At 41.9% G+C, this 126,778-nt stretch overlaps 1 long non-coding RNA gene across 1 annotated transcript; it reads left to right on the top strand.

The window, feature by feature from the left end:
- The first annotated feature begins 10,769 nt into the window (after positions 1-10,769).
- LOC143322134 (uncharacterized) lies at positions 10,770-117,947 on the top strand. Its single transcript, XR_013077275.1, has 4 exons — positions 10,770-10,841; positions 69,099-69,301; positions 106,957-107,012; positions 117,574-117,947. It is a non-coding gene; the product is annotated as an uncharacterized LOC143322134 (long non-coding RNA).
- The last annotated feature ends 8,831 nt before the right edge of the window (positions 117,948-126,778 follow it).

Here is a 126,778-nt window from a genome sequence, read left to right on the forward strand (position 1 = left end):
TGCGTGTGTGTGAGTGGTTGCAGGTGAAGGGAGTGTGGAAACTGGACTCCTCCTCTGAGCCAGCCGCTGCCCAATCGCCTGCAAGCTGTTATTTCCTGCTGGTCACAAGAGTTGTCTCAGCCTGGCAGTCAAGGTCTGGCATCTTGCGTGACCAGTCCTTCGCGCACTTACAGAGGCACTCTGTGGTCTGTGGCAGTTTTGTCTGAGCTTGTGCTCTTGATATTTTTGTTGTCACCAGACTCGAATTGAGCTAGGTTAGATGGGGACTGATTTTGCACACACTAGCTTTCTAATTGTTAGCCTCAATAGGATTAGGGATGCTATTTCATTTTGTATTTTGATTCTCATTTCCACCTTTTACTATAGGCCTCAATTAGGAGGGTTTTATTTCTATTTCTTTTGGTGTGATAGGCAAACTCTCATTTTTGAGGAGTTCTCTTTTAGTTATAATTAGTTAAGCTTTCATTTTTGGAGAGTTCTCTTTTGGTTTTGATTATTTCATTTGTTTGAAAAGCACCCACTCGCTCTTTTCGTTGTCTTGGCCTTTTGCCTTTTGTGTACTTACTTAAAACACTTTGATTTAAATAAATAACTACTTTTCAACCATTTCCACCTGGTTGTTTTTTTTTTTTTGTTACTTCCTTTCCCCTAGGGAGCTGGGTCGTAACACCCCCAATAAAGCAAAACTGCACATTTCAGAGTGGCCTTTTATTGTGGCCAGCCTAAGGCACACCTGTGCAATATTCATGCTGTCTAATCAGCATCTTGATATGCCACACCTGTGAGGTGGGATGGATTATCTCAGCAAAGGAGAAGTGCTCACTGATTTAGACATATTTGTGAACAATATTTGAGAGAAATGGTCTTGATGTGTATATAGAAAATGTTTTAGATCTTTGAGTTCAGCTCATGAAAAATGGGAGCAAAAACTGTTACGAGGGAACAAGAAGAGCCAGGGCCCAGTTGCCGAGTCATTTGAATACCGTTTATTGGTTGAACATAAAATCACCTTCGCAGGGAAAACCTCATTCAAAGTAAAACAAAAAATCAAAAATCACCGCTGAGGGGAAAGTAGTAAAATAAAGAAAAACACAAAATCACCATGAGGGAGATAACTAACTCAAGAAGGGAATAAACTCAAAGTGTCCAGGAAAAAACTCACTAGAGAAAAACACAGTTAAACAATGGGAATGCTGAACACGCAGAGAAAGGCAGGCGATCATTCAGGAGCGAGACTGGTGTGACAAGAGCATAGAGAATAGTCTGGCACAGAAGTCAAATGGGAGATGGCTTAAGAAGCCGGGCTGATTAGCAGATGCGGAGCAGGTGTGTCTTGTGAGGCTCGCTCCTGAGGAGATCGGCCCCGCCTCTCTCTCACGCTCTGCCTGCTGACAGAGAGGGAGGAAAGAAAACAGTCAGACCGGGATGAGGGAAAACACAAAAGCAGAATCATGACAAAAAACAAAAGTGTTGTGTTTATATTTTTGTTCAGTGTATATTTAGCAAATGACGTTTCTTGTGTCTTATTACATTTCCCATTCCAGCTGCTCCCTAATTACTAGGTCATCCTTGGGGCGTGTCCTCTTTTTATTTAATAATCTCCTTTAGACAGATTACACCAGTATCTTCTTTCCTTGGTCTTGTTTTCCAGTTTGTTTGTTTTTTTTTTTTAAATAGCATTTTGTGTAAGTGCATTTACAGTGAGAATAGAGTTCATAACACAGGGTCCCTGTGAGGCTACATGGACATCTAAAATAGAACACATGATTATCCTTAACTCAACACACAACATATGGTTATCATAAAACACTGCCACATGACACTAATTTGCTTCCTTAATTTAGCACACAGCACAGCACATCACATATCTTTGTTCGAAAAATTATACTACAGCACATCAGGTGAGCACCAGAGGAGGCGGAGCTGACTGGGTGTAGGTGAACACCCAGCTAGAAAGACAGGGGAGAACGCACAGGCAACAATACACACTGGGGAAAAGGAAAAAAGAACACACTGGGAGAAAACAGGTCTGAAGTATCGTAACACCACAACCACCTAGACCTACAACCCAGAGCTCTATGAGACAATTTAACCCATCCTGGTCATCCTTCCTCCGCGGCAGACCAGGAGCGGTGGGCTGCCATCCAACCGGCGCCCGGGGACCCAGTTTTTCACCATTGGTCAGGTGGTGATCTTCTTGCATGTTTTTAGTGGGGGTATATTTTATGGAGGATACCCCCAGGTGAACACAGGGAGAACATGCAAACTCCACACAGAAAGGCCTTTTTCCTCAAGCAGCAGGCACCGAAGGCATGGTGGAGGACACACCCCCGGTGCCCACAGCGAGAATCGAACCTGGGCCTTCTTGCTGTGAGGCGACAGTGTTGCCACCGTGCCACCGTGCCACCAACAAGGTGGAATTCAACCTTTCATATGCTAAAACGGATTCTGGAGTCCAAGGACACAGTCATCTCTTCCCTGGCTGTTATCAATGCACCTGTTGAGCCTCTGACCCAAGAGGAATGGGAGGTACTGCAGGAGGCATGCACTGTTCTAGAGCCATTTGAGCAAGTCACAATGGAGATCAGTGCAGACAGGTACAGTTTGCAAATGTTATCACATTATTATTGCTGTTGTTATTATTATTATTCAATTATTGTTATCATTTTTATTAGTTGTTGTTGTTGTTGTTGCATTATTGGTATGAAAAGCAGATTAGACATGAATGGAAATAATAATATATACTGCTAAAAAGCACAATTTTAACAGTTACTGTTTACTCTTTTTCAGCTATGTTAGAACCTCCAAAATGCTGATCCTGTGCAAGGGTCTGCAGAGAGTGACAGCTGAGCACCAGACCAGAGTAACCACAGGAAAAGTGACAGAGTTAGTGGCTGCTGTCTGTGCATCCATGGACAGAAAGGAGGGGCTATCTTGTACTTTGTGATAGCCCGTATGCCTTGCCGCATGTTCCCGGTGTTGGAGGCATCATGGAAAAAATCCTGGATTTTTTTTGGGTGTGGGGACGCCTTGCTAGTCTGATGGCATGGTTCAAGTTGGCTCTCACTGTTCTCAGTGCCTCCGCATCACCTGACTTGAAGGCTGAGTTCCGTGCCTTTAGCATTTTTCGTACATCCACAGTCATCCAGGGTTTTTGATTGGCCCGGGTGATGATGTTCTTCACGGTGCTGACATCATCCATGCATTTGTTGATGTAGGCTGACACAGACATGGCCATCAATATTGGAGTGATCATTGTAGGAGGCAGCTTCCTTGAACATATCCCAGTCAGTTCACTCAGAACAGTCCTGAAGTGCCTCCATAGCCCCCTCAGACCACATCCTCACCTGCCTCGCTGAAGGTTTTTCTCTGATCAGCAGGGGCTTGTATGCACGAATTAGCATAACGGACAAATGGTCTGAAGAGCCAAGGTGGGGGCAGGGGGCTGTTCTGAATGCATCTTTGATGTCATTGTAGGCCTTGTCTAGTGTGTTCACTCCCCTGGTTGCACAATCCACATGCTGGTGGAAATGTGGGAGAACTGTCTTCATGTTGGCTTGGTTAAAATCCCCAGCAGCAATGAAGAAGCCCTCAGTGAGAGTGGATTGCAACTCACAGATAGTCCGGTGGAGAACACACATAGCCTCCTTTGTGTTAGCGCTGGGGCGGGACGTACACAGCAGTGATGTAAACTACAGTAAATTCCCTGGGCAGATAGAAAGGTCTGCAGAGTAGTGTCAAAAGCTCAATGTCCGGTGAGCAATAGCTTAAGATGTACTTAGCATTATTACACCAGTTAGTGTTGATGTATACACACAAACCACCCCCCCGGGATTTACCGCTGAGTGCGCAGCTCAGCACAGAATGTAACTAGTCTCTCGATGCTGATAGCATTGTCCAGAATTGATGAGTTAAACCATGTCTCTGTCAGAATAATTGCGCAGCAGTTCCTCATCTCCCATTTTGAAGTTAGTTCCAGCTGCAGGTGATCTATTTTGTTCTCCATGGAGTAAATGTTGGAGAGCAGGATAGATGGAAGCGGCGATTTATAGGGATTGGCTTTTAGCTTAGCTGTTAGCCCACCTCAGCAGCCACGCTTTTGCCTCCGGTCACACCGCCTCCGTTTGGATCTCTGTCAGCCTGTGCTGCTGGGCGAGTCTGCTGCACCGTAGGCCACTGGGTCTTGCTGGCGAAGCACTGAAATGTTTCGGTTGCAGTGTGGAGGGTCATTTGGTGCAGTCTTGCCCTTAGGTCACGCATCCGGGGGCCGATTGGGCCACAGAGCGACCCACAGTTCCAGCCACCAGTCGGCCCTCATGCCACTCAGCCTCAGTTGACGCGGCGCAGCCTGGGTCAGACTCGCTTGGTGAGAAGAAGTCTGCTAAGAAAACAAAGGAGACAGGACAGACATGCAGGATAGGGAGCAGAATGTGGACCAGGTTCAAACTGAGACTGGAAACACAGTGGAAAATAAAAGAAATGTCCAGACCAATGAGAAACCAGAGAAAAAGAAAGGCAACAGAAAGAAAGGAAGCTGCAGTCAGATTGTTGACAGTGTGATCAATGAGGTGCTGATGGAGGAAAGCATGTCTGATGAAATAAATCCTTCTAATAATCCTGGTAAAAGAAAGAACAGCAGTGACAAAGAACAGAGTGGAGCTAAGACCAAGAAAGCGATGGAGGAGCTGTCGGATAATGAGGACGAAGGTGAGTGGACACCCTCACAGGAGGACGAGACAATATTTTATCCTCTGGAGAAAATTAAAAGATTCCTGATTGAAACTAAAGGCCAAGGAACAGTTAAACCTGAAATGTGTTTCCCTGATTTAAGATGTTTTGTCAGGTCTGTGACTCAGCGAAGGAAGGAAAATGATGCCTTCAGTGAACAAGAGATTTACCAGCTGAAGAAAATCGTGACCAGAGTCAGAGCTCAGCCTATAGAAGAAGATGACTAAATCAAAAACGTCTGTCCACATACTGCTGGTATGTGTGGTATGTGTGTTGTTTGTAGTGACAGCTATTTCCTTCCTTATGTGGGATTTAAATTTAGGTTCTTTGAACATCAATGGAGCCAGAAGTGATGTGAAAAGAGCTTCTCTGTTCAAACTAATTGAAATAAAGAAGTTTGATGTGGTTTTTGTGCATGAAGGAGTGGCCTGGACAAGTCTTTCTCAGCCATAAATGGTCCAACAGTGGTGGAGTCAGGCTGCTCTTCCCAAAGGGCTTCACTCCCTGTTCTGTAGAGGTGGAGGAGATCATGTGCGGTCATATTTTAAAAGTCAGAGCACAATATGAAAATGTCAAAATGGTCTTTATTGTTGTTTATGCTCCAGTTTTGAGCATTGACAGAATGAGGTTTTTAAATGTTTTATTTGATGTCCTTCATAATTGCACTGATGAGTTCTTGTTTCTGGGAAGGTGTTTTAACTGCACAGAAAATGCCAAACTAGACAGGAATGACCTAGAGCCTTATGCTGCTTCATCTGCCAGACTCAAGCATCTGATTGAAACCTGCAAGCTAAAAGATGTTTGGAGAGGTTTTAACAGGGCTGACCAGCAGTACACCTGGAGTCACTCCAGAGACAACTTGCTATCATTGGCCAGACTTGATCGATTTTATTGTTTTAAACATCATTTTAATATTTTTAAATCATGTTAAATCATTGTCTTGTTCAGTGCTCCTTTTACATTGAGAACATGAAGCTATGCAGCGCATGTCGGCATTTTAATTCTGGGCTTTTACATGATAAATCTTTTAGAGAGGCTTTTGAATATTTATGGGTTTTACACAGAGAAAACAAATCCTCCTTTTCCTCAGTGCAGCAGTGGTGGGATGTCGGAAAGAGTCAGATAAAACAGTTTTGTCAGCAGTATACTCGTAATGTCACCAAGCACATTACCAGATCTCTTCATGATCTGGAGACTGAAGTAGTAGAACTACAGAGTCTAGTGCATTCTACTGGAAATCCAGGGCATATTGAAGCCCTTGAATCCAAAAGGGCTGCCTTAGCCAACCTGTTGGGCCTTACAGCACAGGGCACTCTGGTCCATTCACAGTTCACGAGTGCCACTGAAATGGATGCCCCCTCTTGTTTTTTCTTTGGTCTGGAGCGGAAGAACGGTCAGAGAAAAGTCATCCACTCTTTATGCTCTGTTAAGGGATCCCCAATCACAAAAACCCTGGAGTTACGCAGATATGCCACCTGCTTCTACAAAGAACTTTTTAAATAGGAATTTGTAAAGGAAGTGGAGCTGGCGGGAGGATAAACTGCTCTCATGGGCCTGGGAAATGACAAAGCACCTGGCAGTGACAGACTACCAGCAGAATTCTATAAGGTCGCTTTCACACCAGAGCTGTTTGGTCCGCTTTAAACGGACCAGAGTTCGTTTCCTCGGATAGTCCACTTCATTTGGGCAGGTGTGAGAGCTCATCTGAACTCTGGCGCGGACCAAACAAGCGAACTTTGGTCCACCTGAAAACGTGAGTCTTGGTTCGCTTGCAAGTGAGCCCTGGTTCGGCTCATATGCAGTGTGAAAGCTCACTGGACCAAACACAGGACCAAATGTACGTAGTGAAACTATACACAGTGCATCTAGGGTAGAGGAAGTACAGCGCGCACTCCAAACCAAAACAAACATGGCGAGAGGATAGACATGGACAGATGAAGAGCTCAAAGCTCTCCTTGAAATATGGTCAGATGACCACATAAACCTACTTCTGACATCCACTCACAAAAACAATGACATTTTTTAACAGTTTAGTGAGAAAATGGGGGGAATGGGTTTTAAACGAACGAACTTCACATGATGCTCCATGTTTGCTGTTGCTTTTGCGGGCCGGGAGAGAGGGATTTCCCCTCCTACTTTGTCCAATCGACGAGCGCCCCTTTCAACCATGTGATGCTGCTCAGAAAGTTCGTTGCGCTTTAGAAATCACAGTGTGAAAGCAGAACTGAAACAAGTGATAAATGCAACAGTGTTGCGACTTTCAGCTCCCCAATCGAACCGAGTCTGCTTGGTCAGGTGTGAAAACGACCTAAGTCTTTCTGGTCAGTGGTTGGTGAGGATCTGTTGGAGGATTTTCGGAACAGTTTGAGTAAAGGACAGCTGCCGTTGAGCTGCAGGAGGGCAATTATTCCCTTGCTGCCCAAAAAGGGTGATCTACAAGACCTGAGGAACTGGAGACCGTTCTCTCTGCTGTGTGGAGATTATAAAATCCTCTCCAAGGTTCTAGCCTCCAGACTCAGAGAAGTGATGAGTAGGGTCATCCATGTTGACCAAACGTACTGTGTCCCCGGCAGGTTAATAAGTGATAATATCACTCTCATTTGGCATGTTTTGGACATCTCTGGCTCATTGGGTATCGATGCCAGTCTTATTTCCATATACCAGGAAAAGCTTTTGACCGGGTTGAATACCACTATCTGTGGCAGACACTGAGTGCTTTTGGGTTCGGCTCAGGTTTTATAGCCAAGATCCTTATGATAACAGGGCATGCTTATGAGTAAAACAGGACAGCACTGTTACAGTATACATTCATACACTAAAGGCTGCAACAGCTCACTGCTACACTTGATCAACAGCAGGTAACTGTAATGATGTACTCGCCTATATAAAAAAAGAGAAGTGAGATCAACTTTATCTTACATGTATAGCTATGCCACTCATACATAAATTCCAGGGAAAGAAACTCTGCACAGCATGGTTGGCTTGGAGTGTAAATAGTGCTGTGATGTAGCAGTCTCAACCATACACTCATTTTGCTCTGGGCTATGCTAACATATTCCAGTTTAGAAATTATTTCCAAATGCATTATTTTCCCAAATTCTCCAAGCTTAGACCCGGCGGAGCATCTGTGTATGTATCACTTGACCGACTTGGTCACTCATTTGCATATGGAGACAATGCAGATTGCTAATTAGGAGCTAGCATTTAGCATTAGCTTGTGCTATATGGCAAAACACTACTTGGTTGGTTTATGTAAACCTGCAAAATGAACACAGCTTAATATTTGTGAATGCTGGCATCTCCCTCGAACATGCATTAAATCATTTGCAAGATCAGAAATGTGGTGTGATGTACCAAAAGCTACTGTCGCAGCTAGCTAACCTTTGATGGCTGAAGTCATAGTCTTGAAGCTAGCGGTTAACCTTACATCGTTCTCAATGGCAAAACACATGCTACAACACACAAGAGTTCGTGCTAATCTACAAAAGAAACATACAGCGAATTATTTGTATACTTACATGTCCCTTATCTGCAGGTATTCCGCACAAAGTTGGAAGTGACCCCTCCTTTAGAGAAAGTCTCCCAGCTAATGGTGGCTGGTGGGTGGGAATATGCAAATGGGGTTGTTTAGAGAAAGTCTCTCAGCTAATGGTGGCTGAAGGGTTGGAATATGCAAATGGTTGTTACATAACAGTAGGCGCTGAATTCGATCGGCTCAGTGGAAGCTGCAGGCAGAGTGCTTTCAGAAATCTGTAGAAAAAATCTAGAAAAAAGCACGGACGGTCTTACTTCACACTTTGTATGTGTGTGGCAGCACTAGAGACCCAAAATAACACCCCAAATCCCAGGAAAAGTGAGTTTTTCATATTATGGGACCTTTAAGTTGTTGTTTACCAGGATGGTGAAAGCCAGAATAATGGTTGATTTTAATTACTACAAAGAAATGAAAGATGTTGATCAGTTCAGCATGAAATGGACTCATGGTGATGTTTTGTGTTCAGTAAAAGAAAACCAACTTATCTTCTCTGAGGAGATGATGTGATTTATTTCTTCTTTTTTGAGTACTTGTTTTTTGGAGGATGGTTGTATTTTTTTTTTTTTCTTTTTTTGCAAATGTTTTGTTGGAGAAAACTGGTGGAATAAAGTCACTTATACCCCCTCTGGTTCTTCTTTGGGCTGGAGATGAAAAATGTCCAGAGAAAAATTGTTCACTCTCTGCGATCCAACAGTGTTTCTGTAATCACAGGGTTCTCTGCAATCAGGAAGTTTGCAGCCAGTTTTTATAGAGAACTGTTCAGGGGTGAACTGAGAACTGAAAACCCAGACACATGCAGCAGCTTCTTCTTTGATCTTCCTCAGGTGGATGCTGAGGCCAATGTAACACTGGAGGCCCCTCAGTGAAGTGTATACTGCTCTGATGAGCTTACAGAGTGGCAGAGCTCCTGGTCTAGAAGGTCTTCCTTTTGACTTTTACAAATCTTTCTGGTCTGTGTTGGGTGATGACCTATTGGAGGCTTTCTCAAACAGCTTGGAGAGTGGACAGCTGCCTCTGAGCTGCAGGGGGGCAGTCATCACCTTACTGCCCAAGAAAGGAGACCTACAGGAGATTGAGAACTGGAGACCAGTTTCTCTGCTCTGCACAGACAACAAGATACTGTCTGAGGGCCTAGCCCCCGGACTCAGAGAGATGATGGCTTCTGTCATCCACACTGGCCAGACTAACTGTGTGCCTGGCAGGCTCATAGGTGACAATGTCACTTTAATTCAGGATGTTTTGGTCTCTTGCTTATTGGCTGTAGACACTGGTCTGATTTCAATAGACCAGGAAAGGACTTTTGATCAGTTTGAACAACTCTGGCATACTCCTGCTTTTGGGCTCAGCCCAGGTTTCATAACCAAGATCCAGGTTCTGTACAATGACATTGTGAGTGTTCTGAAAATCAATGGAGGTCTGAGAGGTCTGAGTGCCCCTTTTAGTGTTCAGAGGAGTCAGACAGGGTGGCTGTCTGTCCGGCATGCTCTACTTATTAGTCATCGAGCCTCTGCTTCAGAAACTGAGACGTGATCTGAGTGGTGTTCGTTTCTGTACCGTAATGTCTCTTTTAAACTGCCAGTGTATGCAGACGCTGTCATTGTCCTGGTCAACACACAGAAAGATATCCATCTATTGGTGATCAATTTGGTCAGTTCCATATCTTCTGCTTAAGTAAACTGTGGGAAAAGGGAGGCGGTCTTGGTGGGAGACAGAAGCAGAAATAACAGTAATGATTATCATTAATACGTGGCTCATGTTTTGGGAACACCCTAATATACAAAAATTGGTGGCATATTGCATTATCACTGTATTGTTAATTTAGGCTAATAAGGGGGGGGGGGGGGGGGGGAATAAAGGTGCATGTCTAAAACTGTGGCTCTGGAACTGTGTATAGAAGGTCTATGACAATGAGAAAACTGCAAAAGACCAAGCATCCTCCCTAACAGGTTTTGAATGGGCGCTGCTCTAGTTTTTTAATACATGATAAATTGACAGGAGCAAGTAAGTTATAATAGCCACTAATTCTTTAACCTTATTTGATTTAACAGTTCTTGAATACATTTACATTACTGCGAGGGAAGTTATCTACGCAGGGAAAGTTAACAATAACGTGTTAATTGATGTATTCCCTCAACTATCTCATGCATGAAGCATATAACACTTCTTTCTTTTGGTGCAGTCTATGGGATGCCTTGACAAAAGAGAAAGTCTTGTCTTATTTGTCTTATGGAAACGTGAGAGTTGAATGTGCTGCTGCACTATGTTAATAGTCATTAATTGTCACTCGAAGTAGGCTACTGAACGCGCCTTATCGTGTCGTCTTGTTTTAACGTGCAACAGTTCGCTTCCTTCGCTGTTTTCTCTCTACTGGAAGGCAGCGAGTCCAGGAAACAACGTTTGAGACTCGGCCCGATGACCGAGGGTTTGGGGCGTCGACTAAATTTCGCTCAGACCAATCGGAGATTACGGTGAAACTTTGTAAACAACTCTCACACGCTGTTGGAAAGCTCATCTGCTGTGTTTGCTACGACAAGACGCGACGGTGTTGCAGCCAAGTGAGCCAAAAGAGCCCAAACCGGTAAGACACAGCTGTGTTTTGTCGCAGTTTTTAATCGGTGTGTTGTGTGCTGTGCGTGTGTGTGCGTGTGCGTGTGTGCGCGCCGAGCGTTTTTTTAAAGGTGTCCTGACTCGTAGTAGCAGAGGTGCTCGTGCAAAAGAGTTAATGAAGGAAAAATGGAGGGTGTATTTGTTTTTATTAAACGAAAAAAACGACGTAACGTTACATAATATAACATAACGTTACCGAATGACGTCGCTACTACGGCGTAAAACGTTAGATTCCTGTCGTGATTTGCCAGTTGTGTCGTCCCTGTCAGGCTCGTGTGGCTGTGGCATCGTGTCGGGTTCACGGTTTGTCTGAAGATGACATTTTGACTCTTTTAAGGGTGTTGTGATGTTCCCATCTCAGTGGCAACCAGTGACTCTCACTGTTGTCCATACACCTCTTGCCATGAAGTAGAATATGTGCTCCAGCCAGCGAGAACTGGGCTGAAACTGAACAAGCCTTTACTTGATTTTTTGAGTCGTTTCAAAGAGCAGGCTGATGACGGAGTTCTTTGAACGCCACTTAATTTGCTCACTGACTGACAGACCTGTGAGGAGGCCTGTGGATGTGTCAGTGCTGAGAAGTGTCAGTATCAGGAGTTGCTTGGCCTGCTTTCACTGAGACAAGACAATGTGACAGTCCATCAACTTAGCAGGTAGACGCTGAGGACAAAGCGTTCATGTTAAATTCTTCAATTATGCTTCCAAATCTCCTCATAGCAGAATGTGTAAAACTGTTGTGTTAATGGAGGGTCATTTTTCATTTTCAGATTAACAAGTACATTTCCTGGAATTCTGTCTCTCTCTCTCTCTGTCTGTCTCACTCTGTCTTTGTCTCTCTCTGTCTGTCTCACTAACTCACTCACAGACCATATGTGTGTGCGTAGCCTGTTCTTGTGTGTGAGCTCCAGTGGTGCTGGAAGTGTTCTGCTCTATTACACTGCTGTATTTTGTTGCTTGCTGTTCTGCTGTAAGTCTGAACAGCCTGCTATAGGCTAGCAAAGTCTCCACTGTGAACGGATGTGGGTACAACTTTCGTTGTGGAACGTCAACATGCACGCTGCGTTCCCTCAGCACGCCCACTTCAGCCGAAGGAGGGTCTGAGGAAGGGGGGGGGGCAAAGCTTCCTGTCAGAGAGGCTGAAGAGCTGAATCGGCTGAAGTTTTGGCACAGACTCATGGCTGGTGGTGGTGGTGGGGGGGGGGGGGGGGGGGCGTCTTCCACTGTACATGTAACTTCTCTGAAAATGTCATGCATTTTTTTTTAAGTACATTTGTGTTTTGGACAGTTTGCAAAGTTTATTTCATCCTGATTGCACCATGGTCGTAGTGGGTTTCTGTTTTGAAGAAATGTACCTCTGCTCCTGCAGTCGTCACTGTGAGGCAAACAGCTTTCAGTAAAAGCTTAACAGGCACTATATACTCATCTCCAAAAATCCTTGGACCGTAAAACACTGAGTGGTATTTTTGGCTCTCACTGGCAGCTTTTGGCTTCTTGCTAGTGTTTTTATGTAAAATGACACCAGGGCAAAGAAGTTAAAAGCTAAACTGTGAGTTTTAACTGTGATGATATTGAACATATATTGGATAAATCACCCCGGAGAAAATTTTGCGGTTGGGAAGAATCACTAGATCTTCTCACTTTATTTACTGTGGTCTGACAAAGCTCAATAGGCAGATGATTAGATGATTTCACATTTCTGTCCTTCACCGACCTGTCACACACCTGGCTGGATGAGCACACTCAAATGGACTGTCATCTGTCTTTGCCTATGATTTTCATGGCTGAAAAAACCTGGAAATTCTGCGAAATGACTCCAGAACAATCCAGTAGAATAAGTTTTTGAACGAATGTGAGGTGGGTGGGTGGGTGGGGGAGGGTCGTGTCACAGTTTGGGATTTTAAAGTGTTGTTATTTAAGCATGTTTTCCAGAGAATAATTATTTTATATCTCATCATGTGCGTACCATGCACATTGATTTAGTGTGAACTGTGCATGGCTGTTGGAGTTCAGCTAAAATTCTCAAACTAGCCTGTGTCAGTAATCTGAAGTAGTGATGACGCCTAGCAGTGAGTATTGTTTGTTTTCATGTTGAGCCGCTCTCATCGAAACCTATGCAGCTGTCTGACACTGCACATGAAACACACTGACGTCATCACTTCCTGTCACATTATCTAAACACAAACAAGGCATTTGTCAGTAGTGACAAACATACCACAGTGTTCTGGTGGTTTCATTGTTTTAAATGCACCGTGCAGTTGTGCCGAGAGGATGCCGCAGTGAGGAGAACGAGGATAAACTTCATTGGCTTAGGGCTGCTCATGTTACAGGAGTACAGAATCACACCAAATACATGTGAAGGAAAAAGTGGCCGAGCTACATTGAGACAAAGACTTTACATAGAGAGGAAAAAAGCAGAACCACGCTTATTCATACAGTCATCAGTGTGAGAAGAGTTGCAGTTGTGCTGAGTTTGTGTGAGTCACCAGGTAGCCACATCCTAAGTACATTGTGTAAGTGAAAACCTGTGCACAGTGTCAGTGATAGGCATCAGTTGTTGCTTAAAAGTTATGATATTTCCATGACTGTGGTCCTGCATTGAGTGAAGAGACTCAACCTTGTGGGTAGAAATAACGACTCTTGTCATGGTGTCACATGCCTTTATGCACTTTGACAGTTTTCAGGCTTCAGTACCTTGTAGGAGTTCTCTATTCATCGCTGGAGGACTTTATCAACCCCCAAATCATTCTTCAAAAACTGAAATCAGTGTAAATCTGTAGTTTTTTCTTGTTACCGCTCAGCCTCACTAAGCATAGGATGTGGGGTTGTGCATAGAGCCTGCCTATGAGATACAAAGAATACCGACTATGGTGAACAAACAGTCTATAAGCTTAGTGATCGGGTAGAAAATGAAACAGTGCTTTAATGGATGACTGGCATGTTTTGCAGTGCAGCAGCAGGAGGAGGAGCAGGCAGACTGCTGTCAGATTGTGTGTACAGATGTGTCTTCTATAGAATTGGACCAGATTTAACTCTGAGAGTTATCAGCTGAAGAACATCCTGGCTTGGCGATGCTGATTATGCAAGGTTACAGTATATCGTTACATGGGATACACATGAAAGTGCCCGTGTCAAACGAACTGTCTGCATGTTATATTACAGCCCTTCATATATTTCTTTTCTGTTGCTGCTGTTCAAAAACAATTCCCAGCATATAACATGCATGATTTGTGCATGATTTTATACGTAACTCAGCTTCTGCAAGAATATGTGCCTGTTTAACTCCACCAATGCCAAGTCAAAGAAATGACAGCTGGACTTCTTCATAAATCTATGATGTCTTTACTGTAGCACTGCTTTTCACAACTTTGCATTATTAAAAGCAGCACAATGTGTGCCTTTGCCTGCTCGCTGAGGCTTGTCGTGAGGTGTTTTTTGAAGTGATCAGTGAAGTAGAAACATAATTTTTTTTTTTTTGCAGTGGTTGTCACGGAAAAGCCTTTTTTGGTTGTCAGCTCAGTAAGTCAGACATTACAGCTGTTTTGCAGTGTTTCCTGCTCTCTGATAGGTCTATCAGCTGCTGACATTGTAATGTTGTGGCATTGAAAATTTTCCTGTGTACCGATGTGAAGATGTTTCAGCACATTTCCCAAAGGTACACTCAGAGTTTTTCTGTTATGAAATCTGCCGGATGGGCTTCTTTTGAAGTGGTAGACAGCCCCACTTTTTTAAATTTTTTAAATTTAAACTTATCTTGATCTCTACATCCGTTAGATATAGTACATGTCGATACACACAAGTACAATCATCTGTACACACAAAGACTTTTTTTAAAGGTATCTATTTAGAAAACTAAATTAAATAAAAATAAGTCTTAAAAACTTATTTGGAGGGAGTTTCCAAAATTTTCTTGTTTCACACACTTAAAAAAAAGTGTTGTTAGAATAAAATAAGAGTTTCCTTGGTGAAATGTTTCATTTGTTTTAGATAAAAAAATTTATATTCAGACTAGATCAGTTTCTCAGACTTTTTGCTTTGGACAGAACATCAGAATTTTACAAAACATCAAAAGGCACTTTGGTGCTTCTGCTTTGTGTTTTCCAGGACTGTTATTGTATCAGATTCTGGGTCCCAATGGTTACTTGTAATTTCACTATAGGATGCTGTATAAGATGTTTCCCATTGAGCTCGTTGGTTTTTTACTTTTGTTGAAAAGAGTTTAATTAATGTGGCAATGACATCTATCCAGGGTGTCATCTATAGATAGTAAAACTGTGACCTCTAGTGGTCAGGAAAGGTTGTACAACATAAGTCATGCCATTACCATCTAATATCCTCCTCAGAACCAAGGAAAAAAAATATCTTTCAATTTATTATTTTTTTTTTGTGTGTGATTTCCTGCCTCTTTGGAGCTAAAACAATTCATCAACAGAATTTTGTAAATATTATTATTTTATTTTTTTTTTAGATTTTACAGCATGTCCACTGTAGTGGACTAACAGAACAATTTTACCATAACACCATGAAATCATAACAGGCTGACAAGAAAACAAGAATGTCAATCTATTTTTTAAATGAAACTGAACATTTGGCCTGTATCTTTTATTGAACTACTGAATAAAATTGACATTATTAAACATTCATAACATTGCAATGATAATAATAATAATAATAATTTTTCCTAACAAAATTCTTAACTGAACTCTGACTCCAATTTATGATTCCTGACATGTTCATAAACAAGAAAATATTTGATTACCACAGTTAAAAAAAACAATATCTGAACAATATTTGACTTATCTTTTCTCTTTTCCTGGCATTTGTGTTTTTCTGCAGTCTCCATTTTGTCTCAGCATGAAAATAAAGTTCACCCTCATCCCACCCAAACACATGAGATATCATTGGAAAGGCCAGGATGTGCTCTACTGAGCACACCAGGACTTAGTAGGATAGCTCAAATGAGTCAAAAGATATAGACCAAAACCAAATGTCCACTACAGAGGACACAAATGAATAGGCTGGGTCTCAGGAGGGTATGATTGAACATTCATTGTATCATTAGATGATTTAAACCAAGCACTAGTCCCTCTTAGGAACATATAGTGTTGACACATCTGTCTGGGTGTCAACACAACAGTGTTGTATCATCTTGATGCACATGCATACAGACTGACTGACTGACTGACTGACTGACTGACATACTGACTGAGTTAGAATTTCACATGTAATGTTTTTTTTAAGGTTTCCACTGCATTTTAGTTGCCTGATTCTAAAGTGACCCTATCATTTTTTACATAATAGCTGTCATATGATTATAACATTAAGCATAATTATAAATCAGAAATTAGAGTTTAATATCATATTAATAAGCCTTATCATATACAGAGGTAGAATGCTCTGCAAGTGAGGAGGGAAAAACACATGGCTAAACAGTGTTTTAGGAAAGTTAAAATAATGTGACATACAATGAATTATCATAGGCACTTACATCTACACCATCTCTGCCAGAAAACATTGGTGTTGCCCTGTCAAAGCGATACTACACGTAGCTGTTGTTCTCCAACATCACCACTAGAGAGCAGTAAAGTCATGTTGATGAAATCATACTTTAAAGAGCTGTCAGCAAGAAACATTACTTCAGTGTGGCGTGGTTATACAGTATTGATGATGGCATCTGACGTCTGTCTGGCATTTTGAGATCATCTGCATCAGCCAGTGCGTTTAACGCATCAGTGTTAAAGAAAGGTTCATTCAAAACAAAGAGAGAGAAGAGCTGCTGGCTGCTCATGTGTGCACCAACATTGTTTGTTTATTTTTTATTTGTTTATGAAGTTAACAAATGTCCACGCTCTCTCAGAAACAAGGACATGCTGTAATCTGCTAATAAATGCTGTTGTTAAGTGCTCTTAAACTTCATTTTTCATTCCTCATTTTTTAAAGTCTAGTTTTTGGATTTATTTGATGCATTTTTAAAAATGTAAAGTACGTGCACTGCAGATGGAGTGCGGATCTTTAAGATGTATATATGTAAGATATAAATACCTGTTTCTGTTGGTTACTATTAGTGTTAAAAATAAACTTGATTGTTCCACTGAACACCTGTTTGGGGTCAATTAGAGGGGATGTTTCATTGGAATATTTATAACACTGGCTTTTAGTGAAAAGCAGATCCTAGAAAAATCAGACATTTGAAATATGGCACAGGCAGCTTGCAACGAGCATGCTAAAGCTGGTAATTAGCATACCGAGGCTAGCTAGCTTAGCCATTGATTTGGCTGGTCATTGTTTTCTTCTGTAGTTTATCCTGTAAAATATTGGTAAAGTAACAGTATTTGTACTTGAGTAGGACATTCTCCTAGTTTTCCGCTGCTGTTTTGTCTGAGCCCCACCAGCTGTGCCGGTGGTTGACCAGCTTAGTGGACTTCCTGTGTTCATGGTGACATCTATTGGCAGCAAAACGAAGCTGCAGCTTACATGTAGTCCAGTGCAGGTTGAATGGCCTCTGCACATGAGTCTATCACACATCTTTCTTGGTGAACCCTGCTGTGCCAGATCTTTCTCAGACATGATCAGATGGATGATACATTCATATTCTCAGAGAAGGAAAAGGCAACCACTTAAGGTGAATGAATAATTGGCTTGTCATTTCTCAATGGGTTCTCATTTCCTTTTGCTGGCCTCTCAGTTACCAGTGATGGCTTATCATTAGCCAGATCAGCTGCCAGCTTTGGCAAAGATGTAGCCTCTGCTGACTTCTCAGTCTTAATTTTATACATTACCCTGTACCATATTTAAGTGTAACAGCCAGCTAGCACAGCCTTGACTGCATTATCAGCATTAACAGTATGTTTCTCTTTGAAGTCAAGCTCCATGGCCTTCTGTAGGCCCCCGTGACCTCAAAGTCTGACCTCAACTTGGAAGTTTATACTAGAAGCAAAACCAATCTAGACTGTGGTTCACAGAGAGGATGGATGTGGATTAGACCGGAATGCAGTATGTGTGGGGATGTATGTTTGTACATACATGCACACACCAGCGCCTGTGTGTTCTTAAGAGAAACAGAGGGACGACAGAGGGAGAGAGGGAGAAACGAACAATGATTTAAAAAAAAAAAAGAAGGTAAAAGAGGCCAATTAGAGACAGAGAGCCATTTTCTGCAATGCTCATATACTCTAGGAAGGAAGTAGTATTCTGAAACTCCAAACATTTCTCTGAGTGAAACCCCATAGTGAAAAGAACTGAGCCATATTGTTGCCTGGTGTTATTCCTTCATTTTGTGCTCTGAATATCCTTGTGTAATGTGGTGGATGGCTCAGGATGCCTGGGAGTCACTTGAAGGTGAGTGGCGGTGTGTGTGTGTGTGTTAACATTTTTGTGGTGTATTTTAATTGAAAGTAAACTTCCCTTGATGAAGAATTTCCAGTGAAAGGTGACTTTTGTGTAGTTTTGCCAACATGCAGGATGAACACTGGACTGAACTGAATTATCACATAATGTGCTGGTGTGTGGCAGATAAAGAACATGAAAGGAAACCGTAGAGCTTCTGTTTAATGAGCATGAAAAGTTATGAATGAATAGAACTGCATGGGGAGTGTTGCTCCTGTGCTTGTATGCATCCCTGTATCCTCAATTAGCTTCCAACTTCAGATCTACGGCTCAGCGGTGCAGACACTCGCAAACAAACTTACATACAGTACACACCCACGTTCCCTCTGAAGTACTCACACATAAACATATACTCTCTCAGTACACTGCACATGCACAGAGGTTCCAGTGTGTGGGATTACAGGAGAAGAAACAATCTGAGTTCCCCACCTAACTGTGTTTATCCAGGCCGGTGGAAGAGGCCTCTCAGTGGGCCACCTCAGTCCACCTCAGAGCCCTCGCTGGCTCCAGCCTCTGTTGATCTAGACATTGTGGACTGTTTTCAACCCCAAGGCGACGCTGTAAGTTGTGTTTCGTTGGCCTGCCTTATATTTTTTCCTCAAAACTGTGCGTTTTGGACCTGTAGGTGAGCCCACGTGGCTTTGTCCATCAAGCTGTCAGGCTCTTCTGTGTAAAGAATGCAATAAAAGGTGAGCAGTATTATGCAGTTTTGGGGTGTTTCAGAAAGTCTGATCTAGATTAAAAGCCTGGCCGATTCTGAATTTTGTAGACTGACAATAATATCAGCATTTGAGAGTGAAACATTGCATATGGAAAGGTTATTGATCAGTGTATCTTAGAATTGTATGTCCTCTTTTTAGTTACACTACTCATTGCATTGCGCATTGTATTCATTGCCTGTGAAGACATGCAGGATTTTGCCATCTGACTGTACGTTCACATGCAACAAGCACAACATTAGCTGGTCTATTTAATATTAGACATAGTATATATTGTGCTGTTCTAAATTTGAATTAGTGCAACCCAAAATGTGTTTACTCTTAAAGTCATGATTCTTGATATTTCAATTACAGTCGATTTGGCTACAGCTGTGGTCACTGGTGGTAATGCTTGGAATGTCTAATAATACCCAGAGCACATGTCTGATCACTGGCAGAGCTGTTTTCTTTTTCCTACTTGTTTGGCGATGATGGATATTTTGTCTTCCCAATACATCACCATAGCTATAATCGTACCAACTTAAATGTGCTTCATGTTCAGAATGCCTGGGACCGGCTGTTTTACTCTTCCAGATTGCATCATGACGTAACATTTGCACACATACACACACTGCATTAGGACTGTCAAAACTGGTCAAAAATGATGTTCAGTTATTCCAACAACATAGCACAAAGGCTCGAACCATTCAGATATCTATTTTTATGTCTATAAGAGGGCAAACCAATACCACAAGAGACATGCTACTTGACTATTAATTCACCATAAACATAAAAGATATACATACCGACTTATTAAAACATTCAGCAAATAAAAGAATGTCCTATACCGTGTTGAATTATTAGCTCATATCATCAACTTTTTTGTTCGCAGTTCGGTCCACAAACTCTCGGTACCAAAGCGTTCCGGAATGACTGTCGTTTTGTTTTTTGCTCTTCCTGGTTTCTCGGTTTGATCAATTTGAGCAACCCTAATTAACGAAAAAACATGGCCATATTGAGTGTGTGTTACAGTGCTTCCTTTGCAGAAAATCACTTCCGGCCCTCCATCTGCAGTTCGCAACACAACAAAAAAAGAGTGATGTCATGTGCGAACAACCTATTCACTGAATGGGAGAGGAGGAGCGAGAGAGGACAGACATCAGAGAAGCAGCAAAAATGGCATGTAGAGACAGAATATTTTTCATACGTGTATACGTTCATACGTGCATGTGGATGGCAGTTGAATCGCTTGGCAATGGCGGACTTTGCAACTGACGATGGTGACTGTAGAGAGGCAGCCATCGAAGGTAAATACATCAGAAGTGTTTTCCTAAACTGTTAGTTTGTTTACTATTTATATGATGGTCTAATCGAGTTTCTTGCCCTTGTACGCCCATTTTTAGTGATGTTGCCACTTTCCGAGATTTCATCAGTTCCATTGGTGTTATCGCAGGGTTACAAAAAAACAACTCAAGTTGTAAGTAGATTGTACATCTAACAAAAGTTCCAAGACACTACAGCCCATTTCCTACATTGTGTCAGTGGACAGTCCCAGTCCTCTTGTCACCAGAGTCCCTGTTCTCTGGCTCCTTACTTTGGAAAAAAACTCCTTGTGAAGACTGTTTTATGGTGGAATTGTTCCTCACAAGGCTTTTCTCTTCATTTTACATAACAAAATACACAGGTCCTGAGCACTATGGTAGCTGATCCACTGGCCGTTCTGCCCATCCACTCCCAAATGACCCAGCACTTTGACCTGGCTGAACAACAGTAAATGCTTTCATTCAGCCGCCAGCTTCTCCTCATGGCCATTAGATACTATCAGGCTGCCTCTCTCAATCTGAACCTCCTGTAAACAAGTGAGCCAGCTGTCATATGCTGTGAGAGGAGACATCAGCTCCTACCTTTCCATCCATACTCAAGTCTATATACATCTAGTCCCTCCTGTCTCATCCCTCACCCTGTCATGCAACCCAGAGCTTGGCTCTGTACTACATAATAGTGTCAAAACTATGCCCCACCAACATATATGCACCATATTGGTTTGTACTTTTAAAGGTCAGCAAGGCTTTATGTTACTCTAGTGCACATCCTTGTGTGTTTAATTGTGTCTGTCTGTATGTATGCAAGGTCTGAGAGAATAAGAAGCAAGAGCATGTGTGAGACACAAATGGGACAGAGGGCCCATCGGAGGGGTACCCCGATGCCCCAGAATTCTCCAGAGCAGCACCCAGCATGGAGGAACAACTATGGCCTTTGTTGGTCACCCTGTGGATCTCACACACAGTTAATATAGACTTTTCCCACTGACTCTGCCAAGAGTCTGAAGTCATTTAATGAAGTGGCGGCTGAGTTTAGAAGGAGCCAGTGTGCTCACTGCTGACAGAATGGAAAATGTCTGTGTTATGCAGCGAACAGCAAGTGACAAGGGGAGTGTGTTCTGATACTCACCTCTCTGGGCACACACAAATGCATTAGGAACACAACACACATACACACACATACATATAAAGGCACATATGATGAAGCTTCATGAGAGACACTGCGGTTTTACCAATACGCATGCATTTCTTTTGGATGGTTGTGGCTCATTCAGTCAAGGATATGGCATTTATTCAGGTTTGTAATCAGCTATGATTAGGTCTATCAATACCAGTGTTCCCTTCTGAACTTAAAACAATTTCATGTAATTTCAAGTGTTTTTTTGTCTCTGTTTTGTCTCTGTGAATAATCAAGTGTGACTCTGGTAAGTAAAATTTCTCAAGGCCTAAAGTGCAGTACTCGTGGCATTCATGTACTTCAAATGAGAAAGCCTGATTTTTTCACATAAATTCTTTGTGATTACCACTTAGTTTGGTTCATTTATCAGAGCAAAACCTCACCTTTCATAGTCCATTTTCACGGCTGTCTATTTATCCTCTTCTCCTTTGAATGGACAGTATCTCTGTATGTATTTGGTCGCACTTCTATTCAAGTCACCATCTTTTCATCTATCTATGGGCAGTTTGCAGTCTGTTTTGGTGTCCTATTGTGCAGCTGTCAGTTATTTTCAAAACACTCGAGTGTCATTTGCTTCAGATTCCATCCCTTTCAATTCTCGCTTCTTTTCTATGGCTCTGCTAGCGTACATCTCATTGAGTGTGCATCAGCGAGCAGATTCATTCTTCTCTTCTTTTAAAAGCACAGTTCTTTTTTCATAGCAGCCATAAGCCTCCTTTTTAAATCCACGGACAATGTGTTTTTGTCCATCCTCCTCCGTCCTTTTCAGTGGAGAGTGCAGGGATTCTCTGTCTGTCTCTCTTTCTCTCTCTCTCTGAGGGCATCTGGAGGGACCCCTGAGCACAGTTTTCCTCTTCAAACTCAATTGTGTGTCTGTAATGAACCGTGATGAAAGATAACAGAATGAAATGTAATAATTCATGCAGGCCTCGGTGAGGAGCACGTGGCTAGCGGTTGGCCTGGGCTGTGATAGCCTCCTGCGCGCCTCCCAGAACAATACGCCGGCCCTGCCAGCAACACTCACCCTGCTCTGCTCCAGCAATCTTGTTGCTCTGTCCTCTCACTGTCCCCTCGGTGCTATTCAAAGTAACTTAACGCTGGAAGGCTGTCTGTGATCATTGGCATGCCAGAGCATCTCTTTGGGAAACAAGGCCAACTGTCTCCTTGGACCCACTGTCTTCTTGGAATTCCTTCATTCTTTACCCCTCGCCTCTTGTTTTATATGTTTGGGCTATCTTGTCAGGCTTTTGACCCATAGTGGAGTTTCTCAAATGAAGGTGAACAAGAAATCCCTCTTCTCAACTTCTGCAACAAATGCTTATCCAGAGAATGTTGAAACAACACACTGAACTTTTTACCAACAATGCCCTGTTTGATAATGAGGCAACACTTGGGCTGGTTACTGAACTTCGATACTTTTTTGGCACTGACCGAATTGCTTCAGTACTAGCAAGTATCAAAAAGAAGCCTTGTCATTCGGTACCAAATTTTGATTCCTAAATCTCATCAGTGTCATTGAGTCAATAAGCATACAGCATGCTCATAGAGCTTAAAGGTCTAACAATGCTGGCTAATGTTACACGTCATAGAGATACACAGGAAAAACACTAAACTCTGCTCTGGTGTGCCCAGGTAGCTTGTCCTCCCTCTCTCATTTTATCACTGTATTCTTCAGGAAAGGGAAAAGTCCAAAAATGATAATAGTAACGAAAAAAAAACAAAAAACAGATGGATAACCTAGAGCCAAGGCAGAGTGTTTCTGATGTCAAATACAGTGTTGTTTGCAGGCTGAAAAGAAAAGAAATGTCCTGAAGGTGACAGACTGGATGATTGTCAGACCTGGGCTAGCTCCTCGTCAGCCCAGAGGAAGTAGGATCAGGCAGACTACCCACTACAATGGCGTATTTCTGCCTGCTACTGTTTGTTATTAATGCTCTGTTTAGAAGTTATTTATATTTTTTAAGTAGTCCTGTACTGTAGAGCTGTTTCTTCATTTTAGTCCACCTATCCAGGTTGAGTAAAGCGTGCATGGTTTTAAAAAAGGAATCCTTCAGGAATCAGCATCAACGTCAAGGTATCTGTGCCGATGTCGGTCGATGAATTTTTGAACGATACACAGCTCCAAACACTACACACTTGGAGCTGTGAAGCCTTCTATTTTCAGACAGTCATCTGCTTAACCAGAATATTTGCTCAATATCTTGTTCAGGGGCACATTGGTTGTCTGTAGCTTTTGTCATTCACTTTCCCTAACCACATTTTTCCAGTGATTTTAACTCGCATTGCCCCTTTGGTCACTACTTCTCTAACGTCTGCCCTAGTTTCATGGATATGTGGCCCTGATTAATGCACTTCTACTATTTCAGCAATACTGTTTGTTTGCACCATCAAGGAATTTAAACCTGAGAAATGTTAAGAATTTACTCCATGTCAGAGGTTTGAGACAGCCTGTGACCTCCCCAATCTGCCCCCTTGCTCAGTAGCTTTCCCAAGGGAGACAAAGAATGGAAACCAGTCAGATCCAGACTATCCAGCGTACTGTATTACAGAAGGAGAGCATGTACCTGATTTTAAGTGTGCTTTGAAGGCTGCTTGTCTGCTTTTAGGTTGTGCTGTTTTATGACAAATTATGTGGTGTGGTGTTGGTGGTGGAAGATTGCAGTGGAGACTAGGAGGTTGAGGAGAACGAACAGAGACTCGATTGATGCTCCAGACCGCTAGCTTGGGGTTTTGACGCAGAGTATTTGTGTGTGTTTGTGTACATTCCAGTGTATAAGCTCCTGTGTGCATGTTGGTCGTCCTGCATATTCCTGTGCTAGTTTTCAAGGAGAAAAAGACAATAGTGTGACGGAAAATGTCGCCTATTCGTAAATTTTCAACGTGCAAAGTCAACACACTTTCCAACTCTTGACTCATTTGTGTCAAGCATGTTGCCCTGCACATGGCCAAAAGAAGTATCCTAATTCTGACCATGTGCTGAAACATTTTGCCATGGTAACACACATGTGCATCAGATCCAGGCACAACTCCTAGTTAGTGTCCACCTGGAAGTCAAATGTGGGTTTGGTACTCACCATGGAATATCTTTTGTCTTACCTAAGCTTAATTTATACGGTTGTGTTCTTGTGTTTTGCCTTTGATGGCATTAAAGCTACACTGTGGCTGACATGCACCTTCCATTAAAACAACATCACACGGCTTTCAGTGGTTATGGAGACACTATGTGGGGACTCTAAGAACTGGCTGCCCATGTTTTCTCCTACAGGTCTCTGGTGCAGGTGGAGATAGTTGATGGTCATGACAATGTTATGGAAGTTGAAGAGAGACACTGTAGTGTTCTTCTTTTGAATAACACACATCTTGCAAAGTCATATTAGTTGAAGCAGAACATAGTTTGATAGTTTGATACATCCACCTAGTGTTGCAGTGGTAACACCAACCAGTAAAATCTAGGGATGCCCCAATCCACCTTTTTTTTTTTTTTTTTTTTTACCAATACTGATTGCATATCGTTTATGAGCCTCCAAGCTTTTTTTTTTAAATTCTTTTTCTTGCTTTGTTATAGATGCTGGTAGAGCAGTAGAGGTCAGTTTGACTGCTTTGTAGTATATTGGTATCTCCACCAGGTGGCAGCGTAACCTAGGCTAAAAATGCAGTATGACTATCCAGTGTGAAGTAAAGAAACATTATAAGTCAACTCTAAGTGACCACATGATCAAATGTTACAGACTCTATGAGTAGTTTCATTATGTTGATAATATTACACGGCAGTCAGCCAAACATCTAGCTAAGTAGTATTAGGCGATACTACAGATGTAATTAGCGTGGCATTAAGCAATGTCGGCGAATGGACACAAGTAGTTTGTATTTTGAATGATTTCATTTACTTACTTGTGCCGAGCAAATGGAGCCACATTTAAAACATCCATTCTGAGGAAATGTAGCAGTGCAGGCAGAGGTCAACCTCATCTAATAGGCTATGAAAAGGTAGCCAAGCAAGCTTTCATTTCCTACAGGCATTGCGGATGCAGCACAAGCTGGCCGCGTTTAACAGGCTGACTTTGTAATGTTTCTTTGTGAATATTTTGCTGCCATTTACGTTTACTCATTAATGTCAGCTAGCAATAACTGGAGAAAAAATAATCCAGTTCTCTGTTCTGCTTAAAAGCTACCTGCAGCTACCAGCAACTTTTAAGGTGCAATGTTTTCTTTTGTGTTACTCAAAACATGAGTTGACAGTGTGAATGGTCTATCCATTGTGAACTTTGAATCCAAACCTACGCTTTAGGTCCATGGGACTGTCATTAACCTCTTGCGTTGAGGACGAACCCAGCTGTATGTAGACACAGAAGGGATTAATTTTAAGACGGCTATAGATGTCAAGAATCTGAGAAGAGAACCTGAGGCCTGGGTTTATTAAACTGAGAATATCCCAGTCTAATCTTCAACCGGGGGATGGGAAAACTCTTCTTGTTGGAAAATATTCCAGTCAACTGTCCCCATTGTCCAATTTGATGCCTATTTGTAGTTTCCAGTCTCCGGTTGTTCATGTGTATAATGGCCGAAGATCTTACATCTGAGTATCCCTGACTGGGATTGGTGGTGTCAGAAAGTACAGGTTAAAGGGGAGAAATGGAAATTCACTGTGAGTTTGAATTTAAGCACTATTCAAGCACTATAATATAGAGCATTGCATATTACAGCATGAGAACGAGCATTGTTCATTGTCTTCTGTATGTAACAGAGATCGAGCTGCCAACTTGGCCTTTGTGGCTGTTGCAGTTGTTTATTCAGATACTCTGATAACATGCAGCAAGGTTTCACTGCAAGGCTATAGCTGCCATACAAGGCTTAGTAACAGGGTCAATGTGAAGGGCATAGATCATTTTCACTGTGAGTGCCTGAGAGTGTGCATGTGTGTGTGTGGTCTGTAGGAGGCTCAGGTTTACATGGAACTCCATCTTAGCTTGAAAGTTGTGTTGTCTAATGCAACACAAGCTTCAACACAACACAGCCTCTAGAAGGATGGACAGAGAATGAAGATGAAAACAGAACAAAAGAGAGTCTTACTGTAAGCGTGCTTCGAGTGTGCCAGTTCACCAGTTTGGTGGTCTTCTTGAAGGTTGTTAATTAGTGCAGAATGTAGACTACAGTTCTACTGCCAACACTGATGAAAAGAGGAAAGGGTGAGAGAGAGGGAAAACTGTATAGCTGCCAAGAAAGAGGAATTTGTGATAGGTCGAGAGTGGTTCCAAATGCTGTAGCAAAGCATGGAGACTCTCAGAGTTCCTGCCTCCTGACCCACGTTTTTGCTGCGGGCCCCTTAGCTGCAGAGTCCAACACTCCAGTACAGTGAGTAACTGTACACAAGACAGGTAGATGCAGTGAGAAAATGCAGTGTGTAAACCAGGGATGGGTCATCATTTTCAATTTTTTTCAAAAGTCGTTAAATTATTTACAACAACAAAAAACAGTTTCCCACATCCAACCCACGACTCTGGTTATTTAATTGGCTTCAAATGAGGCTTAACGTTCACCCAGTTTCTCTTGACAGTCCCTCAATATTAAATACACCAACACTGATTCAGCATGTGGGTCTACAATAGTTGCTATTAGCCACATTAGCTACAGAACATGCTAACACCTAATTCAACAGGCTAACCACCAAAATAAACAGTAAAGCAATATGAAAATGGCAAAACTTAATGCTTAATGTTATCTTCCACATGGGCCAAAATCTTCTATCACATATCATGTAGTTCTGCATCACAGTGACAGTATGTATCACCATACAGTAATTGGTCTGTAAATTCAATTGAGAAATGGTTTAAAGCACCATACTTCATCACATTAACTTATCTGAGACATTAGACAACACTTGAGTGTAAGTGTGAGTCCTCCTCCTCGTGTTTTTCCTGACTGCGCTCTGGAGAGAGCACCTGATTGGTCAACACTCAGGAACATGTAGTGGGAGATGTCACACTAGACGTGTCAAAACAAAAATTCTGACATTCTGGGGGGGTGTCGTGGGACATCCCAGACACTACACTGCACGACAGGTCATTTAACATGTCACACAACACAAGTATAGACGCCAGATTGTCGTTCATGATCAGCCTAGACGCTGGTAATTGTCGACCACGACAAAATCATCTCAAAATCAGTCTGACCACATCCATTTTGGTTTCACACAATAGAGGAATTGACCCTCCCTCGCTTCCAGGCTGTATGTGAGAAAATGAATGTTTACTCTTGTTATTTCATGGTTCCTTTTGTGTTGTTTAAGAGGAACGACATGTGGGAGGATGGGCTCCAAAGACATTGCTCAAAACTCTGTCAGGTGCTGCTTAGCACATATTCTATATGCTATGTCAATGGATATGTGTTGAATTAGGTACCTGATCAATGTGGTTTCATTCACAGTATTCACACATGACCATATGTAAAACTTTCACGCAAGCTTGCCAAAATGAGAGAGAAACCAACATCCCAGTCAGTCCAGTCTAGACCACCCTGCCTGAATGTCGCCTTATGCAGCAGTAACTCATTGTTAGACAGAACAGAATAAAGTGGGCTTGTGACTTACATAATAATTGCAAGAAGTCGCAAAGGTGTTTTTTGGGTGAAAAGCTGCACATCTAAAGACTGGCTGAGATGTGTTTACAGTAATAGTAACAAAAAGGTCATTATCCAAATGTACCAGTGTGTCACAACAATTATTCACACCCTACCTGCACCTTGTTCAGCTGAGCACAGACCCTGGGAGTGGAGAGGTTGGATGGAAAACACCATTATGTCATCCCAGTTGCACCCTCCCTGACTGGCCACACTGTGGTGCTTTGTGTGCAGCAGACAGAGGATCTGGAGGGATGAACATGATTGATGCTTTACTGAACATCATATAGAGACACTGTATATCATACAGAGATGTAGAGCTGCAACTATTTTTTAGCACTAATTTATCTCCTGATTGTTTTTTATTAATTGATTAATAATTTAACCTATAAATAACAAAAGAAATGATGGAAAAGTGCTGAGCGCAGTTTACCAAGCATAATGTGATGCTATCACATTGCTTTTTTTTCCAACTGACAGTCCTAACACCGAAGGTACTGAATTTACAATAATATAAAACACAAAAAAATGCCAAATCCTCACATTTGCAAGGCTGGAACTTGCAACTGTTTTGCATTTTTTCTTTATTAATGGTTTAAGTAACTATTTGCTTTAGTAAATCTGTCAGCAATGCGTTTATTGTCAATCAACTCATGGATTAATTGACTGTTTTGACACAACAGAGGCATTTAAACTCCAGTGATTACATGTAACTTGTGTTTATAGAACAAAACCTTGTAATAATTTTCTGTCTCCCTCTCACTCAGTCTCTCTCCCTCTGGTCGGCCTCCTAACATCTGCTCCCAGCCAGCCACCTGTCTGCTGTCAAATGCAATATTAATGTATGCCATACACTTGTTAATTATTTCCCCTGAATGTAGTCATGTCAAGCCGAATATGCATAACAGGAGTGTAAAGAACCATTTTATTAGAGGTGATCACTCTCTTTCTCCCTCCTCTCTCTCTCTGTCCAAATGCCGTTTCTCAGGTCTTTCTGTCCACTGAAGTGGTATGGTGTATGTGTGTGTGTGTGTGTGTGTGTGTGTGTCTGTGTGTGCGTGCCTGTTGAAGCTCAGCATGCCTCCATACACCAACCAAAGCTTGTTTCCCAGGAGACACACAACTGCGTGTGCTAGGAGGGTGGCAGAGGGATGGTCGAGGGGGCGGATGGAGGGGTGGCATGTCGAACCGGGGATGGAAAGCGGGACTGTCGAGGGGTGAAGTAATGAGAGGTGTAGCGGGAGGGGAGCTGTGGAGGGGGTGGCAGCAAAGCGAGGCGAGGCCAGGCGGGTGGCATGGCAGTGGGGCCTCCTTGTGTCCTGGTCCCCCTTGTCCCTCCTGGTCGCTTTTGCGGACAGCATCTGCAGCCTGCTTTACATGCAAAACACACCCTGCAGAGAGGGCGTCTACACATGGGGCTAAGGGGGCCAGAAGAAAAGCATTCCTGAGGCAGTGCTGGGAGAAGAGGGAGGTGGGTCTCTTCAGCAGCCTCTCTCTACCAGTGTCTCTCCCAGATGAAGCCATGGGGGGATGCAGTAATGAGGGATGAGAGGATAAATTCAGTGCAGATTATTTTGCTTTGGACCTGTCTTGAGCTCATTTCCATGCACAATGCTATTGTTTTTTTTCCTGACGAGAGCAGCTTCATTTACACTAGACCTGACACTATTAGGGCTGAACAGTTAATCACGAAGTTATTGAAATCGCAATATGACCAAGAGCACTATCCAAACCTCAGGACCTGCGATTTTTTGAGAAAGGTGACATGTGTCACATACTGCACCTGTCACAACATGTCACACAATCCCATTCTAAATGAAGCTTTGCGGTGCTAAAGACATGCTCCAGCCTACACATATATTCTGCAGACATAAGGGAACACAGTGAAATCGTCATTTTTATATTTTTTAAATGAAAATGAAATGCAAAAGCCATTTGCACTAGTCGGGACTTGTCGTAATATCTGTAGCAATATGACTTTTTTGCATCTTGTTCATCCCTCAACACTGTCGTCACACTGATGTAACCTGTTTAGTCCAAGAACAAGCTATTACTGTATGTCTGTAAAAGTGGAACATGTGCAGACATGAGACAAACAGTGAGTGAAGTTGACTGTTTAAAAAAAAAGTAGGACATGGACATTAATGTCTCTCTCTAGGAAAGTCTCCCCTCTCATTCACACTTTTGGAAACGAAAGCAGCAGGAACCCAACAAGTCTCAACTCACTTTCTAATGTTTTCCACCTCTTGCCCCTGACCTCTCTTACCAGTTCTCCTTACCCGAGGGTAAAAATGGCCTGGAACTAGTTAGCTCACTGTCCCCTGTGCTGGCAATGGAGTGTCCCACGGATAATAGAGGAAAAAACATTAATGGAGAATTGAGACCTAATATTATAATAATGTATTTTATTCCATGGCTTTCTCCTTTTCCTTTTTCCTTCCATTATGCATAGTTTTAAGTCACTGCGCTGCACTGAACAATGTATCCAACATTAACCAGATGTCACGGCATGTGAGTCATCTCATGCAGAGGACACTGTGTGTGTGTGTGTGTGTGTGTGTGTGTGTGTGTGTGTGTGTGTCCTCAAGGGAATGCCACCTGCCAAGGAAAGCAGGCACATGCATACAGTGCAGTCCACACAGGATATTCTCTGATAATATTTTGCCATAAGAACGTTAGGTCATCGTGTGCCAGACAGTGTCTTTTAGAAGCATTAGAGAAAATAGCACAGAGACAGTTTAAGGATAATGTCTCGCAGGCATTGTAGTCAGTGCTGACTTGCCGTTTTGTGTTTTCTCCAGAGTCAGTTTGGGGTCACTGCCTCTGTACTCTGCCAGTTACTGAGGACAGGTATAACTGACTCATTGGATTTGGGATACTCAAGTGACATATAGGACGGGTTGTCTTTCTTTGTTGGCCTTGACAGAAAAATGGGAAAAAATTGAAATGTGGTTCTGGTGCCACTTGTCTTTGTCAGTCCATCTATCTACTGTGAGATGTTCTTTCATCTTCGGTTTGCAGACAGACTCACTGCAGATGTCTTCATTAGCATGCAACTTTAACATATTATCCTGTTTGATCTGTCATACTCCTGAAGACTGGGCAGGAAAAGTGTGTTCATTGAAATACAGTTGGCCATATTTTCACTCTTTCCTCACATCCATCTTCACTTGTGTCTAGCCTTACATCCCACTATATTTTGCTATATTAAGTGTGTGTGGTGATATGACTCTTAGACTAACTTCAGACCTGCCTGGCACATAGTCTTCACAATTGGTTGTATTGAAATCAGTTTTTTCCTCTAAAAATATTACTCTTTTCCCCTCCTTGTTGTTTTCTTCCATTGCTTTCTCCTCCTTTTCTCTATCGTCTCCCACCCTCTCCAACAAAGCTCCTCTGTAAACAGTGCTGTATCACGTCTGAGTTCTGGATCAAGTCGTAATGAACAGCAAGAAGCTTTGCAGCCTTGTCTTCCGTTTCCAAATGACCCACCATGCTCCTGTGACTTTCGGTGTTTGTCCTCTCCATTCCCACAGAAGGAAGCTTCCTCTTTCTTTTTTCAATCCTGCTGCAGAAGTGAATTGTGTAAGATTGCTGTCTTTGTGTAACTAGCGTGTGCAATAATAAACTGAGGAAATGAGTGCTATTGCCTCACTTAATGTTAACATTATACATATGGGAGGTAGATTGCTGCCAGCTCAGGTTTCAAAGTGCAGGCTGTCACAAGTAGTAGTTTATGTGAAAGATGAATGAACTGTTTCTATGCCATTATGTCAATCAACGCAGAGTTTGACCCAGGTCTAAATGAAAACATCTTTTCATTCACTGTCTGTGGAGTGGAGATAGTCTCAGTGATTTCCTTGACTGAATACAGAGGCTACAGCACCAGCTGTTTGACCTGTTAGAAAAGCAGCCACAACTCTGTCTCTCTTTTTGGCAAGAAAGGATTCTCAGGCCTACAGTTGTCCAATATTTAAAGTACAAATTCCAAGAAAGTTGTTAAGCACAATGACCAGATACTACTGTATACCAAACCTCTGACTCACATCATGGAGCGTCTCACAAAACCCCTCCTAAAGAAGAATCACAGTGTCCACGTCTTGACAGTTTTGTCCTGCACACGGTATGTGCTTAACATCTGATGTTCATTGACATTTGGTCCCACATTAAGTTGTATGTTTTTTTTATTAAGGGAGATTTCACACCATGCTGTGACTTTCCACAGAAACACTTACATTTTTTAAGCATACCACAGATGCAAAAGCTATTAATTAAGGAATTAACAGACCTCTCTGAGACATTCAGGGCAGTTGAAAAGACAAAACACACACAACGTATTCACACAGTTGTGAAAAATCTGTGTGTAAAATCGTTGTATAAGCACTGAACTTAACCATCTACCTCCCATGATTTTGAACGCACTGTGGTGAAGTCTGCATATACAGTGTGCATGCTCCTGCTTGCATGCAGCCGCTTGCACATGCACTGTGCACTGAGTTGCTGAAAGACCTCAGGAGCACTAGTTGCTGCAGCTGGGACTGGCGGGTTGAAAAGATTGCTGGCTGGTCCACTGCTGTGTTCTGGACCAAAAGAGGAACTCCAGGAATCATCTTTTGTGTCCTCCTCCAGCACATACCTCACATGCTTACACACTAGACAGGAAAGCCTTCGCTGCTGAATCTCCACCAGTTCATTTCTGAGCTTTCTTTGTTTGTTCTTTCTCTCTCTTGTGTCTCTCCATCTCACTTTCACTTACTGTTTCTTCTCTTGCAGCGGTAAAGAAAGCCTCTGTCATGCCCAGTTCCAGATGTTTAAGTTACTCTGGAGGGAAGAGGCAGACCATTGTATAATTACAAACGCACACAATTAAGATCCGGTTTTAAGACTGGCTCTAATCTTAGTTGGATGGCTCTCTAGGCTGCACAGAGACTAAGCTTTATGTTGTTGTGTGGAGCGAGTGCGTGGTCGACTGTGTGGCGCCCTCAAACGGAAACTCCTGTAAAATAATCCAGTCTCTTTAAAAGGGGATGTTTTACTTTGCTGTTTTGGAATTTGTGCACTTCACAATCTATGAGGTCTCCAGTGCTCACACCCCCAACAGGAATGCTGTGTGTGTGTGTGTGTGTGTGTGTGTGTGTGTGTGTGTGTGTGTGTGTGTGTGCGTGTGCGTGTGCGTGTGTTTGCGCAGAATGCAGATATATTTGTATATCCACTTATGTTTCTATGCACATGCTCATGTGGGTGTTTTTGTTTTGTGGGGTGCATCTTTATGTGTATATGTGTCAGAAAAAGCTCCAGAAATTTCATATGTATCTCATTAATTCAAATGACACCACCCCCAATACGTGGAAAAAACAAACAGCAATAAAAACAAGTAACAATACAATTACAGTGAGATTCTTGAGTGGTGCCATATCTTAAATGAACAACAGAGCCCATTCATGGGACCTGATGTCATTTGGTTACATTTACTGTATGGTGGCTTACATTAAATGTTTGTCTTGAGTTTGTTCTTTGAAAGTCGTATTTCCATTGCAGCTCGTAATTGTGGGTCTTCCACATCCATGATTGCAGATGTAGCTGTTTAGAGTCCCTTTCCATTGCCTGCATCGTGCCTCTTCTCAGTAGCTGAGCTTAGCCATCCTTTCCAGCATCATGTGTGGTGGCCCACAACAAGCTCACATGTACACCCATACATCCATGTTCATGCTCTGGAAAAAGGAGGACTGCTGCACTGCAGAATCAAGCTTTATTTTCACTTGGTGCCTTCGCTGAACTCTTCTTAAACCTTATATGATATCTTTTTTTCTTCTTTCTGTGTGCCAAGCTTCAACAGCTCAGAGCTCTCTCCTGTTTACAGTTGTTGAAAATAGTTTGTCTCCTTTTATCCTCCTCCCTTTTAAGTCACACTTCTCTGACACCAAAGATGAGATGGAAGCCACAAGTGTTCTCTCCCTGTAATTTTCCATGTCTCCCTAAGCACAGAGCATGAGCAGTTGGAGATGCCGCTCTCTGTCCACATGTGTGCATGTGCACATATTTCTATGTGTGTGTGTGTGTGTGTGTGTGTGAGTGTGTGTGTGTTACAGAATAAATCCATACTATAACTTTCTCAACCTCTGCTTTGTACTCTTGATTTCCTGCTCAGTTCCTTTTTGGCGATGTACCCTAGATGTCATTGTGCAATGTTGCAACCACTGTTCACTGAAATCACAGAGCCTGACGTGAACATCGCTGACAACAATTTGTCAACCTCACCCAGCAACACACTTCCTCCTGTGTCCCCACCCATCCCATCCTCTCCAGCTTTGGTCAGGGGGACCTGGCTGGTGTGTCATCCCTGTATCATCCCTTCTTCACTAAGACAGAAACATTTCCCGAACCCCATCTACCCAGCTTCCCTCCACACACACACACACACACACACACACACACACACACACACACACACACACACACACACACACACACACACACCACCCCCCAGCCAGACATCCCTGTCTTGTCCCAGCTAGCATGTGGCTGCAGACCGAGAGAACAGGAGGCCCCACCACTGGGCCAGCTGTTCCAGACCCCCTCGCCACCCTGGGCCCCACATTCCCTCATTCAAGGGAGCTTTGTAGTTCTGACATCTTGGAACAGTTGAGCAGCTCAGCTTCTAATGCTGCTGTAATGGTGAGAGAGAGGGAGAGACAGAGAGAGAGCGGGAGGGGAGGAAAAAAGAATGAGACTGGCTTTATGTGTGCTTACTTGTTACACTCAATCTCTCCACCCCTCCCTCCCTCTATCCCTCCAGCCCCCTCATCTTGAATCCCTTTACTGTACTTTACCAGGGCCTACGTTTGGGTGTTTTGGTTACATCCCATCTAGACTAGGCCTGATGCCATGCCATGATGTGCAAAAAAAAAGTCCTATTGGGATTGTTTTGATGGATAGTGCGATCACGTCACGAGTTTCGTGGAATGTTCATTTTTGCATTTTATTTTCACTGAAAAAAACATAAATGTGATGATGAAGTGACTTTTGCTGGGGTCTGGACCAAACAAACATGCTCCCTTACATCTGCAGAACAGGATTTGTTGGATGGGCCATCTCTGTAGGACCACAGTTCTTCATTTACTTTTTAAACACATTTTACATTCATCAAAAAAATGCAGCTCTTGCAGTTTGCTGTTGCATGTGATCATATTGCAGTTTCAACATTTTGATAAATTGTGCTGTCCCATGTCATATGTAGTTAGCTGAATCATATATAATATAATAATCTTTAATTTTCCATCCCGTGTAACGTAATGTTCCATACTGTGCTGTATCTGTCTGCTGCAGTCTGTTCCTAACCCAGACAGTCTGAGCCACACTGTGGTGTACTGTGTTTGTACCAGGCACCTACTGTATTTGTGGGAGACTGCTAGACTCCTGCTTAGATCATACGTCACTGCACTGTGCTCTACTGTACTTTGCTGTGTGGCTGGTATCTTTGCCAGCAGTGGCGGCCTGACTGTGTAGGAGATGTCTTGTGAACTGCAAAGTTATCAGCTGTTGGGAAGTTTGCTAACATGTCCCATACTGTAACTGTGACTCCCCTCTGCCTTCTCTGCCACTTTGTTCCACTCTCAATCCAGCTGCCCGCTCCAACAGGGACAGATGCCAGTGGATCAAGCAGAACGAGAGTTTGCAAGAATCAGTTAGCTGTAGTTTGAGAGGAGAATATGGGTGGAAAAAAGGTTGCCTCTGCAGTTTGCCACATGCAACTGTGATGTGTTAATCTAATGTAGCCCTCTTGAGAGGTTGTTATCTTATGCAGTTCAATAAGCCTGAACAGCAGCCTAGTCTGCTACTGAATCAATAATGACTTTCTTTCTCAAGCCATGGGATTGACATAAAGTTCAGTATCATCACTGAGTGCCAAAGTTTAAAAGCAGTTAAGAAAAGCTTGCGCTCATCTTTGTTTTGATAGACAACGCCTTTTACCTGCCAGCAGCGTGCTGCTGTTGTTTGCATTTAAATGCCTTCTATGTGTTCTTTTGGTATGTCTTTATGCGCAGAGATATCTCTGTCACAACTTATAACATGGATGATCGGCATAGTTCCCATGGTGTTAAGTTTTAACTCACTGAACTCCAGGACTTTTGCCAGCATTGCACTTTATACAGCCCCATTTCTCTTCAATGACATGCCATTCAGGAAAGGCCAGTTTTATGGGGTAATCAAGAAGGTTTATCTGAGGTTATGGAATTGTAGATCTCAAGACCAGACTAATTGCTCTCTCCACTCCCTTGTCACACTGGAAGGGCTATTTACTTAGGCCACTTATCTGCCTCAATCAGTTCAAGTCACTTTTGCTCCACAGAAAACTTCATGGGAAACTCGGTCTGATCAGGTGCCAAGAGAGGTTTAAAAACAGTGCAGTGTATGTGTGTGTGCGCGCACTTCTGTGTGTGCACACATGCCTGTATTTATGTATCTATGCATGAGTACATGCTTTTTCCTGTCTTTCATGCCGCAAAGACGTGTGCCTGAAAATAATGGGGCTGCTCATGATTCAAAAAAATCTACATTTGCAACAAACAAACTGGACTCATAGCTTGCAGGAACCCTCTGGTCAATGACATGCAGACCTTTTAAATTCCTCCGAGTACAACTCCCTCAATAGTCTCACTGATAGAGCTTTGCTACATAGATAATGCATATCTTTCTCTGCTACAGATGCATTGCACACATACAATGAATATCCTCTTGTTTGAATTTCGTAAGCAGCAGAAAAAGAGTATCTGTGTAGGAGAAGAACACACGTAAAAGAAGAAAGAAAGGACTAAGACTGAAAGATGTTTTGTTTTTTGTTGTAGTACCTACTGATGACCTTAAGATGGAACTGCTGCATTCATTTTAATGCTCTCTTTAGTGAGAGTGAAGTGGCATTCTCATGCCATAATGAGTATACTGGAGGAAGATTAGTCAAAGTAGTATGAGGATAAAAACCCCATATGTTCATTACATCGCTTGATATGGCCGGAATGAATAAACGGGAAGAGCCCAAGGCTTGAAAAATGTGATCTGCATTTGTAATATCTAAAATGTGTTCTGGCACCATCTGACCAACTAGACAACAATGATAGCACAGTTCCATCATGATATGTTCAGGGGCTAGAAGGGAATCACGTGTACAATAGGCTCACAGTCACAGTTTGAAAGAGAAAGGGACTTAATGAATACAGTGCATCATGGTACCTCAGGTACACAAATGCCTATTACTAAAACACTTGGTAATCCTAATCTTGAGTTTCACGCAGTGCGAATCCTAACAGTATTATTTTAGTCTTGAACCCTACTCCAACACATGAAATTCAGTTTACTCGCCATGAAAAATGAAAAATACTCAGCCCATGAAGACAGCAGTGTAATGTAGTAGACATTGTGAAGGCTGTGAAGGAGCTTTCCAAAGCCTTTAAAGAATAATCCCGATGATGTCATCAAAGTTACTCCAGTTTGGGTACGAGAGATTTAAGTTTTTTTAACTGAAATCCTGCTCTACAAACTGGAGGTAGGCAAGTCTAATGGAAGGTGCTATCCAGTTTCATTACGGGAAATGTAGGAGCCCTTGTTTTTGGAGCTTCAGGGCATCTCAGCCTCTTTTCCATCCTCTTTTATCTGAGCACACAAACATCATGAATGCATAATACTGAATTATTGGACTACCCCTTTAAAGATACATAAAAAGTCATTTAGTTGTAAATTAAAAAGTTGAGTTGAATACATTAAAATATATACTTTTGTACTTAGTGTTTCAAACAAGCTACAGTATGTGATAAATGTGCAATTCCTCATAAAATTGTTGTGAATAATGAGCCAGTATAGTAAATAACTTTGCATTTGTGCATTGGTTCAGCATTAGTATCTAACTTATCTTGCCAAAAGAGATTTGCATCATTAATGAATTATGATTTGTTATGCTGTATGCTGTTTCACTCAAGGGAGAAAAATGCCGGAAACCCATTAGTGATTTACTCACTCCAGCCAATCATCTCCGCACACTGCGGTAGGTGTAAAAGTACAGAGAATGAGCGTATAAACACTGGGACAATTTAACCGTCCAAACATAATTGATTTTCATTTAATATTTACAATGATTGCCTGAAGCCAAGCACAATACATACATGTTAAATTCCACCATCTGGCACATCAACTCAACCACCTGTGCTGCTTTTGAGTCACATTTTTTAATTGTGTTATCACTGGTCCTGATGATAATGACACAAAGGAAGGACATAGTGTCAGACTTATATAATGAACAATGACAATGCACAGAATAGATTGTTTGGATTTGGCATATGCATGTATAGAATTTCACAACAAAAGCTATGTTTGAGCAGTTGGGAGTTTTGAATGAGGGGCTTGGCATAATGTGTTGAGGGACAAACAAAAGAATTTAAGGTTTCATTTCAGTCTCGAATCAAAGTCGTCGTATGTTAAATGTTCATCTATTTTTTTTTATATAAAACAGTTTCTTTCTGTGATTAGACAGGTCCCATGTTTTTGTAATTGTGTACCCTGATCTGTGGTCATAGATTGATCAGATTCCAGCTCTCAGAGGCTTTATGAATATGCATCCCGGAGCTCTGGAGGTTTTCAGGGGCTGGGTATTTTCTTTGAGGCCCACAGGTGTGCAACCATCTGGGGCTTAACCGTTGAACCAGTCTCCCCTGAAAGATAGTCTCCACTCTGCCAGACAAACCAGCAATTCACTTTGATCCAGTCACACGTTGCCTACTCCACATCTTGACTATCCCTGTTCTCCTGTAGACAGCATTAAGTTAATTGTGTGCATATGTGTGTATGACCATCCCAACAGAAAAAGATAAGTGAAGATGAGCCATGTGTAGGTGTACGTATGTGTCTGTGTGTGCATGACCTGCTGTATGTGTAGTTTTATGTAAAACTTAATGTCCGTGTTTACATGTTTGTTTGTGCAGTTATTAGTAGGCAGATGAGGAGAAATGTGCAGGTAGTTTCCCCAACTTAAACCACATGTTTCCCTTGAACACCACATGGTCAATTGCTAACTTCATTTTGTGTATCAAAGTACTTTTTTAGGTTAAAGTGCTATTGACAGCCCTACATTCAAAAGACAGTTGTGGCAATCATCAACATTACAGTACCCTTAACTTCCACTCATAGTAATGTAATGATGATAATGAGTAATGCTTTTTTCATGTTGTATCTACAGTGCAATACATTTGCAAAGCACACATAGATATAGTACCTTACAGTTATGCAAAATAATGGCATTTACCAGTAATTCTCAACCTCATTGTCGTCACAGTTCATATATGAAAGTTTGAGCATGGCGTGTGTTCACAGGCAACAAAGCAGCCGTTGTCAAGCTACCAAACAGCAGAATGGAAACGCAGTGACGCATTGAAAACTGCATGCACGTCCTGTTCTTGGTATTTATTTTTTCTAGGAATGTGAGGCAACTGGTGTTTGGGGTTGTTTTTTCTATTTCCTGTTTAGGATTTTTTTTGTGCGTGTGTGCACAGGTAGACACAGTTATAACAGTTGTCATGATGTCATCAGTTTAGGTTTAGACAAGTGGAAGGCCGCTCAGTTAAATCCTGCAAGGCCCAATCTACACCTGGAGGAGCTACAAGTAGGCATGTTAATTTTTCTAGAGAAAAAAATGTTAAATGTATTCTCTTTACAGTATGTAGTATTTGATTTTGTATGACTAAGATTTGAAAGTTGAGAAACTTATCATTTGCCACTATATATGATTTTGCAGTACATTAAGCAGTTCATATTAGCATTTCTAACACTTTTGCATTGACTAAGTTTTTTAGGGTTGAGGGTTGAGTTTGTTACTTTTGATCAGAAAAACTCATATTATGTGTCAGTAAGTTAAAACTGACCCCCTCCTTTATCTCAATGTGAGAGAAACAAATGTCCACAACCAAGTTGATAAATGCTCTCTGAAGCTTCACCAGTTCTGAAACCACAATGAACAGAATGTGGAAGACTTCACCAGCTGGCTAATGTCACAAAAAACAAAATCCCCAAAACCTGAGAAACTGGTGACTGTTGAAAGGTCTACTGGAATGATTTTTCTCATGAATAACTATCCACTCGGCCACGAGCTCCTGGCTTTACTGTTCTCACTCTTATCTGAGCATTAGTGCAGAAAGATTGGGTGAAGTGAGAGACTTCTGCTTGTATTTTATTCCTATTGGTCATGTTGTGTTTTTGCAAGGTTGCCCCCTCTGGTTCATAATAGCAGTGAACAGGGAGCCTCAGCTTGAGTTGGCGAGTGAGGGTTTGAGCGTCGGGCACAGTCACATGAAGTGTGGCTAGAGGAAACGGGTATAGATAAGAGCATTATCTGGTTGGCTCAGGCCTCCCATTTTTCATGTTCACTGCTGTTTTTGTTTCTTTCACACAGCATGTATCAGTGTATTCTACTTCCAGAAATTATGTTTCAAGCATGTCTACATCTAATTGTCTTTATTTTTTTTAGCCTTTTTCTGGTAAATTACATTAAAATAAAAGTACTCTATTGTAAAGGAATCTCACGTCAGTAGAAAGGTGTGGAAGAACTTAATTTGATCACTATGTGTGTCAGGTGAGGAGTCGCGTTTCAGGCTGTTTGTGCTGAGTCCTGACGTCCACCACAACAGCTCAGTACAAAATGACTGTGGGGGCTCTAGACAAATTAATGAGTCAGTTGTCTGCAAATGAAAGATGTAGTGGTCATAACATCCAAATGCACTCACTCTTGGCAGTTAGAGTCAGTCAGAGAGCCATCAGTAAGATTATTTCATAAGAGACAGTTTCATTAGATATATTGCTACATATCAAAAACACACAAAAACAAGCTGAACAGAGGAAATGATTTGGAAATGGCAGATTCAAGTTTCCTCTTGGACACAAAATGTAGGACGTCTTTGTTCACAAGCCAATCTTGTGGTCACTTCACTCATGATGGGAAAGTCTTTATAGCACCTATTGTTGCTGAGTAAACAAGAGAAGAATATGAAAATAATAAACTGGCAGGAGATATACGAGCAAGTCGGTGGTGCCTGGAGTGAGACAGATTTGTTTCTCATGTATCTGTATATGCATATGTAACTTTGTTGAGGCTCTGTTCGTTTCCATGTGATTTGATTTCAGGTTAGCATTCACCAGATAAGACACCTTGATGAGCCATTGTGCATGGTGTAATGGTAGTAATGGCAGTGAGCAGGAGGCCTCAGGTTGAGCTGGTGACTGAATGTTTGAAGTGTGTGGACAGTAGACCTGGTGGGATAAGGCAGGTATAAGAGAGGGGGAAAGGGTTTGACAACATCAAGGCTAGATTTGTAGAAGTTTTTGGAGAATTCTGTAGCTTTAATGACAAATAATCAAACTTCCTGTGTCATCCATGTTGGTATTTATGACTTGTAACGAGCATAAGACTTGAGGGAATACTGTTGTAATGAGCAGTGACACCAAGCCAGGCAACTATCTACTCACTGAGCTAGTTTGGTCGGCCCTGCAATATTGCTGACTGAACCTTTAACTTGTTGGATGTTCAGTGAGTCTTGGAATGAGAGCAGACACTGTGAGACTCCTTAATCCTACCTTGTCAGTCAAGGGGCCTGACCAAAAACAGTCATTGGCAGTATTTCACTCTTCACTGCAAACAGGACTCTGGGGGAAATTGAAAAGACATGCACGCATGGATTGTTTCTAAAAGTCAAGAAATGATCTCTTCATTTCCAATAAAGCCAGCTTAATACTTGTAGTAACCAACATGGCAGAAATCGCACATCCATCAGACGCGTAGTAGCTGCTGACAATTAACAATGTTACAGTTCAGGCAAGGCTGTAGTGAAGATTGTTGGAAAAGAGGGTTGTTTAACATGAACTGGATATCTGATGTGTGAGTGGAGAGAGAGATGTGTGCTACATCAATTATTTGTTACTTTTGTTACCATAGTGATATTAGAGCATAGCAGTGATGCATCATTATAACCTACTTGTGTTGTAGGCAGTGTGGTTAATGACATAACAGTGTTCGCTCTAGGTTGTACGTCGCTGGCTGGAAGTGGAAAAAAGCCTCAAAACATTTGTCACTGTGAAGCGAACATTACGACTGTCCACAGTTTGAAAAACATGAAATTGAATGTCCCTGAACTCAAGCCCTGCCAACGACATGCTACTCAACACATTTAGTGGAAACTAAACGTAAGGCTTCACATGTTTGTTGCCCACTTTGTCTTCCTCTTTTTTGGTTTTGACAGTTCTGACTTTTTTGATTTAGTATAAAGATAAATGGAAGAAAATTGGTCCAAAGTGGTGTGTGGTCGCCCTGTGACAGTTGCCTTGATACTTATGTATCAGTCTGCTGTTCTTGTGGAAGGGGCTGAGACAGCACGTGGGTCTTCGGAGATTTCCTTCAGCCCTCGACTCAGATTTTAATGCCATCTGGCACGCAGAGGCTATGGCTGTGCAGCTTACCGTGTGACTCTCTGTGTGCCGTGGACGGCGACGTTTGACTTGTGCTTTCAAGGTCATGACCCTCAACTCATTTCCTTCCAGGCGGCCATTCTGACAGCAGGGTTAAGTTTATTTGATACCCCTGATAAGTGCTACTTGAAAGTGCCAAGTTTCTGGAATCGGCCCTCTCAGCTTTGATACTCTGGTTTCTGTTATGACCCCATTCCACCCATATTGGTTCTCTGTCCATCTGGACAGCACCCCCACATCCACCCTCCTCAACCCCAATAGGAAGTTTTGTAGAGTCCCAGATTACATGTCGTTCCTCATTTAATTTTGCATATGGCCATAAGTGATCTTTTCACAGACTATTGCAACTTTAATGTTGACCATTGCAGATACACACTGTTGTAAAAATATTGTAACCATAACTTTACATTATAATATCTATTATGCATATACATTTTTTGCAGTGATAAGCCAAGATTTTAAGTATTGAGATAGTGTTTCTTATTTAAATAATATTGTAAAAGGTAATATATAACTATAAATAAATACAACACTTTATCCAAGAGTATTCATCAAAAGAACATGTATGGTCCCCGATAAGTTTAGTGAGTCTATAATTACATTCTCAAACATTTGGAGGGTTTGAGTTCTGTGTGGCCGTTCACAAAGTAACTGTCCCTTGAGAGCTGCCCTGGAATTTGTTGAATCTTTGAACCCTGTGCACAGCCGGCTGGTTTCATGGGCCTGAGGAATCTTTCAGTGGCCCTTGGTGCCAGGAGGAGGGCATCAGGTGTCGGCCCAGAGCCTCAGTCCTCCATGCTCTGGCTGGCCCAGGGTTTTCGAGGAATGAAAAAGCCAGTGAGATTTCCTAAGCTTAGACTAATTGATGGGAACAGTTGCAGTGAATAGAACAGTATGTATAAAAATGTATGTTTATATTGATGCAGAGGTTGTATGTGAACATACAGTATTTGTGTGTAGATGTACAGACAAGATGTGTGTCCATTTCTGTCTGCATGTTGTGCTAGATTGGTGGAGAAGGTTAGTTTCTTTCTCTCAGTGGTATGCTTGAATGTTGTCCTTGATGGACTTGGCCCTCTGATATAAGTCAGCTGGTCTCCAGAACTGAGAGAAGGGCAAGGCCGACTGCAGCATCCCCCTCACAGGTGCCTCCTGTCCCCCATGAAGGACAGCAGCGTTGGTATGGAGGGTTATTGACGGCAAAAGATTTGAGACAGCACAAAACAAATTTGAGTGCTACTCAGTCTGCACGTCAACCTTTGACAATGTACAGGCACAAATCTGTCAGAATTTGATTTGGAGTATAGAGGGAGGACAGAATCATGAGCATAACAGATGATCTGAGCGCACAAGAGAAAGTGTGTGACTGCATTTGATCCAGTAACATGGATTCTCACACTCATAATGATCAAATCTGCTTGCACTCACTTTTGGTAGTTTGAATCCCCTGAGCACAAACTCAAACTGAGAGCAGTGTCACCTGTTCAGTTTCATGTTCAATTTGAAGTGAAGGGTCCCCCTACTCCCCTGCACTGAAGACCCCCTACTTCCCTGTACCTTTAAAATAAAAGCTACAACAATGGCATTTTATAACCACCAGATGAAGACAAAGAGCAATATTTGGTGTATTAGCTTAAAAATCAAAAATCAGAAAATCAAAGCTCTGAACTGATGATATTTTTCTGTATTACTGACCTTGCTGTGGCACTGGAAAACTTCTCACAATCTTTCAATGTTAGTGCTGACAGACATAAACAACATCGAATTTAAAAGCAGATACAGCCCTTGGTTGTCCCCAAAGCCTGGTACAAAGCTAGATCCAGTGGCACCCCTCAGGACTAGTTAACCTTTAGGCAACAAAGAAATATCTGCACCAGCATAATTAAGAAGGCTAAATCAAATTATTATCAGTCCACTCTCTTTGCCTGTGATAGGTCCACTAAATTTTGTAACACTATAGTATCTCTGAAGAGTTTATCACAGCCACACCTCCCACCTCAAATTAAACAAGTATCTGGTCATATTGGCGATAGATCATCCATGGCTGAAGCTTTTAATGACCATTTCCTCTCTTCTGTTTGTCTATTTAATGTCTGCAGATTCAACAATAGCCAATTACCATATCTGTCCAGCAGAGGGAGGCTCCAATGCCTCAGATTTATTTCAGTTTGGAGTTTAGCAATAGAGATGTCTTCAAAGCTCTTAGGTTACAACATTTCTAAATACTGGTACAGATAATCTTGATCCATATCTTCTTCATCTAAGTGCCTCCTTAATATGTTCACATCTGGCTCAAATTGTTGACCAAACCTTTTTAACAGGCTTGATTCCAGGTTCCTCGAGAAAAGTGGTGATATCTCCAACCTTAACAAATATTGTCCAATATGTAGACCTTCTTTCACAGCAAAAATCATACAATTGCCAGTCAATTAACAACTATGCACCTTTATTGATTCACTGAACATATTATAACCACAGCAGTCTGGTTTTCGCCTGGGTCACACAATAACAGCTGCAGCTTCAGTCATGGATGGCATTGCCTCCTCCCTGGATAAAAAACAACTTTGTTCCGCCCTCTTTATTGAGGTCTCAAAAGCATTTGTCATCACTGAGCAAAAAATCTTACTCCACAAACTACCGTCTCTACCTCGAAATGAAGCCATGATTAAGTGATTCCACTCTTAGCTTCCAGAGAGAACTCAGACTGTTGTTGCTGATGGTACTCAGTCAAGCCCTCTTTCCATTAGAAATGGGTTGTCACAGGGGTCTATCCTTGGTCCATTACTGTTTACATTACAGATAAATCACACGTTTGTTCCTAATCAGTACTTACATGTCCATTTTTGTGCTGATGATACTATTTTTTAAGTCCAGGCTCCACCCCAGCCCAGGTCCTGGCTTGTCTTGAGTCTGTCTTATAAATCCCTAAACACAGACCAGTTTTAAATGCAGAAAAGACCAAGTACATGATATTCCCCACCTCCACCAGTAACTCTGCCTTTCCTGCTATTCAAACTTTAAATGGTACTCGGATTACCCTTGTTAAGTCACACAAATACTTTTGGCTTGACAACAGACTTTTAAGATTCATTTTCAACATTTGACTGAAAAATTAAAAATCAAACTAGACTTGTTGTAAAAAAATTACAGGAAGTCTTTCTCCTTCCAATTCTTTAAATATTATGCAGTCTACCTTCATGTCTGTCCTTGACTATGGCAACATTCTGTATTGTCATGCTACCCTATCAATGCCTCAGCAGCTAAACCCTGTGTATCACAGTGCATTACACTTCATCATTGTTCTCTATATCACATCGTTGGGTGGGACTTCCTTGCAGTCAAGAAGGAATAACCATCTCATGTTATTCATCTATAAAGCTCAGCTTCCAACCTACCTCACATCTCTTCTCTCACATAACTATCTATTAACTGCAGTACACGATCCAGAAACTACTAAATCTTAGATATCTATTATATACGCACTAATGTTGGCAGAACTGGTTTCAGCTAATATGCACCTTTTGAATGGATGAACTGCACACTGCCTGCAAACTAGAGTCCTACATTCCCCAGGGAGTTTTTAAAGCTTGATGATTCTTGTAACTGTTTTTATTAATTCCTTATTTATTGTGTGATTGTGTTGTTTCTGTTTGGTGAATGTGTAATGTGTTTCTCAGGTTTCTCTTGGAATAGAAACCAAATTTTCAATGAGACTGCCTGATTAAATAGAGATTAAATAAAAATCAAAAATGAATAAACTCGGCAACAGTCAGAAGATCAGTTGGATCACCAGAATTTGTCTGAACATTAAGCTAATGTTCAACATTAGATTTGAACATTAATCTAATGTTCAGATCCACACACCCACAATAATTGAAATTGTGGACTAAACGATAAAATACACAAATCACATGTTGTCCTAAGGAGTCATATGGTGGCCAGTCGGCCCTTACAGAGAAGCAAGATATTCAAAAGCTTGTCTCAAATCTTTTGTTGTCAATATACCTCCATACACTGGCTGGTGAAGCTGAGGGAAGGAGAGAGGCACTAGGACTTACTGACTGAACTGCAGAAATAATAGCCAGGCTGGCATCTCATCTGAATACGGAAGCAGTAGGACAGGTCTTTCTAACTGACAGTCCTGTAGATGCAAAGTTGTTAGTGCACAGTTTCATTTTAATCTTTAAAATAAACATATTTACAAAAGGAGTTCCTGTTTATTCTTTTTCTACTCTAGAGGAAGATACATCTACCTTGCCAAAACCAAGACACACCTTGTTTTGTAGAATTCTTCTCTCTTTTTTACACTATGCCTTTGTTTTATGTGGTATCACTTTGGTAAGCAGCGACTAAAAATGGAAAAGCCCTGTTTGGTTTTGATTTGAGATAAATGCAAGATTCCGTTTTTGTGTTTGATCATGCTTTGGGCTGTGGCCTAGCTACAGTTTCTCAGAATTTTGAGACGTTAATGCTTTAAAAACAGGCTAAACCTCTTTTACCTCACAAGACAGCTTCATTTTCAATACATCTTAACAATGTATGGGAACGAGGCCCTTACCTAATAAATTTCCAAAATAAAAGCCACCAAATTCTTGTGTAATTTTGTTGTATAACCTTTGTTCCACAGGTGACAGTGATTAAGCTTTAAGTTTGTAGTTTCTGCAATTATCAGAACATAATTATGGTTGGTGGTCTAAATACATACAGAACATATAAAAAGATGTACAGTCTGTACCCATTGAAGAACAGGTAATGTTTACATGATGATATTACATGCAAATCCAGTAAGCAGTTCACAATCACTTGTATATGGTTTGTTGAGGATGGGACTGTTTAGGCAGGAAGCACCGTACAGTCAGAACACTAAGATCTTAAAGAACTAATTAGATGCTCCATGATGCACCTTAAGCTGATGAGCCATTGGCTAAAGTCAGTATGCAGCTGCTTTGGCTCAACTTATAATAGTCTCCTGACCAGCTGGTTTTGTTTCCACATTGGTGCTGTTTAATTCCATGTTTCCCATATTGAAAATGTGTGTGGGACTGGTGAATAAAGCTGTGAATAAAGGTAAAACTGCTGTCACAAGTGGCTTTCTATAGTAAGATTCAGTATTAAAACTGGCCTGAAGGGGAGAGGAAGCATTGCCCTGCCTTAATACAGTGTAGCACGGTCTTGCCCTGGCATGTACCTCAGACCTTTGCCAGTTCACAAGCCTGGCTTATGCTGCCACTTTGGAGAATGTGGAGATGCTGTATTCTTTTTTTATACTCTGGAAGTTGCTGTTGTATCTGTATTCCTAGAATTTGCAGCATCTCTGACAGATGATGTATATTTGTTGTGTTGGAAGATGTGTTAACCTGCCAACAGTCTTTGTCTGATTTTCTTTTTTTCTTGATGTTTTGATGGGGCCATGTGCATCCTCATAGCTATATTCAGATGGGAAGGATTGCACAGAGATGACATTCATGAATGGGCTTGAGTGTGTGAGACTTGCTAAGGGGTTACTGGGAGTGGCAGTCACCTTGAACACACTGTCACGACTTAGGAATGCTATCGATGATAGTTATTTTTACATGGTAGCCTGGAGGCCAAGGAGGAGGAGTGGGACAAATGAGTGGGCACATGGTTTTACCTGTTCTAACTAAGTGTCTTTGATGGGGATGGATGGTGTTCAAACATGAATGTTAGGATTATAATTATAATAAGGATATGCTGTTGGCCAAGCATTTGCAAGGGTGTTAACCTATTTCTTAAATGTTGATCTGCAAGTTTCACCAAAGTTTTTGTGTAAACATCATTACCTGACTTGCACCATGTCTCACTATTCATAAGATACAGTAGGTTATGGTTTAAATAGTGTAAGTGCTATCAATATCAAATGGTCAAACTTATGGAATTTTAAGTTGAGAGAGGGACAACAGAGGTTGGAGGCATCACCCTGGAACACAGGCTTTGAATGTCAAGCCTAACTGACTTGGTCAGAAGTTCAGCCATTCCGCATTCTTGACTAAAGGATAAAGCAGCCCTAATCCCCTTTACCAGGTAGCTAGAGTTGGCAGTGGAGCCAGGAATTCCTGTGGCATACCAATTTGGGGAAGTTGCTAGGGTTTGGATGGACAATTTGAACAACAATAGACTACTCTCATTCAAAGAAAAATGGGGTTTAAGTTCTGTGAGAAAGTCCTGCCACCACAGAGATAGGTACCATGTGGAATGTGACATATTTAGAGTGCTTTTGATTCAGAGGCATTGGCCACTATTAAAAAAGTGGGCTGGGTGATTTAGGGCATCCAGAAGTAGGGTGGAGAGCTGGGAAAGCAAGCTGCAGAGAGAGAAAGACAGAGTCAAATCAGGAGGGGAAGTGGTTATGGAAGATAGGGATGTCTTTTGTTTATCTCAGCCAGGCTATAGTGCAAGCATCCAGCCAGGGCAGACTCTAGTAACAGCAGGCTCTACAGCAGCTTACCTGGCCATCAAACTGAGCCAATGACCTGCCAGCCTTCCTTCCAATAGTCCAATGTCAGGGATCAGGATCAGCCCAACAAGAGTGACTTCAGAGACACAGAAGGCAGCGTCTAGCTCCTTTATCTGCCTCCATAATGCTGCCAAAGACTCAGGCCTTCACAGAGGTGGAGCAGCATTACTGACCTGTCCTGCTGCTCCTCTCAGGCCCAGTGGATTAGCTGTGAAAAGGCCCCTAGAGAAAAACTGTGGGTGAAATACACTGGCCTGTCTTTGTCCCGTCTGTCTGCTGGGCTGGGGAGCACTGACTTTAGCCCTCTGTCAACTCAGCCCGGTGAAACCCCTCAACAAAAACCATTCATCTGTTGTACTGTACGTGCCAAATGGCTGGCATTCCTCTTCACGGGTTGTTTTGTAAGCCGCATCTGTCTGTCTGTCTCTGCAATTACAAGTCTGTTACGAGAAGAATGGTTTCTGTGCAGCTGGGGTTTTCTGCATTTGCTGAGTAGATCTGATTAACCTTCTGTCTGCTCATTACTGACCATTGGACAGACACTTTTTAGTGATTCAGTCATTGAGACACAAGATTAGCTTTTTGCTTGTACAAGAGCTGTACTATGTAAGGTCACACACTGTGTGTTATGTTCTTTGTCAGAGCACTCTAATTGTAATTTTATGTATCACATTTCTCTATTACATTACACTTTTAAAATTATTATAAATGTAAGGGGTTTATGCATTATGTGATAACTTTGCATTAGTGGAGATTGACTAAATTTGTCTCAACAATGGATTGCTAACTTTTTAGCTTTTTAAATCTGTATAATTTCTGTTCTCCTCTATAATAAATTCCATCTTTAATGGGCACATCATGATCTATTGCATCAGCTTCAAATGCATCTTTGAGCAGTTCTTGGTTAGTTAAAATTCCCTTGATCAGATAGAATGCAAAGAATTTGTCACACTTCAGAGCAGTCACATGTGCCTTTTAGGCTTTAAAAGTGTGCACCAGGCTGAGACGCCAACATGGAGATCATTTTTCAACTAGAAAAATCCATATGACAGGATTAGTTTGCTGAGGTCCTGTAATTAGTTTGCTGCATTTTTCTCCCAAACACTGTGGACTGACCATCGTCAGTCACTTCAGTATACTTGATGCTGATACCTGTTTACTGTACACACAGTATTTGGAGTTTCTTTGTGTAAACAGAGCCCTGTAAACACCCAATTTGGAACTCAACTTCAACTGCAAGTTTGTCCTAAACCTTATGTAAGTTATGACAACTATACAGTGCCATTGGTAGGGTGAGTGATATTACCTTAAATTTCTTTGTTTTTTTTTTCTTTTTCTTTTTTTTTTGTTATGATGACCACTATATCACTGAATTATAAAAGTGAAAGGGAACATGAAAAAACAGTTACCCACTTCGAAGCTGTGACTCTGGTTATTTACTTTTCTTCGAATGATGCCCAGTATTCATACAGTCACTCAATATTAATACAGCAACATTACTGCAGCGTGTGGGTCTATAGTAGATACACATTAGGCACAGAATGTGCCAGAGATGTTCACAAGTCTTTTTTTGGAAGTCCAAGTCAAGTCTCAAGTCTTTGTGGGGTGAGACTTGGTCAAGTCTCAAGTCTTTGGTCACGAGTCCAAGTCAAGTTTCAAGTCTCTAAAAAATAAATCTCTCATGACTCTTCTTGTTTTAATAAGCCTTCTATCATCTGCTGCTATTCAGTCTACTAAGAATACTGCACAGCTGTATCTAAGAAATTCAAAGCATCTACTGTATTATTATCCCTCCTTTATCTATTAGCATGAAGTATCAATACTGATTAGTCATTTGTTATATGATCACTTTAAACAGGGTACTGCAATGCAATATGAAGAAAACACACAATGAATGATTTCCTTTAAAGGAGACTGTATTCTTCCAACATGAACATACAGTTACATTATATCTTGCCCCCTATTGTGCAGGCTCAGTCGGACCATAATAAGAACAAAAATATAGAAAATGTTACACCTCATCCAGTCAAAGGCATTGTAGGCATTGTAGGAACGTAGATGAATAACGTTACCCAATAAATGTCATGTTAACGCCGCTCCATGCAAATAAGTGTGACAAGCAAACTAACATTCACTCATCTATTCAAATGTTCAGTTACAAAGCTGGTAGCAAGCTAAGTTAAACATAGCTGATGCTGAGCTAAACATGTTTGCTAACCATCCACATGCGCTAATGTGACTTATCTGGGTGAGTTTTCAGGTGCCTGATAAAATTTGATGTGGTTGATCCAGCGTCCTTAATCTTGGTACTGCAGACTCTGCAGTCAACGCTTCTTTTGTTGGTGCCATCTTGTTTGAAGTTTTTATAGCCAAACGTAATTACAAAGGGTACAGCAGCAGCTGCGGGTGTGTCGGACTTGCCATAGTGTCATCTGAGGTACTAATGCGTGGCGCAGCGAGCCGCGCACCCGATGCCCGATGGTAATATAGTTACCATGGTTACCATGTCAAAAAGGAGGGAATGGCATTAAGCTTGACAGAAGTTTCAGAGTTTCCCCAATGTTAATATGCCAAAAAAAAGAAAACAAAGGAAAAAAGAAAACATAATGATTGCTCACGAGTCCCAAAACACGAGTCCGAGTCGAGTCTGAAGTCTCTTGAGCACGAGTCCAAGATGAGTCTGAAGTCTCTCTGTGTGCGACTTAAGTGCGACTCGAGTCCGAGTCGCAAACTCGAGTCCCCATCTCTGGAATGTGCTAACTCCAAATTCAACAGGCTGAGTTATAAATTTGATGTCTATATTGATCCATCCTTGAGCTTCAGCTTTGAAGAGAATCCTGCTTTGTATTGGCCCTCAAAGCAGTCCAAAGTAAAATGATTATCACACACATAACCTTGAAGATTTCCAGTTGTTGTGGGGGCATTTCCATCAAGTTAATCCACAGGGTCTTCACTTTTGCTGTTTCTTGCTGCCAGCTACAGAGACATTGGCATGCGTTGCTTGTAATTTTTCCTTCCCAGGGCAGGAAGTATACCAGTCACTGTTTAATTTAGCATATATCTAATAAACCAGTCTGCAGGTATTTTGGTGAAAAATTGTGTATTTTCTTTTTGTATTTCCCATGGTTCCCTCCCACCAAAAAATAAATAAATAAAAACACAGGGAAGCAATGGAGGCTGGTATGGAGTTGAGTCAACAACATCCAAAATCTGTAAAGGTTGTATGGAAGTAGATTTTATCTTTATGGATTTTACTGAAGCTGAACTGACACGAAAACACTCAACATATGACACCCTTAATCTTGTGTTTTGCAGGCACATAAGGAATTGTTAATATGTAATACATCTTAAAGAAAGTTTGGCGGAATATTTTCCCCAGAGAGCACATTGGAGCTTCTGTGGCTGATCGGACAAATTTTCAGCTAATTTTACTCATGGCATGATGCAGTAAATGGTTGCCCTCTGTGTGTTTGTTTTTGAATTACTTTCCTAAACATGATGTGCTTGATGGTGTTATTAATGACTCCTGATGAAAGTTGCGATTGCTTTTTTTTTAGCTTCCCTTTTATAAGTAACATTAACAATTACTCACCCAGAAACAGCTAATATTCCTCTGTATAATATGACCTCTTTCTGTCAGCTGCTGTGTGTCTGCAGTGTATCTAGTGACAAGAAGAAGTCTCACCTTGAGAAGTTTCTCATAAGTGTTTTATATTTAATGTGTAAAAAGTATTTCAAGTCATTTTTGTGATAACTCTTACGGTCCCAGATGCAAATAGTTGCATGGGTGTTGTAGGGCTTTCAAAATCAGCCAAAAATTATGTTCAGTCATTCTTTCTATAAAATGCTTGAACCATTCAAATTAGGGTTGCAAATTTCGTGCATTTTCCTTAACCGATAGTTAAACACGTTAACAATCAATAATTGATTAATCATTAATAATTAATAAGATACAAAACGCATGTCTTTTTCTCAGTTTGTTTCATTTAAAAAATTCCAGCACCACATTAGTTACGTGAACCATTAAATCATGAAGCGCAAAAAGTTTAAAAGGTGCTATACAAATAAAGTTTGATTGATTGATTGATTGATTAATCAAACAGAATAATAAAACAATATGGCTCTCGCTCGAAACGGCTGCTCTTGTCCGCCTGTCCTTATCCAACAAATGGCACCGCCAAACAAAATAATGCTAAATGGGACATCCACATCAGCATAGCCAGGTTCAACTTTTCAGCTATATTGTCTGCGGTGTGTCTTACTGGTATTGCCTGGGTTAGCAGGACAGCTGATTCAAATGCCAGTCTTCGGCGATGTTGTGGCATGTAACCGTGATGTAACTCTCTGCAGTTAACGCAGTCCAGCAGTCGTTATAGAAACCTTGTCAGCTGAAAGGAACTGCACCTTAAGTTCGTCTTTCTTTTTGTTGTACCGCTTCTCAACGCAGCTAGTAATTGTACCTCTTGAAGGAATGCGATAACCTGGTTTAATGTAGTTCAGTAGCTCACAAAATCCCTCACCGTGCACAACATTTAAAGGCATCATGTCCTTTTCTACCATAAAGGAAAGCCTCTGAGTTATTGCCTCTGCACGCATATCAGTACAGCCTTTTCTAGCTAACACCAACATGGTAGTTTGTTGGGAGGATGGTGTTCCACTTTCGACTTGCACTGCAACTGTCGGGTGCTGACTTTTCAAGTGGTACAACATGGATGTTGTACTGGAGTTGTATTTTAAGATAGTGTCGCAATATTTACATTGAGCATTGTCCTATTTTAAAGTGTAACGGTCCCACGCTGGACTACATTTCGCCCTACCCACTTCATCCTTTGTTGTGCCAGTAATTTTTCTGAACTGCAGAGGTGAAGTACATCTTCGTGTTACCAGAGTTGGTGTGATAGCGATGAAAATAGTAGTTGTAGTAGTAGCAGGTGTAACTCCAGTTCTGTCTGTATGGCGTAGCCGTCTACCTTCATGTTATTGCAGCCACACTAAAGCACATTTTAATAAGAAACCGTTGTGTAAATGTGGTAAATTAATAAGTCAACCCTTCTCTTAACCAAAGCAACCAGACTACAAGTTTGCACACATGCTTATGTCTTCAGCAACCAGAATTGTGTGTGTATATCTTTGGGTGTGTAGGATTACGGTTGTATGCATTTACTTAAACACAAGACCTTTCGCTTCTGCAGAAAAAAGGCCTGCCTATGCGTAGGACTGATACCTCAATACCTACAATTTTGCCTACTGTCGTTTCAAATCTGCCCTGTTGCTTTCACACTGTCACACCCGCTATGACACCGTTTGTGTGTTCCCAAAAAGTATGTGTGCATTTTTCATGTGTCATCCAGTCCCACACGGAGTGCTCAGTTCCCACACGGTTAAAGAAACGCTGCCCACAGGTCGGATGCCCATTCCCAACCGGCTCACCGTTTCAGCGGCTGGAAATCCCCCTGTGCACAAAGAGGCCAGATATGATACCACAGCACTGCAGGCAAGGGAGGGAGCTAGGGACAATATTGATACGACCAGCACTTTTGTCTGGGAAAATCCTTAAGGGAATGCAACCAATTGTTGTTGATTGTATGGGGCCACATTCAACCCCAAAAGCTGCTGGTATGTGTTACTTGTTTTGAATTGGAGACAAGTACACTTACAGCTGATCAGTGCTTTTGGTGTGGAGGATTGCGCTGTTTTTTTATTCAGTTTGGGTTGTATCAATCTTCTGAAGCTCACATGTAAAGACATCCCATGTTGACATTGCTCAGCGATTCATTTTAATCATTTTAATTCATTTTCATTTTAATGAAATTCATTTTCATTTTAATTGCTCAGCGATTCATTTTAATTCTACCTGCAGACATTTGTGCATTCACACACCTAAATGTGATTTTAAAGCAATACATTGACACCTTCTTGAATTCATTTACAAAATTCACCTTGGTATTGTCACTTGCAATAGGTGTCCTGGTAGTATATAGTGTCTTTTAGTATCATCACTTTTCCACACGTTGATAATATATCAGAAATCATTTTATTGACAGTTGTGTGATATGAAAGTGGGACAAATCTTTTTCAGTGCAGCTTGTGTGAAATATTAACTCCAAGGAGTTCTCACTGTAAACTAAAAGGGTGGTGGCAGGACGAGGTGGGGATATTTGCTGATGAGGTGACGCGTGCTCTTCAGTCCTGATGGTCCACTTGGGATAGACAAGGTGCATTCCCAGTTCATCACTGCACTGTGTTATAGAGCGAGAGACAGAAACCAGAGAGGCAAAGTCCACAGAGAGATCCATGATGCAGCCACAGAGACGTTGTGTTCCCCTGGGCAGCATAATAAAGCTCTCAGTAGGACGACGTGGTTTGAATACACTTCAGACGGAAAGGGGGAGAGATGTACAGTCCCATATGCATCTACTCACCACATCATATTTCCACAGCCATGAATGAGGCCCTCACACAGACAGCCCCCACTGCTGTCAGACAGTCAGAGCCAAAACCTTTCACAACATGCCTTCTACACAATGCAGAGAAAAACTCTTTCTTGGGTTTGCACCGAGCAGAACCCTTAGGGAGGACAGGGTCTGTCTTCAGGCTGCAAGAGCACAGAGAGCTTCAGAGAGAAAGAGAGCTTTAGAGAAAGAGAGATGGCTTGCTTTTCTCAGAATTCTGGAGAGCAGTGTCATATTACCCTCAGTCCTTCATGTGGTCTCAAGCTCTTTTTATACCATGTTTGCAAAATTGTCTACTGCAAAACTGGTTTTACTTTTGTTTGCTCTCATCGGTTTGGTTGTGTTTGACTAGAATGATCAGCATCCACTAAGGCAGCATTATGTGGACATGACAGCTATCATACAGGCTTAACAAAATAAAGCAGTAATAGACAGTAAGGTTGTGAACAGGAGGCCAAATAGGCCAGCTACCACATGAGACGTGTCCCATTTCTGTGATTGCAATTAAGTCCATGGCTGAAAGCCAAAGTACTCAAATGTGAATGAGCATAAAACACTGTTTCTTCAGGCAATAACATGCCCAGACATTGTAATCATGGTACCTATGTTGTTTTGTTTTTGTTGTTTTTTTTTTCCATTACAAATGAATGTACTAATGACCATATTTTCATACCATTTGAACTGCTTTGAAATAAGTATTTTACCCTGAAAACTTTTCTGATTATTGGGTATATTTAGTTCGGGAAAATACAATGAACACAAAATATTCTTTGTCACTGTTTGGTTTTTAAATGTGTAAACAGTGAAAATGAACCACCAATAGATTATGTTGATGAGATTATTTCAAGATTTCCCCATATCGCAAAGCAGTATTTTCACAAGACACTGAGTAATAACACATCAGTCCAAAAATAGGTTCACTGTTTTTATTTCACCCAGCACGTAACAGATATTCAGAGGATAATGCAAATGTTTCTCAACTTGTGTGTGTTGATGACTCTTACAGTGCTTCCTTTTACTTTGTGTACCCTCCCCAGGCCAAGATTTTAGGGGAATTTTCAGTCACTAAGCCTATTTAAAGCTGCCATTTGTGTTTTCTGTGGCCAAACACAGCCTGTTTTTGATAACATGTGTGTCCATTGTTGTTCCTGCAACGTGAAGCACTGTTGTCTGTGGTCTGATCTGGTCAGAGTTGACTAATCTCAGAAGGGTTACATAGCAGCTACGAGGCTCAGCAGAAGTCCATCAGCCTGTGGATATGTTGCATGTACATAACGGACCGTGAACTAAACAGGAAGCTAGTGTTGGTACCTCCTAGGCTGTCCTCTAGTGTGCTGTTTGCTTATTCACGCTCTGTCTTCACTGCAGTGTTTGATATCTCTGTTTTAGTCGTCCCTCAGTCCTGAGCCTCCCCATTTTCACTCTTCTGCTGAGCTTTTCTCCTCACTTCTCCCCCATCTGCTCAACTGAGCGGAGTTTGGCTACATCCACATGAATATCTTTTTAGCTACACCTTGTGTCCACACTACTCTGGCCTTTTAGAACCCATAAAGCAGAGACTTTTGGAAACTGCTCACCCCGTTTTAGTTTGAAAACGTGCATTGTAGTCTGGACGGGTGGAAATGGAGACTTATCAGTGACTGTGTGTCCTTCCCTGATTTGTCATGAGCTTATCACTGGACCCTTTTTGTAAGAAACTCGATGACGTCAGCCTGTATATATATAGATATATCTATATATCTATCCATATCTAGATCTAGATATGGATAGATATATAGATATATCTATATATATACATATAGATATATAGATATAGATATATATATACACACACACACACACACACACACACACACACACACACCCCAACCCTGGCACACACATGCTCAGTGTACGTGAATAGTCATGTGTTTTCAGGCGTGGTAGTCTGGATGGTGATTATTTCTGGTACGGTGCTAAAATGCTCGTGTACACGGTGATCGTTTTCATTTTAAAGCACTGTTTTAAAATGAAAACTAGTGTGGATTAAGCCCTTGTCTTCCAACTGTTCCCCCATGCCAATCACAATTTGGAGTTAGGACTCCATTGGAATCCCCTTTTGATAATGAGCAAGAAATATTGCAAGGCCAGGACTCAGACAGGAAGCCTGGCAAACTCAAGGTACTATTTTGGTTGAACAGTCCCATTGTCTGTGGACTGGGGACAGCTGACTGCCTGCGGGAGAGGGTGGAGTGTGACATAGAGAGGAGGAATGATGTACTGTGAGGACATCACACTACTACACACGCTCCCGCTCTTTATCCTCCCTCCTCCAGCTCTGATCATTCAGAGGGTCCTCTGTCCCCCTTTTCAGTCTTGAACTCATGGCAGTCACACTCTGAAACATGTGCAAAGGAAGGGGTGCGGGGGCTCTGTTATGTAACAGTGCCTTCCCTAACAGGAGCTCCACTCTCTTAAAGATGTAGTGCGGCAGAGGTGCAACTGAATTTGGACATCAAAAAGCTATTAAAAGACACAAGGAAGAGATGATGTCAGGTTTTAGTCCCCTTTTTAGCTGTAGTGGGCAATCCCTTTTGTTGTTTGGCTGGAAAGGGTGGGATGACATGATGAGAGAAAGGGAATGTTGGCCTTGGACTTTTTATAAATCGAGATGTAAATATGGAAAGATTTATGTGGAAAGAGAAGAGCCTGCTTGGAAAGAGAGCGCTTGGAAAATGATGTGTTGTCATATCTTTACAGGCTTGTAAGTCCCAACTACCCCTAAACTGTAAACAGACTTTTAAATATTTGCAATGATAAGTTTCAAAGCAACTTTCTGTTTCATCTTTAGAAGTTTACACAATATGTTACAGAAATTTCCCATGCAGACTTGTGAGTGTGTGAACTCAGTAACACCACAAGGCCACACAAAAACAGTCACCGCACACACAGAAACACACACACAAACACTAAAAATGGGAGGGGAATCAATGTATGTTACGGGAAATGTGTTCTTGTTTTAGTTTTACTGGTAGGCAAGGTCTCATAGCTGCATCCTCCCAACTGTCAGAGGCAGCTCCTTTAGGTCTGAATCCCTTAGAGACTGCGAGAGGCAGTAGCTCAGACAGGCGTTAATGTAAAGCATCCAAATACCCGAACTACAGGGGCTCCTATCACCAGTCTGGAAAAAAAAAAACTCTAATTACTGTCCTGAATCAGAACAGACTGCCCAGTCATCTTAACAGTGAGAGTTAAACTATTACAAATATTTCGAGTGATATTTAGAATACAGAATCGACTTATCTCCAATGTTTGCAAACTGCAGTAACATTTAGACATTAATCGCTGGGTAATCAGGACTAAACCAACACGGCAACAAGTATAAGCTTCACAGCGTCAGCTCAGAAGGCTGCACAAACAACCAAGATCAAGGTCATAGAAAATGCTCTGGGCTGGAAGTACATCATGTGTGGGCCGCTGTGTTGATGAGCATTAAAGGCCATGCACACTTACACACACACACACACATACACAGAGACACACACACACACACACACGTACATATGCGCACTCAGGCAGATGTGGATGCACGTCCTATACCTAGAAACAGCATATGTGTAGATTCACACACACACTCCGAACACTTGTCCTCTAAGACTTCAGGGGCCTCCGTATAGCGTACATGCACACCCACGCGTTCTTGTTGCTGCACTCGTCTTACTGACTGCTCTGGCTGAGCCACTGAGCCAGCTGGTGATAACAACACTTCCTCCTCGCTCCCCTCTTGCGCTTTGCTGTTGTGCTCTTACCATCTGCGGCAACTGGCTGGGCCCAAAGCGTCATGTTACCCACACAACTGGAGACCCAAAAATCCTAAGGACACACAGCACAGCCAAGATCCTGAGCACACACACGCACACACACACACCTCATGGCGGTTACAGTTGTGACAGCCATGAGATGTGGCGGTGAAGAGAGCAGAAAGAGGTCCAGGCTATTTATTGTGCATTTGGACGCGCAGACAAGGTGGAACCAAATGGCAGAATGTTCCTGGAAGGAAATACACGGACGTGTAACATTTAAAAACAAACACTGAGAGTGTTTTAGTGAGGTAGGTATCAGCCAAGACGAGTCAAAACAGGGAATAGATCCTGCAAGAGGAGGGAGAGAGAAAAAAGGCATGAGTCAAGCCATTTTCAGCTTTTACAATACCCTGAATGACCAACGCCAGGGCATGGTCTCACCAGTATTTATATAACAGAAATTTCACATCATGCGTTAACTTCAGTGGAATTGCCTGGATCAGGTGAGGTGGAGTTAATTTGTGTGTTGCTTTCACACAGAGTTCAACTATGGTGATCTTTGACAGGCAAATTTACACCATCAACTGATTGCAAATCATCTTGACTGATGACGTTTGAGGAAGCAACCAAAATGGAGGAAGTTAGTGTACTAGCTGTCACAACATCGGGTTTTACCATATGAGGAGCAGTGCTAGTAGATACTATTTCCTCTTTGCATCCATGTTTCGCACTACAAACCAAGGCATAACCAATGGTAGCCACTAGATGACCCCAAAATAGTCACTACGTCACCAAACTTCATGCATCACCTCAGTTGAGAGGAAGTGTGAATGAATTTCACTGTGGCTTTGTCGCGTGGCACCAGGCTCTGGCCCAGAAATGGTCTGTCAGAAATGGTAATCATACAAGTGCATATTTAACAAAATTAACATTGATAGCTGTTCAATGAGGCCATTCTGTGAGGCTGTACAGGTCATTGTGGTGCATTGAGCTAAATGCTAATGTCAGCATGCTCAAAATGGCAATGCTGATGTTTAGCAGGTGTAATGATTACCATGTTTGTCATCTTATTTTAATGGTTAAGTACAGATGAAGCTGTTGGTAATGTCCTCTAGTGGTGATGGAGGAAAAATCTGTATCAGAAATCATAGGAACGCATCGTCTGGGGACATGAACATTTGTTCATCCAGTAAGTTTGAGCTTTAAACCTGACAGTGGGTGGCCATTATTATAACAGAATGATCCTCCAGTCAGGAGCAAATTCTTAATGAAAATCATGTCCTGGTCGACCATGGCTGGTGGTGAGGAGGCAGTAGAGGAGAGAGAGAGTGTAGGAGGAGAGTGGGGAAGAGGGGAAAGCAGGGCAAGAGTGGCATGTGGCTGGATGGTATCCTTGGGAAAGTTTGCAGCTCACTCTCCCACTCTCTGGATCTTAGCTGGGGACAAATACCACATGGAGCTGAGAGGAAGCCCGCTGGAGTGTGCAGGGCCACGAGCACACAGGAATGTTTCACTTCAAATGGAAAATGTTCACAGCTGTTAGTTAGGCTATCTCTCTCACTCTATTTCTCCATCTCTATCTATCCATCTCTCTCTCTCACCACATCAGAAGCTTGCTGCTATGTTTAGCTCCTCTCCTCGTGTGCTTGTGATAACCAGTATTTTTAGTTCTGCTGTGGGTCACTTTTCCTTTTTCTGAATTTTGAGTTTAATATCTATTCAACATACTTGCATTCAGTTAACCAACATGAGAATCTCAAGTGATTTTTGCAGTCCACTTTGCATCCAAACACATAGTTTAAAAACCACACACTTGACAATGTGAGGCATCAAAATACCAGAAGCCCTTGCCTGACCCACAAACAAAAATGACAACAACAACAACAACGCAGGGTTGCTGTCCCCACACTGAGCTGTCTGGAGTCTTAATGAATCTGGTTTGGCTACACATGAAGTTTGGGGCTGTGTTGGCTTCTGGATGGAGATTCTGCCTCTGTGTGTGTGTGTTTGCATGCACGTCCATGTCCATTTACTGATCTCATCACAGCCATATTGGCTCACATAAAACTCATCCATTTGCACTCAGGTGTGGACCTCTCGAACACTCACACACACACTTTCCAGCAGCAGTCACTTTCCCTGAGGGATGAAACGAGAGCAGGCCTCTGATCGAGGAAAGACCTCTGAGAAATTTTTGGCACACTTTATTCATGTGAATTTAATCACCAAAGTGTTTTTGCTGTCCATGTTTTTACTATAAACTGCCATTGGACCAACAGTGTAGACATAGCTGTGTGTTTGGGGGTGCATATATATATATATATAGCTCCTCTTGACTGCACCTCCTCTTGAACTCCAGTTGTTGTTTGTATCTTTATCACACAGAGAAAGGCAATTAGCCCAATGCTTGATGTGATTCATGGATCTCTGACACAGAGTTACAGTTTACTACGTACTTCTCCAATGAGAATCCTATACTAAACTCCAATATAACGTCATGCAATAGATTCTATTGTAAAGTTTTCAATACTTGTACTTCGTGCTGGTGTTTTCAATTTCACTGAAGTGGGCGCTGTGGACCAACCTACAGCAGTGCACAGGAAGACCACTGTAGAAGAAGAAAGCATGCAAATGAGTGCAGTCAGCTGTTTTAAATTTTAAGAGGCACACGCCGGGTCTGCGCACTGACCACAGTTACATATTTGCGGTTTGTGCGAATCCACGCACATGTTTGCGGAGGCTGGCGCAAGAAACACACAACTGTCCCTATATTGACATGTGTTTCTAATATTTTGTCCCCTCACATTTATGATTTGAAGTGGAGACTAAATTGTTGCGTGAAACTACAAGTTTACTACACCTGCTGCTAAATAAATAAGAAGTACAGGATTTGCCTGGCTGTGGTTTAAAATCCAATACAACACCACCGACTCACTCTGACCTCTGAAATGACCATGGGGTTTAATAAAATTCTGTCCAACACAGTCTCAAGACAAACTGTTGCAGGGCTGTGTTCTTGCAGTTTCTTGTTATTATTCATGAGCTCATTTGCTCTGACGTGCTGCTTGTGTATATTAAATGCACATCTGCAGTTTAGAGTACATGACTTTGGTTTCTTAATGCATAATGCAGATCTTGTAACCTGTGTGTATATATATTTCTATCTATAGATATAGATAGATTTAGAGTGTGTATATACAACAACACCCACCAAACCACCCACAAACTTGCCCAGAGGCTTAAACCAGTGTTTCATTTTTCTTCTAAAACCACTTCCCTGCCTTTTGCTTGCTCCTGGTGACGACACTCTCTTGGAATTTACTCCTTGTGCTGGTGGTGCTCTCAGAGAGAGAGAGAGAGAGAGAGAGAGAGAGAGAGAGAGAGAGAGAGAGAGAGAGAGACTGACTATGTTGTTTGGATTTCTCTGTGCTCTGCAGCCACTAACCAGGACCATTTGGTGTCTCCTTTCTCTACGCTCTTTTCTTTACCCCTCCTGTTCTCTTTTGCATTTATTCTCTCAGAGGTTTTTTCCCTCACTTGTTCCCCTTCCTGTCTGGATTATAGCAATCTTACATTATTTGGTTAGAAATGAGTCTGTCTGTGGGCATAGGGGGTCCACAGACTCAGGGCTGTGAAAGTGTTGTTAAATTATGCTGTGGTGGAGTGCAGAGGTATACATGCTGAGGTCTGAGGTTTGAGACAGTTGCAGTTGCTTATCTATGATTGCCATCATTGAATGCCCACTCTGTATGTCTTCACTGTGCATGTGCTTTGAACATGCCTCTGCATTTGTGGGTACCTGTGGACACTGTGTGTGCATAATGACTACATAATATAGCTGATTAGGCATGTGTGTGCTAGTGGATGTGTGTGAGAGAGTTCCTGGGATACCCCCCCCCCGTTTGTAGATTGATGGGGGAGGTGTTGCCTCTGCTCACTCATCCATCACACACTTTATTTGGGTTTTAGAGGAAAGAAAAAAGGAGAAAAGCCAGAATAAAGGAAAAAAGACTTCCAAAAAATATCAGAGTTGGGGGCTGGGGTGTGGAGGGTTGAGGAGCTGAGTAAGGGGTGGCCCCTTGCCCTGTGTAGCTCTCCTCTCCTGCCCCCCTCTTTTTAAGCAGATGCTGGAAAACAAGTCTCACCCTTGTGACCCCTTGCCATTCTCCAGTCCCAGCAGTGATAACAAAAGACAGATAATGCTAAATGGGGGACAGATTTAGGGGAGATTAGCGAGCAGGTTTGTGATTTCCACTGAGGGTTCTGTCATGTGTGAGTGTGCATGCACATTTATTTATTTATGTTTATTTGTGCCTGGTAAATGTGGGGTGCCAATAGCGGATTGTGGGAAAGGATAGCTTAAGAGTGGTTGGTAGTTTTTGTCTATCGTCCAGACTGGGCAGGGTCTGCTATGTGATGGGACAGTGAGGGCAGATGAGTTTGCAAGGCTGACAGAGGAAATAAAGCCTGCAGTGCCAGTCCTCAACTCCTCACACGGAGTGATGAGATTTATGTAGCAAGCAGACATATCGCAGCTTAGTCCAGGAATTCAGATCAGACTGAATTACTTCCCACCGCAGTTAAGTATAGCCAGGGTTCCTACGTGCTTCAATATGATGAATATAATCAGAGATATTTGTCATTGTCTTCAATAGAACATATGTCATGAGAATCAATGTGTCACTAACAAACCATCTAAGTTGACAGCAATAATCACTGCATTTTAAAACTCTAAACTCCTGATTAAGATAAGATGAGACTTTATTGATCCTACACTGGAGAAATTAAGTAATTAATCAAAAACTCCAAAAAGCTGTCCTGTCTGTGTACAACAGAGGCTAAAAGGTCATTTTAATGGCTAGTCTTGTTGACATGTTGTCTATGGGGAGTTCTGCATCTTCAAAAAAAACATTATCAAGAGGTAGAAATTTAGACCAGGACATCTGTAGCAGCACACAGTTCAGTGTGAACACATACAAGCAAACAGTCGGTTAAACTCTGCGCTCTGGCCTTTATCTGAACTGCCTATAGGAAAGTTGGACTACTCCAAATGGACTATCAAATAAAGAAATCACTATTTCCTATTTTAGCTGCTGTCGAGGTTGGAGATGGCTTATGGCAAACTAATATGAGCAGAACAATAAATAAATAAACAAAAGGGAAATTATTCCCTTCTGAAATTACTCATTGGCATTTCTCTTTATAGTTGTAGAGAAACTGATGGAGGTCCCGGACAAACAAGCTGTGTTGGTGTTTGTGATTCTAAACATTTCTTCACTTGCCAAAGTAGACTTTTGCTTTTTTTATATTGTTAGTGATGGAATTTCTTTGCAGTAAAGACACCAAATCATGTTACTGTGCTTTTCCCACCATGGTTATACACTTTGTCATACAGCTAAATGAATTAGATATTTCATTTTTCAAATAGAAGCTGCCTTTGTCCCCAAGTTGAAGTAAACCAAACGAAATCCCACAGTTTTGTGATGTAAAAATATGAAAATGTGAAATTGTAGCCAGAAAGGGGACCAGGTTGGCTTATCCTTCAGGGTATGGGAGAGTGTTTGTCTCCTCTGAGAAGCTTTTCCAACTGCGGACCTCATGGTGGAGCCCCCAGAGGCCCAATTTGAATCACAAATATCTTTCGTTTCTCAATCGTTCACAGGTTTTGGTCAGTTGAGGAATTTTGGGACCCATTAAAGCCTGGTGACAATGACTTTCACCCCCGGGGCCACCACAGGGGTCCGCCCCCCTACTGACCTCTCCATTGCTGCCCAGTCATAGTTCCAACGGTCCTGCTCCCGGATTCTGATTGGTTCAACAAAACACCCAAAAACCCCTCTAGGGTCAATGTCTCTTTTCTCCCAGTCGATCTTTTCCTCCTTGCTGCCTTGTTCTGGCTCAAGTCTGGGCTTATCAAAGACAATCCAGTTCTGTCATGTGGCCAAATCATCTTGACACCCTTTTAGCATGCTCATCAGAGAGCAGTTATGAATATTCAAGACTGTGCCAGGGGCCAGTGAGAGGCAGAAACATCGATGAGAGTGACAGATAATGGGGGTGTGTGTCCAAGACAAGGGAGAAAGAGAGACAAAGACAAAGATTAAATGTGTATATGTGAGTGAGTGAGCAAAAGAAAGTGGAAAAACACATAACAAAAATTAAACATAAGCAATTTTAAGACCAGAATACACTAAATTGGACCAAGTAATAATCAGTGATGAACATAAAGAGCATTTGGAAGCATGCATATCAAAAACATTGTGGGTGACCAGCAGAAGATGGTCACACTGGAGTTGAACAGATAAGCCGCCCACAGAAATTATGGATTTCATTGAAATCTCAGAGAAAGTCAAGGAAGACAGGAAAGAACAGGCTTAATAAGTCTCTGTCTGTTTGAGTCAGCTGAAGAGAGGTTCTGAAGTTATCTAATTTAATATCAGAAAGATGATATGAATTGATATGAAATGATATGATATATCACAGTTTACCCTTACTAAGTGAAGCTGACTTGTCCAATGTTCACATTGATTGATTGGCTGATTGCCAATGTCAGATATAGAAAAAAAGATGAAAATCTTTGATGTTATCTATCAGTAAGATGCTGAAAATTATGTTTTTTAGGGAGAGAGAGAGAGACCACCCGAAGGAGGGAGGGAGAAGGCCTGTTATGAACCGCTATTCAGTCCCTCCCTCGCTCTGTGATCAAGTTCACAATATAGCTGTTGTCATTCACAGTTTTTTCTGTCTGCGCTGTCAGACCTCAGAAGTAGTGTGAAATCTGATCACAGTTCATAAATACTACCTTAGGAAGCAGTCATTACTAAACTGTTGCCTGCTGCAGCCAAAATCCTTAGCAAAATGAACAAATACACAGCTTAATGACAGCAGCTATGCTGTCAGATGAGCTTTACTGACATTTAGAATAAGTGATCATAGAGAAGTGTTATGGAAAACCCTTTGGCACTGCTTATGAATCACAGGCTTTTTATGTCCTTGATCCTCTTGAGCTGTTGACCACTGTTTGGTTATGAATGTATTGGATCTTGTGAGAACAAGAGAGGCAAGCCAGGAAGGAGCGAGTTTGTCTGAATGAGCCTCCATGTCTCACTGACATCCATGTCAGAAACTTCCAGGATCACATCCAAGTTGAGACAAGTGATCATTTGGACTTTGAGAATGAGGCACTCTTCCAAGCTTTGATGTTTCAGCTCTTAAAGATTGTAGATGGCGACAGGAAGAGTTTATCAAGTGTGTTGCATCTCCATGAGTTGTAGACCTTTGTGGGCCCACATGCTGTTTGTGTTGTCTTATTTTCAACATGCTTTCTGTTTGACAGAGTAGGGTTAAAGTTGAATGAAAAGCCTTCAGTAAATTAGAAATCGGTCTGTAATCTCGGTTGTTAATTTTCACATTTTGTTTCTGGAATTCCCTGTGGAAAATGTGACCAGGGTTTTCTGCCCTGGAGCTGAACTACTGAACAGACAGTTGTCTCCACTAAACTCACTCCTCAATTGTATCGGGTCATCAATTGATGATCAGTTGTACACAAAAATGGCTGTAGAAGGAAGGATAGGAAGATCTCATCAAACACAGAATAATATGGAACTGATGGCGTTAATGCCTTCGTCAGTGTCTGTGACAGGAAGTGTCATATGATGCATCTGTTTCCTGAACTAAAATCCACTTTAAAGGTGTATGTGTATGCATTGATGGATGAGTGCATAGATGTAGTGTGATGTCCAGTGGCGTTGCTAGGGTCTCTTTCTCCAAGCAAGAAATCCCTGGGGCCCCCACCCCACCCGTGCACACTGCAAAAATTTGGTTTTTGCACACATAAATGCACAATATCTGGGACATTTGAGATGTATACTGAAAAAATAGATTAGTGGTTCTCAAAGTGAGGTCCAGGGACCAACAGAGGTCCCTGAAAGCCCAGGCCTATCAATAATCGTTGTTGTAAATAAGTGGCCGGGGCCCCCCTAGTGGCCAGGGGCTCCAAGCAACTGCCTGGCTTGCCTGTCCGCAAGTCCCGCCCCTGGTGATGTCAAGTGGTCAGAACACCAGTCTTGCTGCTCCTAGTCCTCTGTGTGTGCATGTATGTGTGTGCAGTTCATGTTCAGGAGATGCTGCTCCTTTGAACGCCCCTCCACAGCTTAGCCTACTGTATCTCATTGAGATGAATGAGGTCAGTGCAGGGCCACCCACTCCACACCACAGTGAGGAAACCTCTACAAATGTATCACAAATAGTTGGACTCATTTAGATGTTTATGTGCAGCTAATGTGTTTATTTTTAACTCAAAAATGTTTGATCATTTCCAGTTCAGGAGTCAAGAGTGTTGGTCATTTCCTTAGTTATTAATAGTTTGACTAAATTTCTGTTGGATGGAACTGGCAGCAGGGCAAGCAAGGTTTCATGACAAACGACAGAAACGTTCTTTCAGAAATAGATTTAAAAAAAAAAAAAAAAAAAAGCATTTCCACATATGACTGAGTATGAATTATTGTACACAGTTGTCAGCATCACCACACCAAAACACCAGTTTGCACCATCTGTAGGCTATAATGTAAGTCCATAAGTCTTCACTCTTTGATCCTTCAGTTCCAGTCATGTTTCCGTCAAGAGAGCTCTCTTCAACTCTGCAATTTCGAATTGGTGTGGAGGGTGTCTATCTAAAACAGTCCTGGCCCATCTGTGTCACAGGCCATATCTGTCATTATCGGCCTTTTATTGTTTTCTCTGCAGTGTTGCCTACCGCCTGCTCCTGCCCTCTCCTCAGCACTGCGTTCTCTCTGAGTCACAAAGGTCCTCAAAAGCTGCTGGTAAATCTTTGGTGACAGTGGTAAAGATTATGGTTCTTGTGTAAAGTCAAAGTTGAGTCATTTGGGTGGAAAAACTCCAAGCTCTGCTCGAGCCAGATTGGTTTGTCATTTGCAGTTGAGTCATAAAGGTATACAATGACGTTACCAGACTGACATGAAAGCGGCACAAGTCAATTTCAGGAAGTAACAGCTTTATGCCTGCTGGTTCATCAGTAACTGGTGAGTTAGAGTCTCTGCTTGCTACCCAGGATGATTAAACAATGATTGTGGTGGCTGTGAGGAATTCTGTTGGGTGAACACCAGTCAGTAATGAGAGGAGAGGTGGAGGAGGATTTGGAGGAGACCACAGCATCAGAAGATCCCAGGATGACTCACACCACAGCACTTGTTCGTTAGAGAGGGGTCTCCTGCAAACACACATCTGCCACATTATGAAGATCCCAGTCTCTCTGTGATAACGGGGCTGTTTATTGACAGTTTTTATTTCTTTTTTTTCCCTTTTTCATTTTTCTTTAGCAGCTTTTACCAGACTTGTGACACCAGATTTACACATGAGGTTTATTATAGATGAGACTGATTTTCTCTGATACTGGGTAGGGGGTTCAGGATGCACTCACTGACCCTACAAAGGCAGACAGATATTGTATAGTCTAGCCAGACAAATGCTGCCCATCCCGTCAGCTTGCTAGCAAGGGCAGTGAGGTAGATAGTAATTGTCAGCTTGGCTGTGCCGGTGCCAATGCCAGGGTGGGCTCGGCCTGGTGGGCCTGGCTAAAACACACTAGATCACTGTGGGCACTGGGAGTCCACAGAGCTGAGAGAAAGTGGAGGATGGACACAGATGCACTCACATTGTTGCAAGCATGTCCCAATCACATACACACACACACACACACACACCAAAAAAGCGATTAATTTCATACGATTAATAGCAATAATTTGTTTATCATTCTTCTCCATAGCGTCTGTATTCTTATCAGCCGCCTGTTTTCTTTCATCACAGACAGCCACGCAGATGCTGAAATTAAACTCCACTCAGAAAGTGTTGATGAAGACAAGAGGAATGATCCAATGCAAAGCAGCACCAGAAAGCCTGCTGTGGCCCCACATAAGACTTCACGCTTGGCTCAGGCTCTTTCTTGGCACACCTCAGTGACGTCATAAACATGGCTGAAATGACCAACGTTACCAGTCCAGGCTTTTAATGTAAGTCATATGCCTTTATCAACTTTATCATCATTAACTTACTGAGTGTTAATGAAATGGCCTGGAGATTGTAAACTGGCCACCTTGTCATGCCGCTGTGCAGGTCCTCTTCTGGTTGTTGAGTGTGAAGCCCCTGTCAGTTGAAAGAACAGCTTGTGTGTGCTGTGTGTAGATGTGGGGCCCCCAGTTGATCATCTGTATTCTTGTGTATGTGAAAACTGAAAGAAGCTCCATACCTGCTCTGGATTTGTCTCTGGGGTTCAGTTTGGGAGGAAATGAGAGATTTCCATCAGTCTGTGCTTAAGTATATTTATCACTCAGATCACTCAGAGTTGTGGAGAAGAGGAAAAGTGGTCTGGCATGAGATCTGTCACTAAGTCCTCCACATTTATGTCGCCAAACTATTTGGTGGCCACTGAAATTGGGACCTCCTGTTTAGACTGTGAGAACTGTTGGCAGTTGGTTTAAAATCAACAAATGTTTCAGCTCCTCGTTGTGAAATAAACAACTTCTGCTTTGCTGACATTTCCAGCTATAGCACCCAGCTGAAAGGAAAGAATTGCATTGAAAAAGTCACAGTCAATCTAACAATGTTGATAAAAAAGTAAGCTTTAGTTAGGCTATAGTTTTGATGTAATACATTTGAATACTCTGGCTTGGAAGATAAAGTGTTTACTACAACAGACAAACAAGCAATTCTTTCATCAGTGAGACAGATATGTATGGCTGTTTTATGGGATGCTTTCACACTACATCTGCTCACAGTATTGGAACAGTGTGTCCAACAGTAGCATCCCTGATGTCCTCATCACACTGTTGCCAGTGTAGCTATTGTAGGAATTATAAGATGTTAGAGAGAACAGCGTGTCAGCAGTGGTAATGAAATGCACCCAAATGGCCCCCTCTGGACATGACAAATAAAGTCCAGGTGTCCAAAGGAAAAAGTTCAGCTATGGAAAACACAGGCAGCATACGTCAGGACTTTGACATGGGAAGCAAACCTGGGGACCCTGGTGGTTGAAGGTAATGCTTTAAACGTGTAGGGCAGGAAACCAGAAGAATTAACCACCAGAAGCCTGAATATAGGGCATGTCTCTTTCTCTCATGTATTTTTCCACAAGTAGCACTAATTTTAGTCTGTTGAGTCAGAGGATCTAAAATGCCATTGATGCCACATGCATTCCCATTCCTGAACTCTCAACACCTCAGTACTGAGTTTCTCATCACCCTAATATAGTGTTGGTGAGTAAACAGCCTATAGATGTAAATAGTTTCTCCCTTGTCATAGTGGAGCTCACTTCCTGTCGCAGGCCCCAGGGTGGGACCACACAATGACGAACACCACCCACATTAGCTCCCTTGCAGGCAGTCTGGCTGACAATCAGGGTGACACAGGGGTTATTTGTTTCTGTCAGAAGCACAGAAATACTTTTCCAACTCCTCCTGCATTCATTGACCTGTCACTGGGGCGGGGTGTGCTGTTGTTGTGATTACCTGCCTCTGTAGAGGAAGGGCTTTCTCTGAGGACCTATGAAAAAATGCTGCTGTCTGCCAAGTGCCTTGATTGGTGCCCGGGGCCAGTTCCTCGGTCAGCTCAGAGGGCAAAAGTGTCCAGACCAGCTGCTGGGCTTTCCACAGATTCTGACCTCAGCTGTAATTATTACTGCTTATAGTAGAGCCCTAACTCTCAGAACCCACATTCCACTTTAGACGGTTGTACAGCATTACTCCCTTCAGTGTGTGGTGGGAATTGGACCAGACATTGGCTTTGCATATGGTTGAAGTATAGTATAGTTAATGGCCTCAATTTTTCATTGAGTCATGTTATTTGATGTAAGTGGATCAAGAGATAGGAGGGTGGGAACTGTTTAAAGTAATATTAAGTATAACACTGAAAACCCAACAGTTTTATTCAAAGACTTGATTGATTGATGGAGTGATTGATTGGCTGATTGTTTGATTGATTGATTTACATTGTCCATTGGAAGGAGCCCTACATCCTCATGTCAGAATCTGTGCGCTTGCTGCCAGGGCTCTTACAGTGCATTCTGCATTCTGCACACTCAGTGCCGGCGTTTGCCAGGAAAAGCACAACCAGTTAATGGTTCGGAACTCTGGCTTATCTTGGCAATCAATGCAACAAAAGCTATAATTATCTGCAAAATAAACTGGCTTCCTTGATTGTTAGACAAATAATGCATTAAACAGTTCCAGATAAACTTTGTTTTCCACTGTGTTGCCAGCCTTTGTGGAGAAGGAGAGGCATTCAGGCCACCAATACTGGAAGACCATTTCATTGGGCTACTTAGGAAGTTATTTCGTTGTATGTTCCACTGCTTCATAAAATATGAAATGGCTTACATAACCAATTATTATTTGAAAACTCTGTTTTGTTCTTTGTGAAAAGAACTGAAAAAATTGCCCCTGATGTTTCTCACCTGCCAACAGATTGAGCTTTCCTTGAGTATGTCAGCATTTTGTGTCTCCTAAGGCCTTCTTTATATAGGCCCAGACATTATTTTTGGCAGTTTTCTCTGACGTGTACCTCCCACTCCTCCCACTCTCTCTGGCCCACCTCCATGAGGGCCGAGGAAGCCTGGCACTCGCCTGAAGCTCTCAGCCAGTCCTGGGCAGCTGGGATCTGGGGAAGCTCCCTGCAGTTCTGCAGTGTGCTGGCAGCCCCCTTTCTCTTACCCCCGCCACTCTTAATTCTGCCTTTTTACTTCCAGCCAGCTTCAGAATACAATACAGAGGATCCCTGTGCTGTCAACACAGACACACACCCTTGGGCGTACACACACATCCACACTTTTTATAAGCCATTGAAACAGACAAGACCAAAGGCGGAAAGAGGAGCAGACGCTTGGCTTCATGTGCCTCTTGACACAGACGGCCGCACACAAGATAACTGTTGTTTATTGTTTATGGGAGGACCCTCTGTCACACTCCACGCTCTCTTCATCTGGAGACTCCTAAAGGGCCACAGCCAACAGCCACAGGGGAAAAGAAAAATTGAGCTCACTGTATCTACTGTACGTGTGCATGTGTGTGTCTGTGTGTGTGTGCGTGCGAAAGAGAGCGCATGTATGCTTTTGTGTTTGCATGTACAGTGGGAATGTACACTTATTGTACAAGCTGGTGTACTATTATTGTTCTGTAGCTTCTGGATTGAGTGTGTGCTGTTTGCTCAGCTGGAGTTCGTTCAGTGTGGAGGGGACAGGGAAGCCATCTTGTTCCACTGGAGTCTCCGTCACAATAAAGTCATTACAGCAGTCAATGTGCACTTCCTCTCAGGTCTGACAGATGATGTAGATTGAGGGGGGAAATTCAGAAACAACAAAACGTGGTTGGGTTTATGCCAATCTATTGCCCTTTGACTCACTGGGCCTGTTTGATAATACCAATGCTTTTACAATTTACTCTTTACTTTACCACAAAGCATCTAAAAACTCAAGAAACAAGACCTATTCAAAATTTGTGAACTTGACAAAGAAGTTCACACATTGGTAGATTCCATGCAGCTTCACTGCTTATTTTTTGTTTTTACAGATTCCACAAAAGAAAAAAAAAAAACGTGTAAGAGAAACCAAGTTTGATGAAACCTTGAAGATATATCTAAATGCACCAACATATTCCCCCAATTATGAAGTCAACTGCCTGTTCCACTCTAGATTTAATCATCTCTAGTATCTCCGATAGCTTTTTTTTTTTCAAAATGCAAGTGAAAATGCAAAAAAAAAAAGACAAAAAAGAGAAAGTCTAGATGAAGACAGAAGGTCAGTTATTGCTTGAAAAGATTGAATTTAGGTGATATAAGGGAAGTGAATACAGTGTCAAAAGTCAGGAGAGATGAAAACGCACATTATTTGTAATGGTGGAATTTTTCTGAGCGATTTCAGATTTTAAAAAGCTGTGGGAGTCTGTGAATGTTGGGGAAACATAAGTTAGACAGCAGCAGCTTCTGAATGGAAAAATGTATTGCTGGGTTAAACCGATGGATGTTGTCTTTGAAAAAAATGTCAATGGCACCACTCATTGATTGTGATGTGTTAAAAATGTATCATATTAAAAAAGTAGCACATGAAATGTAATTTTATGGTTCCATTTTATGAGGCTAAATATATAGTATTTGTACTCGGGCAGACTTTTCTGCCCACTTGGGTCTGAGTTCCTCCCTACCACTCATAGCCATGTGCTGACAGAAACTTGTTGGTCTGTACCAGGTTCTCAGCAGTAAAAACCAGTAGAAAGAGAAATTTCCTCCTAATGGTGCATGAAAGTAATGATTCACCACTGTATTATTGTTTGAACCCTTGAGGGATCTTTTCCGCATTACCTCAACACTGTAGCTAAACATAACTCTATTCAGTTTCATTCTATTCATTCAGAGTTTTAAACATTTTTTCTCTTGTGCAAAGCTTGAAAAGATCTGTTCAACTCATTTTGATGTGTCTCTGTTGACCTCTCATCAAAATGTGCAGTTGGTAGGAAAGAGGCTGCAGCTGGACACTGATGAGGCCTGATGGCGATAGAGCATGAACAGCAGGGTAGCCCTGGGCACTATGAAAACATCCTGCTGACGACTGTACCGACAGGGTCACAGCCCCTCCATGCTGCCCTGCAAAAGGAGAGTGGGAGTAAACAGGCGTAATAGGGACAGACTAAAAGAGACTTGGACTGTGTTCTTGTAAATAATTGCATTCATTGTTCTCTGCCACTGTTGGTTATGGTCACAAGCTGTTTGGTAGGCCCCTGTCTGTCTGGTGCTCCCCATGAGCCTGGTGTCAGACCCTACGCCCCCGAGGGGAGCAACTTGTGCCAGGGGTGAGGATGCCAGCTCCCTGACCCGGTGGCCCTGCGTCTGACGTGCCCACGCCAGGAGCAAACGGTCTCTGGGCCAGCTCATAGACTCAGGGCGTGCTGTGCACATGCTGCTCCGCTGTTAAATAAAGCTGGTTCAAAGAGCACATTCCTGCCCCCAGCCCAGCAGTGAAAAAGCAAGCTCCCTTGTAGTGTCAAAGCACCAGATTGTTTCATTTTATTGCTGTGCCTTTATCATGGCTGACTCTGGTACAATCTGATTGGATGCAGCATGTTATTAGCCTCTGTTGCTGGCTGTGGGAACAGCAGATGGCCTATTTGGACCAGATTACCTGTAGTCCTTATCTTAAGTGAAGAATTCATTCCAAATGCTCAGATGTTTCAAGAAAGCTGCTTGTCCACATTATGAATGTAGTGCAGCCCAGTTGACCTTATCTGGAAGTTAACGCCCACTTACACTGTAAACATGTAATAGGCAGCTGGAAAAAAAAAACATTGCTGTGTTTGCTATGCATATTGGATGCATTGTGATCATAACAGACGGTGTTAGCTGTTTAGGATTTGTCATTTGATTAAAAAAAAAAGACATACGAGCCTCATTGCAATGACAGCAGAAAACTGAAAGGAGAGATTTCACTTGTTCAACAGGAGCTTCAGGAAATAGTTCTTTCTCCTTAGAGGACTGAAGAATCTCTCAGACAGATGCCACAAAATGGATTGTAACATGAGAGGAATTTAAAAACAGAGATCAAGAAATCTTGAGGTTTGCTTTTTCTCTCAGAATCTCTCCCTCTGGATTCCCGAAGTGTCAACTGAAAGCCTCTTTGCATTATTGCTTCCAAAGTAATATTTGCATTAACAAGCATGGGAACTACCCGGGCCCAACACATCATCATCTGCAGCCTGTAATGATTCAACCTCAATGACATCATCAGTGTTTGAGTGTGGGGCTCTGGCAAAGGTTCCTTGCATCTCCTCAAAATGCCAGTGGCTAAGTGGAACACACAAGCTGAGCTCAGCAGCGGAAGTCAGATGGGTTCTTTCTTTGCCGTCTAAGATCGTCCCTTTCCTTTCTTCGTCCGCTGATAGGTTTAAGAGGCTCAGATTGAGGGGCCTCCACCACAAGGGTTACGTCTGACTTTACTGTATGGTAAATATCAGAAAATAAAGGCAGACTTCTGCAAGAAAGTGGAATTAGATCTAATCTGCCCCAGGCCACTGCATTTGATCTGCACCCCCTTCAGTAAAGCTACCCACATCTTGAGTGAGGAAAGAAATGCACATTCAGGATGTTATGGTATCTCGTCCTATAATAATCTGACATCACGGAGAAGGAAAACTGTTTTCATATGTTGCTTGATATTATGAAAACGTTAGGTCATGCATTCATACATTCATTCACATCTTTGTTAAAGCTTGTAGGCTTTTTTCCTTTTCTTTTTTTAGATTAACTTCCTGTAAAACGGGTAACCAGGTTCGTATAATAAGTTTGTTTCCTTTTGTTTCATATTGTATACATTATCCTGCTGAGTACTTGCATCTGTGGAGCATTCCAGCAGCGAATGAGAATTGCAATTTCTAACCCAGCAGCCAAAATCTGATACGATGCCTGGATTTAATGGAGCCTTCATATGACTCTTGAGATCATCCTGTTGTGAATAACGTGTTCTTCATGTGAATTACAAGAATAATTGTAGGTGGGGAATGTTTTATCAGGTCTCACTGAGGCCAATCATTCTGCCACAATGGAGCAGAGATGAAAGACAGGAGAGAACAAAAACTCCTGAGCCCACAGGTAGTGTAGCAGTTAAACTGGAAGTAAGAAACACCCACACACACACCGTTTCCCAGCTAGTGTGGGATGCTCTCTAAAGGTGTGAAACCCAAACTATGTTGTGTATTGGCTTTTGATCATGTGTTTGACATCAGATAGTGGATAAGTGGTGAGTGCTAAGAATGCAGAGGAAAAATTGCTTTATTGTGTATTTATAATTGCACTTAATCTGGCAACATTTTAATACAACATGCTAATATTGCTGTCAGTTCAACTAATGCTTGAAAATGTGTCATGTTATTAAGAAAAATCATTGCTCAAATATGTGTTGAGTTGATGAATGTTTCCGACATATTTTCATTGTTGCACGCTATTCATTTTGTGCTTACATCAGACATTCCAGAAACTCATTGGAAAGTGTGAGCTGTTAAGTGCTTCACTTCTTTTAAAGCCCGACATTGCTCTGCTGTGGTGACGGCATCAGAAAAAAACCAAACAAAACAAAAACAGATGCAACTGAAAATTACTGAGTGAGAGCGTGCATACTGTAATTGCACAGAGACTGAACAGTCTTCTAAATACATTATAATAATAGATAGTTTAATGTATTTTGATCCAAATCTGCATAGGAATACACACAGACAAGTATTTGTACAGTAGTGTAGTAGTTCATGAGAAAAACAGAAAACATTTTCAGACGTAAGTAGTCTTTGCATCTCAGTTTACCAAAAAGAAGAAGTTCTGGTTTTGTTTGTATTAGTTATGAAAGTCAGCCATCTTCCTCTTTAGCCTCTGGACTGAACTTGCAGACACATTCTGCCAGTGAAGGCCAGCTCATACAGCAGGTGCAGGTCATCGGCAGGATTTCTGTGAGGTCACCAAGCTCAGAAAAGATATGACAGTGTAGTAATCTTGATTACAAAATATTTACTTTGGCTGTGGTGCAACTCCACCAATATTACTTGTTAAATTATGTTCTAATCTTTAGCATACATCTAATAAATAATAGATTAGGGAGCAATAAACATGTTCATGACTAACAAAAAAAGACGCAGAAAATATACTCAAGGTACCAGTTTTGAGCTGAAGTGTGGTGAGCTAAGCTACCAGTTACTCAAAGCTTGACTACACTGAAGCTACCTCCAGAAAGATGTTGCAAGCTAAGCTACAGCAACATGGCAAAAGTAGTCAGTAAGTAGTCAGTGTGTAAGTAAACTCTGTATTCCCCTGCAGCAGAGATGTTGTAGGCATGAGCCCAAGGATTGGTACATGATGTCACTGTCACAGGAAAGTGCTTTTATCAGCTACACGCACACGTCCATGTGTGCTGGTGGCATCACCTACTGATCCTTTCAGCAGGAAGCTGTGCTGAGTTTGAGCTTCAGAAATGTGTGGGGACATGTAGCTTGTGTGAGCTGAGCTACTGACAAGCACCACCACCAGTGACGCACAGTGACACCACCACCATGCTACAGGGAAATACAGTTAAGCAACGCTGCTACTGCCAACACTGCAAGGTACACACAACACTGCAACAGGTGGAGGGAGAGAGAGAGTGACAGTGAGACAGATGGACAGAGTAGGTGGAGGTGGAGATTGTGGTAAATGTAACCAAAAATAGATATAAATGTCTTAACAAAACAAAAAAAAATGAGTTGCAGTCCACAACATCCATCAGCTATTCGTTTGTGTGACAGTGATCAGATACTGTGTTCATTAGTAATAGCCTAATATCTTCATTTTCATTTCTAATAATCAGCGTTTATTTATCTATGAGCCTATACTTAATGCATATTTATGTCCACCACTGCAACCTTCCTTGTGGCTCTTGTAACTCCCATCTACATTATATTTCCACTTCCTATTCAGTCCTACACAGAGAGCTTTGCCCACAAAACTTGTGTAGAGTGTGTAGAAGCTGATGATGACTCATCAGGTGTCGAAAAAACATGAACCAAACATAACGTTCTGTGGGAATCAGCGCTAATGTTAGCTCTTTCCAAATGTAAGCTTGTTGAGCCTGGTCACAAATGTTTAATGTCTTAAAGGACAGTTTAAAACACTATCTGTCGCCACAGTTTAATGTAACCAACACAATGTGGGCTTTTTAAAAGGGGGTGACACAGCATCAGGACTAATTTGGAGTTCAGCATCTTGCCCAAGGACACTTCCACATACAGACTGGAGGAGCTGGCTGCTCTGACAGCTGTAGCTGTAGCTGTAGCTGCAAGCATCATGGTCCATAGGCTCAATGTTTTATGTGACTTTCTGATTTTGATAGAGGTCAACACATAACTGCTTTTAAAATTAACATCACTCAGTTTTTGAAAGAATCATTTCTGACCCATCCTTTAGACTTCAAGGTAGAAAAAAACACTGTAAAACGATAAGAATCAAACATAGAATATACAGTAATTTAACATAGACACTACAGTAGGGAAGGGTTATTTTGATTTTAGATATAGCCATCCGTTTAACGCGCTTACTGTATTACTCCTGCTGTTCAGGAGGCTGTCCAGTAAACCTCAGCTAAAAAAAACACTAACTAAACAAGAGTGGTCTTTGCTTTTTAAGTAAAGCGTCTTCTCCTCCTTCTTCTTCTTCTTCTTCTTCTTCTTCTTCTTCTTCTTCTTCTTCTTCTTTACAGATTTGGAATGGAGCACTTTGGTATTTTAATTAAATTCACTCTCTTTTACCTCCCTTCACATCCGTTTTCCCCCGTGCACTGGAACCAGAAAATCAATCTGCAGCATACACATTGTCAAACAATGTAGACCCTGGTCTACCCCATCCATGGGGCCAGACATGATTGAGTCAAGATCTGGTGTGGGTTGTTTGAAAATACGGTCTCAATTACTGAGTGCAGGACTCCCACAAACCTCCAGCTCTATGCACACATAGGAACACACATGCATACACTCACATCCCTATTTTACAAGTTAAATTAAAGTCAGATTACTATCAGTGCATCCCAGTTGTGCTTTTCAGTGAGTACAGCTCTGTTTCCTCAGCCAGTCTGTTCCCATCCCCCACTGGGAAGCCCCTTCAGAAGCCTGCTTTGCACACTCCATGCTACGTACTAATTGACTGAGCCAGTTGGAGGTGAGGTTAGGTGGACGGAGATGGAGATGACGACGCATGGCACTCATATGTGGCTGAGGCCACTGAGAGAGTCTGATGTGGGAACCATTAGCACACAGTGTTGGTAGAAGCATGGAGGCACACGCGGGGTGTGTGGATTTAACAAATAAGGCCCTCTGTGTTTTGGAGCGTATACCCCCGCTGCTTTATTCCCAGTTTGAAGTGTGGTTTGCTGGCGATGACATCAATGACAAACAGAGCACTCTGGTTTCCTCTTCAGGGATGGAAACTACTGCTTTGAACTTCAACAACTTCTCCATTCATTCCTTATGGATATAAACACTAGGAACTTAGTCCTACATAATCTGCATGACAGCCAAAATGCTTCCAGTAAAGTGTGACTGTCCAAAATAATACAAATAAAAATGTTCTTTGGTGTTTTATTGGATGGGTTGAGATTGTGATTAGATTTGGCTCTTCCCTACAAATGTTAAAATGACTGTGCTTAAAGAATAGGGATTTTTTTTTTTTTTTTACAACAATTTCAGTTGGATTTAACCAAAAAGGTTTCTATTCTTTTTGCTCTACCACATAATGTTCTAGCCAGTTTATTGCATAGCAGTATTGCTTAAAGCTCTACTTTTGCCAGAATTTTTGATGGAAAGATTTGGCCACTTAAAGGGGCTACTTCACCGACTTTGCATATCTATAAGTATGGGAGACTCACAAGATACATGTTGACAATACAAATAGTAAAAAATTCAGACCATTGGAGCCAAAGATATTCAGGCTTTTATTCTATAGCATGTCCAGCTCCAAATTGGACTTTGAAAGGACACGTATAATCTATTGACTGCTGACCAACTGCTAAGCCACTTTTCTGATCAGAAACTTTCTTTTCACATTTACAGTATACACAAGTATTAAGTCAAAACACAGGATAATACTCCGTCAGTACTGACTTCACCTTCTGAAGGAGAGCTGGCCATGCCAATGTCAGTGCAACCCATGTGTACTCTGGTACACTGAGCTGTCTTATGCAACCTGCTCCAGTGTTCAAAGGCTGCTGAGTGCCCTCTCCTGCTTTGTCAGGCTAACACAAGGGTTTATCAAGTGTAGGTTGAGAAGGCATGATGCTGGAGGACTTTGGAAGTGAGTGCTTGTGTGTGTATACAGCAGGTTTGCCTCTGTGTGCGTCTATTCAACTGTGTATTGGTCAGTGTGTAACATGTGTCTGCATGCCAGTGCGCATGCCTGTGTTTGCATATGATTTCATGTGTTCACTTGTGCTTTGATGTGTGTGCATGCATGTGTTTTCTTCTCTTTTCTCACTCAGGGACTTTGTCCTCTGAAAGGTGTGCTAGCCAGTCAGCTGAGAGAGAGGAAAACAAGATCTGAAGCAGGCGGTAGTGTTAGAACTGGGGCAAAGACAAGAGAGAAAACAAGGGAGAGCAAGCAAGAGAATGAGAGACTGGGGCAAATAGAGAAAAGTGGCGCCGGAGTGCACAGTGTGTTGCTTTGAACCGTGTTCCAGATGTTTGTGCATTGCAAATATGGCAAACATAACATAACAGACACAAACAGGATTTGGCTGGTATTTAGTTAATGACAGTTGCATTATGCCCAGATAACTTTCATTCTTCATCTCTTTGAGCTTCATCACTTCTTCATTTACTCAGGAAATGGCTATTCAGATGAGTCACTGTAAGTACAGGTAATTTGGAAAATAAATATTTTCATTCACTTTTATTAGAATGTAGTGTGCGCTTCTTCACTGTCCAGGAAAATCATGTTAATTTGAAGGGACTCCCACAGTTGGAAACCCTGATGGTAAGTTACATTGTCTTCCATTATCTAGAGGCCAAATTAGAGCCCAGACACACAATTCTGCATGTAAGGATTAAACTGACATTCTGTGACTGTACTGCATTGATTAGGTGACTGTGATAGTGGATAGAAAATTGACTGACAGACGCACGTACTGCCCTGCCACCCACGCTGTTGACAAGGCAGGGTGCCTGATGACGTTGTCATTCGGTAAAGTTCAAACAAGAACGGCACTGACCGACCCGAGCACTCTTTGAACTGCAGATGAATTGCGGGTCTATCAGCAGCTGTTCCAAGTGACCTTACCCCACAAAAATCAATCAGCACAAACATACTGGGAAAGCTGGGATAGTGGAGCGGTAAAAAGGGGAAGTGTGTATGTTGGTCTCTTCTCGCACAAGCTTGCGTGTTGGCTACTCCAATGTGTTATGTACTGTGGTGATACAGGAAAAACAGGGATCTTTCCAGAAAGTCTTTTGATGTTTTCTCATATTGTCATAGTTCACCTTAGTCATCCAAAGCTGCTTTTTCCACTGACCCAAGTTCAACAGATTGGACTGGTGGACTCGACCCAATGGAAAACTTTCCCACAAACCAGCCAAACACACACAAAGTTGCAAGGTGTTCTTTTCGGTGACCGAAAGGTACCATTGCACTTGATAAGCTCTCATTTCCATCCACATATATGTAGAAAGCGTAGAAGACGGGGTGGTGTGGTTTCAGGCAGGCCTGCATACAGCACTCCACTTGTCTGCTAGGTTGCCACACCCATCTGGGCACTGGGCAGGACACACTGACTGACTGGCTGTCTGACTGGCTGGTTGGCATTACTACCTCACTTGGCAAAGCTGCACTCCCCAGCCTCACGACATTTTTGATGTTATTTTCATGCCTGTCCTTCGCTTTCTGTCATATTGTGTGTCTCTGCCTGCCTGTTGCCCCGGTACATGCAAATGTGGACTGAGGTATGCGTTGGTTATCTCCCTCTGGAAAAGCAGTGCCCTTGTTGCTTCATATAGCCTGGCTCTAGTGACCGGCCATTGATAAGGCTAATGTCTCCCGATAGCTACCGAGCTTTCAAGTCCCGTCACAAAACAGCCGGCTCCCTTTTATGTTGTTTTCCCAAGCCAAGGACAGACAGGCCTCCCTCCAGGACTGAACTGGCTAATCAGTAATGACTAACTTGCTGAGCCCAGCAGTTCCGTTCAGATGGGCTTTTTTCACCCCTTCTTTTTTGTCATCTTCTTCCTTTACTTCTTCTACTTCTTCCTTTCCTCCTCCTTCTTCTTCTACTCTCTGTTCTTTTTGTTCTTCTTGGTGTTTTAGTTTCCCTGAAACCTAAAGCTCTTGATGATGATGCTTTTCTTCTGCATGGTGGATAATGGATGAACCACAGTGTCTTTCCTTTTCTTTCTTTGTTTCTTTATGTTTCTTTCTTTTTTCTCCTCATGTCACTATTCTACTTGTTTCATCCCTCCCTGTCTCCCACCCCTGTTCTCTATTGTTTCTTTGCTTAACTTCTCTCCCTTCATTGGTGCCCGGCCACAGAACAAATGCCGCCCCCTTTGCCTGCTAATGAATCAAGATACAGAAGGCGGATCAGGAGGTCTGGGGCCATAACTGTGCCACAGACACATGGCGTTATATTAAAACATTAGTACCACTATATGACTTTATTTAGGACTTGCCAAAGAAAATTGATTAGGTGACAGAGATGGAACAAAAGAGGAATCATCCTCGGCCACCCTGACTGGGCTTCTCCTTTCAGAGCCAACAGCAGCAGTTTCTCTCCAAACTTCAGCTGAGAAGCGATCCAGTCATGCTTGGCCTCTTGTTCAAATACACACCCTCCCCTGTCCCTGTGTCAGTCATACAGTCTGTGCAGCCAATCCAATGAGCTCTGCATAGTCTGTGGTCCTCACCTGGACCTCATGCTCTACTGGGCGCCGTCATTTATTTGTTGGTGTTTAAATGTATTTTCTGGTCACATTTGTGTAGATAATCATCCAACCAGCTCAAGCAGAATGACTGTATGTGCTGAACAGACCTTCTCTTCCCCTCTCTTCTGTCTCCCTGGTTCAGTCATAAGTTGCACTGGGACTCACTTTTAAAAAGGTCTTGTTGCAGAATTGTGGACGTGGGTCTATGTCTGCAGTCTCTGGCTGAGGTAAACTACAAGTTAGCAGCTGGTCACAGGGTGGAAGTCAGTTCTGCTCATAACAATAAAAACATCACTTGTTTGGAGAATCTCACCCCAGAAATATATGTTTAATTAATTGCGAGTATAAGTAATAGATTAGCAAAGGTGTCACCAGATTTGATACATATGAAACAAACAGGGTTTATTAAAATAGGCCCATGGAACGGGTTTTGGTATAATGTAACACAAAAAATATTTCAGTGATGACTGTTGATGATGAAAAAGCATTTAGAGATGTTTGGAGAGAGGTACAGGGCTGCCCACATTCCACACTCTGTTATGTTTTAGCAATAGAACCGCTTTCAGTGAGAAAGAGACCAGATCCAAAAGTTAGGTGTCAGTTTACAGGTGGACATCTTTATGAAGTAAATTTATTTTCTGATTAACTTTGATGTATTTAACTATCTATGAAAAATCTATACTGTCTTTGTTTGAAATTATTATTTTATATGGTGGTCTCAGGTGTCAAAATTAATATGGAGAAAACAGACATGATGACAGGAGTGAAACATAAAGAATTACATATTACAGGACTTTCTCTTAAGTGGACAACCTGTAATAAATGTGTAAGTGATGATAAGATAATAATGGATACACAATGAATGGATCTGTTTAAAATAACTGGCTTCCAAATTTCTCATTTCTATTTTCAAATGTACGAAGCAGCCCACCTAAAATATTCTTTTAAAAAGCACAATCTCTTATTGCAGACCAAGGATTTAATGTGCCAGATTTAGAATTCCATCATCTTGCCCCTCTAGAATTTTCCACGTGCCATATAGCTACACACAAATCATCTTTTCATATTTATTTTCTAAGGATGAAAACAGTAGCAATATAGAATAATAATTCTGGCATACATTGACAGATGGAGGGCTAGAAAAGTGAGAATAAATTAATTTAATTCTTAGACTGATTAGCAAAATAAATTTGACCTGACCAACACAGAATTTTTCAAATATACTGAGAAGTCTAATCGAAACCTTTGATTTACTGAAAGTAAATGTTTAATTCAGAAACAGATATTAAATTAACAATTTTACTTTTCAAAGTTTTTTTTAAATACTGTTGGAACCAAGATTTTGAGTTATTCAGAAGATTTAGTTTCATATAGAACAGGGTCTCTCAAAGTCTGGACCTCGATCTGCATCAATCTGGACCAAACCCACAACTCGGTGATCTCGGGCGGCCAGCGGATCACATCTGGCCCGCAGAATATTAATGAATTCAGTAAAGGCACACATCTACCATTACTTACCAGTGGAAGAGGTCCAGTTTGTGCTGAAAGTGATCATCAATTAGTTTGGCAACAAACCAAAGAGTCAATAATTCGCTCTCCAGAAACAAAACTCATGGAGAATCACTAGGCATCACTTTGTTTTTGTTGGCCAGCTGTTATGCGGAGTCTCAAACTGAGTATTGTTTGCTTCCTGGGATCCTGAAGAGGAGTTTTTTGTTGAGGTCTCATTCATTGGTAGTTGAACTGTGAGTTTATATGGAGCACAGACTGTGTCCTTGGTGGAGACCATGTTCTAGTTCAGCTATTTCTAATTGTACAAACATAGAAACTGTCAATACAAGATATTCATTTAAGCTGTCTGTTTTCTTTTATTTTTCAATGCAAATGTAGACTGGTGTTCTTTGTTTGCTATGTAAGTTATGTTTCAACAAAGTAAAAAATTGTCATTATCATTGTGGCTTTTATGAGTGTGAGAAAGAAATTTTCTGTTGATCAATAATTTGTTAGTGAACTTAAATATACAGCTGGAGATCATTCACAGCGATCCTGTCCCCAGATGAAAGTGGTTTTAATGTGACTGATTTCCCTATGCTTGACATTGTTGTCATGGCGACAGTAACAGCTGGAGAGTGTAGTGTGTCATTAACTGTCTCATTAACTTAATGTTACACACAATTTGCTATCATCTCCTAAATCGCAGATGCAGAATGTGTCTTTTTCTCTAACACAGAGGAGCAAGTCTCCAACTTTCTGCTCGGCTCTCGCCCTACTACCTGTCCACTGGACCCCATACCCTCCGACTTCCTGCAGGCCATTTCGCCCACATTTATCCCTGCTGTCACTTACATGATCAACTCCTCACTTACAACATTCCCCGCTGCTTTTAAACAAGCCCGAGTAACCCCACTGCTAAAGAAACCTACACTCGACCCGGCTCAGGTTGAAAATTACAGGCCGGTTTCACTCCTCTCTTTCCTTTCCAAGACTCTTAAGCGCACAATCTTTAATCAGGTCTCTGAATTCCTTTCTGATAACAACCTGCATGATCCCAACCAATCCAGTTTCAAACGCAGACACTCTACAGAGACTGCGCTTTTATCTGTAGTGGAAACATTACGATCATATAGGGCTACTGGTCAATCCTCTGTTCTACTATTGCTCGACCTATCGGCTGCCTTTGACACAGTTAACCACCAAATCCTCGTCTCCACACTTGCTGAGCTCAGCTTTTCAGGATCTGCTCTCCACTGGTTTGAGTCCTACCCCTCAGGGAGATCCTTTGCAGTTTCCTGGAGGGGAGAAGTGTCTAAATCCCACTGCTTGTCCACAGGGAAACCTCAAGGGTCAGTGCTTGGACCCCTTCCCTTTTCAATATACACCACCACACTTGGTGCAGTCATCCGCTCACATGGCTTCTCATACCATTGATATGCTGACGATACCCAGCTCCTCCTTTCATTCCTGCCAGACGACCCCACTCTCTCGACTCGGATATCGGCATGCCTCGCCAATATCTCAGCATGGATGAAGGAGTGACACCTTCAGCTTAACCTGTCAAAGACTGAGCTCCTTGTCATCCCAGCTGGTCCCTCTATACAACAGCAGATCAGTTTCCAGCTTGACTCAGCTCTGCTTACTCCCACAAAATCTGCCAGAAACTTGGGTGTCAAGATTGATGACCAACTAAGTTTTAAAGAGCATGTGACCTCTGTCGCTTGGTCATGCCGATTTGCCCTGTACAGCGTCAGGAAGATCAGACCCTACCTGTCTGAGCATGCAACACAACTCCTAGTACAAGCGCTGGTACTATCACGCCTCGACTATTGTAATTCCTTACTGGCAGGGCTCCCAACATGCTCGTTAAAACCTTTGCAGATGATACGGAATGCGGCGGCTCACCTGATATTTAACCAGCCCGAACGAGCGCGTGTCAATCCACTGTTCATATTTCTCCACTGGCTCCCAGTTGCTGCCCACATCAAGTATAAGTCCTTAACGCTTGCCTACAAAATTGCCACCAAAACAACTCCGACCTACCTGAACTCCCTCATTCAGGTTTGCTCCCTCCCGCTCACTACGCTCTGCCCAGGAACCGCGCCTGGTGCTGCCACCTCCAAAAGGCCGCAAGTCTCTAGCTAGACTCTTTTCTTCTGTGGTTCCTCTGTGGTGGAACGAGTTACCAAACTCCATTCATTTTGCAGAGTCCCTCTCAATCTTTAGAAAAAGACTAAAGAGCAAGCTCTTTACTGAACACCTTGCTTCAGAGTCGGTCGACTCTATGCACTTTTTGCATTACTTCGTAGCACTGTCTTGTAGCACCAGAAAGTTTTGTTAGGGCACTTGCTCTTGTTGTTCTCTCCTGTCTAGAACCTTGCTTGTGATGTATGAAAATCTCATATGTATGTCGCTTTGGATAAAAGCATCTGCCAAATGACAAATTGTAATTGTCTTGTCTGTCTTGGTTTCATGCTGGCCCAGTCACAAGAGATGTGACGTTAATTAATTGATTAAATATTATTTTGTTATCGCCAGTCGATCCAGACCTCTGACCGTGAATCAAAATATGATGCAGACCTTTGAGGGATAAATTTGAGAACCCTGAAATACTGAATTTTAATCCATCAAATTGTCTATTTCAAGAAATTCACAGAAAGAAATGAATAAAAAAGGACATTTTATTTGAAGAACAAAAAAACAATAATTATTGAAAAGAACTGATTAAGTCAATTTGAAATTATATGGGGACAAGTAGTACAATCAATGAAAACACGGACTTTAAACTTCTTCAAACTTTTTGTTTTTTTAATGTTTTTTATTTTTTTGAGAATGTAAGATAGATGGACGCCGGTGACACCTGGGACATGATGATAAAGTGGTCAGACTCTGAAACTGTATCGTTGAAGTTTCAAGTGGTGAAAGATAAAATATGTGTGTGTTGGTTTGGTTTCTGTTTTGTGGATGCAAGAAGTCTATAATGTAAGTTGTATATATTGAGAAAAAAATATTTTTAAAAGGAAAAAAGAAAGAAAAACATCTCTTGTTTAGCAAAGTGAGGATTTGTGTTCAAGTAAACAGTAACTTCCAGATTCAGACACATTTCAGCACAGATAACAATACTCTGCTTAGAGGGATGGCTTGTTTCTCAGACAGACAGACAGACAGACAGATAGATAGATAGATAGATAGATAGAGAAATATTTTTCCCTCCAAAACAATTATTTTGTCAATTATGTATCAGTCAGTTCTCAGTGTGTGTAGGTTGGAAGCTTCACATCACTCTTGTTGTCAGTTGCATATTGGAGCATAATTGACCTCCACATAGCTGTGATGTCACAGAATCCTGCGTGCAGGAGCACACCTTGAACTCAGATTTAAGCACAGTGAGGTTTTCACTCCTCAGCACATCGATTTGAAAACAGCCTTCAAGCATCAAACTTTGCACATGCAATTCTGCGTAGTGAAGATGAAACACCCAAGTGAAGCAACAATAAGCAAAACACATTTTTCAGTCGAGGGGGCATTAAATAGAAAATTACAGGATCATTTTTCTCAGATACAGCATAAATAGAGCTGTTAAAGCCATGGCCAAGAAGCTTGAGTGCTCCATAGAGATGCTTGGTGTGCAATGTCTAACTCTCTTTTCCAAAAAATTCAGAACACTGTGTAAAATGTAAATAGAAAAGAATGTAACCCCATATTTAATTGCACATAGCACAAAGACAACTTATCAAACTAAGAAATGTTATTGTTTTCGAAAATTCTATCCTCATTTAGAATTTGATGCCAGCAACAACAAAAAAAGTTTCAAAAAAGTTAGGATGGGGTGATGTTTACCACTCTGCTGCATCACCTCCTCTTTGAACACTGTAAGCGTTTGGGAACTGAGGAGACCTGCTATAATTCTGAGAGTGGAATGTTTTCCCATTCTTGATGTATAATTTCAGCTGCTCAACACTTCAGGGTCTCCTTTGTCATATCCTATATTTCAGAATGCACCAATCATTTTCAATGGGTGACAAGTCAGTCAACTCAGTTTCAGCATTTGATGATTTGCCTTTGTGCTATTTTCAACATAGCGTTTTGTTTCTATTTACATTTTAACAGGGTTGTAAACATATGGTGTATTATGCTGTTTAATATAGGACATGCACTCTATTATATATGTAAATGTCTGAGATCCATGAATCCTAATTCCTCTGTGCCCCTGCTGCAGAAAACAGTGGGGATTATTCACTCATGTCCAAGGAATTTTGTCTTGTTGTGTTGCTTGCTCTTTACAAAATAAATGCCACATTTCTCACCAAATGAACATAAAAATCAAGTATTCCTTCAATTTCTCTCTTGTTCTCAGTAAGTTAATGTTCTGTGACAGCACCCCTAAGACATTTTACCTCTATAATCCCACTATGTTTGGAATTTGCTGAAAGCACCAGCAACAATGTTAGCTACCACAGTGATATTCTCTTAATTACAGTAATAAATGAGTCATAAGTTCTCAAAACACAATCACACAGATTCTTTAAGTTGTAGCGCATTCTCTGTACAGCACCAAGGTTTGTGTTGTTGCTCAGTGTCACTGAAGCATGTGTAGTGTCACAAGCTACCAGTCAAAATCCTTTTGTTAAATTCAATAATAGATAATATTTTTTTAAAAAGCAACAGACTAGTTCACAAACTCACCCAGATGCAATATGGATAGAGGAAATGACCCCAGTGATGAGGAATGCGTTATCAATTCTGTCCAGGACATCCTTCACACAGTAATGTCACCCAGCAGCATGACTGGGAGATAAAAGTGGTGCAGTGGACACACAGACAGGACAGTGGACAATCTGCAGGCATAGGAAAGCACCAGCACCACTGCTGCTGCTGTCTGCTTCCATGTCAGTCTACCCACCACGAAGTGGTGAACCTTGCCTCATCCTTGATTGTGAAAGCGTTTCAAGGATGTCCCTTTCATACCCAGTTATAGGTGAGCGACTGCCAAAATCTATTATGATTAAGTCATTTTATATCATAGTAATGGTACATATCCTGTAGTAATTGTTATGTAAATTCAAAATGGAAGTAACCACACTGTACAACATTTCATCATGTTTGATTTTTTTCTTCTTTTATTTGAAACTTCCATACAAACATCGGGCTCACATGAGACAACACTGTGCAGTGTCATCAACACGGCCACTTGCTAGATGTCTACCGATGGAGACAGTCACAGTTGTCAGCAATGAACCTGTTTACCTGTGGAATGATCCAAACAGGTGTTTTTGGGGGGCATTCCATTACTTTCCCAATCTTTTGCTGCTCCTGTCTCAATTTGTTTGAAACGTGTTGCTGCATTAAATTCATAATAAGCAGATATTTACAAAAATCAATGTGATGTGAAACATTAAATATATTATCTTTGTACTGTTTTCAGTTGGCTGTATGTCAAAAAGGATGAGTGAATAATCACAACATTTATTTATGTTTTACACAGCATCCCAACTTCTTTGGAATCTGACTTGTGTTGTGCAAACTGTGATGTTGCAACTCAACCAAGCTTTGTTTTAAGAGGTCAAAAATGTTGGGAACCTCTGCTTTATGGTATGATTCATCAAATTCCAAAATACGTCAGGGCATGCAAATACCTGTGCCAACTGTTCAACTAACTGGTTTTGAACAGGTTGATAACCCAAGGGTGGAATAACTCTGAAACCAAACATACTAGAGTATGTTGATGTGAGAGCAATTTAATCCTTAAAAGATTCTTTCGTCAGATCTTTTTGCTAGGCTTCAAACTTCACAAACAAAAGCATGACACTGTAAGATCTCACAGACTATGCTTTTGCGTCGCTGTGTGTGTTTTACATTGTATTAAGTTATGTACATACATCCATGCTCTTTCTGTAGGTTCTCATGGCCCCTAGTTAATTTTAGAGGGGAACACATTCTACCCAGCCTTCATGCTCTGCCCCCTCCTCCTCTCCTGCCTCTACTGCTGGGTAACCAGACCCAGATGGTACCTGGTACAGAACCCAGCAGCTTGTGTTTTGCCTTTTGTGAGTCAGACACTGTAATCAGTAGCCAGGAAGCCCAGAAGTGAGGTGTGGGCCTACATGAGGCCATACTGGGGTGAACCGAGGCTTAGGAAAGGAAAGACAGGAGGGAGGGGGCAGCTTAATGAAACCATAGTCTAGCTGAATGCTCGCAACATTTTACAGTAAAGACATGGACTGCATGCTGTTGCCCCAAGTCCATACTGAGAGTGTTGGTGGTTGGAGGCTTCAAGGTTCCACATCACACTATGATATGATACAGCGATTTCGTGCAAGTATGGATTGTTACACACATTTAATCTCCAGGAAAAGTGTGTGTGGATAACAGGGAACATCCCTGTCTGCCTATCATGTATTAGAACTCAGCGATTCAATATCCGGCCTGGCCAGTGATACTGTTGAGGCACTGCACTTTGGCCATTAGTGTTATTTTTCAATGCCATACTGTCCCACCTGGGAAAGAGAGAATGACTGTGAGTGTTTGTGTCTATGCACGTGTGTGTGTGTGTGTGTGTGTGTGTGTGTGTGTGTGTGTGTGTGTGTGTGTGGATTAAAGACAGATAGGAGAAAGAAATGTGGTATTGTGCATTTTGTAGGTAGGTGGCAGACGGTGTGTGCATGAAGATGAATGGGAACACTAGGCTTTGGGAAGCAGGAATGTCAGACAGACAGACATTAAAGACATACGATATGAAACCCCACTGTGCTTCACCCTTCTCCCCACCTGCCCTCGGGATATTAACTGCAGCCCTGCCAGGACCCCACATTCCCAAAGAACTCTTGAGTAAAGAAACACCAGGAACAGGCGCGTTATCCATAAAATACATGTTAGCTGATGACAAACTATTCTTGTTTTTTAAAAATATTCATACAGCTCTTTTATAGGCTTGCTCGAAGGAGACTGGAACATTTGACTGATTCTTGATTCAAACGTATTACTCATTAGATAATGTCATTTCAAATAAAAGAAGCATTGATGACTTATATCTTGACTGGTGTGTTTTGAACTGTTGCCTATCAATGCTTGTGAGCAGACATGTTCAGGTCTGAAACACAGCATGGGGGATTTTTTTGACTGTGCTATTTTCCGTTTTGAAGTAGTCGCGTTCCTTGTTTAGAGCCCTTTATTCACACTGATAAGTGACCACCTTTCCCTGCGATGGTTGATGTGGAGAGGTCATGCCACTGCAAATACTGATGTGAAAGAGTGCCAACGGAAATAACACCAGTCGTCCTTCCTCTTGTATCCACTCTCCACCCCAGCTGATAAGATTAGGCCTCCGTGGCCTATATCAACTCCGGTCCTAATTGTTCAGCTCCAGTCTTGATCTTTGAAGGACCTAATTTTGATTTTTTTTTTTTTTTTTTAACAATCAGGGGTAGCTCATTTGCAGCACATCACTAAGTTTGAGATGACACGTCCTGTGTCTTTGAAACATGTTGCTTATTGCCTTTGAACACATCAGATGTTTGAAACAACTACTAGCGACCACACCCTAAAGCTAAGTTTTAAAATGGTTGAATTGGTTTCTGTTCTCTTTCTTTTCCTTGGTAATTATTTCTGTTAGTCCTGAAGAACTATAATCTCATAAATTCCCTTTATGCATGTCCTTGTACATCATGCATAAACATCGTCAAATGAATGAATATCCAGTTTCATTTTGAATAGTTCACACAGAATAAATCATGTAGTAAATTTCCCCACCTACTTTGTTATGCTTTAGCCCCCAAAAGGTTCATTGATAGCAGGAGCCTTTCATACTCTAAGTATCTATTTACAAAATTGAGAGTTTACAGAATTGAGGGTTGTATTCAAGCTTTGTAAAAAGAAGATGTAGTTATTTTATTTAAACTGTAAAGGTGAGGGAGAATGGGGTTTTGCTCTTAAATACCCAGAAAGTGAGAACACAAGGTGCAGCCTGACAGTAAGCAGGGCATGAAAGTTTGTACAGTACAGTTTAACGTCAGAGAACAGAAAGAAGGAAAGAAACCAAATCTGCAGTGCAACGGTATTGTGTATGGAGAAAACAGAGGCATTTTTCCCTTGCTTAAATTGACTGTGATGCTCAATGTCCACATTAAGTTCTATGTAAAGTTAATATTTTGATTCATGCACAAGTTCAGATTCTCCGTAAGTGTCCACCTAATGACAGTTTAGAGTCTAAACCTCATCTGCCACTGGTCTGAATGAACACATCCTGGACTCTGCTTTGTGCTGTTGTTTTGTTAGCTGGTTGATCTGTGGTTAACTTGTTCACAGTTGGCATATACCCACATGCACGCGCACACACACACACATGCACACACACACACACATACACAATGTGGGCTGTGTGAGCTGTATGTGACATAAGCTTTAGTTCAGATGAGATAAAGGCATGAACTTAGCGGAGTTCACATTTTGCACATGCTTATATCTCAATGAACTTATTTCGCTCAACATCATTATTTGATAATGTAAAACGCATTGTGAAGCCATAAAGAATGATTCCAGAAACCTAACTCACTCCATTCCGTGTCTGTGGTCAAAGTGTGACTGATAGCACAGCAGCTGTTTCCTGGGGGCTGTACCACTGTCTCTATCATAAGTGCAGCCGGTGGCCATGCTGCACTTGTCCCTGTCCTGCCCTGCTCTGCTCATAGAGGGCGCTAGTCAGACTGGCTGACTGCAGCTGCTGGAAAGCACAGAGGAGAGTCAGTAGCTGCTACTGCTGAGAGCTGTAGTGGCAAACAAGTGAATATACACACATATCAGTTGCCAGTTACACCTAAGTAGAGCTAATGCAGTCTAATGCAACAGTCCTGCACTAAATCCTACCTTCATGCAGTTTGTAATGCTCAGAGAGGAGTTTCTGTTGGAGTGGACAAAATAACAGACAAAACTGTCAGTATAAGGCAATACAGTTTAACAGCACCACAAACTACCAGTTCCATCAATGAATCAACAGTTCACTAAACCAATCTGAAGATTGTAACCTTCTAACCTTCAGGATGCTCGGGTGTAGGGCGAAATACAAATTTTTAGCGAGGGATGGTTTTATTCAGTATTTTTACTGGTTTTAATCAAACCTGCACGATCATTTTGGCTCCTGGTATACACCTCCCGAAGGACGATGATTGAATGGATTAGGCTCCTTACTAATAAAGGTGACTGCAGAGCACACTGAGTGAAACTGTACATCTGAGCTGGATCACCACAGCTGGCCACCAGCAGTAAGTGTTGCCTCCAAAAGCACTCTCCCGGTTTCCAGTCCTTGAATGAGGACCACAGCATCTTATCTTATTTTGTGATGGTTGTTTGCCCGATTGTAACAGCTACCACAAACTAAACAAGTGAGTCATTTTGCACATTTCTAGACTGCTGCAGAAGTTTTCTCTGTTTCTTTGCTTTCAGCCACAGAATCATCTCAAAAGCCTGATTGCTTGGGACATAATATAGTTTACACCTTTTTTCCACTGGCATTGACCGTTAGTCTTTACTAAAAGGACAACATAGTTAATCTTCTTACCTACTTTGATGATCCTGTCTCTATGTCCATCCAGGTGTCCTGCTAAGAATGGCTGGAGTGTCAGCAATTACAGACATACAAACTAACTGCAATCCATTTAACTTCTCATCACCGATCTTCTCTGATGGCAAATGTTGCTCTCTTCTTGGCTAGACTGTCTTGACAAGCTGGGCTGTCAGTCCCATTTGGTCTCACCATTCATGCCATAAGAGGGTTTCACGGTCCCCTCTCCTGGTTGCTCCTGCGGGATAACAGTGATGGAAGGCAGGATGAAGTGTTTCCTCAGCATCATTCCAAAGGCATCAATTGCCCAGCTAAGCAAGTTAGCAAGTCCAATTGACAAACATCCCCAACTACCAACCCCATTAGTGTAGTATTAGTCACAGAGATAACTCCACTACATGACCCAGCAACACTGATGGTACAGGCAACATTTCCTTTTCCACACTGCTGTCTAACAATGAAGCCACCTCCTCCATTAATGCTAATACGACTAACACAGATAGCGCAGTAATTGCAAATCACCAGCTCCCAACCAAACCCTCCATGTACAGGGGTGCTGGAAACTAACATAACCCCAAAGTTTTGGTTCGAGGCACCTCCATTATCAGATTTGTGAATTTCCCCAGTACCATAACGTACTGCCTTTATGGTGCCAGAGTAGCAGATTTTATTGAACTTTCACCAATGCTGATTGGTCCACATAGTCAAAGTGCAAACAGGAACAAATGGTCATGTCCAGACACTCAGTCCAGCACAACGTTGAATCATTAGCATTAACTATTGAGAGTTTGGCCAAACACTGTCTTCTATCTGGCCCTATTCCCAGAATGTAAACCAGATCTGAACCTTTCAGTCATCCGTCTAGCCTCAATCAATAGTTGAAAAACTTCAGTATAGCAATAAGTTATGGTTTTATCAGCCATTTCCACTCATTCTGGATAGAGTGGGTCCTGTATAAAACTAATGGATTGCACTTCAACTGGGAAGTGACCAAGAAACAGTTATCAAATTTTATCAACTATATAGCGTTTAACTCTCTCTGACTGACATCCCAGCATGACCATAACAACTGCGTTGGCTCCCTGTATATGCTAGCCTGATATGCTGACTTCAAGATTCTGCTTTTATATATAAAATATTACACAGACTTGCTCCATCCTACTGACCACCTCAAGTCACTCCTCCATGCCAAAAATAAAGAATATATCTGTAGGTGGTGGGGCCTTCTCTTACCAAACCAATGTTCTTTGGAATTGTCTTCCTGCCCATATTCGAGAGGCTAACTCAGTGAATTCAAAACACACATTTTTGCACCAGACTTCAACCTCACTTAGCCTGCCCTAAGTAATATCAAACATATACTCAGTATACGTGTGCATGCTTATGTAGATTTACTATGTGTTAACACTTTTTTGGCTGTATTTTGCTAATGCCACACATTGCTGTTCTTATTGTACGTAGTGTATGTGTCAAATATTCCGTTTGCAATGCTTTTGCTTTGCATGTAGTTGATTTCACTTCTCTATATTTTTGCGTATTGTGTGTTTTGCTAGTGTTGCTGATTGCTGTCAGTACAGCCCACTGAGGCATGCTTTGTGATACTGGGTTATAATAAACTTTGGCTTAACTTTTCAAAGTATAAGTATCTTTGATATTCATTTTATCATTATCAAGAAAGGGCAAATTATTTCACCAGAATCTTAAAACAAGAAAGCCATTTCACTTTTTAAAAAGATGATCATTTTACATCCACCAGACTCAAAGCAAACCTTATGACTTACTGAAATCCGTATTGTTTCGAGTCAGAGCCATGTAATAGTCTTTCAGCAGCCACTGACTCAGCTCATACTGCTGCAGAAAAGTAGTGTGCCGAAATGCTGAGTCAAAACGAGAGCTCTCAGCTGTTCCCAACCTGCAGCCTGCCGCTCACCACACCTCACACTTTACCTTTTGTTTCACATCCTCCTCTGGCAAACCCGAAGAAACATCCTGTTTGCTGCTGATCAAAGGCTATCAATGTATCATTATTTCAACTCACTTTGACACATTGTAGCAGGCAGTTAGCTGCATAGCATATTTACAGTATCTCGGCCGGCCCACCCTGTTGATTATGAGTCACAGCAATAGCAGTTAGCACAAGTCAAGCTGTGACTAAATTGAAAGCAATGAAACGGAAACATTTTTGAAATCTTATCACTGTTAAGGGTGTTAACTTGTGAATGCTTTAACTTGACTTGCACAATTATTATCTTTTCGCAAGGAAGCCAAATCTACCACTAAGGTGTGTGTATTTGAAGAGAGTGAGTGACCTACCTCTGGATAGTTAGTTGATATATTGTTTCTGGATCAGGGTTCACCAAAGGTAGAGTTTGTCTTTTAACATATTGGCTTCTGTTAATCAGTGATAGTACCGCCTTTCCTCTTTCATGTACAGTAAATTGCCCATGAACAGTGGCGGCACAGATTTCAAAGAATCTTTCCATCATTCCAAACATGGCAATTATCAACCAATCACATGGGAATGAGTCTCCCTCTTGTCATGTGGACTCATTTTGTCCGATAACAGTTAAAGTTTAGTCAGATCACTCTGGGAGAGAAAGAGGCTTCCTCACAAGGAGCTCATTCACCGGACCTTTTTCAAGGGGCTAAATGAAGAGAAAAACAGCCAAATACCTCAATCCAAATAGAAAACATTGGTGGAATGTTTGGAGGCACGGGGAGGTGATGCAGGAATAAGCTGTTATCAGTGAAACACTTGGAGAATGCTGCTGCTTTGTGCCACAAAGTTGATCACTGTTGGAATAACACGAATGGATTTTTTTTTTTTTTTTAATTCAATGATATAGTTCTTCACAACTATAGTTTTCTGTGGGACTAGGAGTCAGTCAGTCGACCTACTGATATGCTCTATTACCCCTTTGCTTTCTCAGTCTATACACACTACTGTGGTTGGGGCCAGTGTTGGACGTCATAGCAACAATCCATTCAAAGACAAGGAAATGTTAAGAAAAATACAAGGTATTTTGTAAATGTTAATTATGATTAAGAGAAGCTGTGTTTCCTGGCAGCAGAGAACAATGGGCTGACAGTGCAGTCAAGCAAACATTTAGGATGATGATGATAAAATGATAAAATGAGTAGTATGGTAGAGAGAAATCTGTCTTACTGTGTAGCATTCATCTTCAGTCACTTTCACACCTGCGGTTGACTTTGCTTGGTCAGGACCGTGGAAAATAATGATGTAGCCTTTTAGTTCTGGTCAGGTACATGTTTACGCTGGCTTTTTACAAATGAAGCAAGAACTTTATGAAGTTATATTCATGAAGTTATAGAGACTGACAGCTAACTCATTCATCTGACAGTGTGACTGACATCATGCTGTTCACATAAGGCTTATGACACAGGCTCAACACACCTTTTTTACCTTTCACTTTATGATTGATGAGGGAGAATCCTCCTCTTCACAATGCTTACCAAATGATTTACACAAATGTATACATTGCCAATACAGTTTGCTTATATGATCACTGTAAGCAGACTGTGAGCATCCTTTTGACAATGGTCCTAACTGAGCCAGAATTTTTTATTACAAAACAAAACATGTTAGGTGTAAAGGCAACCAAACTAAAATCCAGTATTTTACTACTAAATGTAGAGACTAGACAGTTGGTCAACCTGTGAGAAAATATGTTCATTGCATTAAAGACTTAGTTGGCCATTCCTTTTGCCAGCCATTTATTGGGGGAAAGCATGAATGATGAGGGGAAAAGTCTGTTTGTCATGCCATATGGGCCAGGCCAAATGCTTGGAACAACACAGAAATAGAAACTCTAGCACAGCCCTTTTCATTTCAATTACCTGAAGACAGCACATATATATTGTCGAGTGTTGTTGAGGGACAGAACTAACTGGGGTGAAGTTGGTACTAACAAAACACTGCCTATCTTAATAGTTTCATACCGTTGCGAGTCTATATGCTTACGATGCCTTGTAGCGTCAGCTGGTCATGGCCATTTGGTGTATTTCTATGAGCCTCCCCTGTTTAAGTTAACTTCGTCCAAACTTCCCTTAACCATCGTGAATGAATTTGAATTTCAGAATTTGAAAGTAGAGCTATAGTATGAACAACCTCCACACATCCAACATTGTGACACTCTCAGTCTCACTCACTCAATGCAATAGATTTTCAGTGGTGTGCAAATAACCCTATATGGATAAACATCTCTTTTGAATGTTCTTTTTGTTCCATGGCTGAATGGTTGAGAATCCAGGCATATATACTCATAGATACTCATATAATCTCAAATCTTTTAACCTTAAATGAGCCAAAGATTATACAACAAATAACCAACTTTTGAAGCCATTGTGGAATAATGGCTCATTGTGTTTTAAGAACAAAACTATCATATATAAAACATATTATATGTATATGACTGTACATGCATACATATGTGTCCATCCATGTCTTCCTGTCCTTTATATCAGTGAGCTCCTTTCTTGTAGGCTGGTTCTGTGGATTAAACACTGAGCGTGTTCCCAAAAGGGACCAAGTCCCAGGTGTTTCAGACACCAAAGTCCTCTCACTCTTATTTGCGTACACAGATGTTTAAGCACACTGCACTTCTCTAAAATCCCCCAAGCCTCATTCTGAACCATACAAGCCAATATTTCACCATGTTTTTTATTTTGTTTGTTTGTTTGTTTGTTTGACCGACGTGCACATTTGACTCTTCTCTCCCTAAGTTTATGAAACATGTCTACGTATGACATGTATTACTCATGCTGGGGGAACATTATGTGTTTACACAAAAACATTGTCAGACAAGTCCTAAAGAATGGTGACAAAACAAGAGTCCCCATAACTAAGAATGATATTAAAAGCTATTATATTAAGTTATGTTAGAATTAGATTTTAAGGTGAAAACTTGGGTTAAGGTTGAGTTAAAGTTAAGATTAAGGTTAACGTTAGGGTTAGGCAAGTAGTGGTTAAGGTTAAGGTTAATAGAGACTCCAGGGAATGAATGTGTCTATGTAATGTCCCCAAAAGTGATGGAAACATGACTCTGTGTGTGCGTGTGTGTGTGTTTGTGTGTGTGGTGGCTGTGTGGAGGTTATGAATGAGCTACAGCTGCATGGCCCATTGGTCAGTATGGACAGCTGATGAATGAAGTGGAAAATATTGAAATAAACTGCTGGGTGATGCAGCTACATTCATGTGACTGACCTCCCCATCGATATGTTGCTCACACATCTGGCTTTATAAAGATGCACACCCTGTTGATGCAACGGACACAAATATTTAAAACACCAAAAGGTCATCAAGTTTGTTCATGTACTTAGAGGGAACTCCCACGAGATTATGAATTATACTTATTTTGTGAGATTTCATATGAAACAAGGCTGCTTTGCATAAAACAAGGAGAGAAAGGACAGCAGTAAGACAGACCACAGACAGATATGTGAGCAATAGATGGGAGTGGTGATAGCAACAGATGGGCCGAGATGGGGGTGTCACACAGAGAGAGAGAGAGAGAGAGAGACGGAGCTGGTGATGGATCGACAGATGGAGAGAGAGAGGAAGAAGAAGAGCAGCAATAAGGACAAAGACATCAGTCACGTTTAGGGGTTTTTCCCTCCTCCCCTTTGCAAGTGGACCTTGATCCAAGCCACACAGACTCTACTGTGTCATGGTGTGTGTGGCCCTGTGTCTGTGTGGGCCTGCAAGTGGTGACTGGACAAATCATGACTCAGCAGAAATAGAGCCACATAGAATAGAATAGAGCACAGCGTCATTGTTGAAGCAGGTTTCTTTGGCCTCACATTAGCTTCAATTCAGAACACAATAGATCTGACTCACTGACATCACAGAGCACCTCTTCTAGCCACTTACAAGAAACCTTTGTGCGGATATTGCTTTGCATAGATGATTATCAACGCATTTTACAGAACTTTAAAAATGAGCTTCTGTAACTTGTGCTGAACAACAGTCACTATGTCCGTAACTGCAGTTATGACACATATGCTTATATCTGCTTAAGCATATTGCAGAAGTAGCACAGGTACAGAGGAGTCATTTCTGAGCAATGTCAGTTTACACAACAAATATTATCTAAAGTTTGCTAACATTAGATAACATTAGCTACCAAAAGCTACTGGTCATACCAGACCAAGTTAGGTTATAGTGACAAAACCCCTGAGTGAATGGAATGGAGCACTGATGCATTTTAGCTTATGAAATGAACTTTTCACTTGGAAGAGGAAGAATGTGTTATATCTTCTTTTTTTGAAGTCTCTCTTCAGACTTTGTTTAAACAACATGATTTTGCATTTGATGTGTCATCACAAAGGATAAAAATAACAAAATTATGTCAAGAGCTCTGTCTCCTAGAAATTCCATGTATATACAGCTAATTAGCAACAGCAAATACATTTTATATAATGAGGAAATGTTGTCAATGACCATAGTTGCAAAAATGTTGACATAAGAATGTGTAAACTGATGATGTATTTCATTTGTTTTCTACCAAAATAGTATCTTGCAATGCAGTGTCCACTCATCGTGTCGACTGACATTATTTAGCTTTCTCCAGGTTATGTTTCGGCACTGACAGCTCTTGGGTAATATAAGGAAAAGATCACGGTCTAGTTTAGTACAGAAAAGTCAGCAGCAATCAGGCTCTTTCCCTAAACTTAACCAAAGCTCGTTTGTTGTCTAAACCTGACCACAGTCTGGATGTGAACCCTGGATTCTGCTGTCACAGTCCTGCACTTTGTGTGCCAGCTAGACACCCCAACCACCTACCTGTGACTCCAGAGCAGTGCATAAAACGTAGTGTTTCATTCACTCAAACAAATGTTGACTGAACATAATCCAGGCAGTGATTACGTTTGTCAGCACAACATGAATGAATGCAAATTAGTTGTATATAAATGTCATTTCTAGGAGACATGGATTGATGTCAAATACAATAATTGAGGCCAAGAACAGTGGCCCAAAAGGAAACTCAGTCCAAGCTTGGCTGCAATGACAAAACTTATGTTTGCTACAGAGATAATGAATCACTTCTTAAGAAGTGAAACTCTCAATCTCCCCAGTGATCAACAACTTTATCAACAATCTAAAATATTTCAAGCAGGCTCTGCACGTAAAAGCCAGTAGCACCTGATTCCTGCTACAGGACAGCCTTTAATTGATTTGTAGCAGAAGAAACATCACTTTAAGTTCTGTTCAGGCCAGATTGACTTTATGTTGCACTATTGTGATCAGATGAGCTTCAGAATGCAAGGTTGCAGTAGTTCAGCAGAGGTAGGCTTTAACAAATCAAACCTTTTGACCTCTTTGCATGTCATTTAACAATCTTTTCCACACACACACATTCAAACATGTACCGTGTGTCTGTATTTCACATGCATGTGAGTGCTTTCCTGCATCCCTGTGTGTATGTGTTTGTGCATGTGTGTGCATGTGTTTGTGTGTCTGTGTGTGTATGGGTGTGTGTGTCAAACACTTGCACTTGCAGTTCCTGTTTAGGGACGTCCGCTGGTCCTGGCAAACAGTGTCTGGTCTTATCTCTTGTGTTTTATGTTCCTAGCGAGCCGGGGGCACAAGCAGCCCTTTGTGACCAAGAGGTGGCTGGTCTCGCTCCAGACCGACCCATGCAGCTGTTCACCACTGCTGGACATATCCAAGTGTGTGCGTGCCTGTGTGTGTGGGGTACATGTGTATATGTGTGCCTATATGCATGTGCATACTTGTGTGTATGTGATGGTATGTGTGTATGTTTTATGTATGCAGGTTTGCATGAATGTGTGCATTTATGCATGTATGTGCATGTGTACTCTGTCGTGCACATGCAATACTATCAGAAGACCCTGGAGATTTTAACCTCTCAAAGTCTTCTCAAATCACATTCTCCATCCTTTCCTTTGAGTAACTGTGAGTTGTCAGACTGCAGGTTGAGGATAGGCAGACCTCAACACATGAAAGAGTTGAGTATGAGTCAGAAGGCCTACAAACCCAAACTCCAGCTAAATATGTCATCAACCCATGGGTTTTCTGTGCCTTCTCTCTGTCCCCCTCACCTGAACCCTGGTGACACCACTGATCTCCACAGTGGAAGTTCACTGCTTGGTAACACAAAGTGTTTTTTGCATGTGACCCATTAAGAGCTCCTAAAAGGAGCCATCGGCGAAGCCAGCACAAAGCCACGTGCTGTGTTGGCAGTTGAGTGTGGAGAGGGCAAGAATGTGGCCCCCAGACTCAGCTTCTGGTTATTCAGTATGTTAGACAGAGAGAGAGAGAGAGAGAGGAATATGAGGCATGCTTTTGAGCATTAATGATATTTTCAGACGGAAAGATAATCTCTGATCAATTCCTCAAACTTAATTTTCTAAATAGAGGCAGTTGTCACACTGGTCAAAGCAAAATCAGCTATATCATCTGGTGGACATCGTTCTGGGTGCCCAACAACAGGAATTAATTAAATGTAAACATTTCACATCACAACCCTCTGTCCTACTGTTTGTCTTATGCAACATGCGTATGTCCACTGATTTTAAGCACAACCAAGCTCACAATGCTGTCTTTAACAGTATTTTTGTTTAATTTGCCCAAAAATGTCATGGTCAAAAAAGTATGATTTTATCTGCAGCTCAGCAGCAATGTCTGCTGTTCACAGGCTGCATAGTGAAAGCAGCACATTAGCCGCACAGTAGCAGTTTCAGTGGACACAGTACTGAGTGTAGGTCAGCTGTGTTTTAGCTCAGAGCACAGAGACTTGATACATTTGATAAATCCAAATTAATTGGGATATTGTGGCCAAAATGCAGAGCAGCGATGCCTAAAGCAACAATAAGTAATAATTACATATTATGAAGACAAAACATCATATCATATCCAGTCAGTTAGGAGTCAGTGTATTAAAAAACAGCACTGAGTTTATTAAAACTGTAACCTGAATGTTTGATTTTTCCACAAAATTCTCTCTGATTGCTTTTTTTTTAACTGTGAGCATGACATCATTTTGTTATTGTTGTATTTGAATGATCAAAGTCAGTCTGACCCAGCTTCAACACCCATGCAACAATTACCATCTGAGATCATAAGACCATCACAAAAATGACTTAAAACACTGTTTTACTCATTAAACATGAGTTGCTGAGCTTTCAAGTTTCATCAGGAGTCATTAATAACACCATCAAGCACGTCATGTTTAGGAAAGTAATTCAAAAGCAAACACACAAAGGGCAACCATTTACTGCATAATGCCATGAGAAACTGGGTACAAGTAGCTGATAATTAGCCTGATCAATTGTAAACCATCCATCAAAGTAATAATTAATCCTAGTCAATGAACGTCAGACAACCTCATCATACTTTAGCAGTTACTTTCTGTTTCTGTGGTGGTGACAAAACATTAAAAGATACACATACATATTTGAATTAAACACAAACTCTGCACTCTGTGGGGAAACATTATGCCAAACTTCCTTAAGCGTCCACAAAAACAAATTACTAGCTGCTTGTGCTTATCACGTACTGTTAATTGTTAGCTAGTAGGTTAGTTGTTAATGTGTGCTTAGTGAGAGAAATCTTGTGTTGATGTGCAGCGTGATGATGGAGACACTGGGATTGACTGGGAGTTTGATAATTTGCTGTGTTGAATGTAGTTTCAAGAGAGGAAGTCTGTAAGAATGAACAGTTCAAGATGGGGCATGCCAAACTGGCTGTGTAGTAGAAGGGGCATTATGGCTACTCCCCAGGGCATCCACAGCACTGGCCGTTTGGCCGTGGTGTAATTCCTGCTCTGATATAGTATGAGTGAAATGCAAGCCATTACCTAACCAACCTAACCAACCTAGTCTGCTGGATTGTCTCATATAGAAGCGAATGTGTTCTTTCAGACACGCATAGCACAAACAAAAAACACCTCCTGTGTAGACACACCACAAGACTCAGACTCAGGCTCTGGGTGTGGGTGTGGGTGTGGGTGTGGGTGTGGGTGTGGGTGTGGAGGACACAGAAGGTGGGTGGGCATACAGTTGTGTTTGACTTTGACATTGGAGGGCTGCGTTCACCTCCCATGCTTCTTGTCAGTGTTGACAATGTCAGCAGATGCACAAGATCTGAGAGTTTAAGATGATACTTGCCCCCATCTTGGTTATCTCCCCCAGTTTCAGGGAGAGACTGGACCATAGCAATGAGACAAATTTGTTGTACATGCTGAAAGAAGCTATTTGAGATTCTTTGACTAGTGCAAACATGCTGCTCCCACTGCAGCCGCCACCATCCATCTTATTCCCTCGCATTTGAAATGCATCATCTGAGTCGACCTTTTCCCCTCTTTGGCCATGGCTCTTTCCAGTGGCCCATCCTGGGGGTCACAGAGGTCAGCAGGTGGAGCTGTCAGGACAGGTTTCATGTCTTAAGTGGGCTCTGTGAGGGTTTGGGGCAGGATGCACGAGACTGCAGGACACTGTGTGGGGTCCCAGCAGACCTCATTTATTACTTTATTATCACTGTGAACTCCATGTTCTTTAACTCCATCACTTTTTCACCGTCCTGTCTCCTCCACCTGCAGATTACAAATCTGTCCCCAGAAACACAAGACATGCATTTACTAAATAACAAAAACAACTGAAGCAGTGTGGATTATGTCTGTGGGTTTTTGTTGACGCTCACATGAACAGTATCCATTCCAACCAGGTTGAAAAGGTTATTAAAAAATATATACATATATTAAAATATATATATATATTAAAAAAAAAAAACATTGGCAGGGTTCCTTTCATTCAGCACTTACTAGATTAATATCACCATTATCCTTGTATTTATACATTTTCAAAATTTACTTCAAGGTTCACTGGTTTTGGGTGGGGTTGTGTCAAAAATATGACAGATATAAAAAAAAAAAAAAAAAAAAAAAAAAAAAATTTCAGCTCCACAGAGCTTGATGCTGTAGCCTTCAGTTTCTCAGTTTGTGAAGTGTGAAGTAAGAAAAGGAGAAAAACCATGTCCCTTTTTCTCTTTGAGAACAAATGATCGTAACCTTCAAAAACAAGGCAGGAATCCATGGCTTTGTCCTATGAAGTGCCTGTAGCTCCCCCCCCCTCCATCTCCTTTCTCTCTGCTGTCTTTTTTTTTTTTTTTTTTTTTGTTATCTATTATTTCTTCTCTATCTTTGATGATCTGGGACATCTCTGTCAGCATTGTGTGATTGTGTGTGTCCTGATCTCTGTGAAAGAACATCTGCCTGCTCATGCTAATGAGGGACAAACAGAGAGGCTGGATTCTTCACAGGCCTCAAATAAAACGCTTCACAAAGCAGAACGGGGAGGACACTGAAGTCTGCCAATCAGCGTTTTTTTTTTTTTTTTCCAGTTAACCTGGGGCGGAAAAGATAGATGAACCTCCTTGAACAAACGCTGGGGAGACCAAAGAGTTGACTGAAAGTCACTTGCAGTCTTTACTTGGGTTGCGACGGGATGGGCTGTTTACTCAGGCTTTGGGCTGACTCACAAATCAAAGTGTGTGTCAGAATGGAGAGATTAGGGAGCCAGAAAGGGTTTGGGATTCTACCTGCACCCTTGTCTCTTTGTTGTCACCCACCTGGATGAGCTGTTAACGTTGCATAACACATGTACACACACACACACACACACACACACACACACACAACAGAGAAACTTTCTAATACCCTGATAAAAAGCAGCTGTTTATCTTCTGCTTCAGAGCTGAGGATGCCCAGCAAAGGCTGTTTGAAGCACTAATGATTGTAGCATTGTTCATAGTGGGAGATTCCCCTTCCACTGAAGCATTCTGCTGCTCTCAGTGTGGCCCGTCCCAGCAGCTGCTGTCATTTCAGGACACGACGCAGACCTTAAAGCTGGTAGTACACTGTCAGCATACTCATGCACAGAGCTAAAGGGACAGAGAGAGAGAGATAGAGAGAGAGAGAGAGAGAGAGAGAGAAATAAGCAAAAATGATGACAGTTTCAAAGAGAAAGGGGAAGTTACAGCTCTTCTGAAAGAGCTGCGTGATTTGTCATTCGTCAACTGTAATAAATATTATCAGATGCCATCAGACTGGTTTGGATAGAGTTACAGCACTAAGCACATAGTCAAATCAGGTTCTGCTGAATTAAATTTCCTGCTGTAGTTGTCTTACATTTGTTTATCAGGAAGCGGGTAACTGATGTGCTCTGCCAGGGGCTCAGGTTTCAAAGACAAGGCTGGATAATGGAAGACATTTAAAAAGCCATCTCACACAATGCAGGATTTTAAGTCCTGGATGTCTTGCTCATCATTCATCTGATCCCATTTCCTGACTTCTGAAGATTGAGGGATCTAATTCAAACCACTCTGCTTTTCAGCTGCTTTGTATTCCCACTGTATTCACTCTGTTTGAAAAAGGGAAAATATGTGTTTTGACAACTTCACATTTCACTGGCTTTCATGGTACAGCTTCCCCACCTCCCGTGTTCATCACTCCTTCACTCCCCTCCGCCTCCTTGTCTTCCCTCTAGGTGAATTGAGCCTTGTCTTAAGGTTAAGTCAAGCTCTGCCGCAACTCAGGAGAGAGGGGTGGGGCATTACCTGTCAGAAGTGAGGCTAGCTCTCTGACCCACCATAGTGAACGGCCTTTAGGCTTCACTCACTCTTTATAGGAAGGAGACTTTTGAGGCATAATCCACTCTTCTCATCTAAGTCATTCATATGCACTTGATGCCTTATCACTCATCACTGATAAGGCTTGAAGTGTGTGTGAGTAGAAAAAAAGCGGTAGAGTAATGCAGTAACCCAACTTCTGTTCTCCTGTTACACAAAAGTAATGTCAATTTTTCAAAACTTTTTTTTTTTGTACAGCCCTGTGCTGGAAATGTCACATCCTCGAACAAATAGTCTAACAGTCCCCTGTTTGACAGGACACTGGAAAGTATGACACATCAAAGATGTCTTTTCACAGTTATCAGAATGTGTCAGAGCTTTTTATATCTGACTCTGTAATAGGAATTTCCAATTTGTTATCGTCATTGTATCAAACGTAGGACAATTTACTGATCTAAGAACTAAACCGCTGCCTGCCACCAGATCTTTGAAATGTCATCATCTCTTTCAGCCTCATCACTGTCTTCATACTTCTTTGTATGTTATGTCTTCTAGGAATGGGATCCTGTAAGTGTGACATGCTCAGGACTAGCCTCAGGAGGTGATCTCAGGTAAGATGAATTCCCTTTTTTTCACTGAGTTCACGTGTGCTGCTGATTCATTGTACATGTGCCTTATTTCTGTGTTTCAACTTGCTGCATCTCAAGCCAAACCAGCCTGACTGACCATGTTCTGAATGACTCACAGGCTGTGTATGAACTGACACAAGACATGTCAAATGGCCTTCGGCTGGATGTGTGTATCTTATGCATATCCTGAAACATTACACAGCGCTGTAACGCAGATGCAGATGATACATTACAGAGTAAAGAATCAGATGTTTTGGATGTGCCTCTAGAAGACAGGATAGATTATCTTAGTGAATGCCACTGCTATCCCCAGATGCCACCTCCTCTGTTAACAATAGATCATAGCACTGCTGGGCTTGTACTTTTGTTTTGATTGAAACCAGTCTTGCTGGCTTGTCTGTCTTGCACAGAGACCTGAAATGCTTTCTTCTGCCTGCTTGTCTCACTAAAATACTTGTCATGGTTGTTTGTGAGAAAAACATTACACCCCAAGTGGTCTAACTTAAGAAATGAAACTTAATGTAGCTGGGATTCATCTTTCTTCAGTTGTGCTGACGTTGACATTTGTTCCATAGTCCGGTTTGTCTCGTTCATGGCTGGTGTTGTGCTCCATTGATGTCCATCTATTCTCAGATGTGCTGCAGGTGTATAACTTTCTGATAATGGACAATACAAGTGGTTTTCAAAGGTCAGCAGAGAATCTATTATTGACCTTGTTACTGTCATTTTCAGTATCACAGTGATCTGATACCACTACTGTGCCTTTCTCTGCTATTGAAACCCCACAAGCATGGATTCCTGTAAATGTTAGCTTTAGGTGGTTTCTCTGCTTCTATCTGTTTGCCCACAATGACTGATTTGCTTTTCAAAGTGATAATCGAGCTTTATTTTGCTGTGAATGGTTGTTCTTAGATGGTGTCAATTGCGTATTTATCAGGGGTGAGGTTCATGTGAATGTATGTACTCATTATGTGATTATATGGTTTTGACTTTCTGACAGTAAGATGCACTCTGAATAAAATGAAGTGTACAGATGTGACATATAGTATTTTATATCTTTCAAATGTATTTTCACATTTAATAAAAATAAAATGAATAAATCAACAACAATAAGATGACTCCATCAAAATAACTTCCTTTACAATACAGTAAACATGACAAACTGCAGCCTAGGGGTTGTTTCTGGTTACATTTCACTACCTTAAATAAATAAGCATTAAACAAGTGACAAACCAGTGACACACCGTTTTCATCTCTCATGAAAGCAGCAGGTGGACAGTGCCTTCACAAGTCACAAGTACTGCTGTTCTCCTCTACACCAACTAAAGACACAGTCCAGAGTATAGTGTATAGTCAGAAAGTATAATTGGAGAAGCAAAGATAGCACCAAATTTAAGTCTGAAACACGCCAGCGTCACAATGCAACCACAGGGTTTGAGAAGGATAAAGCAAAGCACAACAACCACAAAGCAAAAAGGACAATTAGAGAATAAGAGAGACTGTTGGATGTTGGATGTGTAATAATATTGATCTGTTACTCAAACATAACTTGATCCCCGTATGTTCATATGTGTGTATAATCTTCAGGGGAAAAACAATCTTTTTATAACTCTTATATTCAGACCTATACTGTAAATGCTTTGACAGTTGGCACTGGCATGTTGGCACAGGCCTTTCATTTGGTACAATGTTATCAATACCTTGATGGCACTATAGTTGTGAAATGGTTTGCACAGATGTTGAATTGGTTCGTGGTATTCCCCGTTGAGTTACACTAGAAACTTGTCACAGATGTTGGCGCATGCAGGGTTGGCTGTGTTTCATCAGACACAAAAGGGCAGTTTGCTAAGTGGTCATTAAAAGACCAGCTCACCTTTCATAAACTTGCACCTTAATTGGAAAAGTCTTGAATGTCCTCACTCCTTTCACACTGTACTTCACCATACACTTCCTAAACGCTAATTGGCCACAGTCTGCAAGAGGGGAAAAAAAGCATACAGTGTAGTCCAGTGTGATAGAGCATTCCTGGGTCAAGTGGCTGCTCTCAGGGTGACTCGACACTTTTGACATGTGGTTGGCTGTTCAGCAGCAGCAAAACACTTGTGTTCACAACGTTTGCCTGTTAGGATTAGCACTGTGCAGCTGCTCTGCTCCTCACAGCTGACCAAATCTGGGACTATTAGGACAGAGGTGGAGCTCAGTGGACCTTTGCACCATCAGTCACTCTCACAACCATATTCATTCACAAATACTGTGCTGGCTTATTGTCATCGGTGAGTGATTTTCGCGGATTAAGTATAAGAATGAGTGGATTCTACGCACAGATTACTTCACTCTTTCTAAACACAATGACTGAACATGCACACCAGTCGGTGCACCGTTAACAAGTGCCAGTTGGTGTACAACATCATGACAGAATTTCATGATCCATCATTGCTGAATTGCATCAGTTATTTAAAATAACCCATATATTCAAAGACATTGAATATCTTATAGTCAAAATATTCAATATATGGGATTAAACCTTGTGGTTCTTGCTTATTTATTGGTGGCAGTTTTGACTCTGTTACTGTAGGTATGATCAATGAGATCCTGTGTTCTAGGTTAGGCCCTTGTTTTTCTTCATGTTCGTGTTCTACAGCCAAACAGAGGAAACATCTGCTTTACTGCTATTCTAACTGCTCCAGATCTACACACACACACACACACACACACACACACACACAGGCAGGCCTACAGTAGTGGTTGGGCCTGCCAGAGGAAGAGTTTTACTACACAAAGCACACATGCATTGATACTGGTGCACACACACAGACACACACACCCACACACAGATGCTGCTGTCTTCCTCTCATCCTCATCCTGTCACAACCACTGTGCAGTTTGTCCTCCACCCCTCAGCCTCTGCCATCAGGACCTGCTCTGACAGCTGCTCTGGCATCCAAATCCACCAGTACCATTCTGTCGTCCTTATATTGGTCTGTCTGATCTCTTTCTGCCTCTCTGTCGTCTCCTCTGTATTTCACATTCTCGGTTGTGCCATACACAAGCATAGCATTCACCCAACAAGTAAAAATGTACTAATACGATATTTTGGAGTGCTAAAACTGAATTTTGATTGAGATAGATATAGTCACTAACTGATAGATCTGTTGCAACTGTTTTGTTCAGGGAGAGATGAAACAAAGAATATAGGTTTCTCATTTATGAAATAGATTTTTAAGCTTGTGAATGGCCTCACCATACAATAATAATAATCATAATCATTAATAATGATAACAGTGAAGGAAACACTACTAGGGAGCAGTTAGTGGAGACTCGGAACAGCATTTGGTCTGTCCATTTTAACAGCAACATTAAGTTATTTTATAGCTGTCAATATTGAGGCATTATTTATTAATTTTTGTCACTGTACTTTTCTTGCAGTGTTTTATTTTGTATGTATCCCTTAAAAGTCAAACCAGGCATGAGGACTGTAAATTAGCTACAGCTAGAAGTGCTATATACATTGCAACGGTTGTATTTTATTAAAATGTTACAATGCCACTGTATTATCCCTTTCAAATAAATGAATAAAACTAAACAAAACTAAACGAAATATGTGGGCAGAAGTTCCATCCAAAATGACCCATATGAGCAAACTACATCATTTCTCACATCTGCTACCACAGGATTTGGTAGACTACTGGTAACTGCCAGGTTAATGTTACAGAAAGATTGTTAAGGTCAGGAATAAAAAGAAAGCAACATCGATTGTTAATAAGAGAGGGTGTGTGAAAAGTGCGGTGCCAAAGTCACATGTATTCATCCATTAACAACATCATGCTACTTCCGACTTTGCCTCTGAAAGACAAGTTTTATCATTCACGCAGCCACTAGAGGTCCTTGTCAGGTAGTCATAGGTTGGCAGCAATCAACAAATGACAAGTTTTGCATTTTTTCGTGTGAGGACAGTTTTGAGAAATTGTGTCTAGACAGATCGACACCACTTCCGAAGATTAAAATGTCCTGAGAGGGGGAGGCGGCAACAACGACTGTTTGTTAGTGCTACAGTGGATCAGACTGAGACTCTGTAATGCCTCACCATCACTGAGGCACAGAAATAGCCCTTGTGTGGGCCCTTTCAAAAATTTACAATAATAACCCTCGTCACCCAAAAGGGAAAAGGCAAGGTTTGTCCTTCCCAGAGATTATGGTGGGAAGAATCGATGACTTCCTTCATCTTTCTCCCTCAGGGGACAGGGGGACAACGTCTCACTGGTATTAATAGTAGTCCTCTGATAAGCCGGCTAGTATGCTGCGTTGTGGTGTCACAGCCTTTTCGTCTCGTTGTGAGAACGTCTTGTTATAGTATCAAAGAGCTCTTGTAGAATATACATTCCCTTGCCTTCATGTTTTTGCGCCCTGTGCTTCACTGTACATCACAACCTTTTTACAGTACAATGGGGGACACTTGAGCGTCCCATCAGTGGACACTTGACACTGCATCTTTGACAGTTTCTCTGTTGGGGCTATGATGCTGCTTGCTGCCCTAGAGCAGTGTTACTGTTGGAGCCTTGTGTTGGAAAATACTGGGAGCAAAGGCGATGTGCTCTCTCATTGACACAGCCATTATCCTGAAAAAAGGTTGTGTGTTTGCCTCAGGGCCAGATGAGCCATTCACCCCAACACACTGGTCACTAAATACAGGCACTCAGCTTTTTGATTAGCTCATTGTTTCCAAAAGCACAGGAAACATCATGTAACACTTTGCTATATTGTTACAGAAAAAGGCGAGTGGAGCAGGGTGAAAGTTGTTAAAAAAAAAACTTTTTTAAAGACTGATACAAAGGCATGAGTGCAATAAGAAACAATAGTGTGGTTAAATTAAGAAGTGATTTGTGCCCACTGAATTGATTCTTTTTTTTTTTTTCTTGACTTCTCAAAGAGTTGTTTTTTCATTCTCAGCTGGTTTGATAGCCTCAATGCCCCAAATAGGTTCTCCAAAAGGAGAGCATGGGAAAAATAGCTGTCGTGGTGGAAACTGCTGGGAAAAAGCTGAGTTCTCATTGGTAGCAGTGCAGAGCATTGTGGGATGTGAGTGAGCCGAGAAAGACTGCTTTGCTCCCTCTGAGGCGGAGGAAACATGGAAACATGGACACAAAAAGCACCGATTAGACCAGACCAAGCAGAACTAACTCTGCCGTTTCTGCTCTGTTGGCTTCACTTCACTGGGAAGATGGGAGGATGTGAAGTGGATGGTCAGTGATAGGGGCAGTGAGTGTGGTGAGGTGGGCAGGGTGGTCACTCTTGTTTCACAATCATTTGCTCCAGCCAATTTAAAATCCCCTGACGTCGGCACGAGCAGTGGCGGCCTGCATACCGACATACCAGGCTGATGGCTGCCGGCCCATTAGCGAAGCCCAAGTAGTGGAGCCCACCCAGGACTGCCGACCCTCTCCTACCCACCTTCTGCCTTCCTGCCCAGCCCTGGCTCTGGATCAGAGGCAGGTCGCACGTCGGGGGACAAGACTAATGATGGCCATAGCCATGCCATCCCTTTCATGCCCCAACCCAAGAGTGCAATTTTGGCTAATGCTATTTCCTGCAGATAAGATGCAAAGCAGCTCCTTTTACTTCTTTTTCCTCATCAGAGGTTTGGGAGGTGAGGGGAGGGAGAGCGATGGCAAAATATGTGATGAAGTCTGTGCTCTGTTTCATCATCAGCTAGTCGGGTGCTGCTCAGCTCCTCCATAGCTACCATGCCTGTTGTCACTTTACATTAATTTGAAATATCAGAGAAGTCACTAATGAAGTGGAATCAGTGGAATGAATTAAAGACTGGCCACTTTATGTGCACAGAAGCAGATCTAGTTATCCATATCAAACCGCTTTGCCCTCCATCAGTCCCTAAGTGGCTTAATCAAGGCTTTGGTACGTGATTATTTTACTCACCCAAGAACTTCTAAATTATTTCCAGCTTCAAAGGAGATTATAAGAGATATTCATGCTATGCAGAAATGGTCTCGTATTGTTGCTCTGTGGTTGAACATTGTCTGTCTACGAGACGCCGGATTACAACCTCTGCAGTCAAAAAACAGTATCCAAATGTATCCAAAGTTACTGGTTTTCTGTTGGAAAAAGACACCAGGTTGTGCAGTTGACAGTAATCAAGATCGTCCTCTGAGGAGCACATCTCAAGAAATGTTTTTCATTCATAAAGAAAGAAAAGGTCAATAATAAGTTACTTAGAAGCTGTATGATGCCCCAGAAAAATGCAGCCAATCAAAGCTGATCAAATCCATACACAGTGCAAAATCCACATTTTGTCATTTTACCTCAGAAACGTTGACAGAAGAGATATTATAGCTGTCATTTTATAAGTTGCATCTTTAATATGTTCCACGACCCACTGTGTTGTATCTACCTCCAGGCAAAAATGCACTAAATGTGCCTCCTCCTTCAAGAATCTGCCTCACACAGACATGTCAGCTGAGTACAGTGAGCTTGATTGTGGATCCTCTTGGCATTTGGTATCATCTCTCTGCCTGTCTCCATCTTGCTCTCTCTGATTGAGGACAACAGTGTCGTCATTTGGGATGCCTGATGGCATGCAGGAACTGAGCGCACACATTCATCCACGTGGCCCTCTGATCCCAATCATTCATAAATTCAGCCAGAGAGATTTGTATCCGCCATCCGCCCTGCTGTGTCTGTTATCTCTGCCCCCCACCTCCCTTTGGCTATTACGGAGGAATTAGATGTCACAGCACATACGCACACAAACACACTCACATGTCTGATGGTGATGACGGCCGTCTGTCTCCCCTCCTCATCAGCCTCTGGCATCTCTGACAGATCTCTTTCTTTTTTTTCTTGTACCTTTTATGTCCATCATTTGCTTTGCTTCTGCTCCCACTGTGTTTACAGTATGTTAAATATTCTCTCAATTGGTGATTTCTTTCTAGCTTCTGTTTTTCTTATTCAGTTCCCCCTCTTTTCCCTATCACCACTTTCTCACCATATGCCCCTGTCCCTGGGACAGAAAAAAAGGCATTGAAATTTCCCCTCAGTCATTTAGCTGAGCAGCGCAGGCAGGCAGGCAGGCAGTGTAGAGGCTGTAACTTACCAGAATGTAAATAGAGCAGTGTTTTTCAGATTACTTCACTGCTTATTTTTAGTAGCTGAACAAGAGCAGGCAAGGGTGTGCCTTTTCAAGCCCCGACTGTAAGTCTTATCAGTTGAATGCACAGAAATAAAGGAGAGAAATTATAAATCAAACAAAACAATAATGGCACAATACAGGAAGTGATGTGTTGATTTATGGCTTAGCTTTTAACTGTAACTGGCAGACAATACTGGGGCAGCTTTTTTAAACATAGGGAAAGAATGTTGTCTCGCTGTCTCTGTTTTTCTCTTTCTCTCTGATGCATTGCACACACAGTCAAGGTGTAATAAATTTTCATTTTCGCTTACGTTAGTACGTAGTGTATTATATTGGATCATTTGATGCTGTATTCGTGCAGTGAGAAGTAGACGCCAGGCTTCAGTCACCTGGATTACCCTAATTGATTGTTTACATAGTAATAGGTTTTATATCATATGCCCCTGCCGACAAATGCACTTCCCTAGCAAGGTCAAAGCACAGGCTGAGCCACAGATCAGTTCCGTAATAGCCAAAGGCTCTTCAGCAGCGTTCCTCAGGCATAGCTGCCAGCCATTCCTCGATTACTGGTCGGCATCCAGCTCATACCTTCCTTTTACTTCCAGGGATCAGACCAGTAACACCAGTCTCTCTTAGCAGACACGGTGCCTGTAGCAGTGGGGAAGCTAAGTGGTGGACAGTGGCTATGTCTCACTGCCTCTGTGCCTGGCAGTGTTCCTCCCAGCCGCCCCTCTGCTCACACCAGGAAATGTCTTTTTCCAACTCATTCTCCAGTGCACTTAATTCCTCCCTGCTCTGCAGCGACAAAGCCAAAAGCAAAAAAAGATCCATTGCAATTGCTAGCACTCCTCAAGCATTCACTGTCTTCCTCCGCCACTTTCACACTTTGATTTTCCTTCTGCAGAAATTGCGCGCTTTGCAAAAACTTGTCATACACAACTTTGAAAATGCGACATAAAAATCAGCAAGGTGATGCTCGAGGCTACTGCTACGTTTTTCATGCAACTTTTTCCACACAAGTGGATATAAGTGGTTGTGTCTGTGTGTGCGTGTGTGCGTGCACTTATATATATGCTGTGAAGAGAGAGGTGCTAAACCCTCCATGTTCAGCACAGTCACTGAACATGATGACTCAGTTGAATTTCCACTGAGGCAAGCTGTCACTCTCTGATGAACAGTGAACTCGCAGAAGCACTGAGTCACACACCACAAACAGACATTCAAGTACACACACACACACACACACACACACACACACACACACACACACACACACACACACACCGTCTAATGTCCCCAACTAGCTTACAGGCCAGATAGAATTATATGCTGAATATTTTCAGTGGAGCCATCAATAAATACAACAGAACACAACTTTCTGTCTCTCTGTGATGATCTTGGTACGCAGCCATATAAGCATACACACAGACACACACACTTGTACTTGGCCTTGTCCCTGTCCAAACAGCCCGTCTATAGTGAGAGGCACCAATGGAGTGGATCAGCTCCAGCTAAGACACCCTTTAACACTTCCTCCCTCCCTTTCTCCAAACCCTCCCTCCTGTGTGACCGCAGGGCCTTCCTTCCTTCCTTCCTTCCTCCTAACACAGAGGCCTGGGGGAGTCACAAGGGAGTCAGGATGGCCGGATGTGCCCCAATCAGACACACAGACAGACAGACTGACAAGGAACAGACATGCAGACTGGAGGATGCTGCTGCTACTGTAGACTTGGGACTCAGTTTTCTTCCCATCCGGAGCTACAAGGACAATGACATCATTCCTGTTTTGATAGGACATAAGGAAGGTGGAGGGAGACAGAGCAGCAGGGTGTGTGGGCGAGAACATAAGTGAGTATTAGGAAACAAAACATAAGTGTTGATCAGAAAGGAGGCAGAACTATGACAATGCCAGTGGAAGTGTATTTGACCCCAGGTCTCGAGGAGGCTTTGATATGCCATGCGTAAATTTTTATTTTCTGAAACATAGATGATTCTTGTTCAATCTCCCTGCTCCTCCTGAATCTAATAAAGCAATGAAATCAATAAAGTGAATTAAGGCTAGAGCCAGATTTGCCTCACGAGCATTCTTTTATACGTCACTCTCAAATATGGAGCACAGAGTTTGCAGGCACCTCACACAGGAAGAGCCCTGGCTATACAAAGCAACCTCACGTCTTACTGTACAGCTCTGTACCTGCAAGCTGTCTCTGCAGCAATGCTCATAGAAGCTTTGCAGTTTCAGAGCACCTCTTCTCAATGCAGTTTATCTCCTCTGCAAGACAGCCATTTCCTCCACCAGTCTCTGGGGGAAGAGGAGAAGAGATATCATAGCAAGTGGCTGAAAGAGCAGAAGAAAGTGAAGAAGGACAAAATGAAAGAAAGTGGGGGGGGGGGGGGGGGGGTGACAACAATAGCAAAGTCTCTTCTCTCCCCTCCTCTGGTCTTTTTTTGTTTTGTTTTGTTTTGTTTTTTTTGTTTTTTTTTGTTTTTTTTTTTTTCTCAGAGGAGGATACAGTGAGTGCCAGCTGTGCTCTGCTGCTGCTGCACAGTGCACACTACTTCAGAGAAGTCAACCTCGCTGCACTCCATCCACCCCATTGAACTGCCAGCTCTGGTAATCAATTCTGAGCCTTGTGCTGTCACTGCTGGCCTCTGGACACAGCAGCTGGCTGCAGGAAGACAAGCGACTCTCTTCCACAGAGTCTGTCCACCGATCAGCTGCACCCAGCTGTCTAGCAGCAGCCCCACTATTCAGAGCACTGCTGCTGCCGCTGGTGAGGGAGGCCTCTTTCACTGCTGTCACCGGCGCTGCTGACTGGAGTCCCCTTCACCATACTTTGTTTTTCACTTCTTCCTTCCTAAATTTTCAACCGTACAGACACATCCGCCCTTGAGCTGCACAGCAGGCCTCATATGTCTGTCTGGGCTGGCTTTCTGTCTTTCTTTCTTTTCTTCTCAAGTCAAATTGTCCATCTGTCTCTGCCTTTATCAACTTTTACTCCACTATTTCCATCTTGCTTTCTCTCTCCCACCCATTCTCCTCCTGTCTTCCATGCTGGGTCTTTAGATGAACTTTCCTTCTTTTTTGCCATTGTAGCCTTTCTTTCAGTTGCCTCTGTCCATGTCCCTTCTGTTTCTCTGTTTTGTGGTACCCATTCCTCTTTTCTGTCTTTGTTGGCTGCCATGTCTCAGTTTCTCCACTCCTTTCTCTGCAGTTCTGTCCCCTTTTTTTTGCCACTTGCTCTTATTTCCGCACAATTTCCATATCATTCTTTGTCACTCTGCCGCAATCTTAACTATGCCTCCTTTTTCCAAATGTCACAATACTGTATCTTTTTCCCCTTTTTTCTTTGGAGTAACTTCTTTTTCTGTCCCCCTTTCTGCTGTATTTTTTTACAGGTGTCTGTAAGGCGGGGATTTACATTTTCTCAGGACAGGCAGCCCGTGGAGAGAGGCCTGCTGGCAGATCAAAGGCTCCGGCTGTAAAACGATCTGAAAGAGTCCGGCATTAGCATCCATCAGGGTACCTTGAAAGCTCCCTGGTCAGCCGAGAGGGAAGCTGAGGGCCCCCCAAAGTGAAAGCCCAGTCTGGAGAGGGGTGATGAGGGGGTGGAGGGAGGGTGGAATGGGGGTGGATAGAGAGAGAGAGGGAGAGAGAGAGGTGGAGGGATGAATAACAGGCTACTCGGGTAAAGACATGAAGGAAATATTTCTACAAGGGAGGAAAATTCCCATAACAAGCTGCAAATGTTTTTATTTCTCTTTTGGGTTTTAACCCCCCCCCCCCCCCCCCCCATCTCTTTCCCTCTCTTTCTTCCTCTATCTTTTTAATTTCTTCTTACAGCATTGAGGCTGTAAGGGGAGAACATCTCCATCTGTGCACCGTCTCCATTCAGTTCACCAAGCCCAGACTTTTACTACTCCACCCTGCAGTCTGTCCTGTCTGGTCAGGGATGGGAAGTGGTGTGAAGGAGGCAGGGAAGGAAAGAGTGTGGGAGGAAAAGAAACCTGGATTGACTTCATATATTGTATCTCTTTACATCAGAACTGAAAGTGGGAGAGAAGTAGGGATGGCAGGAGTATGGGGGCTGCATGTGTGTGTTCCTTCTTTTATGCAATAAGTATGATTCACAGTCTTGAAATGGATAGCTACCTAACATGTGTGATAGGGATCAAGATTAGACCTGCATTCCTGGTGTGTTCTGGTGCCTCCACACTTGTGTCTTTTTCAATAACAAAAGTACGCCTGCATCCCTCAGGCTGAGCTTGTGATAAAATTCCCTCAAGAAACAAGATTTATAGACACTGAGACCTGTGAACAATGAGCTGCTTTTTCCTGGACAGACTTTCAACGTGTTACGCAGTGATATTTTCAAATGTCTGCAGTTTTCAAATTCCCAAATCTCCAGGAGAATCAGAACTACAGCTGACTGTGAACCTTTTAGTAGTGACTTCCTTTGAGCACAGTCACCATACCACAAAGTCAGGTTGGGAAGGTTTTGTCCATGAATGATTGTTCTTTGAGTGAGACCAAATTTCAGGGAGGTTTTGGTTCAGCCTGTGTTTCCCACAGCTGTACAGACTGCCACCATCATTCACTGGTCCTGGTCCAGTTTGAGTTATGGATGAACAGGTCTCCTGGAGGACGGTGTCAGAGGATTTTCATGAAAGTTTCTTTAGTAGCAGTGAAATACACAAGGTTTGCAGATGTCTCTCGAGGGTCAGAGACATCCATTATGTCTGAGTGTTTTAAAGCATTTCAGTTCTTTCTGAATATTGCAGCCAAATATCCCGAAGAATTACATCCGTATTGATTCAGTAGCATGTGACTGACGTCCAATGCAAAAACCCAGTGCCACCCTTTATGTATGAGGTGGAAAGTAACACAATGTCTGTACAGCCTGAGTACTGAAAGTAGCATGTTAGCAGCTGCAGCTTCCGTCACTCTCTACATATGATGCATTCAGGCACCGCATTTGTTGGTTTCCTTCTGGTTAAAAATGGTTGAGGGATTGGTTGCATTGTCATTGGAGACATGTACAAGCTTTAAGTGCCTTCCTTAGTGTTACTTGTGCAAATTCCTCCACTGTGTTGAAATTGAAGTGAAATTACAGTTAATGCGTCCACAATCTCTCTTTCATGTTTAAAGTGAGTAGAAATTGAAAATACAAGATATTCTTATAAATGGAAATTACATTCACAGATCACTGGATCCACAGGATATTGCTCTGCAGATGAAGTGATTTGATGAATAAGCACAAGTAAGGATTTTAGCGTCAGGGAATAATGTTGATGATCTCATCCACAGTTACACAGCCCTTCTACAACATATGTGTACATATATACAGTCACATGCTCACGAACAATGTCTTATAGTATAATACATGCTTACACACAAAAATCCATACTCCTTATGGTCAGAAACTACTCCACATGGATCACCTAATCACACACACACACACACACACACACACACACACACACACACACACACACTCACACACACACGCACTGGTTGTTTCTCCCTCCATGTGCAGCTTGCTGACATGTGTGGAGCCTCCTGCATGCGGGGCCAGGGCTGCATGCCACTGTCTCAGCTCGGTAATGGATGTCCCGTTTGTTGAACGCACACACACACGTACAGGCAAACACACACACACACAGACACAGACAGTGGCGGGGCTCAATTCAGCCATCCTGTCCACCCAAGGATGAGTTCCTCCTCTGTTTAGGGAAGAGGATGTGATCTCACTCGTTAAAAATCCAACCTATGTCGCTTGCCACTCATGACTTAATCCAGGCTTCTCCTTTGTGCAGAGTTCCCCTTCCCCTCCTCTCCTCTTACTTTCTCTTGCTCTCTCTGTGGATTCCTGTCTCCCTCCTCTTCTTACTCATCTATCTATAAATCTATAGATCTATAGATATAGATAGATCTATAGATATATGCATGCTTTTTATTTATATATGCTTGTGCAATTCATTTAGCAGGGATTTTACACCTTGTAACGGCCCAATTTAAAATCATTTAAAATTAAAATTTTCACATAGCTACCATTTTAAAATGAGTCCAATCAGTTTGCAGCAAATGAAGAAATTTGAACCAAAAAAAAGTTTTGTTTTTTTTCCTGAATTTTATCAGTTCTTCTTAAAAATTGTATAAATTACATGGTGATGTATCAGTGTTGAGCTGAGTCCTCAGCATGTACCCCAACCCAGCAGGGAGCGCAGCTGAGACTGTGTGTCTGTTTTCTGTCTGTTCGTCAAATTTAGAAGTTTTTTCCATGAAAAAATCCTTTCATTCCTTAAAATGCCTTCGATGAAAGCGCTGAAGGAAAGCTTCTCTCGCATGCCACATGCATTTCATTTACCTAAACTTATCTTGCTAACGCTTTACAAGCAGCTTATCAGGACAACCTTTATCATGACATCATGTCTGTCCAAGTTATCGTAATGAACATAGCCATCATCTAATTCAGCAGCGTAGATATCAGACACAATGTTTTTAGTAAGGACAGCTGTAACCTTCTTTGTCAACACCCGCAAGCTATAGAAAGTGCCCTGTCAGCATTTGACATGAATCATATGAATCATCATGTAACTTAGCAGGCTGATGTTGGCTAGCATGATCTAGCACACTGCAGATTTGTTGGACACACAACAAATAAAACACAAGAAAAATAAACTTAGCACTTTACCAACATGTTGGCTCGTACTTGCTGTGTCCCCGGGATAAATGGACTGAACTTCGACAACTTCAGTTTCAGTTTTGTGACAAAACCCATCTGTTTTTGTGTAAAATTTTCAAAACACTGTTCTGTTAAATGCCTGCTGCAAAGCCAAGTTTTCTCTGTCTCTGATTTTCAGATCCTTTGGTAATACATGAAGACTCACCATTTCTCCTTTTACAACTTTGCAACCGAAAATAGAACATGTCTCTGCTATCACTTTGAAAATAGTGAAACTTATTTTGCAAGTACCGTAGCTATACCTGGCTTCTGCTCTGATACCCCTCAGAAAGCCCCACCCACAAGTTCTTAAGGTATATGGGGTATGAAATTGACTCTGTGCTTCTGAGACTGTCACTGGTACAATGCAGCTTCAAAGTGGAAATGCTCAGCTGTGGCGATGAGTGTTTATTTCACTCCTGATATGTCTTGTAGATTTTGAAAATACCATATGGACATTTTATAAAGGTTAAAAACTTGATTGTCATTGGAGGCGGTTTAAGTATTCTGCGGCCACAATGGCTGCACATGGCTCACTATTAACGATCGATTTGGCAGGCCAAGCTGATCACTTCCTCTTCCGCCTCCTTCAAAAACAACCTGACAGCCAAGGTATTTATAAACTCAAGAAGAACAAGGATGCATGTAGAATGAAACAACATATGTGCTGGACAATGGCCACATGCAGCCACTTTGATGTCTTCCCCTGCTTTCATTGACTCTAGGAGCGTCCTTCCTTTGTGCTTGCTGGGTTTTCACTTTGTCTACAACACCCACGACAGTGTTAGAGAGCAGTGGTGTCTCAGCAAGTACAAACAAATGACTTGTGTGGACAGTGCACACACAGCAACAGAGGAGATGGAACATAATTTGGCGCAGGGAACATGCTTAGCTCCTAATTTTGTGTACATGTTTCTGTGTCTATCTGCAGTTGGCATTTGTATATCATATATGTTGAAACAGACTGTGCATCTGTTATTGTTTTTAAGCCACTCTATGTGGGACTGTTGTTTCCAGTGCAACATGTTGGTCATGCTTTCCTGTTCATTAACATACACTTTATAGTCCGCAGATGCATAGTTACTGAAACCCTGCTCTGTATTGTCATGATGCTTCTCATTAGGCTGTGCTATGAAGGGGTCTATCAGAATGACATTGGTAGCAAGAACATATGGGCTCTCTCTGAAAACCAAATACAATGGGCTGTTGACAGGCACAGTTACACAGTGGCCTCTAATCTGCGTTTTCATGCTCAAACTGTACAGAGGTAAAAATCTAACAGGTTGTTGAGTTTTCTTGTTCCTTTTTTATTTTATGCCTAAACCAGTAGTGTGAGTATGTTTGCGTACATGCACAGGCACAGTATGTGTGTGATTTTTCATCTTGTCCTGCGTATGTTTAGCATATTCATATGTGTTATTAATATTGTACCCCTGTTGTCATCCTGATCAGTGATCCCCATCTCCTTCTCACAGGTCCTGCAGCTCTCACTTCATATACTGTCTTACTTGCCACAGTTTGCCAGGGCAGCTGTCGGCATGCAGCAAGTGATTTTGGCACCTCATAACAAACAACAGGGAAGAGCAAGAAACTTCATATACTTTTTGCCAACAAATTTTGTTGGACTCAATTGGCTGAGAGAGATTTTTTTTGTCCAAAACTTCTCAAATCACATTTCATTTTCAAACATCTTGCTTTTGATTTGCAGTTCACTTTGTTTGTTTGTTTTTTGTTTCATTTTCTTTACCTGCTTCATACTTGTTGCAGTTGAAGCAGGCAGAGGCCTTTCCCAGCATGCACTGAGCAGAAGGTATTAAGACACTGTGAATGGGTCATTACTCTACTGTGGGGATTCAGTCACTAAAGATATGCACATGCAAATATATGGTCTCTTTTTCTATTCTCTCAGATGTCATATCTGTCTGTCTGTCTGCCAGCCTGCCTGCCTGCCTGTCTAAATCAATTTCCTCACCCACATCTGTCTTTACAACAGTTACACTAATCCATAAGTTACACTATGATTTAAGCCATTTAAGCAACTGAAAACAGGGTCTCCTCTTATTTCTTTAATATGACATTTGATTAAAGAAGACCAAGAGGTACAGATCCACTAGAGGCTGTAGGGAGTCATGGAGGCCTACGAGATTGAAGAGAGACTCTGGGAAGGTGAGATATGAGATAAAAGTCTGGACAGGTGAGGTGAAAGATAGTAAAGAGACATGGAAATAATCAACCCTTCCCTGTCCTCACAAGGGGTTGCTGCAATCTGAAACGTTACCACGTAGCACATTCTTTTACCCTCTACATTTGCATTACCTGGGGATATACTGCCATTTCAATCTTGCATGCAAAAAGCCCAGGGGAACAAACTGCCAGGAAGTTAACTGAGAGTCAAGTACTGTTGAGGAGGTTTCAACCACGCTTAAATGACCCAAGAAACTGGATCAACCAGATGTCTGTTGTTGGAAACTGAAGTAGTGCAAGGATGTCTGCAATCGTCTTCCTGCTCCCAACACCCCTCTGGGTGATCATATATTTCAGCAGTTGCATTATCCATTTTATTAGACTCACTTTTGAGTTAAAACTGTTCTGACAGGGTATGTTTCAAACAAGTAGGTCAAGTGATTGGATGCATTACCCGTTGGAAAGTAATTGAATTGAAATTTTCTGCAATGGAAATGCAAAACACAAAATAAAATACAATCCTGGACTTAATTTCCCGCTTTATTTCAAGACAATATAAACTCCAAAGCCTCCAAACCCACGTCTTACATTCTACATTCAACACATATTACAATACAATACAATACAAAAAATATTCCGCCTTTTGGAGATGTTTTCTGACCATCAGCATTAGCTCCAGTGAGTGCACAGATCACTCCAGAAGTCACTCCTGTCCTCACAGTGAAGCCATGGGGTTCACCAACACCAACCAGCTCTGAGCTAAATTCAGGGGCTTCCTGAATGCAGGCTTACCAATGGCTGGAGGTTAACCACCTCCAGCTCCTGCACCAAGCTAAAATGTCCTACTAACATGTCCTGGTTTGTCCACTGATAGCACATAGAGCAAACTGTTGTTAACTCTTCATCAAACCACTGTTATGACAGTGAACACGCCAAGCCCGAATTGTTAAAGTAACAAAGCATTACTAGGACAACTAGCTGAATTTCTAATTGTAATCTGTTACACTACTTATTACTAAAAAGTAATCACATTATTGTAACACGTTACTAAGTACTGTGTTATGGCCTGCTGTTCTTCAGGAATGATTATCTAATCAAATTCTCCCTAATAATTACTGACATATTAAGTAAAATTGTATCTACAGGACCTTCACGGGGAAACTTTATCCTTTCAGAATATTCCGTAAATATTTCTCATCATATTGTATAATCATTTTGTGCAAGTAAGAATAATAATACAGCATTTGTTACATGTATTGAACACTTCTATTAATGTATAGATTTGTTATCCACAACATAAAATCATAGTTATACCATCAGTAGTAATCATTTTGTTAGACACGAAGGTGAGATTTATTATTACCTATATGTGTGACATTTTGCTGCAAACTCTGCGGGGACTTGGGTTTTTGGTATCAGTTGTCTGAGCCCTGTTGACCACACAACGTGCCCTCACCAGCACACACACATTCAGCTGAGGAATGTCTCTCACAATCAACCTTATCAGGTGTTTTGTCTGTTTTGTCTGAGGGGCATCCGAAGAGGGCTTGGCGTTACGACTGATAGAGTTTTTGGCATACACACCACTCTACTCTTTCCTTACACATCCCCCTCTCATCCTGTATCATTTCATTCTTTTAGCACTCTCTCTTCCTTTTTCCCATATTCCATTGTCCTTTGATAGTCCACATTTTCTTAACTTCAACAACATTTAGGTATCTTTTTCCTCTCTCTGAAGGTTAATTGGAGAAGTAATACCCATAGTATCTCCTTAGTTTCTTCTGTAGCACCTTTCAAGCTTTCAGGTATAGCAACATTTTGAGAGTACTCTGATAGAAGCAATGACTTTTTTCTTTCAGAAACACGCCGTAGTCAAGTGCTTCATGCAGGAAGGACGTTGTTACCTTGTTCCCAGGACTACCTCCTGCAGCACCCATACCCCTGACTCGTAACATCCAATTGATTTATCCCTGATTGTTAGGAGGCCTCCGGAACTGCGTCTCGATTGGCTCCATATGAGAACAGTGCCGAGAGGTCATCTATAACAATCATTTTCAGTGGCTCATTATTCCCATGCCAAACAACCCAAAGACCCAATTTCCTACCGCACAGTTCATAAAAGTGACAGATGGCCAAAACCTGGAAAAGCTTTCCTATAATCGTTAGCCCAGTGAAGTGCTACATACAATGCTCTTTAGTATAGTGGAGGTTGGACTCTGCTCTCTCTCTCTCTCTCTCTCTCTGTCTCTCTCTCTCTCTCTCTCTCTCTCTCACCCACTCCTTCCACCTTCTCTATCCTGTTCATTTTTTCCAAGGTGAAGAATGTGAAGGAGGAGAACTCAGTGTGTTTAATTGCTTGAGGCCATATTCCACACAGTTCAGCTTTCCTCCTCTTCATATGGCCGACAATGTGGATCCAGCACACAAATATTTGCTGGGTAGTTTGTCTCTCTCTAAAGGCTCACTCTACCTTAACGTGGGACAGCACTTAAAGTCACATCGACAGACAGAGGCCAAGACAAGGTCTCCTTTCATCCCACAGACCTGCCACTCTCTGGTATTCAGGGTCATCTAGTCACTTGAGCAAGTCTGCACCCCTCCATGGCTGCCTGTGAGGGTCTTTTCTTGCTGGGGAAGTGCCTGTGTGATAAATGTGTGGCTTGGAACAACAGCTGAGACTAAGACTTGGCTCAGCCTTCCCATTCCCTGTTTCAGACACAAGTGTGGTTTCCTCATATCTTGGCTCTTTGTCATGAATGACCTCTTTCATTTTTCCCCACCTCCAATAATAACCAAACTCCTCTACTCAGCATTTAAGAAAAAATCCTTCCATTTTTCTCTGAGGACTTTTTTTTCTCATATTTGTTTCCACTCCTGTCTTCTTGGCAGAGTGAAATGCTAGGTCATTGCAGTAACTGTATCCACTGCATGGTGGCTTGCAGGATTGTGTGGGGTGGTGGGTGGGCAAATGGGTGGTTTTAGAGATGTTCAAAACATACGTCCTCTTGCCAGTGAGGTTTTTCATTCACCAAAAAACCATTTCTTACTCCCACTCTTTTTTGGATTGTGCATGTGGGTTTGTTTTCTCTCATGTCCTTTTGTTCTGCAGTGACAGCTTAGCCACTGAGCTCAAAAATGTCACAAAACTGTGATATGATATGTTGCAAAACTGTCACCTCTGACGTAAGCTTGGTCTGCCAGTAGCTTGTGCAATTTCCAAATCTTTTATGTTAAATATATCATCCACCCGAGTCCAGTCTGCTCACTTGAGTCACTTGCAGATTTTACCCTCAGTCAGTTCGATCATCATGGTGCCACTTCACCCATCAATTCATATTATAAAAATACTGTCGTGGGGCTAACCCCCATCTCCCTCAACCATCTTTCATCCTGGTTTTGTGGCCCTCCCATATGTGCCTCTAATCTCTCCCTTGTGCCTCTGAAATGTCAGTGCAGAGGAGCGAGCAAGTACTTGCTCGCTATGGATTTCCCATGGAATGCACCATTTTCTGTTCACCCTGCGTACGTTGCCTGTTTTGATAGGCGGTGATTATGGAGTATTTATTTTCCTGCTGGGTGTGGGAACCCAACCTGTTGGTACACTACCATTGTGAGGCGGGTTACTGTTAGTTCTGACGCCGTGACTCACACGTGTTGACGCACTCAAACACAAACACACTCTGTCAATTAGATTA

This window comes from Chaetodon auriga, chromosome 6, assembly GCF_051107435.1.
Source record: "Chaetodon auriga isolate fChaAug3 chromosome 6, fChaAug3.hap1, whole genome shotgun sequence".
Classification (NCBI taxonomy): Eukaryota; Metazoa; Chordata; class Actinopteri; order Chaetodontiformes; family Chaetodontidae; genus Chaetodon; species Chaetodon auriga.